This window comes from Schistocerca americana, chromosome 11, assembly GCF_021461395.2.
Source record: "Schistocerca americana isolate TAMUIC-IGC-003095 chromosome 11, iqSchAmer2.1, whole genome shotgun sequence".
NCBI classification, from domain to species: Eukaryota; Metazoa; Arthropoda; class Insecta; order Orthoptera; family Acrididae; genus Schistocerca; species Schistocerca americana.
In genome coordinates, this window is record NC_060129.1 from 178,360,286 (window position 1) to 178,504,464 (window position 144,179).

Consider the following 144,179-nt stretch of genomic DNA (forward strand, 5'->3'; position numbering starts at 1 on the left):
GAATCAAAGTTCGAGATTTTTGGAACCAGAAGGAGAATATTTGTTCGCCGATAGATAGGGGAAAGGGTAGCCCAGCCGTGTGATCTACCTACAGTTAAACACAGTGGAGCTTCTACTATGGTTTGGATATGATTTACCGAAGCTAGAGTTGGCGACATTGTGAAAATAGATGGACGTATGGATCAGAAGCAGCACCGTTGCATACTTCGGTATAATGCAATACGAAGTGGATTGTGCTCAATAGGGTCAAATGGCTCTGAGCACTATGGGACTTAACTTCTGAGGTCATGAGTCCCCTAGAACTTAGAACTAGTTAAACCTAACTAACCTAAAGACATCACACACATCCATGCCCGAGGCAGTATTCGAACCTGGTTCCAGACTGTAGTGCCTCAAACCGCTCGGCCACCTCGGCCTGCTGCTTGATAGGGGAAGGGTTCATTCACAACACGGTAATGACCCAAAAACATCGATCGGCATACTGTATGAACTACAATGTATCAAAGGAAAAACAGAAAGTACTGAATGATATGGTATCGCTGTTCCACAGCCCCGATTGTAATCCCATTGAAATGGCCTATAATGAAGTGGACAGACGCATAAGGGAAGTTAATATATCCAGCAAGGAATGTCTCTGGAATATTGTTAAGGATGTGTGGAATCATATAGATTCACGATATCTATAAAAACTGTTTGACCGCATGCCTGGAGTTTGTGAGGCAGTCATTAAATCGAAGGGAGGATACTTTGATGAAAATAAAATATAATGATTGCGATCGTATTATATATATGGAAGTTAATTATATTATATTTTATGAGAAATAACGTTTGATTTGTGTCGTAAATTTGAAATAGCAGGATGTATTGAAATTAATAAGCAATAGTGTATGGTTGCCACTGACTTTCTCTGTCGCAAGCAGTTTTGCACTTTATAGCCAATACAACTTCATAACACTTCAGAGTTTTAAATAACCACATTGTGAAGAGCCCTGTGGTGATGGTGATGAGAACTTTAATGTAGCAGTTTTATACAGGTCGATGATGGCTGCCTTACTGCTGCAGATCTTCACATCAGAAGGAAGTTGAGACGGGTCATAGTGTGTTGTCATCAACCTCCCAGTGAGATTCATCAGCCTACATTGCCCTGCCTACTCCATCTCTGTAAATTGTGTTCTAGCATTATGGCAAACATTCTCAGTTTCTACTATAACCTCACATTCACAAAGATATACTAAGCTTACAGTTGCATGTTTGGAACCACATCCTGCTGACATGTGTGCACTGGTAAAGAGTAGCATTCTGAAATGAACTGACAATATGACATGGCTGTATAGTGTATATATCTCTCTGCAGTATAGATGCCCTTGGAATCCTAAGACTTAATGCAGTAACGTAAAAATTATACAGTAAAATTGCAGGGCAATTGCACACATTTTGAGCAGTGAAGACATTATGAAAATGACACTGTACAGCGATTCTCATCAGTAAGTAAGTGGTGTGCGTACTGTAAGACCTTCGGTACACACACCATCAGATTATTTGACTTGTCGCTCTAGCGAAGTAGGCGAGTGTCAGCAATATGTCTCGTGGTCTTATCGTGGCGTGTTCATCTTCTGCCGTTAGGTCAGACGATAGAAATGCCACTTGCACGCTTAGAGTACCAGATTGACGGTGACCAACTTTAAACAGAACTTGATTAATTTTCACTCACATTTATTAAAATAATAAAAATCATAGACATAACGTAACTTGATTCTGGATGCTGTTTACAATTGACAATCTGAAGTTCCTTTGGTCTTGGTATGTTAATCTTATTCTCACATATCTCCGATACTTGACAAAGTGTGTATACATTTCTCTTCATGGCTATGTACAGGAATATGATAATCTTATTAGGCGCAGATTGAAACTTGACTACAGACTAAGGCAGACTGACTAATCAGAGGTCTGTACACTCGTTATAATACCTCGAGCGTTCAGGTATCACTGTGCGAGTGTGATCCGCGAGGAGAAAAGGTTCTACGTAGCAGCAATCTCACTGGCTGCGTTACATATCAATACACGGATCGGAGGAAGCAGAATTTGGTCCGTCTCTAAGGCAGCGCCATCTCGTAGTGCGGAGACGGACGAGCGCTGCGCCTGTTGTTGTGTTTAGCGGGGCGCGCTCTAGTGGGAAAGTTGTGTACGCGCTGACTATGCGGAAGTATGTACATAACAAAGTACTAGTTCAATATCCACGGCCCAGTGCACCTCTGGATCCAGGGACCAAGACTAGGGGAGCAGCATAATTGAAAAAGTCATGCGTAATTATCTGTTGAAATTATGACATACACCTCAGGATCCAGGAGACAGGCCCAGAATAATTACATTCTTGATGATTAAACATGGAGATATTCGAATCCGCACGTTTGAGGATAAAGAGATCTCTGGATTAGCAGAACTGGATCATCATGTGACGTCATGACAGGGTGCGGGGTATGCAACCGCCTCAGCGGGTGTTGCAACATGTGACCCTGGTGTTGTTACGATAATATTGAGGCTAGAGCAAATTGAATACTTAGAAAGTGACACTGAATTGTCTGTAAAAGAACACTGAGCCCCCTACTTTAGATAAGCACATCTGCATTGTCCAGTGTTAATCTAGTTCATGATCCTCTACTGACATCTGGGGGGATTGAATCCTTCTCTCTGCATGAAAGGGTCTTTGACTAGATGTTTGTTGACTAATGATGACAACGTTTAATGAATTTCCCATGAATGATTGACATTGAAAGAGGACACCACAAGGTTTTTTGCTGTGCACCATGAGGTTTTCCTTGATTTCAAGCGTTGGTATTCTGACTATGCAATATCTCTATGAATCGGTAGCTGAGAATTCTTCTGGATCTTCCTCCAGACATTTAGGAGAGCTGATCTTCTCACAGCTGGAGGTGGGATGATGCTGAGAACAGGAAGCCTTAGAGTGTTTTTACTCTGAATACATCTCGTAATGTCTGATTGAGTGACACTATTGATCCTGGTAGAGCAATAATATTCAGTAACAGAGCATCTATGATAGGGTTAAAGCTATGGCTCTTAAAACAGGGGCATTAGCTCCCCATAAGGTACCAACAAATTTTTGAAGACTGTTGTATCTCGTTGTATGACTTTAGCTGCCACAACTTGTAAGTTAACAGTTCTATACAGCACCAGGTATTATGGTATAATGCAATACAGCAAGACTTGGCCTCTGAATCTGACGTCTGGTATGTAATCTGACTGTCTTGTACATAGATATAATGTAGATACAATTGTTTTCTGAGGATTTAGATGGAGCCACAATTTCTTGAAGTATACATTCAAGACTTCCCTATGTGTGGATAAAGAGGTTTCAGCATCAGAAACGTTGTGGCTCTGGGCCACCAAGTAAATGTCATCAGCATAAATCAATATGCTTGAAGACATTCCGGTAAGCCGTGCATGTTCAGACCAAAAAGGTATTACCCCAGTGCAGATGCTTGAAGTAAACCATCATTCCGTTTAAGTACCCTACATCTGTCTTTGTCAGACTAGATATGAAATTATCTATTGCTTAACATGTTATAAAAAGTCCTTAAATTTACGATATAAGATAACAATCGTGAATTCCTAAAGAGGTCCTTCTCACCAAGCAGAAGCGTGTGTACGTACCTCGGTACCTATTTCCGATCTGTTGGTTTCATTTTTGGAGAATAATGGAGAATAAAAGAAGAAAACCGAATTTCTCGAAGTATGAGATAGATGTACTTCTTGAACTGGTGGGTGCAAATGCATCCGTTCTTGAAAATAAGAAAACCGACGGCTGCAGCTGAAAAGAAAAACAGGCAATGTGGTCCCATGTGGAGGCGCAATTTATTTCCACTCCTGGTAAGTTTACTCATAAATGAATAACTTTTCTAGGTTCATCGCAAGCATAGGATATGGCACACACTGGCTTTTAGTTTGAAATTTGAAACTGTTATTGGCGTACCACTGAAATACGTGATAGGACTATGTACATTTACGGTTGGTATTGTTTTGTTAGTTTTAAATTTAAAAATCCAATGCCGTGCTACTGTTAACTAAATATTATGTGACTAATGGAAGCTTTTATGTTGAAAATTGTGAACATGCGTTTCTCACTTAGCCCTGTGCCGTATTCTTCATTTATGCCTATACCACTTTCTTTTTAATGAACTGAAATGTAAGCAAAAGCCATATATAGATCTTAGATTTTTATTGCAGTTATAAGTTAAGAGCCTCAGAATGCCAAATGAACTTATGAATGAAAATAATATAATAATTAATTTATGGTACTACAAACTACAACATTTATTTAATTTCAGGTGTGACAAAAAGATCCTGTGACAGGCTGAAAACCTGTTATGAAAACATGAAAAGAAGACTTCGAAAAGACCTTGCAGAAGAAAAGGTGTAAGTGTATAAAACGGGTGGGGGGAAGCCTACCCAAAAATACAAGATCCATGATCGGGCTAAACTATTAGAAATTGTTGGTTCCTCAATGAAACTATTAACAAATGCATACGATTCCGATGCACAGTTTAGCATGATTGTGGATGTTTTCAATATGGAGTGCAGTGCAGTGCAGTGCAGTGAGAACATGTCACCTGCTTCAGTTGTCGAGTTAGCAGAGTGCACACAACCTAGCACTTCCCACACACATGTCGTAATACAAAGTAAAGAGACACCAAATAATGTTCTGGTGGATGTCACCCAGCTGCAGTCTGTTTCACGGTCTCCTGATCAACTCAATGAAAACATTTGCACTCCGAAAAATACATGGCATCATCGCAGGATGCCTGCAAAACCAAGGCCATCAGGTTCGGGAACAGTAATCGAAAATGTGTGCAAGACGAGAGTGGAACTACTGGAGGCCCAATTACACATGATGAAGGCAGAGCACCAAAAGGAGCTGAGGATTAAAAATTTAAAGATTCTGGCCCTGAAAGAAAAACTAAAATACTGGGAGAAGAAAAATGCCAGTGACACGTGACCTTTTTTTCCTGTGACAGTGAATTTTTGTAATTTTTTGTGTTGTGTTGTATTCTATTTAATGTATTAAAGTTGTCTCACACTTCAAATAGTTTCTCTGTGTTTGTCCTGTTAGTGATACTGCTGCTATCCTAGTTGGTGTCTGTCTAATATCTGCTTACAGCTTGTTTGGTCTGGACTAAGTTTCATCCAATTACTTAAAATTAGAATTACTTCATATATAAAAACAGATTAGCAACACTACACTTTACACAAGTAAGCTACATCTCAGTTGCAGGTCTGCAGCCATAACGTCAGGTGCCAATTTCTACTTAAATGACTTAACAATGAGGTAGACTGTTAATGAAACAAAATAATAGTAATAAAGCATCCTTGTTACTCTAACTTTGTAATGAACATATGTGCTGTAACAGTTATATACATAAGGCCCAATGTTATCATGTTTTGCATTAGTTATACCAGAAATATCCTAACATATTAAATTATGAGGGTAAGTGCTCCAAATCATAATTTTGTGTGTGCCATTTTCCGTGCAATACTCTGCACCTGGTAATGTTTATAATGGGAACCTATATCTTTTATGACAATACAATTTGAAGTGAGACATTTTGAGAAATACATTGCTGTGGTGGGTTCTCTTTTCTGCAAAAGCAAGCATAGCATATGTTGCTTTCCTAGCCACACCACTTGGTAATGTGTGTGGTGGAAACCTGTAACATTTATCATAACAGTATTTGCAGAGAGGCATTATTGAATAATACATTGCTAATATGGACAGTAGTGAGATTAGCATTGTGTGGCCTTTCTAGCAATATTCTGCACCTGTTAATGTTTATAATGTCAGCCCATAACTTTTATCACAACAAAATTTGTAACAAGATATTTTCAGAAATGCATTCCTATGATGGGTCACTGTTTTCTGCTATAGTAATCATAGCATGTTTGGCTTTCTTAGCAATACTCTGCACCGGCTAATGTTTATGATGGCAACCCATAACTTCTGCCACAACTGTATTTGTAGTGAGGCATTTTTCTGTTGCACTATGCAATGACAAGAAATTCCCTTCTGTACAGGTGAGCATTAAGTATGTGAAAAAACTGCATCAATATCAGTGATAGAGTGAGGGAGGGAGTACAGGTGAGCATTAAATATGTGAAAAAACTGCATCAATATCAGTGACAGAGTGAGGGAGGGAGTTTCCCTCAGTAATAACTTAAAGTATGACACTTCGTACCATCAACCCACAGCATTACGGTTCTGCTTTCATATCTTCCAAAGTAGCACACTCCTTAACTAATTATTGCTCTTGCACTGATCCCCAAAGTATTAGACATTGCTGACAAAATTCCATTGCCTTTTGTAGCAATGAGAACTTGTTTTTGGTGGCAATTTCTAAACACAAATTTGTCTTCAATTTCACGTATTTTTCTTTTAATACCATACAGTTGTGCATAATACTGTGTAAAGTGCTGCTACGCGCATGACTGACTAGAATTAACAACGGAATTCAATTCTTTGCACAACCTTATAGCCACACACAATTATGTTTGCAGAAAATCATATTGTAAAGAAAGAGTAGTGATTAATATGGAAACAATTTAACAAATAAACAATCCCAAGCTGACATTTTATGTTATTACACAAATGATTATTTATTTTGTGCCTATGTGTTTACTGCATATTCACCAGTTTAAACTAATCTAGGTGATAAGACTGCATTAATACTGAGCAGAAGTGCAGTAAAATAATCTCTAAACTGAAAGGTTCTAATAATAAAGAATGTGCTCTTTTAATATTACAAAACTGTTGGACATTCACAGATTTGTTGTTACAGTAAAAAATTTAAGAGATGTTTAGGATCTATAGTGAACATAATACAGAAATATCCTTTATATTTTATTCCACTCGCTTTTACTCTCACACTCTCTAAATGTAATGGAGTCATTTGTTCTCAAATTTAAGTACATACCCAGAAACTGAACATGTATGTAAATAACAGAGTACTGCATTGCTTTCACAACCAATGTGATGCAAGAAATATGTCTTTAATAATGAATTATCAACAGTTCCACACTAAAAAAATATCTCAGAAAAGTAGCAGCTGGGTAATTGTCTGTAGGCAGCACATCCTGTCCCTGGCACGCCAAAACCTCAAATTTCGCATCATACACCCAGTTCAGTGAGTACTTTTATGTTCGCTAGACAGCAGAACCAAAATAGATTACATGCTGAAATAATCTGAAAAATTGAAAATACGGTGAAATCCCATAACTATAATCATAATTTTTCATTACGAACAATGTCTGAATTTATGTTAGATTATCGAAAATGTGCACTAATTATAGCATGGCGAACTGCTCTTCCAGGTAATGTATCATCACGATACATCTGCTGTCCAGATAGCACTGGTTCGTTGTCTTCAATGTTGGGGCCTCTCTCATCACGTAACTGATTTAAAAATCGAGAAATTTCAGTATCTTCTGGTGGTTCTTCACCGCTTGTACTCCTCGGAATATTATGCAAGACAGCCGTATCCACAATTATTGACATTGCTAACTGTGAATTACATCTTATTCCTACAGATAATATGGGAAATCTTGTCTTCCACATACCATATTTTCTCTCAACAGTGTTTCTAGTTTTAATATGAGACCTGTTATATCGATGCTCTGCTTCATTTTGCGGATTTAAAAGTGGAGTTAACAAGTAGGATATACATGCATAACCACTATCTCCCACTAAGTGACCTTGTGGTATTTCTCCATTTTCAAATTGAGCTCTGCGAGCGCAGTTGAGAAATATGGTACTGTCGTGCACAGAGCCCGGCCATCGAGCGACAATATCTCTTATTAACAAATTGTGATCACTAATGGTTTGGCAGTTAAAGGAAAAATATGATTTCCTTATTGCGGAAAAGTTCAGCATTATGTCCTCCAGGGGACTGAATTCTTATATGGGTACAATCCAAGGTACCAAGAATGCCGGGAAATCGGTCCAATTGACTAAAACCATACATCACAGAGCACACTTCCTCTCTTGTAGGAAATTTTATAAAGCAAGGAGACAGTGATTCTATGATGTCTGATACATCATTGATGATTCGTCGTGCTGTTGTACGATGTACATTACTGTTGTCCCCAATAAGAATGTTGAACGCACCTGTTGCATATGCCCTTAAAGTAATCAAAAGTCTGTTTATCGGAGAAACAGGGTTATTCCGATCAGTAGGAAATTCTAACCTATCATTAATTTGATTTAATAACCACCACACTGTTTCTTTTGACAGACGAAATCTCTCTTCAAACTTCCTGTCACCATAACCTTCAAAAGGGTTTCCCCTTTCCACAATCACTCCAACACGATTTTGGTCACGATTTAAATGGTCAAGGTATAACAAATCTTCCTCAATGCCATCCATAACATCAAAACGCGCCGGAATCTTAATAGCGTATGCTTCTAAAACCGCGGTTATGTCGAGAAAACCGGGAAAGAGCCCCAGTTAAATATAACCGCGGTCGATTCCCTCGTTTAACTTAGATCGATGTTGGTGCACCGGAATACTGCGCTCAACAGGTTTATATATCGACTTAACCGCGGTTAACTGGTAATCGAGATTGGTGCACTCGGCCATAAGTGGTCAATACAGTAAGCAGATTCCAAAGGATGTAGGGTGCAGTAGTTACTTGGAGAGGAAGAGGCTTTCACAGGATAGAGTGGAATGGAGAGCTGTGTTTAAAAGCAGTCTTCAGAGTGAAGGCCAAACAACATCTTTCTGTTATATGTGGTGTGAACTGAAGAACATCCAGCAGAAGCCTGTTTAGGGAACTAGGGATACTAACTACTGCTTCCCAATATATTTATTCCTTAATGAAATTTGTCATTAAAAATATATCACTTTTTCAAACCAACAGCTCAATTCATGGAATCAATACTAGAAATAAGAATAATGTTCACAAGGATTTAAAGCCACTTACTCTTGCACAAAAAGGTGTGCATTATTCAGGAACACACATTTCCAGTCTACTGACTGGTTTAATGCGGCCCGCCACGAATTCCTTTCCTGTGCTAACCTCTTCATCTCAGAGTAGCACTTGCAACCTACGTCCTCAATTATTTCCTTCACGTATTCCAATCTCTGTCTTCCTCTACAGTTTTTGCCCTCTACAGCTCCCTCTAGTACCATGGAAGTCATTCCCTCATGTCTTAGCAGATGTCCTATCATCCTGTCCCTTCTCCTTATCAGTGTTTCCCACATATTCCTTTCCTCTCCGATTCTGCGTAGAACCTCCTCATTCCTTACCTTATCAGTCCACCTAATTGTCAACATTCGTCTATAGCACCACATCTCAAATGCTTCGATTCTCTTCTGTTCCGGTTTTCCCACAGTCCATGTTTCGCTACCATACAATGCTGTACTCCAGACTTACATCATCAGATATTTCTTCCTCAAATTAAGGCCGGTATTTGATATTAGTAGACTTCTCTTGGCCAGAAATGCCTTTTTTGCCATAGTGAGTCTGCTTTTCATGTCCTCCTTGCTCCGTCCGTCATTGGTTGTTTTACTGCCTAGGTAGCAGAATACCTTAACTTCATTGACTTCGTGACCATCAATCCTGATGTTAAGTTTCTCACTGTTCTCATTTCTACTACTTCTCATTACCTTCGTCTTTCTCCGATTTACTCTCAAACCATACTGTGTACTCATTAGACTGTTCATTCCGTTCAGCAGATCATTTAATTCTTCTTCACTTTCACTCAGGATAGCAATGTCATCAGCGAATCGTATCATTGATATCCTTTCACCTTGCATTTTAATTCCACTCCTGAACCTTTCTTTTATTTCCACCATTGCTTCCTCGATCTACAGATTGAAGAGTAGGGGCGAAAGGCTTCAGCCTTGTCTTACACCCTTCTTAATATTCTCAATTTTCTTTTCCATTCTTCTGTATATTATTCCTGTAAGCAGCTTCGATGCATGAGCTGTTAAGCTGATTGCGCGATAATTCTCGCACATGTCAGCTCTTGCCGTCTTCGGAATTGTGTGGATGATGCTTTTCCGAAAGTCAGATGGTATATCGCCAGACTCATATATTCTACACACCAACGTGAATAGTCGTTTTGTTGCCACTTCCCCCAATGATTTTAGAAATTCTGATGGAATGTTATCAATCCCTTCTGCCTTATTTGACCGGAAGTCCTCCAAAGCTCTTTTAAATTCCGATTCTAATACTGGATCCCCTATCTCTTCTAAATCGACTCCTGTTTCTTCTTCTATCACATCAGACAAATCTTCACACTCATAGAGGCTTTCAATGTATTGTTTCCACCTATCTGCTCTCTCCTCTGCATTTAACAGTGGAATTCCCGTTGCACTCTTCATGTTACCACCGTTGCTTTTAATGTCACCAAAGGTTGTTTTGACTTTCCTGTATGCTGAGTCTGTCCTTCCGACAATCATATCTTTTTCGATGTCTTCACATTTTTCCTGCAGCCACTTCGTCTTAGCTTCCCTGCACTTCCTATTTATTTCATTCCTCAACGACTTGTATTTCTGTATTCCTGATTTTCCCGGAACATGTTTGTACTTCCTCCTTTCATCAATCAACTGAAGTATTTCTTCTGTTACCCATGGTTTCTTCGCAGCTACCTTCTTTGTACCTATGTTTTCCTTCCCAACTTCTGTGATGGCCCTTTTCAGAGATGTCCATTCCTCTTCAACTGTATTGCCTACTGCGCTATTCCTTATTGCTGTATCTATAGGATTTATTGGTGGCCAACTCCTTCTACTCAACTGATGAATTTCTCAATAGAACCAACTGATATATATAACTTCTGCACAATTTCAGTGCTTGCAGTGATGTGTCCATTGTAAATAAGTGTGTGTGTTTGTTTGTGTGTGTGTGTGTGTGTGTGTTTGTGTTTGTGTGTGTGTGTGTAAGTACAATCTAACTTCTGCACCATTTCAGTGAAGTAATGTGTTCATTGTAAATAAGTATTATAGTAGTTCTATTACATGTTTATTACCTTATAAATAAGAAACCTTTTTTTATTTTAAATTCATTGCATTAGTGTTTGTAAAATGATTCTTTCATATAGTGTTCATTAAAAAAATGACGATCATTCCACTCGGGACCTATGGGAGGTACATTAACTTATTTGTTTCAGTTGTACGTAAATATTTGCCATGTATTGTTGTTTTTCTTACATGTTCCACATCCTGGAGGACCTCCTCACTACAGGTCAATTGGAATAAAAGTGAATCTAATCTAATATAATATAATCTGTGTTACAACATCTTACTTTCCAGTGTATTTCTTCATTGTTTATAACTGACTGGCAGAATATGTCTGATGTAACTTCAAAGATAATGTGTTGGGGAATACATAGATATTTAAAGTATGGGTAGTTGATGGTCCCTGGTTGGTGCTGAAGGATAGATTTCATGGACCCAATGTATTTTAAACTACTGAGCCTATTGCTAGCGTCTTTCCCTTTTTATGTATTGAGTGTGTCGTTAGAGAGGCATTAGGAAAGTCATATGCTAGGTTTCAGTTACTCATAGGATCCTCTTGTTGTTAGATATGATCTTCTTAGTTTGATTGCCAGCCACTGTGACCGATTGGTTTTAGGCGCTTCAGTCTGGAACCGCACGACCGCTACGGTCGCAGGTTCGAATCCTGCCTCGGGCATGGATGTGTGTGATGCCGTTAGGTTAGTTGGGCTTAAGTAGTTCTAAGTTCTAGGGGACTGATGACCTCAGATGTTAAGTCCCATAGTGCTCAGAGCCATTTGAACCATTTTCTTAGTTTGATTGCTTGACATTAGCGATGTCTGCATTGCCATGTTCAAGTTCCGTGTGAATGAATACTTGATGTGTGAACAATGGCGCTGGTTGATCATTGTGTGTTTCACTAGTCGTAATAGCATGTGTGTATTCTGTGCTATTTTTGTCTGTTTTGTTTTTCACCCAGTTTAATAGCTCGTCTAAGTGAGTGAAAAGAGTTTTAAATGTGCTTGTAGGGTGATCTGGGATGGAGAGTACAATATTTAGCTTCTTTGGTCCCCATGCTTGCAGATTAGTAAGGTGTCGGTGCTAGAACAGTGTTTACTGACTTTTTGCGGGGTTGGTTCTTGAACTCGACTTGGTTAGCGAAGATTGCTGCTTGTTTGGGAAGGGACCGACATGCTCATTAATTCTGCCGCATGTTGGGCGGTGACACCAGTACGCAGTGTCATCTGTGTGCGGGGCTGTTCTTTCTTTCCTCGGCCGAGGTTTGGCGACGTCAGCTGCGTTGCTTGTGTGTAGTAGTGGAGACGTGGCTGTTCCAGGTGGCGTCTCTGAGGCTGGCGTAGAACTTGTCGAACGTCGATCACCGAGTAGGCCTCGTACTTACCTGTTCCCCACAACGTTTCACGTGGCAAGTTGAAATGTAACGTTTCAAAGAGTAGCGCAGAGTGCCAGAATTTTAACGGAACGCGCGTTCGCTGTCCACTGGGAAGCGTGCTGCCGTTGCATCTGCCGTGTTGCGTTGAGCCTGTGTCACTTTCCTGCTCAGTCCTAGAACCGGCTTACCTGTGCTATGGTTGCCGCTGAATCCGACTTGTTCTTGTGCGATTATGTTGCTTTATTCCTTGAATTCTTTTTAGTTTCTCTCGAAAGGCGCGAGTTACACAGGCAGTTGGCAGCAGATCTGTCTGAGTGACACGTGTGCTGTGGAACAACGAAGTACATGCAACAACTGCTGAAGAAATATCGGCTGCGAGAATGGTTGTCATCACAATTATCAGAGGAAATGCCTCAATACATGTATTGGGGTCAATGGAAGTGTCTGATTCCACCCGTCTGCTTTGACCCGTGTCGTCATTACGGCATGGGTTTTATGAGTTGGTTGTGTTTGTAGATATCGTCTCGTTGTGTTTCATGGTGCCGTCTGGTGTTTTGTGTGTGTGTGTGTGTGTGTGTGTGTTTGTGCTGAGTGTAATGTGTTGTATTGGGTTCCCTTGCGCCTTAGTTTTGGGTATGTGAAGTCGTTGGCAGTGTTAAACGTAAGGTTTCGAAGTTTTTCCAATGAGTTATCAATTTTTTTTGTAAATGTGTTTGGCGTTTTCATGAGGTGTTATTGGTTTGTTGTTGTTGGTGTTCAAAAATGGTTCAAAATGGCTCTGAGCACTATGGGACTTAACTGCTAAGGTAATCAGTCCCCTAGAACTTACAACTACTTAAACCTAACTAACCTAAGGACATCACACACATCCATGCCCGAGGCAGGATTCGAACCTGCGACCGTAGCAGTCGCGCGGCTCCACACTGTAGCGCCTAGAACTGCTCGGCCACTCTGGCTGGCCTGTTGTTGGGTTGGTGATAAGTAATCTTTTTTTATTTTTTTTTTATTTGCCCATTCTTCTCGAGTTGTGATGTTTTGTGTATTATTGAACGTTTTTTAACTTGTACAGAGATGTTTGATTTGTGGATTTTTGAGGTTGTGGTTTTTGTTTTATTTTTCGTAGTTGTAGGCGTTGGTGTTTTGGTATCATCACCTGTGGTTGACCTATGTAGGTCAAGGGAAGTGTCCGATTCCTGCAGATTTCTTTTTTTGTTGGTGTAGAGGAATATTGTAATTCTTTTTTGTTCGTCATTTTGTGTTTTGGTATCGTAGTGTGTTTTTTTTACTATTATGTTTAGCTTGTCCTCACTCTAAAACCGCGAGCCGCTGCGTCCGAGCGGTTGTAGGCGCTTCAGTCCGGAACCACACGACCGCTACGGTCGCAGGTTCGAATCCTGCCTCGGGCATGGATGTGTGTGATGTCCTTAGGTTAGTTAGCTTTAAGTAGTTCTAAGTCTAGGGGACTGATGACCTCACAATTTAAGTCCCATAGTGCTCAGAGCCATTTTAACCATTGTTGCTTCATTCCTTGAATTTAGTTTTAGTTTGTGTCCAAAGGTTTCCCTATCACTGAGAGCAGGTAACCTATGAGTGGGGATTGTTTTTTGGTCTATCAGCTTCGGAAATCACCTTCATTTTAGCTTGCTTCTATTTTACAGAGACTGTTTTCAGTTTCACGGCTGGGATGAAGCAACGTTCTAATGTGTTTGAGGCAGGTGTCTTCTGCTCTTCTTACATTTCAGGTTCCTTAATCTTATGAAGAAGTAGATGTTAAGCGGTTCGTGAGTTCTGTTGAATTTGCGGTAATATGGTTGATAGAGACTCTTTTTTTCTAGCATTTTGCTGAAGTTTCTTGAGGTCGTGAGTAATGGACGACGTTCTCATCTTCTATTAATGCAGGCTGTTTGCAAATGATATACTATGGCTCATTTGAATTTTTTTCCGAAAACAACTGGCATTGTGGGGCCTAATTATTGCTGTTCCCTCGCCCATCACTTGGCGGGTTTCACATTAGGTCATTGAGACTGTTCAGGCCAATTTTAGCACGTCCGTTTGGCTAGTGCTGTACTGTTTCCAGAATTTTCTTTCTGTTTAATTTTGTTTATTATGTACACAAGGAGCGTTTCTTTGTCTTCTGTTATTTTCTTCTTAGCTCCGTTTAGAGCTACAGCAGGTTGTATTGCTTGCACTGTTTGTTGGCTGCAGTAGGTTATAACAAATGGATTCAGTAGCTGATACGGTAAGTTTTGCGCTTAAACGTCTCAGTCTGATTTTTTCGGCGATCCGAATCCGTGAATCTATGTTGGTTTTAATTTTTTTCTGCTTTTTGTGGTTAATAACTGTAGTTCACATAGTAAACCGCAGGTACTCTTTAGTTATGCTGTCGCCAAATTCAGTCTCGCTTCAGTATCTGTGATCTAACATAAAAGTGTCATAGTGATTGGTTAAAATTGGTGAGTCATTTCTAAGTCTCAAAATGGCAGAAACAAGTTCACCACTTTTCTTGTTCGATTTTTTTCAGAAAATATATAGACCTAGCTCTGAGTCTTCTGAGACTTTAGCTGGGCCGAGTGAGGGTATGAAAAATAATGAGATTAGCTAGGAGGTCCTCAGCAGGAGGTACATGTATCGTTGTGTTTCTTATACCGTGCTCTAATTTTTAACAAGATTGTGTAGTGAATGTTTAGATTTTACTACTGGTTGAATCGTGCTGCAGCTAGGTGTTTTATATGAAAGATTGCCACGCACGTATTTCAGCTTCTACACTCATGCTCATAAATTAAGGATAATGCTGATACATGGTGAAACAACGCTCAGGTGGGCGGTTTGCGGGTTTAAATCACCTCGTGGTATGACCGTGCGGTGCATTTGACCTGCGGTCGTCGCACGGTGGCGCTGGCAGCAGTCCACATACGCAGAGGTGTGTTGGTGCTGTCAGAGTACGGTGCAGCGAGTAAGTGTGCAGACATTCTCAGGCGTGCTAATGATGACTGCATGTTGAAAATGGCTCAAACAACACATATTGATGACGTTATGGGTAGAATACTAGGGCGACTGGAGGCTGGTCAAACACAGCAGGTCGTACCACGGGCCCTCCGTGTGCCACAAAGTGTGATCTCGAGATTACGGCAACGATTCCTGCAGACAGGAAACGTGTCCGGGCGCTACAGTACGGGACGTCCACAGTGTACAACACCACAAGAAGACCGATATCTCACCATCAGTGCCCGCAGACGGCCACGGAGTACTGCAGGTAGCCTCGCTCGGGACCTTACCGCAGCCACTGGAACAGTTGTCTCCAGACACACAGTCTACAGACGACTGAATGGACACGGTTTATTCGCCTGGCGACATGCAAGGTGCATTCCACTGACCCCTGGTCACAGCAGAGCCTGTAGAGCCTGGCGTCAAGAACACAGTACATCGTCATTGGAACAGTGGTCCCAGGCTATGTTCACAGACGGGTCCAGGTATAGTCTGAACAGTCATTCTCGCCGGGTTTTCGTCTGGCTTGAACCAGGAAGCAGATACCAACCCCTTAATGTACTTGAAAGGGACCTGTATGAGGATCGCGGTTTGATGGTATGGGGTGGGATTATGATTGGTGGACGTACACCCCTGCGTGTATTTGACAGAGGATATGTAACAGGTCAGGTGTATTGGGACATCATTTTGCACCAGTATCTCCGCCTTTTCAGTGGTGCAGTGGGCCCCATCTTCCTCCTGATGGATGATAACGCACAGCCCCACAGAGCTGCCATCATGCAGGAGTACCTTGAAACAGAAGATATCAGGCGAATGGAGTGGCCTGCCTGTTCTCCAGACCTAAACCCCATCGAGCACGTCCTGGATGTTCTCGGTCGACGTATCGCTGCAAGTCTTCAAACCTCCAGGAAACTTCGGGAGCTCCGACAGGCACTGGTGCCAGAATGGGAGGCTATACCCCAGCAGCTGCCCGACCACCTGATCCAGAGTATGCCAACCCGTTGTGCGGCCTGTGTACGTGTGCACGGTGATCATACCCCATATAGACGTCGAGGTACATGCGCAGGAAACAGTGGCGTTTTGTAGTACATTTGTTTCGGGACGGTTTTCTCAATTTATCACTAGTACCCGGACTTACAGATCTGTGTCGTGTGTGTTCCCTATGTGCCTATGCTATTAGCGCTAGTTTTGTGTAGTGCCAAGCTGTGTGGCACCACTTTCTGCAATTATCCTTAATTTATGAGCATGAGTGTACTATGGCCTGGTTTGGGTTGGTCAAATCGGTGACGGATGTGGTTGTGTAGATTGATTTCTCTGCCTGGGCATCAGGTGTTTGCTATGACAATAATACTACTTTTTCTGTTACTACGTCTTCAAGAAATTTCTTCCTCGGGCAGAAACCCAATGCGTTGATAAAGCAGACAGCGGCAAAATCTTTCTCAGGCTTGTTCATGGTGTCTCATGCTAGGTTAAGTTTAGGCCTTTTTGTCGATCGGCTTGGCGATATACATGTGGATCCGTGTTCGCCAAAGAGCGTCGTAGAAATTTTTTAGAAACTGTTGTTGTTTCCCTCCTTACAAATATAATGTTGAGACGGGCAGTAGTGAAGGCTCAGAGAGTGTTTTCCGTTTGATTGATTTCGTTCTGGGTCAAAGACGGCGATAGTTTCATCAGTGCACTTAATGGTTTCAGTTTTGTTGGCTGAGATAGCCTTTTTTGGTCTTTCTTTGCGACTCTCATCACTATTAAAGCTATCAGTGTTGCAGCTGCTGCATCTTGGTGCTTCTTTTTTCGGGTCTCGCAATTAAAAATTTGGTGTGGTCGGCTCCGTTTTCCACATTTCGGTCTATTACAGCAGTTTTTGATGGCATGTTGGAAAGTGTTGCAACTTGAATGTTGCTGTTATTGATGAGGTAGTGTTTTAGATTGGTTCAAATGGCGCTGAGAACTATGGGACTTAAGATCTGAGGTCATCAGTCCCCTAGAACGTAGAACTACTTAAACCTAACTAACCTAAGGACATCACACACAGCCATGCCCGAGGTATGGTCGCGCGGTTGCAGACTGAATGCTTTGGATAGTTCATCCTTATGAGGTACGCAGTGCAGTCTGAAATGGCGAGCAAGTTCCTTCTCTGTTGGTTGTTTGCGAGTATAGATGACCGGAAGTTTTTAATAGGTCCTGGAATGATGTGTGAAATGATGAGCACGGAATTTTGATTTAATTTCCCGGTACTTCCAGGTCCTCTTCAGTTTTTTCGATTGTCATATCATGGTCAAAATTGGTTATCCCAAAGGTGAGCTTGAGTGCATGCGGTTTCTCTTTTGCTTACTGTCTGGCGTGCGGTGTGATTGCGGTTACTGTTGCTTCAGATCGGTAACTAACTCAAACTGTTTTCTTGGGTTTCGAAATCTGGGGGCGTGCTGTGATGTTGGCAAAGTTTTTCGGAATTTTTGGTGAACGACTTGGTGGCCCAGGCAACTGTTTTAGTGCGAGTTACAGCGATTTGGCGGTTTCTTTGCCAGTTTCTGCCTTTATACAGGGTGTTACAGAAAGGTATGGCCAAACTTTCAGGAAACATTCCTCACACACAAAGAAAGAAAATATGTTATGTGGACATGTGTCCGGAAACCCTTACTTTCCATGTTAGAGCTCATTTTATTACTTCTCTTCAGATCACATTAATCATGGAATGGAAACACACAGCAACAGAATGTACCAGCGTGACCTCAAACACTTTGTTACAGGAAATGTTCAAAATGTCCTCTGTTAGTGAGGATACGTGCATCCACCCTCCGTCGCACGGAATCCCTGATGCGCTGATGCAGCCCTGGAGAATGGCGTATTGTATCACAGCCGTCCACAATACGAGCACGAAGAGTCTCTACATTTGGTACCGGGGTTGCGTAGACGAGAGCTTTCAAATGCCCCCATAAATGAAAGTCAAGAGGGTTGAGGTCAGGAGAGCGTGGAGGCCACGGAATTGGCCCGCCTCTACCAATCCATTGGTCACCGAATCTGTTGTTGAGAAGCGTACGAACACTTCGACTGAAATGTGCAGGAGCTCCATCGTGCACGAACCACATGTTGTTTCGTACTTGTAAAGGCACATGTTCTAGCAGCGCAGGTAGAGAATCCCGTATGAAATCATGGCGGTGAATCGAGGAAGTACAGTACATACTGACTAAACTAAAATGAGCTCTAACATAGATATCAAGCGGTTCCGGACACATGTCCACATAACATCTTTCCTTTATTTGTGTGTGAGGAATGTTTGCTGAAAGTTTGGCCGTACCTTTTTGTAACACCCTGTATATGAAGATGGTATCTGTTCTTTTGGAGCATGTCCGAAAAAACAGATACCATGGTTGATCTTGCAGCTCTCGAAGAATGAAGTTAGAATGAAATCCAGACCTTTAGCTGCTTACAGGTGTTGATAAATATCAATGGGGAGAGTTGAAAATGTGTGGCCCTACTGGGACTCAAACGTATGCTCGTGGGAGTGGAAGCTGTCATCAAAGCTAAGGGTGGGCCAACACCATACTGAATTCCAGCATTACCGATGGAGGTCGCCACGAAGTTGTAAGTCATTTGCAACCAGGTGTCTGGATACTTTTGATTACATAGTGTAGGTAGCATTAGGATATTAATTACTGCCGGCCGATGTGGCCGTGTGGTTCTAGGCGCTACAGTCTGGAACCGCGCGACCGCCACGGTCGCAGTTTCGAATCCTGCCTCGGGCATGGATGTGTGTGATGTCCCTAGGTTGGTTAGGTTTAAGTAGTTCTAAGTTCTAGGGGACTGATGACCACAGATGTTAAGTCCCTTAGTGCTCAGAGCCATTTGAACCATTTATTAATTACTGAGTCTTGGCTGATGAGGTTCAGTCCTGTCTCACGGGTCAAGTCTCGTCTGGCGACCCTCGTATCGGACTGACTTTATGTGTGTATCTGTGCGGGACACATATCTGGTTCCGCCAGTAAGTGTCTCTAGGGCGCCACCTGGCGGATCTGGAACACCGGAGCCAGGAATGGTGCGGAGTTTGGCCTGAAAGTGGGTGTGAGCTGGCGTGACGCTGAAGGAAAGGAGGGGGGTGGGGGTGTGGCAGCGGGGCCAGGCCTGGCCCGCACCTGCTGTGAGCGCCCCCCTGTGGTCAAGGCAGCGTGCAGGCGGGCTGCACCCGGCACCTGCCTCGTGACGAACCACGGTGGGCAGTCACGCTGCAGTCTCTGGTTTCGCCACTTCCAGTACGGCAACTCTTGCTTCACGAAAATCGCTGTCAGCATTGTGGATGCCTGCTAAATGAGTGATGATCCCTTTCCGAAAATCAGTCCACGTAGTATTATTTACTGCAGGAGTTTCAGTTGGGCTGGATATTAAATTGACACAGACACTCGTTTACTTTTCTCACTCAGGTTTTATTTGAACACGAATCACAATAAATTTGGCTTACGGTCTCATTCTAGTTAAGCTACTATGGCACATGTCTTCCAGGACTCACACTACTGGCACATGTTTATTCTTCCACAGTTCTGTTTCAATAAATGCCTCTTTAAGTAATGTTCTTCCTTGTTTAAGAGTAGTGCAGGGAACACTAATTTTTAACACCTGCTGCAGTACCCTGACGAACCTGTAGCTCAAGAAATCACCATCTTGTCTCACAAACGCAATAACTCTAATCTGGTAAAACACTGTCCTTCCACACTCTGCCTTCACTTCAAGCCACATTTCACACAGACAGTTATTTATTACTTTTTTTTACTCTGCCTGTTTGAGCTACTTTATGGAATCGATCCACTAATAAGCTCAACACACCCATTTACACGTTCGTCCACACACTACTTCAGCCATTGCCCTGCTCTTTAGACTTTGTAAAGATTTGAATGTCTCTGCCATGGTACTTAAATTACAAATCATATAGAAGTACAACTTTCACACACATACATAAAACTTCCTTATTTCAGACAACATATGTTAATTAACACTATATACTGGGTGATCAAAAAGTTAGTATAAATTTGAAAACTTAATAAACCACAGAACAATGTAAGGTAAAAATTGACACACATGCTTGGAATGACATGGGGTTTTATTTGAACAAAAAAAAAAAAAGTTCACAAAATGTCCGACACATGGTGCTGGACAGCAAAAAGTCAGTGACTGCACATCACAATCATGTATAAGAGGAGCTGTAATGAGAGAGAGAATCAGATGTGCCAGCAGTCGCAGCATGTTGACATTACCTGAAGAGGCACTTTTAATGAAGCTGTATTATCAGAATAGGGAATGTGCTAGTTCAGCGTTACGATCCTATCGCCATAGGAAGGGGATTCGAAAGGGTAAAGGTCCGTTGACAAATGCAGCTGTGGCGAGTATGATTTCGAAGTTCGCAGCCACGGGTTGTTTAGACGACAGACCCCGTAGTGGCCGACCGAGCACAAGGCGTAATGCTGCTGAGACAGTTCAGGAAGAAATGGAGACTGTAGCGGGTTCGTCTACCCATGGGGAAGTCAGCGCTCGTGCAGTCGCACGTCGCACCGGCATTCCATACACTACTGTTTGGTTGGCACTTAGGCGTACCCTCCGATGCTATCCGTACAGAATCCATCGGCATCGTGAACTGTTACCTGGGGATTTAGCGAAGCGGAGGGCATTTGCGGTGTGGGCGTTTCAAAAGATGGCGGAAGACGACGGTTGGTTGAGTAACGTGTTGTGGACCGACGAAGCTCATTTCACGCTCCGGGGGTCTGTCAACGCCCACAACTGCAGAATTTGGGCTACCGAAAACCCTAGAACTGTCGTGGAAACTCCATTGCATGACGAGAAAGTCACGCTATCGGTTGGATTTACCACATCTACCGTTATCGGGCCTTTTTTCTTCGAGGAAATGCGTGATTCTGGTTTTGTAACTGCTACCGTGACGGGTGAGAGGTAAGCCGGCCGATATGTTACAGAATCGCATCATCCCCAGCCTGGCTGATCAACACCTGCTGGAACGTACGATGTTATGCTGGATGGCGCTCCACCCCATATTGCTAGACGCGTGAAAGATCTCTTGCGCGCGTCGTTTGGTGATGCTCGTGTGCTCAGCCGCCCCTTTCGTCACGCTTGGCCTCCCAGGTCTCCAGACCTCAGTCCGTGAGATTATTGGCTTTGGGGTTACCTGAAGCCTGAAGTGTGTCGTGATCGACCGACGTCTCTAGGGATGCTGAAAGACAACATCCGACGCCACTGCCTCACCGTAACTCCGGACATGCTTTACAGTGCTGTTAACAACATTATTCCTCGACTATTGTATTGTTGAGGAATGATGGTGAACATATTGAGCATTTCCTGTAAAGACCGTCATCTTTGCTTTGTCTTACTTTGTTATGCTAATTATTGCTGTTCTGATCAGATGAAGCGCCATCTGTCGGACATTTTTTGAACTTTTGTATTTTTTTGGTTCTGATATAACTTCATGTCATTCCAAGCATGTGTGTCAATTTGTACCTCTCTATCTACATTATTTCGGGATTTATTCAGTTTTCATATTTATACTGACTTTTTGATTACCTGGTATGTATGTGTGTGTGTGTGTGTGTGTGTGTGTGTGTGTGTGTGTGTGTGTGTGTGTGTTAGGGTACACAATGCGTTTTAGTAAGTGCCCTCAGAGCATTAGAATATGTAGACAGAGGCTACCATTTACAAGCAAGCCCACAGTTATAAATGAAGTAGACAGTAGGAAAGAGAAATACTGGCTGTACAATATCACATTTAATGTCGTCATATCAGGTAGATTCCATTTTCACTGCTGGCCTTAGTGCTACAGCGAGGATTCTGTAACCACGGGCTGTTCATTGTTCCTCCTGGCCAGGTTCCTCTCAGCTGCGGAGCACAGCTCCTGCCCTGCAGGGACGCTGGTCGGGCTCCACCACGCGAGTATCCTGTCCTTCAGCGCGGGGAGCGTCGTTCCGTTGCAGATGAAGCAGACGAACAGCACCGGTCCCTGCACCATCGTACCCAGGTGTACGTAGTACACAAACTGCGCCACCCCCTGAGCCTGGTGGAACCCGATCCTAATTATAATGCCTAGTCCGCTTAAGATAACGGCCTTAACTGACATAAAAAGACATTGCTTCTTTGAGGCAAATTTATTGTTACCAACAATTTTGAGTCGCCGCATGAAATACCGAGTACGTAGGTACATGTATCCGACCAGTCCGAGACAAACCAAGTTGAAAGTGACTGACATTGAAATCCCCACGAGGACTACTATACGACTGTGGATCAGGTAGTATCTACTGGTCTTTTCCAAAGCAACAGCTGCCACACATACTGTACTCCACGGTATTAACGCCAACAGAACTTGACGGCAGAATAACTGGCTTAGTTCGGCAGGTAGTATGTCGTTAGGAAGCCTGAGATGACGAACACAGGCGTACATCTCGTAGCAGAATATGTTCAGCCAGATACAGCTGAGAAGTGTGAGGGCGCCGTCTATCAGCACTGCTGTAGGTAAGTCAGGGACGCCTGCCATACGGTACACGACCTCAGAACACAGGACCTGGATTATGCCAGTGATCTGAAACGACAAGAATATCTTTCCAGGCAGGTTACGTAACTGGGGAAGGTACATGTACACTCCGGCAGTCGAAAAGCGGAAAATGATGTTTATCACTATAAGTGAGATTTCTAAATACTTTAAACTGTCAATTTTAAAATCCTTGTATCTCAAGGTGGCGTTGTTCAAAGTGGCTTTGTAGGCCAGTGATTGTTCTGTTAGCATAGAATACGTCAATGGGACGTCTCTAAATAGATAAAAAAGGACCCGACAACTATTGGAAGGCTTAAAGAAGAAAAAGTCGTGACACTTCAGCAACAGAACAGCTCTGGAAACAGAGCAGATGGCATCTGTAGCGTTCGATTGCAGACACGATTGATCGTCAGGACTATCGAAGTAGCAGCGAGCATCGTGCACTGATTGCATGATACTAAACGGGACGTCCTGACAAATGCCAAACGAGTTGACAGCCATCCAGGCCAGCAGACAGAGGTTGACGTTTACCCTCTGCGTGTAGGCCAGGTAGCTGGTGACGGGTATGTGGGGCGACCGCTGCACCATGTCGTCCCACAGCTGCGCACGGCACTGCAAGCGCTGGCTAACGGCTTCCACTGGCAGGTCATCCAGTGGACACGTGGGGTTGTCCAGGGCGTTCATCAACAGCTGCACGCAGTCAGTGTCCACGGAGAGGGTAGTGTTGCTTCTGTCTTCCAACTGCCACTCCTCGTCTGCAAAAAAATGACAACAAGTAGGTGGTGCCCATACACTGCAGGCAGCTCAACCCAAACTCCCCTCTGGGCGATAAGATTCAGCTTCGTTTACCTTGTAAGTGATGTGCACTTAAGTGGCGTTTGTGAAATGAGTGGAGCCCTGAGCTATATCCTGATGGATAAAACATCCTCACGCAAATGGAAATGCTATCTGACATTAAAATCAAAGCAAAATATTGGGTCGCCAGCAACTCTAGCCACACGGCAAACGAGAACTTCGACTGAATTAGAAAATTAATTAATTTAGTCATAACAAAAACTCATAATAGAACATTTGTTGTAAAGTCATGCATAAAGAATGGGATGTTTAGATTAGATTAATTATTCATTCCATAGACCCACAAAAGAGGGGATCCTCCTGGGTGTGGAACATGTCAGATAAACACATTACAAAGATGAAATTATAAAAACTTGAGTTTCATTAATTTTAATAATCCTCAGTCAATAAATAGTAAAATTATATACATGAATTAGAATTAAACTTCTAATATTTACAGGTTTAGTACTTACTTCTGCTTCCATTAAATCCATCATTCACACAGTAGCTAGTTACTTGGCTATTACAACCAAGTATTGTCAAAAATTAAAGTAAATTATTCGTTTCAATGATCCTCAGTTAAGAACAGTCAAATTACGTACAAGATTTAAAATTAAACTTCCACTATTTACAGACTAAAGACTATTATCTGCTTTTCATACATCCATCATTCACACAATAGATAGCTACTTGGCTATTACAATCAAGTGTTGTCAAAAATTAAAGTAAACTATTCATTTGAATGATCCTCAGTTAAGAACAGTCAAATTGTGTACAAGATTTAAAATTAAACTTCCACTATTTACAGACTAAAGACTACTATCTGCTTTTCATACATCCATCATTCACACAATAGATAGTTACTTGGCTATTACAACCAAGTGTTGTCAAAAATTAAAGTAAACTGTTCATTTGAATGATCCTCAGTTAAGAATAGTCTAATTATGTACAAGATTTAAAATTAAACTTCCAATATTTACAGACTTAAGACTCATATCTGCTTTTCATCATCATCATTCACACAGTAGGTAGTTACAACCAAGTATTGTCAAAAATTCAAGTATAATAAATTTTCATGAAAATGGTCTACTACACTTGTTGAGAGATTCAAGGATGGAATAGAAGGATTTGGCCACCAAATATTCTTTGAAATTATGTTTAAATTGTGCCTTGTCTGAAACTAAACTCTTAATGGTTGCTGGTATCTTACTGAATATATGCGCTGCTGAATACTGGACTCCTTTCTGGGCAAGAGTGAGTGGTTTTAAATCTTTATGTATATTGTTCCCCCCATGAACCATGGACCTTGCCGTTGGTGGGGAGGCTTGCGTGCCTCAGCGATACAGATATCCGTACCGTAGGTGCAACCACAACGGAGGGGTATCTGTTGAGAGGCCAGACAAACATGTGGTTCCTGAAGAGGGGCAGCAGCCTTTTCAGTAGTTGCAAGGGCAACAGTCTGGATGATTGACTGATCTGGCCTTGTAACAATAACCAAAACGGCCTTGCTGTGCTGGTACTGCGAACGGCTGAAAGCAAGGGGAAACTACAGCCGTAATTTTTCCCGAGGGCATGCAGCTTTACTGTATGATTACATGATGATGACGTCCTCTTGGGTAAAATATTCCGGAGGTAAAATAGTCCCCCATTCGGATCTCCGGGCGGGGACTACTCAAGAGGATGTCGTTATCAGGAGAAAGAAAACTGGCGTTCTACGGATCGGAGCGTGGAATGTCAGATCCCTTAATCGGGCAGGTAGGTTAGAAAATTTAAAAAGGGAAATGGATAGGTTGAAGTTAGATATAGTGGGAATTAGTGAAGTTTGGTGGCAGGAGGAACAAGACTTCTGGTCAGGTGACTACAGGGTTATAAACACAAAATCAAATAGGGGTAATGCAGGAGTAGGTTTAATAATGAATAGGAAAATAGGAATGCGGGTAAGCTACTACAAACAGCATAGTGAACGCATTATTGTGGCCAAGATAGACACGAAGCCCACACCTACTACAGTAGTACAAGTTTATATGCCAACTAGCTCTGCAGATGACGAAGAAATTGAAGAAATGTATGATGAAATAAAAGAAATTATTCAGATTGTGAAGGGAGACGAAAATTTAATAGTCATGGGTGACTGGAATTCGAGTGTAGGAAAAGGGAGAGAAGGAAACATAGTAGGTGAATATGGATTGGGGGACAGAAATGAAAGAGGAAGCCGCCTGGTAGAATTTTGCACAGAGCACAACATAATCATAGCTAACACTTGGTTTAAGAATCTTGAAAGAAGGTTGTATACATGGAAGAACCCTGGAGATACTAAAAGGTATCAGATAGATTATATAATGGTAAGACAGAGATTTAGGAACCAGGTTTTAAATTGTAAGACATTTCCAGGGGCAGATGTGGACTCTGACCACAATCTATTGGTTATGACCTGTAGATTAAAACTGAAGAAACTGCAAAAAGGTGGGAATTTAAGGAGATGGGACCTGGATAAACTAAAAGAACCAGAGGTTGTACAGAGATTCAGGGAGAGCATAAGGGAGCAATTGACAAGAATGGGGGAAATAAATACGGTAGAAGAAGAATGGGTAGCTTTGAGGGATGAAGTAGTGAAGGCAGCAGAGGATCAAGTAGGTAAAAAGACGAGGGCTAGTAGAAATCCTTGGGTAACAGAAGAAATATTGAATTTAATTGATGAAAGGAGAAAATATAAAAATGCAGTAAGTGAAACAGGCAAAAAGGAATACAAACGTCTCAAAAATGAGATCGACAGGAAGTGCAAAATGGCTAAGCAGGGATGGCTAGAGGACAAATGTAAGGATGTAGAGGCCTATCTCACTAGGGGTAAGATAGATACCGCCTACAGGAAAATTAAAGAGACCTTTGGAGATAAGAGAACAACTTGTATGAATATCAAGAGCTCAGATGGCAACCCAGTTCTAAGCAAAGAAGGGAAAGCAGAAAGGTGGAAGGAGTATATAGAGGGTCTATACAAGGGCGATGTACTTGAGGACAATATTATGGAAATGGAGGAAGATGTAGATGAAGATGAAATGGGAGATACGATACTGCGTGAAGAGTTTGACAGAGCACTGAAAGACCTGAGTCGAAACAAGGCCCCCGGAGTAGACAATATTCCATTGGAACTACTGACGGCCGTGGGAGAGCCAGTCCTGACAAAACTCTACCATCTGGTGAGCAAGATGTATGAAACAGGCGAAATACCCTCAGACTTCAAGAAGAATATAATAATTCCAATCCCAAAGAAAGCAGGTGTTGACAGATGTGAAAATTACCGAACTATCAGCTTAATAAGTCACAGCTGCAAAATACTAACACGAATTCTTTACAGACGAATGGAAAAACTAGTAGAAGCCAACCTCGGGGAAGATCAGTTTGGATTCCGTAGAAACACTGGAACACGTGAGGCAATACTAACCTTACGACTTATCTTAGAAGAAAGATTAAGGAAAGGCAAACCTACGTTTCTAGCATTTGTAGACTTAGAGAAAGCTTTTGACAATGTTGACTGGAATACTCTCTTTCAAATTCTAAAGGTGGCAGGGGTAAAATACAGGGAGCGAAAGGCTATTTACAATTTGTACAGAAACCAGATGGCAGTTATAAGAGTCGAGGGACATGAAAGGGAAGCAGTGGTTGGGAAGGGAGTAAGACAGGGTTGTAGCCTCTCCCCGATGTTGTTCAATCTGTATATTGAGCAAGCAGTAAAGGAAACAAAAGAAAAATTCGGGGTAGGTATTAAAATTCATGGAGAAGAAATAAAAACTTTGAGGTTCGCCGATGACATTGTAATTCTGTCAGAGACAGCAAAGGACTTGGAAGAGCAGTTGAATAGAATGGACAGTGTCTTGAAAGGAGGATATAAGATGAACATCAACAAAAGCAAAACAAGGATAATGGAATGTAGTCTAATTAAGTCCGGTGATGCTGAGGGAATTAGATTAGGAAATGAGGCACTTAAAGTAGTAAAGGAGTTTTGCTATTTGGGGAGCAAAATAACTGATGATGGTCGAAGTAGAGAGGATATAAAATGTAGGCTGGCAATGGCAAGGAAAGCGTTTCTGAAGAAGAGAAATTTGTTAACATCCAGTATTGATTTAAGTGTCAGGAAGTCATTTCTGAAAGTATTCGTATGGAGTGTAGCCATGTATGGAAGTGAAACATGGACGATAAATAGTTTGGACAAGAAGAGAATAGAAGCTTTCGAAATGTGGTGCTACAGAAGAATGCTGAAGATTAGATGGGTAGATCACATAACTAATGAGGAGGTATTGAATAGGATTGGGGAGGAGAGAAGTTTGTGGCACAACTTGACCAGAAGAAGGGATCGGTTGGTAGGACATGTTCTGAGGCATCAAGGGATCACCAATTTAGTATTGGAGGGCAGCGTGGAGGGTAAAAATCGTAGAGGGAGACCAAGAGATGAATACACTAAGCAGATTCAGAAGGATGTAGGTTGCAGTAGGTACTGGGAGATGAAAAAGCTTGCACAGGATAGAGTAGCATGGAGAGCTGCATCAAACCAGTCTCAGGACTGAAGACCACAACAACAACAACAACAACAACATGTATATTGTTCTTATTCCTAGTAGTGATACTGTGTACTTTGCAGTTAGTTGGAAAAAGGGACACATTATTTACAACAAATTTCATTAGGGAATAAATATACTGTGAAGCTGTGGTTAGTATGCCCATTTCTTTGAATAGGTTTCGACATGATGTTCTTGGATTTACACTACACATTACTGTTACTATTCGCTTCTGAACTCTAAAAATTATTTCTCGGTTTGAGTAATTAATAATACGATACAGGGATTGGTCAGATGAATCAAATATTAAATTAAAGTAAAAAGTGTGTGAACACTGTGAATAAGAGCAGCTTGCAGCAACATTCCTGAGAGCAAGATCTATTCTAAAGAATTTCTCTTAAATAAAAAGGGAGCACTAATTATGGGATCTCTTTGCATGGAAACGCTATGGATCGGCTAACAAGGAAACTACAGGTAAATGGCTTAGGTAAAGGAGACATGGCTTCGGTACACTGGATAAGACTTGAAACAAAATTATTTATTTCTTAAGTCATTTTTATAAGACATCTACATAACTGCTGTTGCCTGGTAACTACAAAAGATTGCTTGTGATACGCTATACGATTCACAACAGAATCTCTTAATTTAGAATCGCGGTCGTAATTAGAGGGAGACGGGAAAGGTTTAATACTCGCATTCAGACCCAGATTCACTCAAAGAACAGCAAGGACGGCCCCAACACCAACATCCAACGAAGCTAGGAGGTTTGTTCCGCTGTATTGAGAAATGATTAAATAAAAGAGTAAATCTGAATATCACGGTTGCATTTAAAGTTGAACCTCAGTTTGGAGAAACAGCCTCAACGAAGGCTACACATAGATGCTTACGCACTTAACATGAAATCACAAACCACAAATACAACTGAATAATACCATTAAAACTGTTGCTGCACACGCATTGCTAGATGGACCTTCTGTGTTTTGTGGTTGCAGATTGAATTTCAGCATTGATTTGAATGACACATTTTCCCATGGGAATGGCTGGTTGACAGTAGCAGTTGTACGTGGTGGGAGTGGTGTCCCGAACGTGTCTGGATTGGAAAGCTTCGTCGACAGAGACATCATAGCCTACAAAACATATCATGTTACCGAAAATGCTAATAAAGACTTCGGCAAATCAACATATATGTCTCCTTCTCCCTTTGTCCTGTATACCCGTAAGAGAGCTCAGTATAAATTTGAAAACTTAATAAACCACGGAATAATCTAGATAGAGAGGTAAAAATTGACACACATGGTTGGAATGACATGGGGTTTTATTAGAACAAAAAAAAAAAAAAACAACGTATTGCTAGACGCGTGAAAGATCTCTTGTGCGCGCGTCGTTTGGTGATGATCGTGTGCTCAGCCGCCACTTTCGTCTCGCTTGGCCTCCCAGCTCCCCAGACCTCAGTCCGTGCGATTATTGGCTTTGGGGTTACCTGAAGTCGCAAGTGTATCGTGATCGACCGACATCTCTAGGGATGCTGAAAGACAACATCCGACGCCAATGCCTCACCATAACTCAGGACACGCTTTACAGTGCTGTTCACAACATTATTCCTCGACTACAGCTATTGTTGAGGAAAGATGGTGGACATATTGAGCATTTCCTGTAAAGAACATCATCTTTGCTTTGTCTTCCTTTGTTATGCTAATTATTGCTATTCTGATCAGATGAAGCGTTATCTCTCGGACATTTTTTGAACTTTTGTATTTTTTTGGTTCTAATATAACTTCATGTCATTACAAGCATGTGCGTCAATTTGTAGCCCTCTATCTACATTACTCCGTGATTTATTAAGTTTTCAAATTTATACTGACTTTTTGATCACCCGGTATTTAATATTCCAAAATCAGAGCAATACGTAAACTCTAGGACAGAGACAGGGGGTCACAGGAGAGTTAGCACTCCGTCTGAAGGCCAAAAGTGGCCCACCGAGACCACCCGACCGACGTGTCATCCTCAGGTGAGGATGTGGATAGGAGGGGCGTGTGGTCAGCACACCGCTCTCCTGGTCGTTATGATGGTTTTCTTCGACCGCAGCCGCTACTATTCGGTCGAGTAGATCCTCAATTGGCATCACGAGGCTGAGTGCACCCCGAAAAATGGCAACAGCGCATGGCGACCACGCCCGACAGCGCTAAACTTCCGTGATCTGAAGGGAACCGGTGTATGCACTGCGGCAAGGCCGTTGCCACACGAGAGAGTTAGGCTCACAGTTAACTCGTGTGGCCACGTGGTTCATGGAGAGACAATTTATACGTATGATGGCCAAATTTTAGCAACATTAAACCACGCAAACGTGAGCAATTAACATTTTACAGAGGACACATTTGAATAGACGAAGGGTAATGGCAGGGGCCCTACAAACTCTAATAGTAACCCACGTGGACGGTTTCCGACGGACATATAGTAATGAACAAGGAAAATTCACAAAGAGGCAAAAATTATCAAGACTCGGGAAAGATGAGAATGTATGCACACGCAGTCGCAGGCACACAAAACATTCACAATGAACGGAGGCGCAATTCCTACGTGAGATCGCTTCAATATATGCAACACCTTTGTGTTACGTTCTTCTTACGAACCAAAGTCTGCCATTAGGAATCAAACTGAAAGTCTGCAAAAGTCTTGCATTCCTTGCTGCGACCCAGCAAACCAATCTCTATTAGGCTAAGCGCGAGGCCAAAAACTAAAAGCTCCCCTCTCGCTATGAGACAACGCGCCACGCGGTTAGTTCGACCCACGCTTCTTCGAAGAGACCTCGACTGCAGGCCCTCGGAGATCTCGAACCAATTGCCCGTCTCACACTAAAGCTTCTCCTACACGACTCCGTGACCAGGAAAGCGCACAGATGGTGCTTCCACCACCAATTTAACACCGGTAACTTTCACACGAAGCGAACAAGCCTCATTGCCTACCTGTAAACTACAAGGGTTGGTCATTCTGTAAGACTACCGCTGATTCTCTGCAGCATACTAAACCACCGTACAGCAAAATGAAACACACCCATATTCATTCGCTCACGCATGCCAGAGAGTTTTGGAAGAGGAGAACAAGGGATAAACGTTTTATGGAATCATACTCGTGAGTTGGGTTACATACAAAAAAAAAAAAAAAAATATGGGAGACCTGTGGCTAGACTGAATCATAGCTCAGTCTTCTCCGGTGCGAAATTTAGCAACGAAAAAACCCGAATTGTAATGTACACTACTGGCCATTAAAATTGCTACACCACAAAGATGACGTGCTAAAGATGCGAAATTTAACCGACAGGAAGAAAGAAGAGGCTGTGATATGCAAATGATTAGCTTTTCAGAGCATTCACACAAGGTTGGCGCCGGTGGCGACACCTACAACGTGCTGACATGAGGAAAGTTTCCAACCGATTTCTCCTCATACACAAACAGCATTTGACCAGCGTTGCCTGGTGAAACGTTGTTGTGATGCCTCGTGTAAGGAGGAGAAATGCGTACCATCACTTTTCCCACTTTGATAAAGGTCGGATTGTAGCCTATCGCGATTGCGGTCTGTCGTATCGCGACATTGCTGCTCGTGTTGGTCAAGATCCAATGACTGTTAGCAGAATATGGAATCGGTGGGTTCAGGAGGGTAATACGGAACGCCATGCTGGATCCCAACGGCCTCGTATCACTAGCAGTCGAGAAGACAGGCATCTTATCCGCACGGCTGTAACGGATCCCTGAGTCAACAGATGGGGACGTTTTCAAGACGACAACCATCTGCACGAACAGTTCGACGACGTTTGCAGCAGCATGGACTATCAGCTCGGAGACCGTGGCTGCGGTTACCCTTGACGCTGCATCACAGACAGGAGCGCCTGCGATGGTGTCCCCACGACGAACCTGCGTGCACGAATGGCAAAATCTCGTTTTTTCGGATGAATCCAGGTTCTGTTTACAGCATCATGATGGTCGCATCCGTGTTGGGCGACATCGGGTGTACCGGCGTGATGGTGTGGGGTGCCACTGGTTACATGTCTCGGTCACCTCTTGTTCGCGTTGACGGCACTTTGAACAGTGGACGTTACATTTCAAATGTGTTACGACCCGTGGCTCTACCCTTCATTCGATGCCTGCGAAACCCTATATTTCAGCAGGATAATGCACGACCGCATGTTGCAGGTCCTGTCCGGGCCTTTCTGGATACAGAAAATGTTCGACTGCTGCCCTGGCCAGCACATTCTCCAGTTCTCTCACCAATTCAAAACGTCTGGTCAATGGTGGCCGAGCAACTGGCTCGTCACAATACGCCAGTCACTACTCTTGATGAACTGTGGTATCGTGTTGAAGCTGCTTGGGCAGCTGTACCTGTACACGCCATCCAAGCTCTGTTTCACTCAATGCCCAGGTGTATCAAGGCCGTTATTACGGCCAGAGGTGGTTGTTCTGGGTACTGATTTCTCAGGTTCTATGCACTCAAATTGCGTGAAAATGTAATCACATATCAGTTCTAGTATAGTATATTTGTCCAATAAATATCCGTTTATCATCTGCATTTCTTCTTGGTGTTGCAATTTTAATGGCCAGTAGTGTGGGGTGAAAGTGCACTGGAAAGCAAATAAAATGATAATGAAAGGGGACTATAGGACCGTTTCAACCTACATTATCCAGGTTCAGTTACCCAGAGCTATGTAAACAGATGTCATTTTTAATATGCAAGTCTATTCCATCTACAATGTGTCGAAGAGATCCGTGTATCGTTATTGACTTAATAAAAAATGAGGAAATATATGGGTTTTATTGCTGATGGTGATGAGGCTCCATACTCCTAGGAGCGCAGGGGACGATGCGGGAGACCCACACCGCCGTACTAGGCGAGGTCCTAGCGGATGTGGTTTGCCATTGCCTTCCCCCGTCCGTAATGGGGATGAATGATGATGAAGACGACACAACAACACTCAGTCCTCTCGAGGCAGGGAAAATCCCTGACCCCGCCGGGAATCGAACCCGGGACCCCGTGCGCGGGATGCGAGATCGCTACCGCAAGACCACGAGCTGCAGACAGGTTACTCCTTCTTTGAAGCTGGCAAAAAAGAATGTTATCAGTATTGCATTTTTGTTTCAGCGCTGCAGTCTTTCAGTTCCGACCCCATGGAGCAACAGTTATATTGTAAATGAGAGATTAGTGGCGGATTTGTGGGTGCATGAACTTCCACAGACAGGAAAAACAATGAAAGTTCTGATGAGACCATTTGGCACAGTTCACGTCATAAATAAGCCCTCCCTGATTGAGACAAATGTCCTGTTTTTTCAGGCTGTCTCAAAGACAAGCAACGTATTGGAAGCAATAAAACGTGAGAGGAAAGGTGTGCCACCGTCTCTTAATCAGATGAGCAGTCTCCAGCGAAATCCATTCGCTAAAGAGGAGTTGGAACTTCCAAGCATCTTGGTCAACAGCGCACGACCACTCTGAAAAAAAATTTGAATACGAAATGATTTCGGCCGACGTTTGTTACTGAATTATCTGACAATGGTGTGGAGCAACGATTTGTGACCTACCGTACTTCGTTGTGACAACTTCTGCCGTGCCTCGCTCAAGAGTCTTGTTTACTGATAAATGTGCCGTATATCGCAGTTTGCACGGGAGAAATATTGTTTTCTTGTCTAAGGTTCAAATGGTTCAAATGGCTCTGAGCACTAAGGGACTTAACATCTGTGGTCATCAGTCGCCTAGAACTTAGAACTACTTAAACCTAACTAACCTAAGGACATCACACACACATCCATGCCCGAGGCAGGATTCGAACCTGCGACCGTAGCGGTCGCGCGGTTCCGGACTGAGCGCCTAGAACCGCTAGACCACCGCGGCCGGCTCTTGTCTAAGGAAAATGCCCATTATCAGCAAGAGCCCACGTGCGGGCTTCCAAAAAGAAAATGTAATGATGTGGTGTGATGGGGTGTGGCCCTCAACTACGTACCCTCTGACTCAGAGGTGAAACATTGAAGTTTTGAGCCGGCCGGTGTGGCCGTGCGGTTCTAGGCGCTTCAGTCTGGAATCCGCGTGACCGCTACGGTCGCAGGTTCGAATCCTGCCTCGGGCATGGATGTGTGTGATGTTCTTAGGTTAATTCGGTTTAAGTAGTTCTAAGTTCTAGGCGACTGATGACCACAGATGTTAAGTCCCTTAGTGCTCAGAGCCATTGGAACCATTTAGAAGCCGACCTCGGGGAAGATCAGTTTGGATTCCGTAGAAATATGGGAACACGTGAGGCTATACTGACCTTACGACTTATTTTGGAAGCTAGATTAAGAAAAGGCAAACCTCCGTTTCTAGGATTTGTAGACTTAGAGAAAGCTTTTCACAATGTTGACTGGAATACTCTCTTTCAAATTCTGAAGGTGGTAGGTGTAAAATACAGGGAGCGAGAGGCTATTTACAATTTGTACAGAAAGCAGATGGCATTTATAAGAGTCGAGGGACATGAAAGGGAAGCAGTGGTTGGGAAGGGAGTGAGACAGGGTTGTAGCGTCTCCCCGATGTTGTTCAATCTGTATATTGAGCAAGCAGTAAAAGAAACAAAAGAAAAATTCGGACTAGGTATTAAAATCCATGGAGAAGAAATAAAAACTTTGAGGTTCGCCGATGACATTGTAATTCTGTCAGAGACAGCAAAGGACTTGGAAGAGTAGTTGAACGGAATGGACAGTGTGCTGAGGGAATTAGATTAGGAAGTGAGACACTTAAAATAGTAAAGGGGTTTTGCTATTTGGGGATCAAAATAACTGATGATGGTCGAAGTACAGAGGATATAAAATGTAGACTGGCAATGGAAAGGAAAGCGTTTCTGAAGAAAAGAAATTTGTTGACGTCGGGTATAGATTTAGGTGCCAGGGAGTCGTTTCTGAAAGTATTTGTATGGAGTGTGGCCATGTGTGGAATTGAAACATGGACGATAAATAGTTTGGAAAAGAAGAGAATAGATGCTTTCGAAATGTAGTGCTACAGAAGAATGCTGAAGATTAGATGAGTAGATCACATAACTAATGAGGAGGTATTGAATAGGATTGGAGAGGTTTGTGGCACAACTTGATTAGAAGAAGGGATCGGTTGGTAGGACACGTTCTGAGGCATCAAGGGATCACAAATTTAGTATTGGAGGGCAGCGTAGAGGGTAAAAATCGTAGAGGGAGACTAAGAGATGAATACACTAAGCGGATTCAGAAGGATGTAGGTTGCAGTAAGTACTGGGAGATGAAGTAGCTTGCACGGGAGAGTAGCACGGAGAGCTGCATCAAACCTGTCTCAGGACTGAAGACCACAACAACAACAACCACGCTAGTAACTCAATATGAAGATAAATTAAGTCCCATGTGGCACAACGCTAAAAGATCAATGGAAAATTGACGCAAGTGTACAGGAAGCCTTTCTAAGCAGGATTACAAGGCCGATAAGCAAAAATGCTAGGGGGACATGGAGACACATAGACCTCTGTGTATCCGCTGGACACTTACTTTTCATATCTAAGTACCTTAACAGGGAAACATACTCTTCTGACATAACTCTATGGGGACATCCGGACATGCTGTACAATGAAAGTGGATGCAGGCTGAATTCTCGTCTATCTGATATTTCACTTTTGTCCCCTAACCTAGTGACTCCCATGACGCAGATTTAAGACAAGTGACGGAGCAGATTTGTCACCAGTTTGTTTCGTTAGTGCGAGATTGTCGAGGAAAAGCACAACAAACTACAGTAGCTGAAGATTTAGGAAATATCTTTACCACAATGAACGGTTTACTCGTAATATTCTGTTAGTATAAATTCAAAAACACGTAGAGAAATGTAAAAGTACTACATCACTTCACCCACACCTTTTGTGGCGATAATAATGCAGCAGTAAATGCAATTGGGGCACATGTGGCTCAGTTGCTCAGTGGATGAATGTGGGATTAGAACTCCAGAGAAGTAGGGTTCACGGATTGCTCCTGAGATTCCTTCTGTCACTTATCACTTCTTTCACCTCTGACACTGATTTATCGAAGTCGAAAATGTCGGAACTGCAGAATGGTTCAGAGGCCCAATAATTAACAGTGCCGCACAATAATTAACTGGCTAATTTAGTTCAAAAGTAGGAAGATGGCCAATGACCACAACCTGCAGTAGGACCATGGCTGGCGAAGCACTGCAGTGACCAAACCAAGCTTCAGCTTGAGGACAGCTTTAGCTTTTGCCTTCTGAGAAGTCCTGATAGTCGTTTTTCTCGAGCACCACTCACTTCCACAGCATAAATCAAAGAAGAATGATACTGAAACGCTATGCATCGTCCAATGTACATAGTTCATTGCCGTGTTGAGCGCAAGTGTAGACACAGTACGATTCCTATACACAGATTCTGTGAAAGGCCGAATACACGACTTTGTCGTAGACACTTCAATTTCTTTGTTATTCATTTCACTCCCACCACATGATGGAGTGGTGGTCAAGCTGCAGACAAGTTGCTGATCTTCAGCCTATCGAGGTTAAAAATGCCTGTATAGTTTTTTATTGTTTGAATGAATAATATGATAGGTTTCAAAAAAACAAAAGGCATATCGTCTCTAAACAAACACACAGATGTTGAAGTTGATGATGGTGCTATGGTGAAGATAAAGCTAGTGCTTCTGGCAAGTCGTTGGGAGTCAGGTTCCAATACATGCTATGAGGGTAATACAGTATGATGCAGGTGCAGGCCAGAAAGGGTGTATGCATTACGAGGTGTTGGAATGGGCTGGGAAGTAAGATTGATAAGTTGATGTGGGAAGAGGGAGGTGTGAGGGAGGGATTATGGTGGTCAGGAGGCTGGAAGCGGGAACCTCTATATATTGAAGGGATATAGACGCAAGGATTATAGCTGGTTGGATGGGTGTCAACATACTATTCTGGAACAGGAAGAAGCATCCAGCTCAAGTTTCGCTGGAATAGGATACGGAAGAAGCGCAGATGGAGGGTGGGTATGACATGTTGGTAGAGGCGCAGAAAGTATGCATGCGATTGGGGAGAAAAACCTGCTTTTGATCCCCAAGTTTGTGGAAAGTATACACTTTGTGTCAAAGTTAGAGGAACTTCAGAAGAGAGGGCAATCTAATTAGTTGGTAGAGGTTGCATGTGAGAGGGGGAAGACAATACAGATTGCATCGTGTTCTAAGACTGTAAGGAATGGTAAAATTTAGAGAGTGCAGATACCCAGGCTATATTGGTGGAAGTAAGACATGAGCAGGATTTTGGAAAGACGAAGGAAGAAACGATTAGGGGCTAACGTCCTGTTGATGACAGAGCCATTAGAGACAGAGCATAAGCTAGAATTGGGAAATATGGGGAAGCAAGACAGGTGCATCCATCCAAAGGAACCATCGTATCATTCACCTTAAACTGTTTAGGGACATCACAGAGAAACGAAATTTTCATCGAAAGTCGAGTTTGGAACCACCAGCTTACCACAGCACCGCCTCATCTTGCGGGTTTTTCCAAGTACAGAGGATGGTTGAATGATGGAATACCCACATATGTCCAGTTTGCTGCTTTCTTAATTTGAGTCTGTTGTACGCTGAGAGTGTGTGGTTAGTCCAAGATGCGAGAAAGAAATTGAGAGTCCTTCTGCCCATGTAAGCAGGGAGAAACGCTTATCTTCCTCCACGCAACTGGGTACTGTCGTTGCACTGTCCTATGTCGCGCCTCGAAACTACAGGAGGAGTGGCTTACTGTTCCTTTCTCATTGGCCCCTGGCAATGCAGCTTAGGCGTACAACACCTCTGTGGCGGTCGACTGACGATTTGCCACTGGCGATCATCGTCGACACCTCATGCGTTACCTTCAACAGTGCAACAGGCCCACGTGTCATGACACACTGAGGAGAGGTAATTTAATGAAGGACACTGACACAAGGCCTGGTGATGAGGAACTTTGAGCTCCCATCCCCCCTCCCATTACTGGGGAAATACACACACAAAAAAAAGTTTTGCGTCACCCCAGTTCCAAGAATTCCTGAAGATACACGTTGACTGTGGATATTGTATGACAGACACAGACGCTTTGACTGTTCAGAGATGTCAGTAAACCCGCCCAAAGATGTAAAAAACCATGCATGAGCAGAGCCTACTGCACGGAGGGAGTCCCAAGCCGATCAGTTCTAGTCATTCCACCAGGCTGGAGGTACACGGCTCGTGTTGTCTCTAGTTCAACCGTGCCTAGACGGTCAATACCGCGATTCGATCGCGTCCGCATTGTTACTTTGTGCCAGGAAGGGCTCTCGACAAGGGAAATGTCCAGGTGTCTCGGAGTCAACCAAAGCGATGTTGTTCGGACATGGAGGAGATACAGAGAGACAGGAATTGTCGATGACATGCCTCGCTCAGGCCGCCCGAGGGCTACTACTGCGGTGGATGACCGCTACCTACGGATTATGGCTCGGAGGAGCCCTGACAGCAACGCCACCATGTTGAACAATGCTTTTCGTGCAGCCACAGGACGTCGTGTTACGACTGAAACTGTGTGTAATAGGTTGCATGCTGCGAAACTTCACTCCTGACGCCCATGGCGAGGTCCATCTTTACAACCACGACACCGTGCAGCGCGGTACAGATGGACCCAACAACTTGCCGAATGGACAGCTCAGGATTGGCAGCACGTTCTCTTCACCGATTTGTGTCGCATATGCCTTCAACCAGACAATCGTCGGAGATGTGTTTGGAGGCAACCCAGTCAGGCTGAACGCCTTAGACACACTGTCCAGCGAGTGTAGCGTGGTGGAAGTTCCCTGCTGTTTTGGGGTGGCATTATGTGGGGACGACGTACGCCGCTGGTGGTCATGGAAGGCGCCGTAACGGCTGTACGATATGTGATGCCATCCCCTGACCGATAATGCAACCATATTGGCAGCGTATTGGCGAGGCAATCCTCTTCATGGACGACAATTCGCGCCCCCATCGTGGACATCTTGCGAATGAGTTCCTTCAGGATAACAACATCGCTCGACTATAGTGGCCAGCATGTTCTCCAGACATGAACCCTATCTAACAAGCCTGGGATAGATTTAAAACGGGTTTTTATGGAGGACGTGACCCACCAACCAGTCTGAGGGAATTGCCGTTGAGGAGTGGGATAATGTGGACCAACAGTACCTTGATGAACTTATGGATGCTACTGGGTATTAGAGGTACCGGTGTGTACAGAAATCTGGACCACCACCTCTGAAGGTCTCGCTGTATGGTGGTACAATATGCAATGTGTAGTTTGCATGAGCAATAAAAAGGGCGGAAATGATGTTTATGTTTATCTCTATTCCAGTTTTCTGTACAGGTCCGGAACTCTCGAACCGAGGTGATGCAAAACTTTTTTTGATGTGTATATTCCTCCTTACAGAAAAACAGAGAGTAAAGTGACAGTCGGTGCCAGATTCCTTAAATACCGGAGAACAACGTTCCTGAATCTGATTTTTGATACGACCATCGTGTGATAACATAATTTCTTCCGAATAGTGAAAGCCATTAGAATCCACTGAAAATGTGAAAGGCATCTAATTTTCAAAGATGCTCCCTGATGCAGAAAATGTCATTCCTTGCGCCACTTGCCACCCAGGCAGGACGGAAAACCTCTGAGGAATGAAGGCATTATCAGCTTTCTGTGTACCAGCAGGTACATGGTGGCTGCTGCCATTGGTAGCAGTTGAAATTAGTCCCAATTTTTGACGTCATAGGGTTTGTGGGGTCGGTCACTCGGTTGTGATAAAAGGTTTTTGGCTCAGGGACTTGCCGCCTGCTCTCGTTACGATTCTGCTGGACAGTGATGCGTAAAGGAGGCGGCAGTAAAGAGCCACGGTTTTAAAGCGGCGACAGCAACCTGCTGGATGTCGCAATCCAACATTGCCACGTGCTCAGAAGAGATTCCCCCCCCCCCCCCCCCCCTTCTTTTGTTATCTCGACCGAACTGCCACGATCTCTCCGATCTCTCTGGATTATCACGACAGCTTTCCCCTGAAGATATCTTCAATGTCGGGCTTAGCTGCCAGATAAACTGCTGTGAGCTTCCGTCGCTACTCACTCTGTAATATCTTGTCGCTACTCGCTAACATTCCAAGGAATTGAAACATTAACTTCAGCTCACACGTTTATCCTCTGCGTCCATTACAGTTTCAATCGTAATTATACACACGCTGCAGAGAGCTGCACAGTCTAGCAACAAATGGGGTAAGTGTGCCTCATTCCCCAACACGTCTTCTTGTTTAGTAACTTGCTAACAATGAGTATTTCCGTTTATGCGCCATTATTATGCTCATGAGTGTCAGCTGTAAATTACTGGCGACAGCCGTAATTTTTTAAAGGCCGGTCTTTGCAGTGTTAGAGTTCCTGGTTCTAATATAAGCATATTCTTATGATAACTTACTTCTTTATCTGTTGTAACACTTGCCGATCACGTTTCTTAATTAGTCACTTTACTACCAATCCGATTGTCTGAAGCGGTCAAGAGCGACACCGGCAGGCATCATTAATTTTCCCGTGGAGAGAGCACAAACTCGCTGTCCCTCCCCCCCCTCCCCCCTCCCCCACCCCCATCATTTCATTTAAATGGAGTTGCTCCATACCGAGCAAGAACCTATCAGGCAGTTACAAAGAGCGAAATGAACTTCTTTCAAATCTGGTGCACGACAGGCAGATGGAACGATCGAGTAAGAGATAAAGTCTAGCAACAAGAATAAAACAATAAATTTAAAAAAAAAATAGTCATTCGAACAAATAGAGTTATTTATCAGACAGGTGCCATTGCTGAAAGTACAGAGTTTCCTCAGTCCTACTACAGTCCATAGTAAAAACTATTTGTAAGAATAATGTTAACAGTTTATCCTGTCCAGTTAACTGTTCAGTTACAAATCGAAATACACTATGTGACCAAAAGTATCCGGACACCTGGCTGAAAATGACTTAAAAGTTCGTGAAGCCCAACATCGGTAATACTGGAATTCAGTATGTTGTTGGCCCACCCTTAGCCTAGATGACAGCTTCCACTCTTGCAGGCATACGCTCAATCAGGTGCTGGAAGCTTTATTGGGGAATGATAGCCCATTCTTCTTGGACTGCTGTACTAAGGAGCCGTATCAATGTCGGTCGGTGAGGGCTGGCACGAAGTCGGCGTTCCAAAACATCCCAAAGATTCAGGTCAGGACTCTGTGCAGGCCAGTCCATTACAGGGATGTTATTGTTGTGTAACCACTCTGCCACAGGCACAGGTGCTCGATAACGTTGAAAGATGTGATCGCCATCTCTTAATTGCTCGTCAACAGCGCGAAGCAAAATGATGCTTAAAACAACAATGTAGGCCTGTGCTGTGATAGTGCCACGCAAAACAAGGGGTGCAAGCCCCCTCCATGAAAAACTCGACCACACCATAACACCACCGCCTACGAATTTTACTGTTGGCACTACACACGCTGGCAGATGTTCACCGGGCATTCGCCATACCCACACCCTGCCATCGGATCGCCACATTGTGTACCGTGATTCGTCACTCCACACAACGTTTTTCCACTGCTCACTCGTCCAATGTTTACGCTCCTTACACCAAGCGAGGCGTCGTTTGGCATTTACCGGCGTGATGTGTGGCTTATGAGTAGCCGCTCGAACATGAAATCCAAGTTTTCTCACCTCCCACCTTACTCTCATAGTACTTGCAGTGGATCCTAATGCAGTCTGGAATTCCTGTGTGACGGTCTGGATAGATGTCTGCCTATTACACATTACGACCCTCTACAAATGTCGGAAGTCTCTGTCAGCCAACAGACGAGGTCGGCCTGTATGCTTTTGCGCTGTACGCGTCCCTTCACGTTTCCACTATCACATCGGAAACAGTGGACCTAGCGATGCTTAGGAGTGTGGAACTCTCGCGTACAGACGTATGACACAAGTGACACCCAATCACCTGACCACGTTCGAAGTCCGTGAGTTCTGCGGAGCGCCCCATTCTGCTCTCTCACGATGTCTAATGACTACTGAGGTCGCTGATATGGAGTAGCTGGCAGTAGGTGGCAGCACAGTGCACCTAATATGAGAAACGTTTGTTTTGGGGCTGTCCGGGTACTTTTTATCGCAAGTGTATTATTCGTCAAATAAAATTAGTAAATACGAACAATTTCATACTAGAGAGAAATTTAGAACACTACACCAGTTACAGTATTAATAAAAAAATTAGTTTGTCAGTAGAGGTTATTTTACATAAACCAACAGCTGTTTTCAAAGCAAGCCTTATACTGGCTCTGAAAAAAGCTACATGTTAGAGTGTTTAGAGAAGATAAAAAGGAACACTTTTTTATGTGACTCAAATGTTGCACCTCCACTGATGGTGTTCAATCTGCTGTGGGATGAATACTCTTTTAGAGATGTTGCGGGCCTCCTACGGGAGGGAGACGAGTCGTTCGGTGTACCAGGCACTGGCAGACACTCCAGGTGAGCTAGTTGCCTGCTAGGCTGAGGCTGCAAGCACTATTTGTGAAACACCCACTTGTTTCGAGTGTGTTATACTATCATTAGCACCCAGCTCGCACTTGTTGTTGTTGTATCCGAATCCCGCACCAGCTACCGCCAGGTCTGGGTTGTTACTATGTTAGCTTCAGACGGTGGCTGTCACCACGCTGTACCCCTTGGGACGGAATTAGTGCATCCCAGCTGTCGACGTCTAGTGTAAACCGTGAAATAGTGCGAATGTGTTTCAGATTTCTGTGAGTCTTGTAACTGAGGTGTGAAGTGGGAACGAGCCCAGTATTCATCTAGTGGGATGTGGAAAACCGCCTAAAAGCACATCCAGGCTGGCGAGCACACCGGCTCTCGTCGTTAATCGATCCGGGGCCGGCGCGCCTACCCGAGTCCAGGAAGCAAGCAGCGCATTAGCGCTCTCAGCTAACCTGGCGGGTTTGCACTTGAGTAACATCTCTAAAACATCACACAGTCTCTGAACATCAGTAGCGTCGCAACCTTCACGGACCACGAGCGTGCAGAGGGTGCACCTGTGACATCTGTGTCGGATAAAAAAGTTGCTCCTTTTATTCTTCTCTAAGCATTCCATAATTTATATGAAGTAGTTACCTTGTAACAGGCCCAGATGGACAGTTGCCAAGCAGTCGAAAAACTGACTCTGGAAAGAGCATCTTGCGAGACATACAAAATCACGTAGGATCTAAAACTAGATATTCAGGAGGACATTTGAAGCTCATTCCTCGCATAATTGGGCAGTCGGCAGTGGATAAGCGTGAAGTGGAGCGGTCCCAGTATTAAACTTACCCACAGGCTTGAAACTAAATTCGTAGGACCTATCCATGAACACGGCTGCAGTGTACCAGTAGACACGGTAGGAGGCGTACAGTGTGGCAGCGAGGCTGAACATCTGCGACGCCTCCGGCTGCCGCTGCTCGCACAGCGCACTGAAGTCGTCGTGGAAGGAGACGTTCCACGGCTGATGGTGCAGTAGTTGTTCACTCAACAGCGGCCGCCTGTAACACACAAGCTGCGAGGTTAATAGTTAGAAACCAAGCGTGTACACTGTATGCAAGAATGTAAAAGCATCCACACTGGACTTCCACGCAACAATGGATTGGAAACGTTCCGGTACACCAAAACAGTGTGTGAGACTGGGACTGAATCCTTGAACTTGTTTAAAATGTTTAAATGTGTATGAAATCCTATGGGACTCAACTGCTAACGTCATCAGTCCCTAAGTTTACACACTACTTAACCTAAATTATCCTAAGGACAAACACACACACCCATTTCCCGAGGGAGGACTCGAACCTCCGTTGGGACCAGCCGCACGGTCCATGACTGCAGCGCTTATATTGTTTGAAGGAAGCACAGAAACACAGCAAACAATCGCAGACGCATTGGTTTTTCAGCATTTTAGCACATCGAGATATCAACTTCAGATTTCAGAGCATTTAAGTCAGATACAGATTTTTAACTATTTCTTGCAGGCCATTCACTCCGTTCTGCCCTGCTATATCTTTTGAGCTGGTTTTAGACACATTAAACAGCAGAAGTGCAGCAATAGCCGCAGAATATGCCTTTTCCTTCAAGAAGAAAATGGCTCTGAGCACTATGGGACTCAACTTCTGAGGCCATCAGTCCCCTAGAACTTAGAACTACTTAAACCTAACTAACCTAAGGGCATCACACACATCCATGCCCGAGGCAGGATTCGAACCTGCGACCGTAGCAGTCGCGCGGTTCCGGACTGAGCGCCTAGAACCGCTCGGCCACCGCGGCCGGCCTTAAAGAAGAATTGCGCATGCATTGCAAGAGAGTGGACATGTGATATTTGTGTTAAGGATGTGAATGACTTGTTAAAATTTCTTATAGATGAAGGTAAGTTGTCCACATTTGTGTTGACTAAACTGTACGCGTAATAAAACTGAGAGGTGGAATACAATACACACTGTTCCATTAAGTTTCGGGTGTGCAGCCGCAAGAATTCTCCTTCTTCTAATATTTCGGCTGTATAACGTTCAGCCATCTTCAGAGTGAGCCGCGAGACTGCCACTCCAGTGCTCGCTTCGTCCCTTTATACTCGTGTACCGCGCGACTGCGCATGCGGCCACAGATGCAAATGCGCCAGAGATGTTGGTCGGCGGCAGAGACGTGCACAATGCGCGAGTTACATCTGTGACTCCGCAGTCGATCTCTGTTGGCATGTCGATATATCCTTGTGAGCTGCACTGTGACGACGTCTTTGTGAGTTTATTACAGCAAGTGCCTGATTCCATGATTTGTCAAGTCGAAAGAGGGCACAAAGAAAGCAGAAGAAGACGAAGAAACCTTTAAATCGATGGCCTTCGTGCCATATGTGGGTAGCCCCTGATCAAAAATAGGACGGATCCTCAGCAGACACCAAGTAAAAGTGATTTTTCGTCCTCCACCCAAGACAGCAGCACTCGTGGGCTCAGTCAAAGATGATTTGCTGCTCCGAAAGTCTGGAGTTTACAAAATTCCATGTGAATGTGGCCTTTCTGACATTGGAAAAACAACTCGTACTGTCCATGAAAGATGTACAGAACTCTGCAGGTACACGCGACTTTTACAACCTAACAAGTCGGCAGTGGCAGAGCGCTGTATTGACACTGGTCAGCCGGCCAGAGTGGCCGAGCGGTTCTAGGCGCTACAGTCTGGAACCGCGCGACCGCTACGGTCGCAGGTTCGAATCCTGCCTCGGTCATGGATGTGTGTGAAGTCCTTAGGTTAGTTAGGATAAAGTAGTTCTAAGTTCTAGGGGACTGATGACCACAGCTGTTAAGTTCCATAGTGCTCAGAGCCATTTGAACCATTTGACACTGGTCACAGTATGTTGTATGACAACGTCAAAATTTTGGCAACTACATCATCTTTATGGGACTCGATAGTGAAGGAGGCAATTGAGATTTGCTTGGCGACCAATTTAACCAACAAAGATAGTGATTTCAAACTTGACAAATCATGGAATCCGGATCTTGGCGTAATAAACTCACAAAGACGTCGTCACAGTGCAGCTCACAATGATATATCGACATGCCAACACAGATCGACTGCGGAGTCACAGATGTAAATCGCGCATTGTGCACGTCTCTGCCACCGACCAACATCTCTGTCTCATTTGCATCTGTGGTCGCATGCTTATTGGCGCGTTACACGAGTATAAAGGGATGAAGCGAGCACCTCCTGAACACAGCGGATATGCCCCAACCCCCTCCTCCAGTACACCTCTTGCAATATGCCGATAACACCACATTCCTCGCCCTCGGTCCTACCCTCGAACGGTCCCAACGCCTTCTCCAGAATCACCTTGACCTTTTTGCCGCACGGTGTAACCGGTGGTTCCTGAAAATCAATCCTTCCCAGACCCAGGCAATCATCGTAGGTCGTACCACTCGCTCCTTCCAGCTCCTGGATTTCTCCCTTACTGTCTGCGCCCGTCCTGTCCGCCTCACCCCCCACCCTCACCTACCTCGGCTTCACCATTGACCGTCACCTCACCTGGATCCCTCATGTCCGCTCCATCCAATCCAAAGCCCACAACCACCTCCGACTCCTCAAACTCCTCTCTGGCCGGACGTGGGGGTTGCACCCCTCTACCGTCCTCTATACCTACAAATCCTTAATCCGTCCCATCCTCTGTTATGCCAGTCCCACCTGGATATCTGCCCCCCCCCCCCCCCCAAATTTTATAAGTCCCTCCAGATCCTCGAGCGTCATTCACTCCACCTCGCCCTCCGTATATGCCTCCCATCCCCCACACAGATCCTCTACGACCTCATTCCTTTACCCCATGTGCTCCTATTACTCAAACATATCTGCATACTCTACACCTCCCGCCACCTCAATCCCCCTCACCGCCTGGTTGCTCCTCTCCTCTCCTATCCCCGCCCCCTGCCACGTCTTCACTGTTGTGTTCCCCCTACCCTCCATCTCTACACCCTTCATCTCCTTTCCCAGGGTGGCTTCCATCAACTCCCCCTCCCGGATAATGCCCTCTCTCCCTCCATCTATCCCTCCTATCAACTCTGATCCCCACCCCCCTCCTTTCCTCTGTCCTTTCCCTGGGCTCCCTCTTCCCCCCCTTCCATCCTGTTTTCTCCCCAACTAACCTCTCCCTACCTCCCTTCTCCCCCCCCCCCCGAGTCCTTCTGTATTCCTCTCCTCTGCCTTCCCCACTCCCTGTTGCATCTGCCCAGCACCCCCCACCCCTCTTATGGGTCCTGTTCCTCCATCGGCTCCTTTACTGCCTCCTCCCCTTCGCTTTTCCTCTCCGTCCCCCCTTTTTTATCTTCCCCTCATCTGTCTAGTTTCCCTCCATGTGCTCTCGGCTGTGGTATGTCATATTTTAGTGCAGTGTTCCAGTGCATGTTCAGTGTTGTTTCATCTTTTCCTGTGTTGCGAACAGAAACCATGCTGTCGCTGGGTGTGAATTTTATGTCCTTTGCGAACAGAAACCAGACTGTCGCCGTGTTTCTTTTAATTGTCTGTCTATTATTTTACCTGTCTGCTTCGTATGTATTTTTATTAACATCAGCCTCCCTTTGTTCTGTTTTAAGTTCCACGATTTTTTTCGCCATGTTACCCTTTAAGTCTTCACTTTTACCGCCTGTTTTTTAGTATTTATTATCTTCACCTTTTTAAAACAAAGTCTGTAGGCTGAAGAGCGGCATACTAAGCTGCTGCCAGCCCGACCCCCTTCGGGGGGGGGGGAATCGAAGTTCAATAAAGGAAAAAAAAAACAAAAAAAACTGGAGCGGCAGTCTTGCGGTTCACTCTGAAGATGTCTGAACGTTATACAGCCGAAATATTAGAAGAAGAAGAAGGAGGAGAATTTTTGCGGTTGCACACCCGAAACTTAATGGAACAATCATTGCGCCACCAAATCTGAAGATTCACAACAATACGCACTGATTAACTTCTCACCGTTGTGGTTCACAGTCATGCACAATTTTTCGAAACTTTCATTTCACCATGTGCAGACGTTCGCACTTGTTTCATGTTACTGTATTTCTACAATGAAAACGCTTATTTTAGATGGTGACTTGTACACATATGGATCTTAAAGTCTGACATGAACTGAAGCAAAATCCTCCTCAATACCACTTAAAAATTGCCCAAAGGCCGAAACTGCAATTGCAAAACAAATAATTTTTACAGTCAATGGCGAATATGACGTCCTTAAAAAAATGCGCATCGAGCTAGCCAGTTGGGGGTGAGTGTGATCAGTTGGTCAGCCGGGTCAGTGTGGGGCAGTCAGTGTCTGTCTGTCGTCCGGAGTGCCAGTATGTGTTAGGCCGCCAGTGTGCTCGAGTTTGCTCAGGCAACGGCCATTGGCGGTTGGATCGGTCGGTTGGTCGGTCGCGCACTGAGACACGAGATGACTTGTCCGCCTCGAGCGTCGGCGCATGTGAGGTCGCCACGTGAGTCCAGTGGGCCGCGCCGTATAGCGAGGGGTAGTGGCTTCGCGGCCGACACGAGAGCAACAGGAGTCAACCCACGACTTCGGTCTGGCCGGTGCGAGCTGCGACGCCGTGAGACGGGAGATGGGCAGTCGTGTGAAGTTAGCACCCCTTTTTCGAGAAATATACATTTTTTTCAGAGTTCTTGATAGATATGGCATAGTTCTAGAGTTCTTTGTACAAAATTTCAATAGTTCTGCAGAATTTAGCGAAGAAAACAACAATATTCGAAAAAATTTTCGTATCGAAAACGTTCTTTGGCAATTTCCGCAAAATGTAAATAAGTACAAGAGTTCAGAACACAGTTCTGAATAGAGCTCCAAGAGTTCTTTCGAAAATCCTAGTAACATTTTTTTGTGCAGCTAATAGTTTACGAGATAATTGCATTTTAATGAGAAAATATTTTCACTTACTGTGAAGTTGGCACCCTTTTTTTCAGAAATATATATTTTTTTCAGAGTTCTTGATAGATATGGCATAGTTCTAGAGTTCTTTGTACAAAATTTCAATAGTTCTGCAGAATTTAGCGAAGAAAATAACAAAATTCGAAAAAAATTTCGTATCGAAAACATTTTTTGTCAATTTTCGTAAAAATTAAACTTGTATAACAGTTCTGAGGACAGTTCTGAACAGAACCCCAAGAGCTCTATCGAAAATCCCAACAACATTTTTCTATGGCGATAATGGTTTGAGATAAATTGATTTAATATGGGACACACTTTCTGTACGGAAAATATAAATATATTCGTACAACAGTTCTGATGACAGTTCTGGACACCACGTGAAGAGTTCTATCGAAAATCCTAGTGAAATTTTTTTGTGCAGGTAATAGTTTAAGAGGTAATTGCAACTTAATTAAGAATTCCATAAGAGCTCCTACTGTGAAGCTGGCACCCTTTTTTTCAGAAATGTATACTTTTTTCAGATTTCTTGATAGATATGCCATAGTTCTAGAGTTCTTTGTACAAAATTTCAATAGTTCTGCAGAATTTAGCGACGAAAACAATATTCGAAAAAATTTTCGTATCGAAAACATTCTTCGTCAATTTTCGCAAATTGTAAATAAGTACAACAGTTCTGAGCACAGTTCTGAACAGAACTCCAAGAGTTCTATCGAAAACCCAAGTAACATTTTTTTGTGCAGCTAATAGTTTACGAGATAATTGCAATTTAAGGAGAAAATCTTTTCACTTACTGTGAAGTTGGCACCCTTTTTTTCAGAAATGTATATTATTTTCAGAGTTCTTGATAGATATGGCATAGTTCTAGAGTTCTTTGTACAAAATTTCAATAGTTCTGCAGAATTTAACGAAGAAAACAACAATACTCGAAAAAAATTTCGTATAGCAAACATTCGTTATTAATTTTCGCAAAAAGTAAATTCGGACAACAGTTCTGAGGGCAGTTCTGAACAGAACCCCAATAGTTCTATAGAATATCCTAATTACAATTTTTTGTGCAGCTAACATGTTACGATATAATTGCAATTTAATTAGGGAACCTCTTCACTTACTATGAAGTTGGAATCCTTTTCTTCAGAAATATATATATATTTTCAGAGTTCTTGATAGAAATGTCATAGTTCTAGAGTTATTTGTACAAAATTTGAATAGTCCTGCATAATTTAGCGAAAAAAACAACAATACTCGAAAAATTTTTCGTATCGAATACATTCCTTGTCAATTTTCGCAAAAAGTAAATTCGTACAACAGTTCTGAACAGAACACCCAGAGCTCTATCGAAAATCCTAATAACATCTTTTTGTGGCGATGATAGTTTCTACGGTAACTGTTTTGATGTTAGACCCACTTTCTCCACAGAAAAAGTAAATTCGTTCAACAGTTTTGATGAACAGTTCTGGTTAACACGTCAAGACTTCTATCTATAATCATAATAACATTTTTGTGGTTGTAATAGTTTGTATGGTAATTGATTAATTGTGGGGCACTCTTACTCAAAAAAAAAAAAAATTATGTCTGTTCGTATGCTCTCATGCCAGCTCTGGATAGCATTGTAAGAGTTCTATCGAAAAAACTAGTAACATATTCTGTGCAGGTAATTGTTTACGTAGTAACTGCCATTATTAAGGAATGCTTATGAGCATTTCCCGTGAAGTTTGAACCCCTTTTACGATAAATATAAATTTTTTTCACAGTTCTTGATATATATGCAATAGTTCTAGATTTCCCTGCTCAAAACACGAATAGTTCTACAGAATTTCGGGAAGAAAACAATAACACGGCAAAATTTTGGTATGGTAAAAAATTATTTGTCAGTTTGGAAAAAATAAATTTGTATAACAGTTCTGTTGGCAGTTCTGGATAGCACCGGAAGAGTTGCAATGAAAATGATAAGAACATTTTTGTGGCGATAATAGTTTATACAATAATTGTTTTAATCTGATACTCACTTTATCTAATATAGCAAAATTCGTAGAATAGTTCTGATGACAGTTCTGAATATCACCTACAGAGTTCTACCAAAAACTATAATAACATTATTTGTGACGATGACATTATATGAGATAATTAATGTGGGACTCACTTTTGTCAGGTAAAAGTAATAAATTCGTACAAAAGATCTGACGGCATTTCTTAATACGACCCTAAGAGTTCTACCGACAACTGTAATAACATTTTTTGTGGGGATAACAGTTAATGAGATAATAGCATTTTCGAGAGACCCACTTGGTCTACATTATAATAAATTGGCACAACCCTTTTGCTGCCAGTTCTGGATAGCACCGAAAGAGTTCTTTTAAAAACCCTCATAACATTTTTATGGTGCCAGTAGATTATGAAATAGATTGTGTGTTCTCTCTGCAGTGGGTGTGCGCCGATGTGAAACTTACTGGCAGATAAAAACTGTGTGCCGGACCGGGTCTCTAACCCCAGGCTGTGACCAAAGAATATCGTCACAATATCCTTTCGTCCAGGAGTGCTTCTTCTGCAATTTTCGTAGGACAACTTCTACGAAATTGGGAACGCAGGAGATGAAGTACTGCTGGAAGTACAGCTATGAGTACGATCGTAAATTCTCACTTTTATTTTGGAAAACCGAAAATCGAAAACCGGATGTATATTCTACTAAATACAAAAAGTCTAAATGTTCAGCACTATACAAATGCCAGTACACCTTCTTAAGACTGACTGTAGTAACTGTAGGTGGAAGCGTGGGATGTGCACGCTTAGATGATTCAAGGAGAGAAGGCTGGTCAGTGCAAAACAAACAGATGGCTGAGAGAGCAGATACATTCACACGCGCCACTAACCAGATGGTGTCACACCTGTCGAGAATCGCGCCAGAGGTACAATGAGCTGTGGTGGAGTGCTGTTGGCGTGGTTACTATGGAACTTACTTGATGGGCATCAATACACCGTTATATTAATGTACAATACTTGAGAAACAATGTCATTCACACACTCCAAGTTCCTTATCACTCAGTACTAGACTAAATTACCGGCCTGGTGATAAGCAGCCTGTGTACCTCACCGACTACACATCTTCGTGTTATAAGAAAAAAAAAGAGAAAAATACCAAGGGACACAAAATATGAATCCGGATAAACCGGAAATCCGGATTATTGAGGACCAAATAAACGAGGTTCTTATTTACAAATTTCGAACTTCTTATTAACTTTAATACTGTATCCCCTCAACATTATAACACCTCTATCAGTCATGTATTGAATTAGGATTTAAACATACTACTTAGTTCGTTTGTACGATATATTCAGTAAATATACTTACATTTCTATACATCGTAAAGACTTTTAACTCTCGCTGTAGTGTAACTCATCAAACTTCCACACTTCCTTTCTAACTAGAACAAATGTTTGCAACAATATTAACGACATCAATTTCAAATTTATTCGTTACACACAGCACATGTTTTTATGTATCCTAGTGGCTGGTGATGTTGCAATATAACTTTCATCCATGAGGGTCCTGGGCATATTTTTAGCTGTTAGTGGGTCCTGGATGTCATGAGAGTCCAAAACAATTACTGTTTTACGTGATAAAATTCATCTGGTTCTTCCTGAATCTAAAAATATACACTTCATGTGTGCCTTTCATTGTTGTATGTATGATTCAGTATCGACGCTAATGCTCTCTTGATGAGATATGAGCCGATTGCTCGTTTTTATCCACTGTGCCCTTTCGTATTTCATTTCAGCGATTAGTTTACTTGTTTATCAACGTAGTAAGTAGTACAAAGCTAATCCAGAATGTAAACTGCACTTAAATTCTGTTTGAACTGTTTAATAGTCAGTGTCCGCTGTCTGAACGTCAAATATCAGATTAATACACTGCGCCTGGTTGCGTTATTTTATAGGAATTTTATTATTTTAAGTGGGAAGTACTAGATAATGTTGAAGAAATTCGAAGCATATTGTTCGAAGAGCATAATATTATTCGAAATTTACCTGTACCAATAGGTGCAGCCAAAGCAGCATTTGTGATGCTGTAATTACCTCATAGATAACGATTTTTGTCTATTGTAGTTTTGTATTCCAATCAGAATTTAGAGAGCATCAAAGCCTCATTTCAGCGTGAGAGAGGGGTAAAATCAATAGATAATATTGAATTGAAAGCCTTCATCAGTCTCTTGTTTTTAATTGTTGTTAACAAAAGTAACAGATAAAGCCTGGAAGATCTGTGTGGAACTGATGGTGATGGCATTGAAAAATTTCACCTCGCAAACGAACATAAAACGTTTCAAATTTATTCTGGAGAGCCTTAGATTTTACAGTCGCGCTATTCGTGATGAAAGGAGACAATTAGACAAGCTAACAGCTATTCGGGAAATATTTACTGTGTTTGTACGCAACTACCACAAATCTTAAACCTCGGAGAATATGTTACAGTAGGCAAGAAGCTGGAAGTATTCTGTGGAAGGTACAGTTTTCGCCAATATGTATCAATCAAAACAAACGAGTATGGATTCTTAAGTGTGGATTCTTAAGTATTTTACCTGTAAAATTTGGAAATATACGCTGTGTTGCAACCAGAAGGATTTACCAACTGAGCAATAAACAATTTGATGTTGTTCTGTGACTGTGTAAACCTATATATCAGTCAGGTCGAAATGTGAAAGCGGACAACTGGTTTACTAGTACTGGAATGATAATAGAGCTATGAAGGGAGAGTTTTTCTTCTGTTGGCATGATGAAGAAAAACAAGTGTGGAGATTTCTCTAGAGTTTGCTATCAGTAAAAGAAGGGCTGCCCACATTTCCTATTTGACTTCCACAAGACTGAACTCTAGTTTTCTCCGTACCTAAAAGGGGAAGTGAGTGATCCAGGCATCACGTTTGCATGAAGATAATTCGATAGATGCTGACATTGTAGATAAACGGAAGCCATCCACCGTAAATTTTAAAATAGCGTTAAGTGTGGTATTTTCACAGCGGATAAGCCGAATGCTTTGTACAACGCTGCAAGAAATGTACGCCGCTGCTCAATGGTTGTATTTTTGTAATGATCAGTACAATTGGAATCTATGCACAAGTGATTTATTGTGACAACAGGAAGAATTGTATCAAAAGGAAAGGGTTCCTGAATCAGCTTTGTTATACAATGTTGTTGTCTTCGCTAAATTCTGCATAACTATTGAAATTTTGTACCGAGAACTCTATAACTATGACTTATCTATCAAGAACTCTGAAAAAAATATATATTTCTGAAAAAAAAGGGGTGCCAGCTTCACAGTAGGAGCTCTTATGGGGTTCTTAATTAAGTTGCGATTACCTCTTAAACTATTACCTGCACTAAACAATTCTGCTAGGAATTTCGATAGAACTCTTCACTTGGTGTCCAGAACTGTCATCAGAACTGTTGTACGAATATATTTATATTTTCTGTAGAGAAAGTGTGTCCCACATTAAATCAATTTATCACAAACTATTATCGCCATAGAAAAATGTTATTAGGATTTTCGATAGAGCTCTTGGGGTTCTGTTCAGAACTGTCCTCAGAACTGTTGTACCAGTTTAATTTTTGCGAAAATTGACAAAAAATGATTTCGATAGTAAATTTTTTTCGAGTATTGTTGTTTTCTTCCCTAAATTCTGCAGAACTATTGAAATTTTGTACAAAGAACTCTAGAACTATGGCATACCTGTCAAGAACTGTGAAAGAAATACACATTTCTGAAGAAAAGGGTGCCAACTTCACAGTAAATGAAAAGATTTTCACCTTAAATTGCAATTATTTCGTAAACTATTAGCTGCACAAAAAAAATGTTAATTGGGTTTTCGATAGAACTCTTGGAGTTCTGTTCAGAACTGTGCTCGGAACTGTTGTACTTATTTACAATTTGCGAAAATAGACGAAGAATGTTTTCGATACGAAAATTTTTTCGAATATTGTTTACGTCGCTAAATTTTGCAGAACTATTGAAATTTTGTACAAAGAAATCTAGAACTAAGGCATATCTATCAAGAAATCTGAAAAAAGTATACATTTCTGAAAAAAAGGGTGCCAACTTCACAGTAAGTGAAAAGATTTTCTCATTAAAATGCAATTATCTCGTAAACTATTAGCTGCACAAAAAAATGTTACTTGGATTTTCGAAAGAACTCTTGGAGCTCTGTTCAGAACTGTGTTCTGAACTCTTGTACTTATTTACATTTTGCGGAAATTGCCAAAGATTGTTTTCGGTACGAAAATTTTTTCGAGTATTGTTGTTTTCGTCGCTAAATTCTGCAGAACTATTGAAATTTTGTACAAAGAACTCTAGAACTATGCCATATCTATCAAGAACTCTGAAAAAAATGTATATTCCTCGAAAAAGGGGTGCTAACTTCACACGACTGAGATGGGCGCGCCTTCCTGCGTCCGTGGAAGCGGCTGGCAGCGGACGGTTCGGGAGAGCGATTTGGGGGTGCTGCGCCAGGTGTTCTCGAGAAATCGCGGTTTATTAGAAGTTGAATGATTGGTCATATCTTGGTTGATTTACTTGTTAAATTCTACTTGTTTTCTTGGTCAGTCTCTCGTCCGCATTTGTTAGGCAGTTAGTATCTGTCTGTGTGTCTGTCGGTCTGCCGTACGTTAGTAGCTGCCTCTGTCATGTTTGTCGGATTCGGTGTTAACGAATTTATTGCTTGAAGTGTAACGGGCGAATTTCTGAAATATGTTTTTATCTTGCCTATCATCTTGAGAGGCGGTATATGTGTAATGTAGAGCATCTTTGTACATTTTATGTAAATGGTCATTTTAGTATATAAAGTTGCCACCCTTCCACCGTAAGCGTTTCTTTTTTTTTTTTTTTTTTAATCAAGTTGCACTTTCGGTGGCAAGTTAACTTTTTTTTTAATGTTAGTGTTTTGTACCATTTCCATCCCTCCTACGGGGTGCATAGTTTATGTGCTTGTGTGAGTTTTTAAAATTTTTAGTTTAAAGTAATCTGGTGTGTTGCACCAGTGTAGTCTTTCAGAGGTTGTTGTGACTACGGCCGTGTCAAAAGGGAGCGGCAAGGTTCTCAGCCCGAAAGCTCATACTGTCAAAATTGGTTCTTTCTGCCTGTGAATAAATTGTAACTATGATATTTAGAGGGTGATTTCTGATTATAATTTTAAATCTGTTTTATAAAAAAAGGGCTTTTAGGAATAAAATTTCCATTTGTTGAAAGAAATTTGTTTTCATCAGTTACCCACTGGCAACCATTTCCACGCTCACATAGTGTGATTAAATGTGTTAATGTTCTTGATGAATCGCTAGTAAATAAAGTAAATTCTTAAGAAAAGGTTTTGAAAGTAAATTCACGGTTCAGTTTGCTTTACCCGTTACTTGTGTAATCTGATCATTCCATTTGAGATCATTTCGAATAGTCACACCCATCATCAGCAAACAACCGCAGATCGCTGCCCACCCTGCCCGCCAGACCATTTACGTATACAGAGAACAACAGAGGTCCGACCACACTCCCCTGGGGCAATCCTGACGCTACCCTTGTCTCTGATGAACACTGACCGACGAAGAAAACATACTATTACGTGAGAAATCCTTGAGGCACTTACATATCTGTTAACTTATTCCATATGACCGTAACTTCGTCAACAGTCCGCGATGGGGCACAGTGTGAAATGCGTTTTGAAAATCTCGAAATATGAAATCTGCCTGTTGCCCTTCATCCGTAGCATTCATTATACCGTGTGAGAAAAGGAAAAGCCGAGTTTCGCACGAGCGATGCTTTCTAAACCGTGCTGAGTCGTGCACATATGCTCCTCAGTCTCTAAATATTTGATTATTTTCGAACTGAGAATATGTTCAAGGATTCTACGTCAAACAGAAGTTACGGATATTGGTCCGTAATTTTCTGGGTCCGTTCTTTAACTTTTCTTATACACTGGAGTCACCTGCACTTTTTGCCAGTCGCCTGGGACTTTGCGCTGCACGAGAGATGTATGTTAAATGCAAGCTGGGTAAGGGAGCAGTGCCTTAGGGTGCTCTCGGTCAAATCGAACTGGCATTCCATCCGGACCTGGCGACTTACTTGCTTTCAAGTCTTTCAGTTGTTTCTCTACGCCAGTTATGCTTATTACTGTCTGTCTGACGGTCAAACAAAAGGTACATTCATACGATTCACCTGTATGAATGATTTGCTGAATGTGAAATTTAAAACTTCGACTTTCGTTTTGCTATCTTCAGCTGTCCCACAAGATCCGTCAACAAGAGGCTGAATGAAAGCTTTAGACCCGCTTACCGATTATACGTATGACCAGAATTTTCTCGGGTTCTCTGCCAGAAGTTTTGGTATGGTGTGAGGATGGTAGCTATTGTATGCTTCGCCCATCGATCTTTTTGCAGAGGCACGAATATCTGCTAACCTTCGCTTGTCCTCATTTATGTGTTCCCTTTTGAAAAGGAGTGCAACGGCCTCTGCTTCCTCAGAATCCGCCGAATTTCGTTTTTAGACCATGGTGGGTCTTATCCATCCTTTATCCACTTACTAAGCACATAACTCTCCAGACCACGATTTACAATGTACTTAAACATTGCCCGTAATTCCTCTACACTCATCTTCCTGGAAGTATTATCAGTTCACTGTCTAAGTGAGAAGTTAATAACTGCTAATCTTCTCCATCTAGCAGATTCACTCTCGTAGCTTTTTTGACTGATTTATTAGCTTTCGTAATCGTAGTTGCTGCAGTGACATGATGGTCGCTAAGCCCCGTTTCGACAGTAACACTGCGGTTAGGTCCGGTCTGTTTCTAGCTAGAAGGTCTAAGATATTTGCATTACGCATAGGCTGCTGACCTAGCTCCTCAAGACTGTTTTCAGAAAACTTGTTCAAAAGTATTTTGCATGACTGCCTGTCTCTGACAATCTGAGCAGTTCTCTTAGGTTGTTCACACATGATGCTGTAGTTTACCGTCTAGTAAGGTCATCCGAAGACCAGTATCAGTTGCAAAGCGATTTAGAAAAGATTGCTGTATGGTGTGGCAGGTGGCAGTTGACGCTAAATAACGAAAAGTGTGAGTGATCCACACGAGTTCCAAAAGAAATCCGTTGGAATTCGATTGCTCGATAAATAGTACAATTCTCGAGGCTGTCAATTCAACTAAGTACCTGGGTGTTAAAATTACGAACAACTTCAGTTGCGAAGACCACATAGAAAATATTGTGGGGAAGGCGAGCCAAAGATTCCGTTTCATTGGCAGGACACTTGGAAGATGCAACAAGTCCACTAAAGAGACAGCTTACACTACACTCGTTCGTCCTCTGTTAGAATATTGCTGCGCGGTGTGGGATCCTTACCAGGTGGGATTGACGGAGGACATCGAAAGGGTGCAAAAAAGGGCAGCTCGTTTTGTATTATCACGTAATAGGGGAGAGAGTGTGGCAGATATGATACGCGAGTTGGTATGGAAGTCATTAAAGCAAAGACGTTTTCCGTCGCGGCGAGATCTATTTACCAAATTTCAGTCACCAACTTTCTCTTCCGAATGCGAAAATATTTTGTTGAGTCCAACCTACATAGGTAGGAATGATTATCAAAATAAAAAAGGGAAATCAGAGCTGGAACAGAAAGGTTTAGGTGTTCGTTTTTCCCGCGCGCTGTTCTGGAGTGGAATGGTAGAGAGATAGTATGATTGTGGTTCGATGAACCCTCTGCCAAGCACTTAATTATGAATTGCGGAGTAATCGTGTAGATGTAGATGTACCCCCTGCAGTGAATCTATAGCGTCCCACTCTATACTTGGTGGGTTAATGTCGCCACCGACTAGCGTCGCGTGATCTGGATATTTATGCACAGCTGACTATAAACCTTCTTTCGATGACTCTACATCTGTCTGAGCAGAGTCGACCGGGCGGCAGAAAACGCCAACAATAAACATGGTTCCACCTAGACTTGTTACGCGCGACCAGAAAACGTCACTGTCACACTCCAGTTCAACCTCAGTAGGCAGAATATTTGTTGTCGACTGTAATGAACACTGCCCCTCCTACGGCGTCTAATGTGTCTTTCCGGTGAACAGTCCAAGACTCGTTAAATATCTCCGAGTTTTTTAGTTCGGATACTAGACAGCTCTCAATTCTAAGAATAATTTGAGGCTGAGAACTTCTCTGGACGGCGGTAAATTCGGGAAATTTGTTACCAATACTTCGAAAATTTACTGATAAAATTTTTACTCTGAAAGCGGTCTGATTTCCCTATACGTGTACCAGCTGGCAAGTGTTCATGAGAGTACCTCAAACTACTGCCTAACGTGAAACCGCCCATGTGCACTCACAAGTAACCTGCCACCCGAGTTACAGCTTCCTTTGTGTAGTTCATCCCTGTCTTACAATCTACTCATCCCCACTTTTCAGGTCACCACGTAACAATTCCTTGTCCAGTCCCTGGCAGACTATTCGTACTTTTATCCCATCACACTATCTGCAGGTCTCCATCTACAGTGAATCGGTAACCCACTCACAGTGCCAAAGACAGAGGTGGAGTAGCGAACCAAAAATTCCCACACAATAACCAATGTGGAGTAACAATACTGTTCCTCAAAAACATCCGCAGTTGGCTACAAATCAAGTTCAATAACCTTGCGTAATACTTTATTCTGAGTGTGTATTTTACAACCCTAACAGTGATCTGTGCTGCTAACAGTCTCTGTCCGAGCCATCCTATACCACATACACACATCAAAAAAAGTTTTGCATCACCCCAGTTCCCAGAACTCCTGAAGGTAGACGTTGACTGTGTATATTGTATCACAGACAGAGTCCCTTTGTCTATTCAGAGATGTCACTAAACACATCCAAAGATGTAAACAACCATGCACGAGCACTGTCTATTAGACGGAGGGGGTCCGACAGCCGATCAGTTCCAGTCATTCCACCAGGAAGGAGGTACACGGCTCGTGTTGTCTGTGGTTCAACCGTACCTAGACGGTCAATACTGCGGTTCGATCTCGTCCCCTTGGTACTTTATGCCAGGAAGGGCTCTCTACAAGGGAAGTGTCCAGGCGACTCGGAGTGAAGCAAAGCGATGTTATTTGGGCATGCAGGACATACAGAGAGAAAGGAACTGTCCATGACAAACCTCGTTCACGCCGCCAAAGGGCTACTAATGCAGTGGATGACCGCTACCTACGGACTATGGCTCGGAGGAACCCTGACAGCAACGCCGCCATGTTGAATAATGCTTTTTGTGCAGCCACAGGATGTTGTGTTACGACTCAAACTGTGTGCAATAGGCTGCATGTTGCACAACTTCGCTCTCCACGGCCATGTCAAGGTCCATCTTCACAACCACCTCACCATGCAGTGCGCTAACGATGGGCCCACACTGACCATTGCCTCTCCACGCGTGTACAGTGTGTTACAAAAAGGTGCGGCCAAACTTTCAGGAAACATTCATCACACACAAAGAAAGAAAATATGTGGACATGTGTCCGGAAACGCTTACTTTCCATGTTAGAGCTCATTTTAGTTTCGTCAGTATGTACTGTACTTCCTCGATTCACCGCCAGTTGGCCCAATTGAAGGAAGGTAATGTTGACCTCGGTGCTTGTGTTGACATGCGACACATTGCTCTACAGTACTAGCATCAAGCACATCAGTACGTAGCATCAACAGGTTAGTGTTCATCACGAACGTGGTTTTGCAGTCAGTGCAATGTTTACAAATGCGGAATTGGCAGATGCCCATTTGATGTACGGATTAGCACGGGGCAATAGCCGTGGCGCGGTACGTTTGTATCGAGACAGATTTCCAGAACGAAGGTGTCCCGACAGGAAGACGTTCGAAGCAATTGATCGGCGTGTTAGGGAGCACGGAAGATTCCAGCCCATGACTCGCGACTGGGGAAGACCTAGAACGACGAGGACACCTGCAATGGACGAGGCAATTCTTCGTACAGTCGACGATAACCCTAATGTCAGTGTCAGAGAAGTTGCTGCTGTACAAGGTAACGTTGACCACGTCACTGTATGGAGAGTGCTACGGGAGAACCAGTTGTTTCCGTACCGTGTACAGCGTGTGCAGGCACTATCAACAGCTGATTGGCCTCCACGGGTACACTTCTGCGAATGGTTCATCCAACAATGTGTCAGTCCTCATTTCAGTGCAAATGTTCTCTTTACGGATGAGGCTTCATTCCAACATGATCAAATTGTAAATTTTCACAATCAACACGTGTGGGCTGACGAGAACCCGCACGCAATTGTGCAATCACGCGATCAACACAGATTTTCTGTGAACGTTTGGGCAGGCATTGTTGGTGATGTCTTGACTGGGTCCCTTGTTCTTCCACCTACGCTCAATGGAGCACGTTATCATGATTTCACGCGGGATACTCTACCTGTGCTACTAGAACATGTGCATTTACAAGTACGACACAACATGTGGTTCATGCACGATGGAGCTCCTGCACATTTCAGTCGAAGTGTTCGTACGCTTCTCAACAACAGATTCGGTGACCGATGGATTGGTAGAGGCGGACCAATTCCGTGGCCTCCACGCTCTCCTGACCTCAACCCTCTTGACTTTCATTTATGGGGGCATTTGAAAGCTCTGGTCTACGCAACCCCGGTACCAAATGTAGAGACTCTTCGTGCTCGTATTGTGGACGGCTGTGATACAATACGCCATTCTCCAGGGCTGCATCAGCGCATCAGGGATTCCATGAGACGGAGGGTGGATGCATGTATCCTCACTAACGGAGGACATTTTGAACATTTCCTGAAACAAAGTGTTTGAACTCACGCTGGTACGTTCTGTTGCTGTGTGTTTCCATTCCATGATGAATGTGTTTTGAAGAGAAGTAATAAAATGAGCTCGCGTTTCCAGACACATGTTCACATAACATATTTTCTTTCTTTGTGTGTGAGGAATGTTTCCTGAAAGTTTGGCCGTACCTTTTTGTAACACCCTGTATATTCACATCAGTTCCTATGATGAACTTAACTGGGGATGTCAACTGATCATCTTCGTTTCAGAAGACCTTGTCCACTTCCCAGGCACATCCATGTCCAGACTCCCCTACCAACTTCTTCAGGTATAACTGATGAAGTCTTTCATTCAATTGACTGAGTCTAATTGTCCATCCTAATCCATGTTTTCTACCTACATAGCTGCTCCACTATATGCCACCTAAAATAATTCAACAACACCGCCACAAGACGTACCTACTGAGAGCTTACCCATTACCACATTGGAAGCCACCTTATCACCCTCCAAACTTCCAGCGTATCTCCTACACTACTCCTTTCCATGGCCCCCTTTGTCAACCCTCTCTCTCACAACCTCCAGTATTTGCGCTCTGTGCTACGGACTGATTTAAACACAACAACTACAGGAAAAAATATAAGAACCTCAACTCTGCTGCCATCTTCCCTTATCGCTGCTTGGATTTTTCCGTCGTCAATTGAGATGAACATGACTTGTGGCCTCATTTCCTCACCGATTGGAGGCCAGTATCTGGGCTAGAGTCGCTACTTCACTTCAATAGCGTAATTTCTCCCGCAGGTGACATTTTTTTTGTCCCAGATAAGATGAGGAGACGCTCATCATTGTTTCTACAAATTATGAAAATTTCGGAAGTAACTGCAACAATCAATATTTCCTCAACTCAAAGTAGTAACACCATTCGTTGTGTTCGTTTTCTCCGCTCGTCTGCTGCATTATACGTGGCACATTTTAAGACTAAATACGAACCAAGGCTAAACGGAATCAAAAAACTTTGTAAATGACTCTGTAACCATCTCCTTATCTGCTGTCTATCAATCGTTGTTCTTTACTCCATTCTGAATTAAATGATCCCAGTATTTACTGTAGCAGTAATTAATGCTTCCATGGAAAAAAATGTGAAATAAACTCTAATAAATCGTACCTGAGTATCAAGCGGCCCGGCTTCTCCTTGTCTTCTTCCACTTCGAAATGCCCTATCTCTTTGCTGGCGTATTGCATGTCGTGTACCAATCCGGTTAGTTTCGTGTGCAGCATGCCCTTCACACGTTGCACGTCCTTAATCCACCCGTGGAGTTGCTGATCACTCGTGCGGTTACCCTGAGACACACAGAAAACAGTTCAGATTACTTGCATAGCATTCACAGGCAGCAGCCTGACTTAATTTACAGTTACATCTACCACTATTACATAAAACTGAAATTACTGCCAGCGCATGAGTGTAGTACATTCAGTTTCGCAGGCATTAAAACATTAATGCACAGCAGATGCCTACTGGGGTTTTACTAAATACACACATTTCTCAAACTATGACACCAGAGAAGAGTTGTTGTTGTGATCTTCAGTCCAGAGACTGGTTTGATGCAGCTCTCCATGCTACTCTATCCTGTGCAAGCTTCTTCATCTCCCAGTACCTACTGCAGCCTACATCCTTCTGAATCTGCTTAGTGTATTCATCTCTTGGTCTCTCTCTACGATTTTTACCCTCCACGCTGCGCTCCAATACTAAATTGGTGATCCCTTGATGCCTCAGGACATGTCCTGCCAACCGATCCCTTCTTCTAGTCAAGTTGTGCCACAAACTTCTCTTCTCCCCAATTTTGTTCAATACCTCATCATTAGTTATGTGATCTACCCACCTAATCTTCAGCATTCTTCTGTAGCACCACATTTCGAAACCTTCTATTCTCTTCTTGTCTAAACTATTTATCGTCCACGTTTTACTTCCATACGTGGTTACACGCCATACAAATACTTTCAGAAACGACTTCGTGACACTTAAATCTGTACACTATGTTAACAAATTTCTCTTCTTCAGAAACGCTTTCCTTGCCATTGACAATCTACATTTTATATCCTGTCGACTTCGACCATCTTCAGTTATTTTGCTCCCCAAATAGCAAAACTCATTTACTACTTTAAGCGTCTCATTTCCTAATCTAATTCCCACAGCGTCACCCGACTTAATTCGACGACATTCCATTATCCTCGTTTTGCTTTTCTTGATGTTCATCTTATATCCTCGTTTCAAGACACTGTCCATTCAGTTCAACTGCTCTTCCAGTTCCTTTGTTGTCTCTGACAGAATTACAATGTCATCGGCGACCCTCGAAGTTTTTATTTCTTCTCCATGGATTTTAATATCTACTCTCAATTTTTCTTTTGTTTCCTTTACTGCTTGCTCAATATACAGATTGAATAACATCGGGGATAGGCTACAACCCTGTCTCACTCCCTTCCCAACCACTGCTTCCCTTTCATGCCCCTGGACTCTTACAACTGCCATCTGGTTTCTGTACAAATTGTAAATGGCCTTTCGCTCCCTGTAATTTACCCCTGCCACCTTCAGAATTTGAAAGAGAGTATTCCAGTCAACATTGTCAAAAGCTTTCTCTGTGTCTACCAATGCTAGAAACGTAGGTTTGTCTTTCCTTAATCTATTTTCTAAGATAAGTCGTAAGGTTAGTATTGCCTCACGTGTTCCAACGTTTCTACGGAATCCAAACTGATCTTCCCCGAGGTCGGCTTCTACTAGTTTTTCCATTCGTCTGTAAAGAATTCGTGTTAGTATTTTGCAGTCGTGGCTTATTAAACTGATTGTTCGGTAATTTTCACATCTGTCAACACCTGCTTTCTTTGGGATTGGAATTATTATATTCTTCTTGAAGCCTGAGGGTATTTCACCTGTCTCATACATCTTGCCCACTAGATGGTAGAGTTTTGCTACGCCTGGCTCTCCCAAGGCTATCAGTAGTTCTAATGGAATGTTGTCTACTCCCTACTCCCGGAGCCAGACAAGAGAGCTGCAGATATTTCTTGGTAGTTGACATTACAAACGTCTGGATGTATGGGTACATACTCTCGTGACGATATGCCCGACTCAGATGTTCTGGGGCTGCCAGCAACATCGAGTTCCTATGTGTAGAGCCACATGGCGTGGCTGGGACTCGAAAGAGATTCTATTCAAACTTTTGAACGATTTTCGAAAATAGAGGGGTCTACTCTGTCAAAATATTTCTCGTTACCAATGCTGTCAGAAACATGAAGACATGTCGCGACCGTTTGCAAACGCAATGATAGACATCAGCCTCTCCATATCAGAAAAATTATCTGAATTAATTGTGCACACATGAATTGTCAGTTCGATTCAAAATTTTGTATCGTTTTCCGTTGTCTGGCTGCTCGCTTTTGCCAAAAATTTCAGTTTGTTGCTTGTCATCTAACATGATGTCGTCTATATCTGAATACGTCTCGAATATTGCAGATTTGAAGGAATGTAGCACGGTTTATTGACCTTGCGAGTTTCAGAGGGGAAAAAATGAGCCTGTCCCAGTCGTTCTAGCTGACCATGACAGAGAAACCAAATCGGAGAAGATGTTTCGAAATAACTCCAGTGGATGAAAAGAGAATTCTGTGGAACGATGAGGGTTCCATGTGTCAGTCTCAAAAATATAGAATCGCTTAGCAGCCCGTGTGTCTGTCCGATTGTTAAGAACCCTTTCTGCTAGGAACTGGTATACGTATCAGGTTCAAATTCCTGTCATATATTAAAGTCGGTGGTCCCAGTGAGGTATCAAAATTTTAATCTTACAAGTCACTGCAATCAAAAGATGCGGCCATTTATGTCAATATATTGATACTCGAAAACTCACTCGTGAAACCCTGAAACGTGCTTTCCGTTGATCTAGAATAGTGAAACTTGGCAAGATGCAAGGTTTCACAGTAAAAGGAAAACATTCCGAAAATTATTAATCTGGGATTATGAACACGAAAAAATGCTTCTTTGTCCTGTTTTTATCAATCTGTCTATTTGCCTGTCCGAGTGTTAAGGTCCTTTTTTCTGGACCAGTTTTGGGTACGAAGTTCAAATTTATGTCACATATTGAGGTCTATGCTCCCTTGGCGTTGTACAAATTGTAAGTTTATAAGCCAATGCAATCAAAAGATACGGCCATTTATGCTACATATTTTGATACTCGAAAACTCACTCATCGAAACCTATAGGGTGCTCCCCATTGACTTAGAATCATGAGATTTGGCAACAACTAAGTTTTCGAGTACAAGTAAAGGAAAAAATCTGCAACTTGTTACGTTGTAATTATCTCAGAAAAAAATATCTTTTGCCATTTGGAGATACAATGCAGTCATCATCTGTTAAAAGCATAACATATTAACGCAGAGTACCGGGCGTGAGTCGTGCTTGGGTAGCTCAGATGGTAGAGCACGTGCCCGCGAAAGGCAAAGGTCACGAGTTCGAGTCTCGGTCCGGCACACGATTTAATCTGCCAGGAAGTTTCATACCCTAGAATACATACATAGTACATGTGTTGCGAAACAACCCGAATCACCTAAGAAAGCAAGTCTTCCGGTCCAGATGGAATACCAGTCAGGTTCCTTTCAGAGTATGATGACACAATAGCGCCTTTCTTAGAAATCATATACAGCCGCTCACTTGACGAAGGGTCTGTTCTTAAAGACTGGAAAGTAGCACAGGTCACACCAATATTCAAGAAAGGAAATATGAGTAAACCATTGAATTATAGACCCATACCACTGACCTCAATTTGCAGTGCGATTTTGGAGCATATACTGTACTCGAACATTATAAATCATCTTGAAGAAAATGACTTATTTATACATAACCAGCATGGATTCAGAAAATATCGTTCTTGCGCACGAAGTAATGAGTGCTGTCGACAAGGGATCTAAAATGGTTCAAATGGCTCTGAGCACTATGGGACAACTTCTGAGGCCATCAGTCCCCTAGAACTTAGAACTACTTAAACCTAACTAACCTAAGGACATCACACACATCCGTGCCCGAGGCAGGATTCGAACATGCGACGGGAGCGGTCGCGCGGTTCCAGACTGTAGCGCCTAGAACCGCTCGGCCACCAAGGGATCTCAGATCGATTTCATATTCCTAGATTTCCTCACAACTATTAATCAAATTGCGTGCGTGTGGAGTATCATGTCAGTTGTGTGACTGTATTTGTGATTTCCTCTCAGAGAGGTCACAGATCGCAGTGATAGACGGTAAATCATCGAGTAGATCAGAAGTGACATCTGGCGTTCCGCAGGGTAGTGTCATAGGCCCTCTGCTGTTCCTGATTTACACAAATGATCTAGGTGATAATCTGAGCAGCCCCCTTGGAATGTTTGCAGATGACGCTGTAATTTGCCGTCTAGTTAAATCATCAGACGATCAATTTCAATTACAAAATGATCTCGAGAGAGTTTCTGTATGGTGCGAAAAGTGGCAATTAACACTAAACAAAGAAAAGTCAAAGTCATCCACATGGGGACTAAAAGAAATCCAATAAATTTTGGGTGTACGATAAAATGGACAAATCTAAGGGCTGTCAATTCGAGTAAATACCTCGGAATTACAATTACGAGCAACTTAAATCGGAAAAACCACGTAGATAATATTGTGGGGAAGGGGAAACAGACTGCGCTTTGTTGGCAGAACATTTAGAAGATGCAACAAAACGACTAAAGAGACAGCCTACATTACACTTGTCCGTCCTCTGCTGGAATATTGCTGCGTGGTGTGGGATCCTTACCAGGTAGGACTGACGGAGGACATCGAAAAAGTGAAAAGAAGGGCAGCTTGTTTCGTGTTATCGCGCAATAGGGGTGAGAGTGTCACTGATATGATACGCAAGTTGGGGTGGCAGTCACCGAAACAAAGGCGGTTCTCTTTGCGGCGAGACCTATTTACGAAATTTAGATCCCAACTTACTCTTCCGAGTGCGTTAATATTTTGTTGACACCCACCTATAGAGGGAGAAATGATCATCATAATAAAATAAGAGAAATGAGAACTCTAACGGAGAGATTTAGGTGTTCCTTTTTCCCACTCGCCATTAGAGTGTGGAATGGTAGAGAAGTAATATGAAAATGGTTCGACGAACCCTCTGCGAGGCACTTACGTGTGAATTGCAGAGTAACCACGTAGGTTTAGATGTAGACTACTTACAGATTATACTGAACCAACATCAACGAACTTTGACTTCTCTGACATAAATGCGCTCTGAATTATGACTTGTATCAGTGTGCATGAGAAAGATATAGTTATGTTCTAGCTTTTGTAGACTAATTAACTAGTGTTCTTCAATTTCTGCTCGTGGTCTTCCTATAAAGTCACTTCATCTGCTTATGCTATGATTTTCGTGGCACCTGCTGTTGAGCGTTGGCAAAGTACCCTTATGATATTTTCCATGACAACATCCATATCAGTGCGTGAAACTTTATCTGTTATCTTATTAGACACTGCAATTCCCTGCCTATACCTCTCCGACCCCTACCTTCCTCCTTACACTGTTGTTGTGGTCTTCAGTCTTGACACTGGTTTGATGCAGCTCTCCATGCTACTCTATCCTGTGCAAGCTTCTTCATCTCCCAGTACCGACTGCAACCTACATCCTTCATCTCTTGGTCTCCCTCTACGATTTTTACCCTCCACACTGCCCTCCAATACCAAACTGGTGATCTCTTGATGCCTCAGAACATGTCCTACCAACCGATCCCTTCTTCTAGTCAAGTTGTGCCACAAACTCCTCTTCTCCCCAATTCTATTCAATACCTCATCATTAGTTACGTGATCTACCCACCTTATCTTCAGCATTCTTCTGTAGCACCACAATTCAAAAGTTTCTATTCTCTTCTTGTCCAAACTGGTTATCGTCCATGTTTCACTTCCATACATGGCTACACTCCATACAAATATTTTCAGAGTCCTTCCATTAGGAGTACAGATTCCGAAGAAGCAAAGATGCATGTCGTGACATAAAATGCCAGACAATAGACTCTAGACCAGTCTCCACTAAATCTGTGACTAACAGGCTTAGGCTAGTAAACCAGGATCTGATGCAAAGTTTCCTAAATCTGTTAAAAAAGTAGCGGGAAAATACAAAAAAAAGGAAAATACAGACGATTTACTTCCCTATCCTTGACCATTCCGAGGTTTGCCTCCCTGTGCCAAAGCCGCACAAGGCCCACAAAGTAGAGGTCGGTTCAGAATTCTAGCAGAGGGTTAGCTTTAGAACTGGGCAACCAGAGACAGCTCCAGTGTGAACTGGGAAACAGGCTCCGTGAAATGACCAGGCGGTGTGTGTCATTTTCTCACACCTCGTACATATAACACAGTTTATAAGAGAGCAAAAATCACCACTTACCATATGTTCGAATGCGAGGGGAACGAACAGCTGTGAGAAGTGCGTCGCGCTGAGCGACAGCAGCTGCGACAGGTCCCGCCAGTAGTTGGAGAGGCGTTCCCGGTAGAGCGCCGCCTGGGCCTGCAGCCCTGCACAGGACGGGAGAAGACGTGCTGGTGAACAAGCCGGGGGGCTCAAACCTCTGTGGGAGCACAGCTGTCACTTCCTGCCCTCACACAGTGTGCGCAAGCAGCATTCACCTTCTGAAACTACATTCATGCTCACAAATTAAGGATAATGCTGATACGTGGTGAAACAACGCTCTGGTGGGCGGTTTGCGGGTTTAAATCACCTCGGGGTTTTGTTTGACCTGCGGTCGTCGCACGGTGGCGCTGGCAGCAGTCCACATACGCAGAGGTGTGTTGGTGCTGTCAGAGTACGGTGCAGCGAGCAAGTGTGCAGACGTGCTAATGGTGACTGTGTGTTCAAAATGGCTCAAATAACACATATTGTGACGTTATGAGGGGTAGAATACTAGGGCGACTGAAGGCTAGTCAAACACAGCAGGTCGTAGCACGGGCCCTCCGTATGCCACAAAGTGTGATCTCGAGATTACGGCAACGATTCCAGCAGACTGGAAACGTGTCCAGGCGCTACAGTACGGGACGTCCACAGTGTACAACACCACAAGAAGACCGATATCTCACCATCAGTGCCCGCAGACGGCCACGGAGTACTGCAAAGTAGCCTCGCTCGGGACCTTACCGCAGCCACTGGAACAGTTGTCTCCAGACACACAGTCTACAGACGACTGAACAGACACGGTTTATTCTCCCAGAGACCTGGAAGGTCCATTCCACTGGCCCCTGGTCACAGGAGAGCCCGTAAAGCCTGGTATCAAGAACGAAGTGCATGTTCATTGGAACAGTGGTCCCAGGTTATATTCACAAACGAGTCCAGGAATAGTCTGAACAGTGACTCTCGCCTGGTTTTCATCTGGCGTGAACCGGGAACCAGATACCAACCCCTTGAAAGGGGCCTGTATGCAGGTCGTGGTTTGATGGTGTGGGGTGGGATTATGATTGGTGCACACACACACACACCTGCATGTCTTCGACAGAGGAACTGTAACAGGTGAGGTGTAACGGGACGTCATTTTGCACCAGTATGTCCGCCTTTTCAGGGGTGCCGTGGGTCCCACCTTCCTCCTGATGGATGATAACGCACGGCCCCACCGAGCTGCCATCGTGGAGGAGTACCTTGAAACAGAAGATACCAGGTGAATGGAGTGACCTGCCTGTTCTTCAGACCTAAACCCCAATCGAGCACGTCTGGGATGCTCTCGGTCGACGTATCGCTGCACGTCTTCAAACCCCTACGACACTTCAGGAGCTCCGACAGGCACTGGTGCAAGAATGGCAGACTTTACCACAGCAGCTGCTCGACCACCTGATCCAGAGTATGCCAACCCGTTGTGCGTCCTGTGCACGTGTGCATGGTGATCACATCCCATACTGATGTCGGGGGACATGCGCAGGAAACACTTTCGGAACGGTTTCTTCAACTTACCAATACCGTGGACTTGCAGACCTGTGCCGTGTGTGTTCCCTATGTGGCTATGCTATTGGCGCCAGTTTTGTGTAGTGCCACGTTGTGTGGCGCCACATTCTGCACACATCCTTAATTTACGAGCATAAGTGTAGATGAATATACACTGTCAGTAATCGTAAGAGTTACAGTATGGATTCCATGACCAGACTTTACGAAGCTCATATTCCAGCGACAAATTTAAAGAGCACATCAGGCAGAGCGAGAGGACTACCGCCACCTAACGTAGTTTTCACTCATAAAAATTCTTCATACATTGCCTAAGGGTAGAAGTATGAACCTATTTGAAGAAATGAAAACGTACAGCTACTTAAAAAACCAGCCACACGACTTGCTCAGCAATAATACAGATTTAAGAAATAAGAGGCTTGAGATAATTTCCAGTCAGTTTCATGTGCTAATAATAGAAGGTAACATAAATGAGGATGTGTAGTTTGCCTATTTGACTTTGACTAACTGACAAGCATAGGACGTGGAGATTTGCACAGAATCGTGTCTATGCCGGTTTTATAATGTGAGTAGTCCTTATTGTATGAAGTGTTTTGCAAGAGCAACAGAAATAGCCCGTCTCCCCCTAAAAGTCCTAAGCGCCATAGAAATCTATGACTACATTTGTACTGGTATGGTACCTTACATATTAATAGTACATTTTACAATTAGGTAGTGGTACACATAGTGTTCTGTAATTTGTGGGAAGTATCCCATCAGACATTTTTATCTCACTTTATTGTATTTCTTCTTTTTTTATTTGTCCTGTGGATCAATTCATGTATGACGGTTGTTGTGAAAGCGATTTATGCCTTTGTGATGTTAATCTGCTACAATGAATACACATCTAAAATTATATATATATATATATATATATATATATATATATATATATATATAGATTATTACTGCCATGTTTCTATGAGCATCCAAGCTACTGTAAGCCTTTGAGAGTAGATACCGTATGTGTTGTTCCACCCTATCATAATAAACCAATTCCTCATCTTATTCCCTCACATCATATGACTGTATCGTAATACAGAATGTCACATTCTGTTATCGAATGTACACATGATATTAAGATACTCTGATATAAAACGTTTACTGTGGGATGTACAATCACTGATGACAGCAAAGAAAAAACGACTTGTGAATATATTCCCCCCACCAACTGCCTCACTTGCCATGTAAACAGTGTACCTGAACAGTGATTTGATGCATGTTATGTTACCATCGGTAACAATAAATCTACCTTATGCCATTTCTATGATCCTTACGCTGATGTACTCTCAACAAACAGATACAACGATTAGGTATATACATGTCAGAAGGTTCGTAAATTTTGACATCTGCTGAGGCACAATGTAAGTGATTTTTGGTTTCAGCATTTTTTGTAATGTAACTACCGTATGGATGGCTTAATAGTGCCATTCCGTACATGCCCTCTGTCCTTTATTTCTCAGCTTTTGCTGTATAACACTTGATAATGAGCATAAAACAGAAAATACAGTCATAAAAATAAACAATTTTCACAATTAATAGCAGCTATGTTGTCTTTTAAAAACCATACTGCGTTGATTTTAGGCCTATGCGATATTTTTCGACCTTAGTCCTTATGCGATCTTATTTTCAGAACAGAAAAGATGCACTATCCGATCAAAAGTAACCGAACACCTGTCAGAAAATGACTTACAAGTTCGTGGCGCCCTCCATCGGTAATGCTGGAATTTAGTATGCTGTTGGCTCACCCTAGGCCTTGATGACAGCTTCCACTCTTGCAGGCATACGTCCAAACAGGTACTGGAAGGTTTCTTGGGGAATGGCAGCTCAGTCTACACAGAGTGCTGCACTGAGGAGAGGTATCCATGTCGGTCGGTGAGGACTGCCACGAAGTCGGCGTTCCAAAACATCTCATATGTGTTCCGTATCATTCACGTCAGGACCTTGTGTCTTAAGAAAAAAAGGTACACTAGCACGAACTCAACCCTAGCAACCGAACCCCCGCTCCCTCTTACAGAATGGCCATAATTATGATAATATACATTTTAGACCTCTTGAATGCACAGCTTTTAAGCTTCTGCACATGCAAGGTTGCCTGTAACTGGCTCCGCCCTACTGCAACTGCCTAATGCACAAGTGCAAAGTACTGTACATTGGGGTGACATCCAGAGCCCTAACACTGCTTCATGTTGAAAGCGCGGGAGTGGGTGTGTGGAACCAGTCACATGTGGCCCATGTGTTTCGAAACTTTGTTCTACAAGTAGAACACATGTTATTTAACATGAGAAACAGGTAAGCAATATCAGAAGATTGTATGTCCATGTCATGCACATATATGGCCAACATTGTTTAGCAATATTCTAGTACTGATATTCTGCAGCACTTATATACACACATCAAAAAGAGGTTTACGTCACCTCGAATACAAGAGTTCCGGAACCTGTACAGAAAATTAGAATAGAGATCAACATAAACATCATTTTCGCCCTTTTTATTGCTCATGAAAACCACAAATTGCATGTTGCACCACCATACAGCGAGACCTTCAGAAGTGGTGGTCGAGACCGCTGTACACACCTCTAATACCCACTAGCACGTCCTCTTGCATTAATACATGCCTGTGTTTCTTGCGGCATACTATCCAAAAGTTCATCAAGGCAGGCACCGATGGTCTTTCGTCCGTTCAACCCACACAAACCAAACCATCATCAAGACACTATTGGTCCTGATTGCCCCACTCCTCAATGGTGATTCGGCGTAGATCCCTCAGAGTGCTTGGTGGGTCACTTCGTCTATAAACACCCCTTTTCAATCTATCCCAGGCATGTTCGGTATGTTTCATGTCTGGACAACATGCTGGCCACTGTAGTCGAGCAATGTCGTTATGCTAAAGGAAGTCATTCACAAGATGTGCACAATGGGGCGCGAATTGTCGTCCATTAAGGCGAATGCCTCGCCAATATGTTGCCGATACAGTTGCACTATCAGTCGGAGGATGGCATTGACGTAAGTATTGGGGCTAGGCTGGCACCACCCCAAAGTACCGTTATCCAAGATGGCGGCGATGACGTCAGCTAAGATGGAGGCAATGACGTGAATCAAGATGGCGGATTTTGGTGGGAAGTTTCAATTTTGGCAGGAAAGTGCGACGCCTCCCTCGCCCATAAAAATGGCACGAAGTTCAAATTCCAACATGATAATGCGTCACACCAATCTCTACTAAGCAAAGAAAATGGCGGGAAAAAGGACTATTATTTAACCAATTTCAAGCAGGTGTGTTCTCCACTGAGTCTGGACTCCAACTAGCTTAGTCATATCGTCGCCACCAGAGGACGCCACCGTGATGTGAGATCATGACGCAAGTACCATCATTCAACATGGCTGCACCCGGTGTATCCACCATGAGCTCCAGAGCCCAACCGGCTTAGTTCATGTCGTGCCCACCAGAGGGCGCTATCTTGAAGTCACTTGATGACAAAAGTTCGTCTGCTCTTCCCACACGGACTCTGTAACCGGACACTCGCCGCATCGGCGGCCCGTGAGCGACCGCTTACATCACAGCCTCAAGCCTGCACCTTTATGCTTGTGCCAGATGCAGTCTTCCGTAAATATGCTAACTAAAGTAACACTCACATTGTGCATCTAACCTATCCATTACCTAAGTACTTAATTCCATTCCAATTTTAATCATATTCAATAAGTCAATTTACAAGTTCAATTTTCAATGATCAAATGAGAAGTTCCACATTTTCCCACTATCAGCACGTTCATGACCTAGCACCCCCCCCCCCCCCCCTTACCCCTAGAATGCTGCATTCCTACTGGCTACTGCATTAGTCATGTGATTCGACTTCATATAGGTGAGAACAGGGGTTCACTATACTTTCAACTACTTTTCAAGGTCCAGACCGCCACCTCTTCCTAGGAACCGGCGCCGAGTTTGAATTCTGGCAGTAAAGAAAGGTCACTTGGGATTTCGCTACCAACCTAAGAAAATTGTTGCAGACAAAGCTCACCACCAATAACCTAAGCCTCCAGGGCGCAACCTCTTCTTAGGGGTTGCTGGTAAAAGGACTCATCCGGCACTAGGCTGATGGAGAGAGGAAGGAGTTTACTTTATTTATTTGGGAGCAATTTATGTAGGGATGGAGAATATGTATCACAGAACACACGCTCTGACATGGCCCCATAGCATAGAGACCTGCAAACTACTCCTACATAACTCATTTATAAAGCTCTACACACACTCTTGCTAATTGGAAACCGACAAAAATAACGCACTGCACAGGCTACAGACATGCGAACCACTCATAAATTGTAAGAGGTCCGAGCAGATGTAATTTCGATGTATTGCTCATGCGGTGCCTGCAATAGGCAAGGTATAAGAGAATCTCTGACCAGAGAGCAGTGTTGATTGCAGTAGGAACTGTGTAGCTGTAGCAGTAAAGTTGTTGCTAGTCTGGAGTCTGCTCTGGTCTGGTCTGGTGTATCGTGTTGGCTGGCCCGGTCGCGGTGCAGCGATGTCGCAGTCTGAGTATTATTGTATAAGGTACAAAGCAGCCTCGCGCGTATCTAGTAATGTTATCTCAAGTCGCATGTAAATGTTTTAAAACTCTCGTAATAATAATCTTCCTCATAAAAAGTAACTTTTAACAACCATTCATTTCAATTTAAAGAATTTACTAATTTCTCCCATCCATGATCATCCCGATTATTGCAATAGAAAAATCAGTTGCTCCCTTTCATAAATGACAGATAGGTCGGCCAGCAATGCACAGAGCTGTGCCGGAAAAATTTATTGTAAGAGCAGATATATCCGGCGACTTCATTGAGGTAAGAATTTTTTCCTTTTTTTATTCAGAATGATCTTTCAGGGCCATGACGCAACACTGCTGTCGTCCAAAATTTACCAGGTTAAATTCACAGTGAATTATTGAAAAGTCATAAGTGAGCGACAATTTAATTGAGAGGTTAATTACATTGTTTTATTACCAGGTTACTGAATTTATTTTTTTATTGGGACGTTACACTGAATGTGAACGACATAATTATAATTTTTACTGTTGAGAGATTTAGGAATTTTTCTGTTTTGAGGTTACGCTAAATGTGAATGAATTTTGAGCTTAGATTAAATCAGAAAGAATTTTGTGTGGAGGTTAATGTGAAAAGAATTTTGTAGGGAGGTTATAAATGTAAATGAATTTTGTGGGGAGGTTACACTGTGAGAGAATTTTGTTTTGAGGTTACACCAAATTAGAATCATTATTCATATTATTTATTTTATATATTTTGTGGGGAGGTTACATAATAATACAATACCTTTACGTCCAGATAGGCAAACAACTCGCAAATTGTCAAAATGATAGTCCATCTAAAAGACTCTGCTTGTTTAATCATCGACTGTCGAAATCATACACCGGTCTTTATTTAAACAATTAGAGGCAGCACCACCACCAAGTGTGTATGCATGCCGATGGTAACTCGGGTCTGCTACGTGTTCTGAGGCCGTCTGCGAGGCGTGCGTGTACACAGACATGCAGAAAACAGAGCAAATGCTCCCCGAATGTGGGGGTGACTGGACATAGTCCAGTACAGTGCTGTATCAAGCCTCCTGATCAGTGCATCTGGGCTAGGTGTTGGCTGCTGTGTCACATTGACAGGCAACTTTAGAACCCAGAACGAGCAGTTACGTCGTGATCGCATGGACAGATCTGACATAAATTCGATAGAATTGCGAAAAATTTGTAGGGAATAGGTATACATTAATCGAATATACACGGAAATGCGGGGAAATTGAGGAAGTACTTGTGTTATGTTCTGGTTCGCACCGAACAGTTTGTGCATGGTATCAGGCCAACAAGAGGAATGCGAGGAAACATTGGCATCGAAACGAGAGGGAATCAGGGAGGTAATCAATTGTCTATTGAGATATCCCCCCCCCCCCCATGAACCATGGACCTTGCCGTTGGTGGGGAGGCTTGCGTGCCTCAGCGATACAGATAGCCGTACCGTAGGTGCAACCACAACGGAGGGGTATCTGTTGAGAGGCCAGACAAACGTGTGGTTCCTGAAGAGGGGCAGCAGCCTTTTCAGTAGTTGCAAGGGCAACAGTCTGGATGATTGACTGATCTGGCCTTGTAACAATAACCAAAACGGCCTTGCTGTGCTGGTACTGCGAACGGCTGAAAGCAAGGGGAAACTACAGCCGTAATTTTTCCCGAGGGCATGCAGCTTTACTGTATGATTACATGATGATGGCGTCCTCTTGGGTAAAATATTCCGGAGGTAAAATAGTCCCCCATTCGGATCTCCGGGCGGGGACTACTCAAGAGGATGTCGTTATCAGGAGAAAGAAAACTGGCGTTCTACGGATCGGAGCGTGGAATGTCAGATCCCTTAATCGGGCAGGTAGGTTAGAAAATTTAAAAAGGGAAATGGATAGGTTGAAGTTAGATATAGTGGGAATTAGTGAAGTTCGGTGGCAGGAGGAACAAGACTTCTGGTCAGGTGACTACAGGGTTATAAACACAAAATCAAATAGGGGTAATGCAGGAGTAGGTTTAATAATGAATAGGAAAATAGGAATGCGGGTAAGCTACTACAAACAGCATAGTGAACGCATTATTGTGGCCAAGATAGATACGAAGCCCACGCCTACTACAGTAGTACAAGTTTATATGCCAACTAGCTCTGCAGATGACGAAGAAATTGAAGAAATGTATGATGAAATAAAAGAAATTATTCAGATAGTGAAGGGAGACGAAAATTTAATAGTCATGGGTGACTGGAATTCGAGTGTAGGAAAAGGGAGAGAAGGAAACATAGTAGGTGAATATGGATTGGGGGACAGAAATGAAAGAGGAAGCCGCCTGGTCGAATTTTGCACAGAGCACAACATAATCATAACTAACACTTGGTTTAAGAATCATGAAAGAAGGTTGTATACATGGAAGAACCCTGGAGATACTAAAAGGTATCAGATAGATTATATAATGGTAAGACAGAGATTTAGGAACCAGGTTTTAAATTGTAAGACATTTCCAGGGGCAGATGTGGACTCTGACCACAATCTATTGGTTATGACCTGTAGATTAAAACTGAAGAAACTGCAAAAAGGTGGGAATTTAAGGAGATGGGACCTGGATAAACTAAAAGAACCAGAGGTTGTACAGAGATTCAGGGAGAGCATAAGGGAGCAATTGACAGGAATGGGGGAAATAAATACAGTAGAAGAAGAATGGGTAGCTTTGAGGGATGTAGTGAAGGCAGCAGAGGATCAAGTAGGTAAAAAGACGAGGGCTAGTAGAAATCCTTGGGTAACAGAAGAAATATTGAATTTAATTGATGAAAGGAGAAAATATAAAAATGCAGTAAGTGAAACAGGCAAAAAGGAATACAAACGTCTCAAAAATGAGATCGTCAGGAAGTGCAAAATGGCTAAGCAGGGATGGCTAGAGGACAAATGTAAGGATGTAGAGGCCTATCTCACTAGGGGTAAGATAGATACCGCCTACAGGAAAATTAAAGAGACCTTTGGAGATAAGAGAACGACTTGTATGAATATCAAGAGCTCAGATGGAAACCCAGTTCTAAGCAAAGAAGGGAAAGCAGAAAGGTGGAAGGAGTATATAGAGGGTCTATACAAGGGCGATGTACTTGAGGACAATATTATGGAAATGGAAGAGGATGTAGATGAAGATGAAATGGGAGATATGATACTGCGTGAAGAGTTTGACAGAGCACTGAAAGACCTGAGTCGAAACAAGGCCCCCGGAGTAGACAATATTCCATTGGAACTACTGACGGCCGTGGGAGAGCCAGTCCTGACAAAACTCTACCATCTGGTGAGCAAGATGTATGAAACAGGCGAAATACCCCCAGACTTCAAGAAGAATATAATAATTCCAATCCCAAAGAAAGCAGGTGTTGACAGATGTGAAAATTACCGAACTATCAGCTTAATAAGTCACAGCTGCAAAATACTAACACGAATTCTTTACAGACGAATGGAAAAACTAGTAGAAGCCAACCTCGGGGAAGATCAGTTTGGATTCCGTAGAAACACTGGAACACGTGAGGCAATACTGACCTTACGACTTATCTTAGAAGAAAGATTAAGGAAAGGCAAACCTACGTTTCTAGCATTTGTAGACTTAGAGAAAGCTTTTGACAGTGTTGACTGGAATACTCTCTTTCAAATTCTAAAGGTGGCAGGGGTAAAATACAGGGAGCGAAAAGCTATTTACAATTTGTACAGAAACCAGATGGCAGTTATAAGAGTCGAGGGACATGAAAGGGAAGCAGTGGTTGGGAAGGGAGTAAGACAGGGTTGTAGCCTCTCCCCGATGTTGTTCAATCTGTATATTGAGCAAGCAGTAAAGGAAACAAAAGAAATATTCGGAGTAGGTATTAAAATTCATGGAGAAGAAATAAAAACTTTGAGGTTCGCCGATGACATTGTAATTCTGTCAGAGACAGCAAAGGACTTGGAAGAGCAGTTGAATGGAATGGACAGTGTCTTGAAAGGAGGATATAAGATGAACATCAACAAAAGCAAAACAAGGATAATGGAATGTAGTCTAATTAAGTCGGGTGATGCTGAGGGAATTAGATTAGGAAATGAGGCACTTAAAGTAGTAAAGGAGTTTTGCTATTTGGGGAGCAAAATAAGTGATGATGGTCGAAGTAGAGAGGATATAAAATGTAGGCTGGCAATGGCAAGGAAAGCGTTTCTGAAGAAGAGAAATTTGTTAACATCCAGTATTGATTTAAGTGTCAGGAAGTCATTTCTGAAAGTATTCGTATGGAGTGTAGCCATGTATGGAAGTGAAACATGGACGATAAATAGTTTGGACAAGAAGAGAATAGAAGCTTTCGAAATGTGGTGCTACAGAAGAATGCTGAAGATTAGATGGGTAGATCACATAACTAATGAGGAAGTATTGAATAGGATTGGGGAGAAGAGAAGTTTGTGGTACAACTTGACCAGAAGAAGGGATCGGTTGGTAGGACATGTTCTGAGGCATCAAGGGATCACCAATTTAGTATTGGAGGGCAGCGTGGAGGGTAAAAATCGTAGAGGGAGACCAAGAGATGAATACACTAAGCAGATTCAGAAGGATGTAGATTGCAGTAGGTACTGGGAGATGAAAAAGCTTGCACAGGATAGAGTAGCATGGAGAGCTGCATCAAACCAGTCTCAGGACTGAAGACCACAACAACAATTGAGATATCAGTGATACATGGGAGTTGACTAGTGTATTTGGTGCTTTTGAGGAGTTCAGAGATCGTTTCACCTCTAAACTTACTTGCATCTGCGTTTTAGGATAACAGAGAGTGGAGGGGTTGATCGATTGAGAAACAGCTGTAGAGGTACGATTTAAACGTTGACTGGTTCATTCTAGAGAAGGAGAAGTTGGTGCAGGTAAATTTTTTTTTTTTTTTTTTTTTTTTTTTTTGCCGTGTTCTATCCGGATGCATGAGTCTCGTGACATAGACTGCTTTCTACTCGTATACAGCTACGTGTTCCGTATGTGTTTAAAGCAGAGTCTATTTGCGATCGTTAACGGTAAACCTCTCGGTCATCAGAGGACTTCCACCTCATGTGTAATGAAATTTAACACATTCCTCTAAAAGAATTTTGATTTTATGCGACCCCCTGTCGCATCTAGAGTGTAAAATCGAGACTTCAGGGTCATAAATAACTTACAAGGCAACCTCCCCATCGCACCCCCCTCAGATTTAGTTATAAGTTGGCACAGTGGACACAGGCCTTGAAAAACTGAACACAGATCAATTGAGAAAACAGGAAGAAGTTGTGTAGAACTGTGAAAAAATAAGCAAAATATACAAACTGAGTAGTTCAAGGGAAGATAAGCAACAATAAGGACTATACGAACGCAGGAGCGCCGTGGTGTCGTGGTAACGTGAGCAGCTACGGAAGAAAAGGTCGTAGGTTCGAATCTTCCATCAAGAGTAAATTTTAATTTTTTATTTTCAGTTTATGTGACAAACTCTTATGTTTTCATCACTTTTTTGGGAGTGATTATCACATCCACAAGAAAACCTAAATCGGGCAAGGTAGAAGAATCTTTTTACCCATTCGCCAGGTGTACAAGTTAGGTGGGTCGACAACATATTCCTGTCATGTGACGCACATGCCGTCACCAGTGTCGTATAGAATATATCAGACGTGTTTTCCTGTGGAGGAATCGGTGGACCTATGACCTTGCGATCAAATGTTTTCGGTTCCCATTGGAGAGGCACGTCCTTTCGTCTACTAATCGCACGGTTTTGCAGTGCGGTCGCAAAACACAGACACTAAACTTGTTACAGTGAACAGAGATGTCAATGAACGAACGGACAGCTAGTAACTATGCAAAAATAAAGAAAGTAAAATTTTCAGTCGAGGGAAGACTTGAATCAAGGATCTCTCGTTCAGCAGCTGCTCACGCTACCACGGGACCACGGCGCTTCTAAACACACTTTTTCCACGATGTTGGTTATGTGGCACATGGACTACTCAGTTTGTATATTTTGCTTATTTTTTCACAGTTCCACACAACTTCTTCCTGTTTTCTCGAGTGATCTGTGTTCAAGTTTATCAAGGCCTATCCACTGTGCCAACTTATAACTAAATCTGAGGCGGGTGCGATGGGGAGGTTCCCTTGTTAGTGGTAAGAGCTTGTGATGCGGTGCAAACCCTGTGTACACATTTGCCCGACTGATGTGCTGTTTACAGGGTTAGCGACGGAATGACTTGTAATTTTCACATGTCGGACGCTGCTGCTACGCGTTTATCTGTTTCCTTCTAGGATGCATCCCCCGCTAAAATTTTATATATAGGCCTGATGCAGGCATCGTATAATTTCTGAACCGTGGTGGGATTTGGAGAGTGGACACTATACGTCTCCGCAAAGCTATATTGTGCTCGTATCATGCAACTCAAATGTTTTACGTTTCGATAACATAGTTCAGCATAGAGAAACCGGGAAGAAGCATGTGTGTCTGATAGGTCGGAAACGTATGCGCTCTAACATTATAGCCAGTTCTTAAGTGCAGACCGTTGTAGTCTTAGGAGTGCGTGTCTTCATGTTCTCTCTCTTAGGATTACCTTCCAGGTGCGGATCCTAGACTCTAGAACAATACTTGGCTGATTTTTGTAAAAATGCATCGAGTGCCATCCGTCTGGGGCTCCGTCGCGTATAAAATAAATCGTTTGTTGTGCTTCTTACTGTCTGGTGTTATATGGCCGCACTTTGGAATCTGTTACTATACATCGATAAGGGGTGCTAAGCTCCGCTACATGGTCGCGTCTCATGCACTTGGACGGGTTAGGACTCGGAAAGCTCAATTCATTTACGAGACGTGGAGAGTAGTGGTCTTCTTATGGACGGTTGCAGATTAATTCGCTATCTGTAATGCTGGGCTGGTTGGTCAATGACAGTGTGAGGATGGTTTTTTAACCTAAGATGCCGAGAGTGCTCTGTGACTCCCATACGCGGAGAGATAGATCGTAAATTAAACACTATGCTCGAGGTGACAGAAATATGTAGAGCGCTGTCTTGTATACTTTGATGATTTATGTGTTCAAGAATTAATTGTTAATGGGCGTACTGCTAAGTCATCTATCCATGTTCGCTATGACACTCGCAACGTGGAGAGGGCAAGGTGTAGGTAGCTATGATACTGAAATTGGGGAAACATGTTGTCACATCATTGGCTGGTGCTGCACTTAGTCTAAAATTCTTTGTGCTGTTGCTTAATATTACAGTACATGGGTGGTGTCTTTTCCATCACATCCATGCATTGGTTACCACATGATAGAGTGACATCGCTTGTTTCAGTTGGGGAAGGTCATAACTGCGTCTTGTCAAAATTATGGCCAAAACCTCCGCGTGAAGAAGGTATAAACTGCGTCCTGCCAGAATTATGGACCAAATCTCCGTGTTCAGAAGGTCATAACTACATATTGTCCACATTATAGCCCAAATCTGCATGTTCAGAAGATCATAACCGCGTATTGTCAGAATTTTGCCCCAAATCTCCGTGTTCAGAAGGTCATAACTACGTACTGTCAGCATTATGGCCGAAACCTCTGTGTTCAGAAGATCATAACTGGGTATTGTCAGGATTATGGCCCAAATCTCCGTGTTCAGGATTTCATAACTGTGTATGGTAGGAATTATGGCCCAAATCTCCGTGTTCAGAAGGACATAAGTGCATATTGTCAGAATTATGGACAAAACCTCTGTGTTCAGAAGGTCATAACTGTGTATGGTAAGATTTCTACCCCAAATCTCCGTGTTCAGAAGGGCATAAGTGGGTATTGTCAGAATTACGGCCCAAATCTCTTTGTTCAGAAGGTCATTACTCCATAGTGTCAGAATTGTGGCCCAAATCTCTGTGTTCAGGATTTCATAACTGTGTATGGTAAGAATTATGGCCCAAATCTCGGTATTCAGAAGGTCGTAACTGTGTATTGTCAGAATTATTGCCCAAATCTGCGTGTTCAGAAGGTCATAACTGCGTAATGTCAGAATTATGTCACAAATCTCTGTGTTCAGAAAGTGATAACACTATGTATTGTCGGAATTATGGCAAAAATCACTGTGTTCAGATGGTCATAACTGCATAGTGTCTGAATTATGGCCCAAATATCCGCGTTCAGAAGGTCATAACTGCATAGTGTCAGAATTATGGTTCAAATCCCCATGTTCAGATGGTCATAACTGCGTATTGTCTGAATTATGGCCCAAATATAGGTGGTCAGAAGGTCATAACTGTGTAGTGTCAGAATTATGGCCCAAATCTCCGTGTTGGGAAGGTCATAACTGCGTAGTGTCAGAATTATGGCCCAAATCCCAGTGTTGAGATGGTCATAACTGCATAGTGTCTGAATTATGGCCCAAATATCCGTGATCAGAAGGTCATAATTGCATAGTGTCAGAATTATGGTTCAAATCCCCATGTTCAGAAGGTCATATCTGCATAGTGTCAGAATTATGGTTCAAATCCCCATGTTCAGATGGTCATAACTGCGTATTGTCTGAATTATGGCCCAAATATCCGTGGTCAGAAGGTCATAACTGTGTAGTGTCAGAATTATGGCCCAAATCTCCGTGTTGGGAAGGTCATAACTGTGTAGTGTCAGAATTATGGCCCAAATCTCCGTGTTGGGAAGGTCATAACTGTGTAGTGTCAGAATTATGGCCCAAATCCCAGTGTTGAGATGGTCATAACTGCATAGTGTCTGAATTATGGCCCAAATATCCGTGGTCAGAAGGTCATAATTGCATAGTGTCAGAATTATGGTTCAAATCCCCATGTTCAGAAGGTCATATCTGCATAGTGTCAGAATTATGGTTCAAATCCCAATGTTCAGATGGTCATAACTGCGTATTGTCTGAATTATGGCCCAAATATCCGTGGTCAGAAGGTCATAACTGCATAGTGTCAGAATTATGGCCCAAATCTCCGTGTTGGGAAGGTCATAACTGTGTAGTGTCAGAATTATGGCCCAAATCTCCGTGTTGGGAAGGTCATAACTGTGTAGTGTCAGAATTGTGGCCCAAATCCCAGTGTTGAGATGGTCATAACTGCATAGTGTCTGAATTATGGCCCAAATAACCGTGGTCAGAAGGTAATAATTGCATAGTGTCAGAATTATGGTTCAAATCCCCATGTTCAGAAGGTCATATCTGGATAGTGTCAGAATTATGGTTCAAATCCCCATGTTCAGATGGTCATAACTGCGTATTGTCTGAATTATGGCCAAAATATCCGTGGTCAGAAGGTCATAACTGTATAGTGTCAGAATTGTGGCCCAAATCTCCGTGTTGGGAAGGTCATAACTGTGTAGTGTCAGAATTATGGCCCAAATCTCCGTGTTGGGAAGGTCATAACTGTGTAGTGTCATAATTATGGCCCAAATCCCAGTGTTGAGATGGTCATAACTGCATAGTGTCTGAATTATGGCCCAAATATCCGTGGTCAGAAGGTCATAATTGCATAGTGTCAGAATTATGGTTCAAATCCCCATGTTCAGAAGGTCATATCTGCATAGTGTCAGAATTATGGTTCAAATCCCAATGTTCAGATGGTCATAACTGCGTATTGTCTGAATTATGGCCCAAATATCCGTGGTCAGAAGGTCATAACTGCATAGTGTCAGAATTATGGCCCAAATCTCCGTGTTGGGAAGGTCATAACTGTGTAGTGTCAGAATTATGGCCCAAATCTCCGTGTTGGGAAGGTCATAACTGTGTAGTGTCAGAATTATGGCCCAAATCCCAGTGTTGAGATGGTCATAACTGCATAGTGTCTGAATTATGGCCCAAATAACCGTGGTCAGAAGGTAATAATTGCATAGTGTCAGAATTATGGTTCAAATCCCCATGTTCAGAAGGTCATATCTGGATAGTGTCAGAATTATGGTTCAAATCCCCATGTTCAGATGGTCATAACTGCGTATTGTCTGAATTATGGCCAAAATATCCGTGGTCAGAAGGTCATAACTGTATAGTGTCAGAATTGTGGCCCAAATCTCCGTGTTGGGAAGGTCATAACTGTGTAGTGTCAGAATTATGGCCCAAATCCCAGTGTTGAGATGGTCATAACTGCATAGTGTCTGAATTGTGGCCCAAATATCCGTGGTCAGAAGGTCATAATTGCATAGTGTCAGAATTATGGTTCAAATCCCCATGTTCAGAAGGTCATATCTGCATAGTGTCAGAATTATGGTTCAAATCCCCATGTTCAGATGGTCATAACTGCGTATTGTCTGAATTATGGCCCAAATATCCGTGGTCAGAAGGTCATAACTGTGTAGTGTCAGAATTATGGCCCAAATCTCCGTGTTGGGAAGGTCATAACTGTGTAGTGTCAGAATTATGGCCCAAATCTCCGTGTTGGGAAGGTCATAACTGTGTAGTGTCTGAATTATGGCCCAAATAACCGTGGTCAGAAGGTAATAATTGCATAGTGTCAGAATTATGGTTCAAATCCTCATGTTCAGAAGGTCATATCTGCATAGTGTTAGAATTATGGTCCAAATCTCCGCGCAAGATCGACAGCTGGGACTGTCATATTGCAAGTGTGCTTTTTTTTATATGAAACCTTGTTGGTGATCTCCCCTTGTTAGATGCAATAGTTTGTTAGTTGACAACTATTTCTTCTCTCGAGTGTCGTTATTACTTAGTTGTAATGTTTTTCTTTTTATGTACTTTAATACGGACAGGGTTTTCAATATGGTGGAACTCCATCTTGATTTGTTCGTTAACTTAGACGAAATTTTTTGTAGAATACCTTAATGAGCACATTGCGCGTTATTTAACAATAACGTACTTCCAGATGTGATACTCACCAGTTTTGTTCAAGTCCTTCCACTCGTAAGTAGGTCCGTAGTTGATCTCACAGCTTTTTCTGCCGACCATGGCTCTGGTGATGCGCCGAACGGCGTGCCACGTCTGGGACAGGGCGTGGTGCCTCAGGCCGTCTGCCTGCAGCGTCGTCGTGTTCCATGCCATGTTGTCCAACCTTTCAAAAATAAAATTCAGTCAGCTGATGCAATAGACGATATTCTGGAACTTAACCGTATTTTGTAGAATAGAATAGTGTAAGCTTAACCCAAGTTGCCCTTTGTTTAGCTTTTACGTTTCCCATTGACAGACGTTGCCAGCCCATTAGTGACGGATCAAGGTGCCAGTCGATTATCCTGGCGTAAATTATGACGGGTACGCGAGTCTGCTAACATATTCTGGCGAACTGATCGTTGCTGATGAAATACAAGAATTCACATACAGGGTGTCCAGAAAAGGGCTCCCTGATTTCAAAATTAAATATCTCGAAAACAAAGATCGATAGAGGAATGGAGTTAACGGTATGTTTATTGTGAAAGCTGTAAGAAGTTTATACAGCAGTTTGAAACAATAGTTACAAGAGCTGCTAACAGATGGCGCTGTACGCTATACAGCTCATATCAGCATACATAAGTGAAATAATCGTATGAAAACAATCTTTCCAAACAATCACATCACAATGTTTTCAAAATGTTCACCATTGGCACTACAGAGGTGGCGAAACGAATAATGAAATTCGCTATCACATTTCGTAGTGTCTCAACCGAAATGGATTCACATGCCACAGAGATCGCCGATTCAAGCTCGTCCAGCGTGGCGGGATCCTTCGGGTAGACCGTGTCTTTCTCTGTGCCCCACAAAAAAAAGTCACAGGGAGTAAAATCCGGCGAATATGGAGGCCAATCCATGCCCGCACCAGTAAATTTGGGATATTCCAAAGCAATGACTCGATTCCCGAAGTATTCCTCAAGAAAGCGAAACACTTGTTCGGTCCGATGTGGTCGGGCTCCATCTTGTATAAACCATTCAGTACCTGGTCGATCTTCTAACGCTTGCTGTGTGGCGACAAATTGTTCCAAAATTGCAACGTAACGTGCACCAGTGACCGTTTCTCGAATGAAAAAAGAGCCAATAATGCCTCTGCTGCATACTGCAGCCCACACAGTAACTTGAGGAGAATACAGGGGTTTCCCTTCACACCAATATGGCTTTTCGGAGCCCCAAAATCGCCTGTTCTGCTTATTCACGTATCCATTCAGGTGGAAGTGTGCTTCATCTGTAAAGCAGATGCAGCCAACATCAAATCCTTCACTATCAATCATTGTGAGCATCTGATTAGCAAAGGCAACCCTTTGTTGCACAGTTCGTACGGCTATGGCCTGGTGCGTTTGAATTTTGAATGGAAACACGCGTAGGCTCTTTCTCAGTATTTTCTGCGTGCTGGAACGCTTCAAACGAGTCTCAGATCCAATTCTTCGGACGGATGACATTGGATTTCGCTGAATAATTCCAGAAACTGTGGCGATATTTTCAGGCGTAACTGCGGTTTGCTTGCGGCCAACATGCCCCACTAGATCATCAGTTACGCTGCCTGTTCGTTGAAATTTTGCGAAGAGCGTACGAATGGTTTTCGCATCGGGTCCTTTTGGAACATTAAATCGTGCTTGAAAACTTCGCCTCTTCTAACCTGTGGTACTCTAGCACCAGAAAAACGCGTTCTTCAATGGAGTATACGGTTATAATCTCTACGTTCGGTACGCTAACCTCCTTCCACGTTTCAATAGTGGAACGGATCGCTCTGAGCTTCGGATCACTATTTATACTAGGCATTGCGTATGGCGATTACAGCGCCATCTGTTAGCAGCTTTTGTAACTATTATTTCAAACTGCTGTATAAACTTCTTACAGCTTTTACAATAAACATACCGTTTACTGCATTCCTCTATCGATCTTTGTTTTGGAGATATTTAATTTTGAAATCAGGGAGTCCTTTTCTGGACACCCTGTACAACCATCAGCCAGAACTATGACTAGACGAGCACGGGAGACCACTTTCTAAAACGTGGAGTGGGCGCTCCCCTACAACATGTCCCATTGTCTACTCCTCGGCACCATAGTCACAGGCAGCGCTTCCACCAAAACCCACTTTTTCAAGACGCAGCCGTATCACCTTTGTGCCATTTGGGTGAGGTTGGATCTTGAGCTTTCGTGACGAGGAAGACCATACTGTACAATGATACTCAGTTGCTCTAGTCTGTAACAAGCTATTTAGGACTCAATTCTTGTTGGACACTGTCTTAAGAAACTTCCTGGCAGATTAAAACTGTGTGCCCGACCGAGACTCGAACTCGGGACATTTGCCTTTCGCGGGCAAGTGCTCTACCAACTGAGCTACCCAAGCACGGCTCACGCCCGGTCTCACAGCTTTACTTCTGCCAGTACCTCGTCTCCTACCTTCCAAATTTTACAGAAGCTCTCCTGCGAACCTTATAGAAGTAGCACTCCTGAAAGAAAGGATACTGCGGAGACATGGCTTAGCCACAGCCTGGGGAATGTTTCAGTGTCTATATCAGCGCACACTCCGCTGCAGAGTGAAAATCTCATTCTGGAAACTGTCTTAAGAATTAGTACCTTGTCATCTCTGATTGCGAGATTACTAGGCACAAAACTGGATAGAACAGGCAACCACTGAGTGGGTGCTGTTGTGGCAATGCTATTAATAACATGGCCCCTTTTTAGGGTTTATAATAATTATGTATTATAATTATTTGTTATAAATGGTTGTGTATAGTAATTATGTGTTATTTATGGTTGTTCAAAGCAGGGATCCGGCAGAAAAATGCGTAAAAACTTATTACGGGTTAAGTGAACATTTTAGAGAGTTTGATACGTTAAGGGGGTAGGACGTCAAAGGGGCCGACTTGGAGCAGAAGAGGCATCACAGGACATTCTAGTAACCAGTGTCTATACTTTTACAAATAAACTCATAAAACTTTGTCAGCATGACCAGGAAGGATTCAGGATTCACACTAATTGCAGAGGAAGTTCGTAAACATCATCATCATCATCATCATTTAAGACATTATTCCTTTCAGCGTTCAGTCTGGGGCATAGCCCCCCTTACAAAATTCCTCCATGATCCCCTATTCAGTGCTAACATTGATGCCTCTTCTAATGTTAAGCCTATTACTTCAAAATCTTTCTTAACCGAATCCAGGTACCTTCTCCTTGGTCTGCCCCGACTCCTCCCACCCTCTACTGCTGAACCCATGAGTCTCTTGGGTAACCTTGCTTCTCCCATGCGTGTAACATGATCCCACCATCTAAGCCTGTTCGCCCTGAGTGCTACATCTATAGAGTTCACTCCCAGTTTTTCTTTTATTTCCTCATTGTGGACACCCTCCTGCCATTGTTCCCATCTACTAGTACCTGCAGTCATCCTAGCTACTTTCATATCCGTAACCTCAACCTTGTTGATAAGGTAACCCGAATCCACCCAGCTTTCGCTCCCATACAACAAAGTTGGTCGAAAGATTGAACGGTGCACAGATAACTTAGTCTTGGTACTGACTTCCTTCTCTTATTTTATTTTGATGATCATTCCTACCTATGTAGGTTGGCCTCAACAAAATATTTTCGGAAGAGAAAGTTGGTGACTGAAATTTCGTAAATAGATCTCGCCGCGAAGAAAACCGTCTTTGCTTTAATGACTTCCATCCCAACTCGCCTATCGTATCTGCCACACTCTCTCCCCTATTACGTGATAATACAAAACGAGCTGCCCTTTTTTGCACCCTTTCGATGTCCTCCGTCAATCCCACCTGGTAAGGATCCCACACCGCGCAGCAATATTCCAACAGTGGACGAACGAGTGTAGTGTAAGCTGTCTCTTTAGTGGACTTGTTGCAGCTTCTAAGTGTCCTGCCAATGAAACGCAACCTTTAGCTCGCCTTCGCCACAATATTATCTATGTGGTCTTTCCAACTGAAGTTGTTCGTAATTTTAACACCCCGGTACTTAGTTGAATTGACAGCCTTGAGAATTGTACTATTTATCGAGTAATCGAATTCCGACGGATTTCTTTTGGAACTCGTGTGGATCACCTCTCACTTTTCGTTATTTAGCGTCAACTGCCACCTGCCACACCGTACAGCAATCTTTTCTAAATCGCTTTGCAACTGATACTGGTCTTCGGATGACCTTACTAGACGGTAAATTACAGCATCATCTGCGAACAACCTAAGAGAACTGCTCAGATTGTCACTCAGGTCATTTATATAGATCAGGAACAGCAGAGGTCCCAGGACGCTTCCCTGGGGAACACCTGATATCACTTCAGTTTTACTGGACGATTTGCCGTCTATTACTACGAACTGACAGGAAATCTCGAATCCAGTCGCACAACTGAGACGATACCCCGTAGGCCCGCAGCTCGATTAGAAGTCGCTTGTGAGGAACGGTGACAAAAGCTTTCCGGAAATCTAGAAATACGGAATCAACTTGGCAGACTGGCGGAAAATAGGGAAAGTAAGTGACAGCGCTGAGAACAAAATCAAGGAGAGGAGAAGGAGACTAGCTGTACGGTTAGTAGCTACGACGCCGAGTGGCGTACGTACCTCGGTACAGAGCAGGAGTTGATGCAGTCGTCGGCCATGCGGCAGATGAGCTCCCCGACGAGTTGCAAGGACTCGTTCCGCGTGAGGCGGCGGAGCTCTGCCAGCGCGTCGGCGCACACCTCCCCCTCCTCCCCCGCACCCGCAGGCGGCGCCAGTCCGTAGCCGCTGATGGCGTCTGCCGTGCGGACCACAGCCGACCACGCCGCGGGCTGCTGCTCCAGGGCGCCGCACGACACGAACTCCGGCAGCCGATCTGCAGGACACCCCGAGCTCTGCACTCTGACCACTCACTCGGGCTTCCATTGACTGCTCCTATCCAGGTAGCTAATGAGAAGTAGTAGAAATGAGAACAGCGAGAAACTTAACATCAGGATTGATGGTCACGAAGTCAATGAAGTTCAGGAATTCTGCTACCTAGGCAGTAAAACAACCAATGACGGACGGAGCAAGGAGGACATCAAAAGCAGACTCGCTATGGCAAAAAAGGCATTTCTGGCCGAGAGAAGTCTACTAATATCAAATACCGGCCTTAATTTGAGGAAGAAATTTCTGAGGATGTACGTCTGGAGTACAGCATTGTATGGTAGTGAAACATGGACTGTGGGAAAACCGGAACAGAAGAGAATCGAAGCATTTGAGATGTGGTGCTATAGACGAATGTTGAAAATTAGGTGGACTGATAAGGTAAGGAATGAGGAGGTTCTACGCAGAATCGGAGAGGAAACGAATATGTGGAAAACACTGATAAGGAGAAGGGACAGGATGATAGGACATCTGGGAATGACTTGCATGGTACTAGAGGGAGCTGTAGAGGGCAAAAACTGTACAGGAAGACAGAGATTGGAATACGTCAAGCAAATAATTGAGGACGTAGGTTGCAAGTGCTACTCTGAGATGAAGAGGTTAGCACAGGAAAGGAATTCGTGGCGGGCTGCATCAAACCAGTCACTAGACTCACGACCAAAAAAAAAAAAAAAATAAAAAATAAAAAATAAAAAATCCACATCAAGAGGCGTTCGCTGTGTTATTCACTGGTTTGGTATTTAACTAATTTGTAAATCAAAATGACAATCTCATTTTATTACATTGAGTAATTACTAAATAATTTTTCCCCCGGCTAAAGATTTGGTCAACTTGCTAAAGAACTCCAAGTTAACGCCGAGTTAAAGTGTTGTCTGTAAGTTGTGTAAGTACCACTAAATCACAGTTCGTACAATAGATTCTATATAACTATTGATTACCGGAATGAGATTTTCACTCTGCAGCAGAGTGTGCGCTGATATGAAACTTCCTGGCAGGTTAAAACTGTGCGCCCGACCGAGACTCGAACTCGGGACCTTTGCCTTTCGCGGGCAAGTGCTCTACCATCTGAGCTACCGAAGCACGACGCACGACCGCTACTCACAGCTTTACTTCTGCCAGTATCCCCTCTCCTACCTTCGGTAGCTCAGATGGTAGAGCACTTGCCCGCGAAAGGCAAAGGTCCCGAGTTCGAGTCCCGGTCGGGCACACAGTTTTAACCTGCCAGGAAGTTTCATATCAGCGCACACGCCGCTGCAGAGTGAAAATCTCATTCTGGAAACATCCCCCAGGCTGTGGCTAAGCCATGTCTCCGCAGTATCCTTTCTTTCAGGAGTGCTACTTCTGTAAGGTTCGCAGGAGAGCTTCTGTAAAATTTGGAAGGTAGGAGACGAGGTACTGGCAGAAGTAAAGCTGTGAGACCGGGCGTGAGTCGTGCTTGGGTAGCTCAGACGGTAAAGCACTTGCCCACGAAAGGCAAAGGTCCCGAGTTCGAGTCTCGGTCGGTGCACGCAGTTTTAATCTGCCAGGAAGTTTCATATCAGCACAGACTCCACTGCAGAGTGAAAATCTCATTCTGGAATCCTTGTCTTTGTATGATACACATCGATATGTCCAATTACATCAGAGAATGTTATATAAATAACTAATATTTATCATCGTTTTCACAATTTTTTTTTATATGTCGAATGGATAATGTTTATAACTGTTAAACGCATAATTTCCTTTCGTCGCACTGTAGCTAAAATTTATCTCGTGGATGTTACAATCAGTACTATCAGCCACTGAAGGTGAAACACTAAGAGAGCTCAAAATGGTTCAAATGGCTCTGAGCACTACCGTACTTAACATCTGAGGTCACCAGTCCCCTAGACTTAGAATTACTTATACCTAACTAACCTAAGGACATGCCTATAACATTTTCCACAACGAAACCTGGCACAAAATCCAAAGAGATCCTGGTCGTATTTGAAGTATGTTAGCAGCAAGAAACAATCAATGCCTTCTCTGTCCTATAGCAATGGAGATACTGTGGTGTCACCGCCAGACACCACACTTGCTAGGTGATAGTTTTAAATCGGCCGCGGTCCATTAGTACATGTCGGACCCGCGTGTCGCCACTGTGTGATCGCAGACCGAGCGCCACCACAAGGCAGGTCTCGAGATACGGAATAGCATTCGCCCCAGTTGTACGGACGACTTTGCTAGCGACTACACTGACGAAGCCTCACTCCTTTGCCGACCAGATAGTTAGAATAGCCTTCAGCTAAGTCCATGGCTACTACCTAGCAAGGCGCCATTAGCCTTACATAGCAATTGATACTTATCGTATAAAGCATGTCTCATCAAGAACGATGTATACAACAAGGATGGATTAAAGTTAAGTATTCCAAAAGCTACGTACTTTACTTTATAGCATTCATTACGTATCCTGTTTCAGACCTCACGCCATCCTTCGTGTGTTTATAGCGTGCATTGCGGTCCCCTCAAATCACACTGTGTCGGCACTTCTGTCGACGCGTCAGATACTATCGAAGACATTGCTGCGAAAGCAGTTAATAAAAACAGCCTTTCGAATAAGACGGTGTAAATATTCCAGAATTCGAATCGAGAACACCTGCCAAGTAGAAGTAAATGTCCTCAGAGTTGTGAAGCAACTTGTTGTTGTTGTTGTGGTCTTCAGTCCAGAGACTGGTTTGATGCAGCTCTCCATGCTACCCTATCCTGTGCAAATTTCTTCATCTCCCAGTATCTACTGCAACCTACATCCTTCTGAATCTGCTTAATGTATTCATCTCTTGGTCTCCCTCTACGATTTTTATTCTCCACGCTGCCCTCCAATGCTAAACTTGTGATCCCTTGATGCCTCAGAACATGTCCTACCAACCGATCCCTTCTTCTAGTCAAGTTCTGCCACAAACTCCTCTTCCCCCAATTCTATTCAATACCTCCTCATTAGTTATGTGATCTACCCAACTAATCTTCAGCATTCTTCTGTAGCACCACATTTCGAAAGCTTCTATTCTTTTCTTGTTCAAACTATTTTTCGTCCATGTTTCACTTTTATGCATGGCTACACTCAATACAAATACTTTCACAAACGACTTCCTGACACTTAAATCTATACTCGATGTTAACAAATTTCTCTTCTTCAGAAACGCTTTCTTTGCCAGTGCCAGTCTACATTTTATAACCTCTCTACTTCAACCATCAGTTATTTTGCTCCCCAAATAGTAAAACTCCTTTACTACTTTGAGTGTCTCATTTCCTAATCTAATTCCCTCAGCATAACCCGACTTAATTCGACAACATTCCATTATCCTCGTTTTGCTTTTGTTGATGTTCATCTTATATCCTCCTTTCAGGGCACTGTCAATTCTGTTCAACTGCTCTTCCAAGTCTTCTGCTGTCTCTGACAGAATTACCATGTCATCGGCGAACCTCAAAGTTTTTATTTCTTCTCCATGGGTTTTAATACCTACTCCAAACTTTTCTTTTGATTCCTTTATTGCTTGCTCAAAATACAGATTCAGTAACATCGGGGAGAGGCTACAACCGTGTCTCACTCCCTTCCCAACCACTGCTTCCCTTTCATACCCCTCGACTCTTATAACTGCCATCTGGTTTCTGTACAAATTGTAAATAGCCTTTCTCTCCCTGTATTTTACCCCTGCCACCTTTAGAATTTGAAAGAGAGTATTCCAGTCAACATTGTCAAAAGCTTTCTCTGAATCTAGAAATGCTTGAATCGTAGGTTTGCATTTCCTTACTCTTTCTTCTAAGATAAGTCGTAAGGTCAGTATTGCCTCACGTGTTCCAACATTTCTACGGAATCCAAACTGATCTTCCTCGAGGTCGGCTTCTACCAGTTTTTCCGTTCGCCTGTAAAGAATTCGCGTTAGTATTTTGCAGCTGTGACTTATTAAACTGATAGTTCGGTAATTTTCACATCTGTCAACACCTGCTTTCTTTGGGATCGGAATTATTATATTCTTCTTGAAGTCTGAGGGTATTTCGCCTGTCTCATACATCTTGCTCACCAGATGGTAGAGTTTTGTCAGGACTGGCTCTCCCAAGGCCGTCGGTAGTTCTAATGGAATGTTGTCTACTCCCGTGGCCTTGTTTCGACTCATGTTTTTCAGTACTCTGTGAAACTCTTCACGCATCACACACATCCATGCCCGAGGCAGGATTCGAATATGCGACCGTAGCGGTAGCGCGGTTGCAGACTGAAGCGCCTAGAACCGCTCTGCCAACACGACATATATTGTTTCGATTTCAAGCGAAACAGTGGATGGTTGGATAACTTCAAACAGTGCTACAGAATTGGAAAACGAAAGGTAATGAAATTTCAAACGAAACTTCAGCTAGACTATGCACAGCAACCTACGGAATCGGGCGAAATTTTTTTAGAGGAGATAAACAAAACTATACCTTAGTTAAGTAAGTAATTTGTTTCCAACTGCAACCAATCGGAATTTGAAGAGGAAACGTATATGAAACGGACCCTGGAAAATTAGAGGTACCAAGAGGGTTCTATCAAAATCAATTCCTTAGCGCATTCGTATACGAGGGGCGTTTGAAAAGTCCGTGTAAAGTCCGAGAGATGGCACCACCGGCGCGTATCGACGTCATGTTTAGTTAGTAGCATCTTTGGAAACAACGCACACCAAGTTTCAGCCATATTGGTCTATTTCTTTGTGTTTGGCATTCGTGTGAATCAAGGAAGTCGAGTGATTGTCAAAAAATGGACGTAGAAGAGTTTCGTGTGGTGACTAAACATTACTTTATGAAAGGCAAAACGAGCCAGGAGACTAAAGGGAAGCTTGATAAACATTACGGTGACTCTGCACCTTCGATTAGAACAGTTTATAAGTGGTTTCAGAAGTTTTAGAGTGGTCAAATGGGCACAAGTGATGCTGAACGTTCTGGACACCCTGTGGAGGTTACAACTCCAGAAATAATTTATAAAATCCGTCATATGGTGATGGATAACACAAGCGTTAAGGTGTGTGAGACTGCTAGTGCTGTGGGCATCTCGAATGAACGGGTATATAATATTTTACATAAACATTTGGACATGAGAAAGCTATCCGCAAGATGGGTTCCGCGATTGCTCACAGTTGACCAAAGATGGAATCGTGTGAAATGTTGCAAGGATGGTTTGCAGTTGTTCAGGAAGAATCCGGAGGACTTTAAGCGTCGTTTCGTCACTGTGTGTGAAAGATGGATACATTACTATACTCCTGAGACCAAACAACAATAGAAACAATGGGTTACCAAGGGAGAATCTGCACCAAAAAAGGCGAAGACCAGCCCTTCGGCCTGAAAGGTTCTGGCGACTGTCTTTTGGGATTCGCAAGGGATAATCCTCATCGACTATCTGGAAAAGGGTAAAACTATTACAGGTGCATATTATTCTTCGTTATTGGACCGTTTGAAAACCGAGGTGCAAGAAGAAGCCGGTGATTGGACCGCAAAAATGTCCATTTCCGTTACGACAATGCACCAGCGCACATCTCAGCACTTGTGGTCGCAAAATTAACGGAAATAGGATTCCAACTCGTTTCAAATCCCCCCTGTTCTCCAGACTTGCCTCCCTCGGACTACTATTTGTTCCCCAATTTGAAGAAATGGCTGGCGGGACTAAGATTTTATTCAAACTATGAGGTGATTGCAGCAAATAATAGCTATTTTGCAGACTTGGAAATTCCTATTATTCGGAAGGGAACAACAAATTAGAACAGCGTTGGACGAAGTGTATAAGTCTAAAAGGCGGCTATGTCGAGAAATAAAAAAGGTTTACCCCAAACACGTAAGTAGTTTTTATTTTTGCACGGACTTCTCAAACGTCCCTCGTATAATTATGCCGACTGTTTAACCGGATCGTAAATTGGCTGGAACGCTATTTACTGCTCTGAGAGAACTAAGAGGAGCTCTGTGCTTTATGATTCTTTCTTGTATGTGTAGTCTTCGCAAGGGCGTCGGGGAAATTTACGTCACAGCAAGCAAGAGTGGGAGAACGGGCGTAACAGAACTACAACTATGGTATGAACACTGCTTTTGACCAATAGCTCGTCAGAATAAGTTGCTTTTCTTTAATTCCTGGCAACGGCCTAGTCACAGTGGATACACCGGTTCCCGTCAGATCACCGAAGTTAAGCGCTGTCGGGCGTGGCCGGCACTTGGATGGGTGACCATCCGGCCGCCATGCGCTGTTGCCACTTTTCGGGGTGCACTCAGCCTCGTGATGCCAATTGAGGAGCTTCTCGACCGAATAGTAGCGGCTCCGGTCAAAGGAAAGCATCGTAACGACCGGGAGAGCGGTGTGCTGACCACACGCCCCTCCTATCTCCATCCTTAGCTGAGGATGACACGGCGGTCGGATGGTCCCAATGGACCACTTGTGGCCTGAAGACGGAGTGCTGCTCTCTTGTTTAATTCCTAGTATATGTATAAAAATCATACTCCTAAAGAACAAACTACTGGTCCTGGAAAGTGTGTGACATTGCAGTTCATATCCCCTGGAACCACCAGATGAATTCAATCTCCCGATGTTTGTGTTTTCCGTGCGTATAAAACATATCACCGAGCTATTTGCAGCAACGCCTTGAAGGACAGCCAGTTCCACAATAAGAGCCAGGACAGGCTGCTTCGCATTCGGTTGCATGCCATCACATCCCACCGGTTCTCTTCAACCTTTTACACCAATGTGATTGTATATGCATTCTTTAAGAGTGGATACCTAGCTGCACGTCTTGCGCGGTTTGTAACTCCCAAGGAGCTCGCCTCTGATCTTGATGGTGCGAACCTTTGTGATGATTCACATGCCTGTCTACCCCGATAGCTGTATGGCGAGCGTGACGGACTGCCGTCCGTAGGGGCCCGGGTTCGATTCCAGGCCGGGTCTGGGATTTCCTCCGCTCAGGGACTGAGTGTTGTGTTGCCTTCATCATCATTTCATCCCCACCCGGCGCACAGGTCGCCCAATGTGGCGTCGAATGTAGTAAGAGCTGCACCAAGGCGGCCGGACCTGCCCCGTAAGGGGCCTCCCGGCCAATGAACTCAAACGCTCATTTCCATAGAGATGCGCAATTTTTTATTCGGTTTTCATGATCCAAGTTAACGGTTTGTTTCGAACGTCTCTAGAATCTCGATGGTGTCAATTTTGTGAAGGCTGATCTCCTCGCGTCTCAGACTCTTCGTTTTCTGGGAACGTAGTGAGTCATTACCAGTTACTATTTTTCCTGTCGTAATTTTCGCTTTCGACCTCGCACTCAACAGGTTCCTTGTAAGTTATCTAAAAGAGAAGGCTAAGAAGCGTGAGGGATCTATTGGACATAAGAATGCTTATTTAGCTTAATCAGTCCTTGGAAAACAGAAATTAAGCAACACCTTGGCTCAGAGCACTGAAAGACCTAAGCCGAAACAAGGCCTCGGGAGTGCACAACATTCCATTAGAACTACTGACAGCCTTGGGAGAGCCAGTCCTGACAAAACTCTACCATATGGTGACCAAGATGTATGAGACAGTCGAAATTCCCTCAGACTTCAAGACGAATATAATAATTCCAATCGCAAAGAAATCAGATGTTGACAGATGTGAAAATTACCGAACAATCAGTTTAATAAGCCATAGCTGCAAAATACTAACGCGAATTCTTCACAGACGAATGGAAGTAGAAGCCAACCTCGGGGAAGAACAGTGTGGATTCCGTAGAAATGTTGGAACACGTGAGGCAATACCGACCTTACGACTTATCTTAGAAGAAAGAATAAGGAAAGGCAAACCTACGATTCAAGTATTTCTAGATTCAGCGAAAGCTTTCGACAATGTTGACTGGAATACTCTCTTTCAAATTCTAAAGGTGGCAGGGGTAAAATACAGAGAGCGAAAGGCTATTTACGATTTGTACAGAAACCAGATGGCAGTTATAAGAGTCGAGGGGCATGAAAGGGAAGCAGTGGTTGGGAAGGGAGTGAGACAAAGTTATAGCCTCTCCCCGATGTTATTCAATCTGTATATTGAGCAAGCCGTAAAGGAAACAAAAGAAAAGTTCGGAGTAGGTATTAAAATCCATGGAGAAGAAAGAAAAACTGAGGTTCGCCGATGACATTGTAATTCTGTCAGAGACAGCAAAGGAACTGGAAGAGCAGTTGAACGGAATGGACAGTGTCTCGAAACGAGGATATAAGATGAACATAAACGAAAACAAAACGAGGATAATGGAATGTAGTCGAATTAAGTCTGGTTATGCTGAGGGAATTAGATTAGGAAATGAGACACTTAAAATAGTAAAGGAGTTTTGCTATTTGGTGGGAAAAATAACTGACGATGGTCGAAGTAGAGAGGATATAAAATGTAGACTGGCAATGGCAAGGAAAGCGTTTCTGAGAAAGAGAAATTTGTTAACATCGAGTATAGTTTTAAGTGCCAGGGAATCGTTTGTGAAAGTATTTGTATGGAGTGTAGCCATGTATGGAAGTGAAACATGGACGATAAATAGTTTAGGCAAGAAGAGAATTGAAGCTTTCGAAATGTGGTGCTACAGAAGAATGCTGAAGATTAGATGGGTAGATCACATAACTAATGAGGAGGTGTTGAATAGAATTTGGGAGAAGAGGAGTTTGTGGCACAACTTGACTAGAAGAAGGGATCGGTTAGTAGGGCATGTTCTGAGACATCAAGGGATCACGAATTTAGTATTGGAGGGCAGCATGGAGGGTAAAAATCGTAGAGGGAGACCAAGAGATGAATACACGAAACAGATTCAGAAGGATGTAGGCTGCAGTAAGTACTGGGAGATGAAGAAGCTTGCACAGGATAGAGTAGCATGGAGAGCTGCATCAAACGAGTCTCAGGACTGTAGACCACAACAACAACAACATAGTTCAGATTTCTGGCAAAATTCAGAAAGACAGTACGGTAACGTTAGGGAAAATCGCTATGTTCTTTCCAAGATAACTGGCTGCATTCTATAGTGAGTCTGAACTTGCGTTATGTGTACATGATGAAACAGTAGAATCTAACAATCCTAGAATACTCAGAGAGTGTGTAAATTTCACTTACGCTTTAGCAGCGGATGTGAATGCTGCTGTCTTTCAGGTGTTTCCAATGATATACAAAAGAATTTACTGGATTGTACGTTACATGTGTGTCAGGAAGAAAATACACTCCTGGAAATTGAAATAAGAACACCGTGAATTCATTGTCCCAGGAAGGGGAAACTTTATTGACACATTCCTGGGGTCAGATACATCACATGATCACACTGACAGAACCACAGGCACATAGACACAGGCAACAGAGCATGCACAATGTCGGCACTAGTACAGTGTATATCCACCTTTCGCAGCAATGCAGGCTGCTATTCTCCCATGGAGACGATCGTAGAGATGCTGGATGTAGTCCTGTGGAACGGCTTGCCATGCCATTTCCACCTGGCGCCTCAGTTGGACCAGCGTTCGTGCTGGACGTGCAGACCGCGTGAGACGACGCTTCATCCAGTCCCAAACATGCTCAATGGGGGACAGATCCGGAGATCTTGTTGGCCAGGGTAGTTGACTTACACCTTCTAGAGCACGTTGGGTGGCACGGGATACATGCGGACGTGCATTGTCCTGTTGGAACAGCAAGTTCCCTTGCCGGTCTAGGAATGGTAGAACGATGGGTTCGATGACGGTTTGGATGTACCGTGCACTGTTCAGTGTCCCCTCGACGATCACCAGTGGTGTACGGCCAGTGTAGGAGATCGCTCCCCACACCATGATGCCGGGTGTTGGCCCTGTGTGCCTCGGTCGTATGCAGTCCTGATTGTGGCGCTCACATGCACGGCGCCAAACACGCATACGACCATCATTGGCACCAAGGCAGAAGCGACTCTCATCGCTGAAGACGACACGTCTCCATTCGTCCCTCCATTCACGCCTGTCGCGACACCACTGGAGGCGGGCTGCACGATGTTGGGGCGTGAGCGGAAGACGGCCTAACGGTGTGCGGGACCGTAGCCCAGCTTCATGGAGACGGTTGCGAATGGTCCTCGCCGATACCCCAGGAGCAACAGTGTCCCTAATTTGCTGGGAAGTGGCGGTGCGGTCCCCTACGGCACTGCGTAGGATCCTACGGTCTTGGCGTGCATCCGTGCGTCGCTGCGGTCCGGTCCCAGGTCGACGGGCACGTGCACCTTCCGCCGACCACTGGCGACAACATCGATGTACTGTGGAGACCTCACGCCCCACGTGTTGAGCAATTCGGCGGTACGTCCACCCGGCCTCCCGCATGCCCACTATACGCCCTCGCTCAAAGTCCGTCAACTGCACATACGGTTCACGTCCACGCTGTCGCGGCATGCTACCAGTGTTAAAGACTGCGATGAAGCTCCGTATGCCACGGCAAACTGGCTGACACTGACGGCGGCAGTGCACAAATCCTGCGCAGCTAGCGCCATTCGACGGCCAACACCGCGGTTCCTGGTGTGTCCGCTGTGCCGTGCGTGTGATCATTGCTTGTACAGCCCTCTCGCAGTGTCCGGAGCAAGTATGGTGGGTCTGACACACCGGTGTCAATGTGTTCTTTTTTCCATTTCCAGGAGTGTAGTTCAGAAACAGCTAAGACAGATTTTGTGTCTTTGATAGCATATGAAACTTCAGATGTATCTTCTAAATTTGAGTTGTGTGTACTATTTCGTTTTCTGTTATCTACTGGAGAGACGGTCGAAAGATTTTGGACATTTTCGCATCAATCACGTAACAATGCTTCCTCCTTGGCTGATTCAATTAAAGATGTACTCGCCGATGGTGTCCAAGAAACGAAAGAAAACGTAAAATCTGAAATTTATGATGGCACCTGATGCGTGACCATCATACACAAATCCAAACAACTGTAAGAGAAGAGCATAATTTGGTGTATTATGCGCTTTGTTATGAACACCAACTGAATTTAGTTCTTGCCCAAGCTACATGAAACAAATAAAACTGTTTTTCGTAACTACTGCACAGGTAGCAATATGTTTCTGTCATTCACCTCGAGAAGTGACTGTTCCATATGCAACGAAGAATCCTTCATGGATCAACCATAAGACGGAACTCTAAAAAAGGCCTCAAAATTCACGAGCATAAAGAGGCCTTTCTAGGATGTTAAACACATTGAAGATACCATCAACCAGACCACAAATGTGGATCAAACATATTGTATAAGGTTAAAACTCGAACACCCAAAACTTTCGTTTCGGTTACAGATATTTTCTAAAATAGCTAGCTGTCAAACCAAGCAACGTGCAGGTATTCATTTGGCAACTTTCTATTAGAAATGAAAACAGAAATGAACTGTGTTTTTCTGTAATATCGAGAAAATTTGATTTACATGTATTCGTGAAAATACTTTTGAAATTACGGAACAGTCGTACAAAAAAAAAATGCATAATTTCCAGATGTGTAAGGACAGCTTATTCTCGTATCTACACCGCGATTTTGCAAACGTCTCTATAGGCTCTTCATAGCTCTATAGACGGCTATGGTTTCGCCTACAGCCGATTGCGTTTCGCAGCTGAAAGCTGTCAGAAGCTCTGCGAGGTATCAGGAATTTCTCTAAGTGAACTCGACTCTGTATGTGTCTTAGTACTAAAGAATAAATGTATTAAAAATTGATACATGATGCGGCATTTTTCCACACGTCTCGTTGTTCATGACTCCATGTCTCCTGCTCCTTGTGTCATGCAATGACATGACTTTGTACGTACATTCAGCGGCGTACGTCGGAACTGTGTGCAGAATGTGTTGCGAACTGAGGTACTAGGGAAGAAGCAATAAATTTAAGCGTCACGCACGATGAGGCAGTTTGCCATGCATCTCATTGTTTATGACGTCATATGTCCTGAACTGTGATAGGTAAGTAGTTCTAACCCCCACAGCAATTGTATGCTGACAGTAAGGGACGTGTGTTTGGTTGAAATCGGGTCAGAAGGGGATGTGGAACATCCACTCAGACACACTCGCACATAAATACATACATCCATTTTTATACACTACTGGCCATTAAAATTGCTACACCACGAAGATGACGTGCTACAGACGCGAAATTTAACCGACAGGAAGAAGATGCTGTGATATGCAAATGATTAGCTTTTCAGAGCATTCACACAAGGTTGGCGCCGGTGGCGACACCTATAACGTGCTGACATGAGGAAAGTTTCCAACCGATGTCTCATACACAAACAGCAGTTGACCGGCGTTGCGTGGTGAAACGTTGTTGTGGTGCCTCGTGTGAGGAGGAGAAATGCGTACCATCACGTTTCCGACTTTGATAAAGGTCGGATTGTAGCCTATCGCGATTGCGGTTTATCGTATCGCGACATTGCTGCTCGCGTTGGTCGAGATCCAATGACTGTTAGCAGAATACGGAATCGGTGGTTTCAGGAGGGTAATACGGAACGCCGTGCTGGATCCCAACGGCCTCGTATCACTAGCAGTCGAGATGACAGGCATCTTATCCGCACGTCTGTAACGGATCCCTGAGTCAACAGATGGGGACGTTTTCAAGACAACAACCATCTGCACGAACAGTTCGACGACGTTTGCAGCAGCATGGGCTATTCAGCTCGGAGACCGTGGCTGCGGTTACCCTTGACAGAGCAGTCAGAGGTTTGAATTCTGCAACCACTTGTTGGCCTCTAATTTACTTCACCAGCACGTCTTCTTTTCACTGAACAATAAGTGTCCTGCAGAAATTCCTTATGCTGTCTTTTAGGCTGTCCGCCATTGCCATGCCTTCTATTGAAAGGGAAACGATTCACAACAAGGGCGTACCCAGGATCTGAACTGGGGGGGGGGGGGGGGGCAGCAGGTCATACTAGTCTCAGGAAACAAGGACTCGAGACAACATGCAGCACTTCTTATTAAATAAAACAGTAAACTAGTGAAAAACTGCGAATATTTTCTAGGGGGGGGGGGAGGCAGCTCCCCCCCCCCCCCCCCACCTGCCCCTCTCTGGGTACTCCCATGATTCACAGGTCTCCAGATTTCAACGACAGTGTCATAGATCCGTCACGAAAACGGGAAGAAGGCTGGACTTTCTCGGTACGTCTAAAGGCGTTGTAAGGTAATTTTAGAGCTACAGAAATATTTTAAATAATTTAGGAAATTAAATTATTTGGAAAGGTAAGTTGTACAGTGCAGTAAAGGCAGATAACTTCAACGTGCTTGCGCAAATACCGAAATTTTGTACTTTGTATTGCATTCTCTTTCTTATCGACATAGCGCTGTACGTTAAATAATTACGAGCCGCTTGACATCGCTGTATTCATTCTGAATTCTTTTTATTGTAATATCAATATCCATCTACATCTACATCTACGTGATAACTTGGCTATTCACAATAAAGTGCCTGGCAGAGGGTTCAATGAACCACCTTCAAGCTGTCTCTCTACCGTTCCACTCTCGAACTGCGCGCGGGGAAAAAAGGGCACTTAAATTTTTTTGTGCGAGCCCTGGTGTCTATTATTTTATTATGTTGGTCATTTATTTCTATATAGGTGGCTGCCAACAGAATGTTTTCGCAATCGGAGGAAAAAAACTGGTGATTGAAATTTCATGAGAAGATCCCGTCGCAACGAAAAACGCCTTGTTTTAATGATTGCCACTCCAATTCACGTATCATGTCTGTGACACTATCTCACCTATTTCGCGATAATACAAAACCAGCTGCCCTTCTTTGTACTTTTTCGATGTACTCCATCAGTCCTATCGGATAAGGATCCCACACCGCGAAGCATTACTCTAAAAGAGGACGGACAAGCGTAGTGTAGGCAGTCTCCTTAGTAGGTCTGTTACGTTTTCTAAGTGTTCTGCCAATAAAACGCAGTCTTTGGTTAGCCTTCCCCACAACATTTTCTATGTGTTCCTTCCGATTTAAGTTGTTCGTAATTGTAATACCTAGGTATTTAGCTGAATTTACGGCTTTTAGATTAGACCGATTTATCGTGTAACCGAAGTTTAACGAGTTCCATTTAGCACTCATATGGATGACCTCATACTTTCCGTTATTTATGGTAAACTGCCACTTTTCGCACCATTCAGATATCTTTTCTAAATCGTATTGCAGTTCGTTTTGATCTTCTGGTTATTAGTAGATAAACGACAGCGTCATCTGCAAACAACCTAAGACGGCTGCTCAGATTGTCTGCAAAATCGTTTATATAAATAAGGAACAGCAAAAGGCCCATAACACTAGCTTGGGGAACGCCAGAATTCACTTCTGTTTTACTCGATGATTTTCCGTCAATTACTACGAACTGTGACCTCTCTGACAGGAAATCACGAATCCAGTCACATAACTAAGACGATATTCTATAAGCACACAATTTCACTACGAGCCGCTTGTGTGGTACAGTGTCAAAAGCCTTCCGGAAATCCAGAAATACGGAATCGATCTGAAATCCCTTGTCAACAGCACTCAACACTTCATGCTAATAAAGAGCCAGTTGTGTTTCACAAGAACGATGTTTCCCAAACCCATGTTCACTGTGTGTCAATAAACTCTTTTCTTCGAGGTCATTCATAATGTTCCAACACAGTATATGTTCTAAAATCCTGCTGCATATCGACGTTAACGATATGGGCCTGTAATTTAGTGGATTACTCCTACTACCTTTCTTGAATATTGGTGTGACCTGTGCAACTTTCCAGTCTTTGGGTACGGATCTTTCGTCGAGCGAACGGTTGTATATGATTGTCAAGTATGGAGCTAATGCATCAGCGTACTCTGAAAGAAACCTAATTGGTATAAAGTCTGGACCAGAAGACTTGCTTTTATTAGGTGATTTAAGTTGCTTCACTACTCTGAGGATATTTTCTTCTACGTTACTCATGTTGGCAGCTGTTTCCGATTCGAATTCTGGAATATTTACTTCGTCTTCTTTTGTAAAGGCATTTCGGAAGGCTGTGTTTAGTAACTCTGCTTTGGCAGCACTGTCTTCGATAGTATCTCCATTGCTATCGTGCAGAGAAGGCACTGATTGTTTCTTGCCGCTAACATACTTCACATACGACTAGAATCTCTTTGGATTTTCTGCCAGGTTTCGAGACAAAGTTTCGTTGTGGAAACTGTTATGAGCATCTCGCATTGAAGTCCACGCTAAATTTCGAGCTTCTATAAAAGATCGCCAATCTTGGGGATTTTGCGTCTGTTTAAATTTGGCATGTTTGTTTCGTTGTTTCTGCAACAGTGTTCTGATCCGTTTTGTGTACCAACGAGGATCAGCTCCGTCGTTTGTTAATTTTTTTGGTATAAATCTCTCAATTGCTGCCGATACTATTTCTCTGAATTCAAGCTACATCCGGTCTGTACTTATATTATCCATTTCGAAGGAGTGGAGATTGTCTCTCACGAATGCGTCAAGTGAATTGAAGGGCTTATTTCAATAGTGGAAAAAGTCAATTTTTGTTCATTCTTAGATACAGAGTCCTAAAGTTAAATCAGCGCTGAAAAATGTGCAGTTGACATACCAGAAATATTCATATATATATATATATATATATATATATATATATATATATATATATATATACTGTAGACTGGCAATGGCAAGGAAAGCGATTCTGAAGAATACAAATTTGTTAACATCGAGTATTGATTTAAGTGTCAGGAATTCGTTTCCGAAAGTATTTGTATGGCGTGTAGCCATGTATGGAAGTGGAACATGGACGATAAATAGTTTAGACAAGAAGACAATAGAAGCTTTCGAAATGTGGTGCTGCAGAAGAATGCTGAAGATTAGATGGGCAGATCACATAACTAATGAGGAGGTACTGAATAAGATTGGGGAGGAGTTTGTGGCACAACTTGACTAGAAGAAGGGATCGGTAGGTAGGACATGTTCTGAGGGATCAAGGGATCACCAATTTAGTATTGGAGGGCAGAGTGGAGGGTAAAAATCGTAGAGGGAGACCAAGAGATCAATACACTAAGCAGACTGAGAAGGATGTAGGCTACAGTAGGTACTGGGAGATGAAGAAGTTTGCACAGGGTAGAGTAGCATGGAGAGCTGCATCAAACCAGTCTCAGGACTGAAGACCGGGTGTTACAAAAAGGTACGGCCAAACTTTCAGGAAACATTCCTCACACACAAAGAAAGAAAATACATTATGGGGACATGTGTCCGGAAACGCTTACTTTCCACGTTAGAGCTCATTTTATTACTTCTCTTCAAATCACATTAATCATGGAATGGAAAGACACAGCAACAGAACGTACCAGCGTGACTTCAAACACTTTGTTACAGGAAATGTTCAAAATGTCCCCCGTTAGCGAGGATACATGCATCCACCCTCCGTCGCACGGGATCCCTGATGCAGCCCAGGAGAATGGCGTATTGTATCACAGCCGTCCACAATACGAGCACGAAGAGTCTCTACATTTGGTACCGGGGTTGCGTAGACGAGAGCTTTCGAATGCCCCCATAAATGAAAGTCAAGAGGGTTGAGGTCAGGAGAGCGTGGAGGCCACGGAATTGGTCCGCCTGTACCAATCCGTCGGTCACCGAATCTGTTGTTGAGAAGCGTACGAACACTTCGACTGAAATGTGCAGGAGCTCCATCGTTGATGAACCAGATGTTGTGACGTACTTGTAAAGGCACATGTTCTAGCAGCACAGGTAGAGTATCCCGCATGAAATCATGACAACGTGCTCCATTGAGCGTAGGTGGAAGAACATGGGGCCCAATCAAAACATCACCAACAATGCCTGCCCAAACGTTCACAGAAAATCTGTGTTGATGACGTGATTGCACAACTGCATGCGGATTCTCGTCAGCCCACACGTGTTGATGTGAAAATTTACAATTTGATCACGTGGAATGAAGCATCTGTAAAGAGAAGATTTGCACTGAAATCGGATTGACACATTGTCGGATGAGCCATTCGCAGAAGTGTACCCGTGGAGGCGAATCGGCTGCTGATAATGCCTGCACACGCTGTACACGGTACGGAAACAACTGGTTCTCCCGTAGCACTCTCCATACAGTGACGTGGTCAACGTTACCTTGTACAGCAGCAACTTCTCTGACGCTGACGTTAGGGTTATCGTCAACTGCACGAAGAATTGCCTCGTCCATTGCAGGTGTCCTCGTCGTTCTAGGTCTTCCCCAGTCGCCAGTCATAGGCTGGAATGTTCCGTGCTCCCTACGACGCCGATCAATTGCTTCGAACGTCTTCCTGTCGGGACACCTTCGTTCTGGAAATCTGTCTCGATACAAACGTACCGCGCCACGGCTATTGCCCCGTGCTAATACATACATCAACTGGCATCTGCTAACTCCGCATTTGTAAACATTGCACTGACTGCAAAACCACGTTCGTGATGAACACTAACCTGTTGATGCTACGTACTGATGTGCTCGATGCTAGTACTGTAGAGCAATGTGTCGCATGTCAACACAAGCACCGAAGTCAACATTACCTTCCTTCAATTGGGCCAACTGGCGGTGAATCGAGGAAGTACAGTACATACTGACGAAACTAAAATGAGCTCTAACATGGAAATTAAGCGTTTCCGGACACATGTCCACATAACATCTTTTCTTTATTTGTGTGTGAGGAATGTTTGCTGAAAGTTTGGCCGTACCTTTTTGTAACACGCTGTATATATATATATATATTTTCAGCAGTTGAGATACCAGAAATAAGAAAGATTGAAGTATATATAATTGAATATTCAATCTCGCTACGACAACCCTGTGTTCACTAATCCCTGTATCCGTTATTAACTCAGGATTATTTGTTGCTAACAGCTTGGTTGGTTGGTTTGTTGGGGGAAGGAGACCAGATATCGATGTCATCGGTCTCATCAGATTAGGGAAGGACGGGGAAGGAAGTCGGCCGTGCCCTTTGAAAGGAACCATCCCGGCATTTTCCTGGAGCGATTTAGGGAAATCACGGAAAACGTAAATCAGGATACTCGGACGCGGGATTGAACCGTCGTCCTCCCGAATGCGAGTCCAGTGTCTAACCACTGCGCCACCTCGCTCGGTTTGCTAACAGGTCAAGTGTGTTTGCACAGCTGTAGTCCTTCATTGTTAGGGAGAAAACGTACAACCAATGATAAGAGCACGTGTAAGCCAAGCTGCCTGTGGTGTGTGAAGACTGCCCTGTACATATCGTCTCGTCAGCCCGCACTGCACTTACCAGAACGCAGACAGTAGTCCCACCACGTCTCAATTTCACCGTCGCTGAGGTCCAGGATGCCGCCAGATCGAGCGACGGCGGTGGTGCGGGAGCAGACACAGTCGAGCACCGAGGTGCCGTTCCCTGCGAGCAAGGCCGCCAGGGCTGCAACGACGCCCGCCGCCTGCATGGTCGGTCTGCCGTCGATGCTGCTGGGGAGCGATGAGCGGCGGCGCGCGGGCCCGGCATATAACGGCGAGCGCAGCGGAAGTCTGCCGCGGGGCGGCCAAACCACAGGAAGCGGGCCGCCTCCCGTCCGGATCAGTCTGGTTCTCACGAGTGTCACGAATCCGGTAAAACACGAAATCTCTGACTTCACTGCGGCCAGAAAAAGGTCCTGCAAGGACGGGACCAACGACGGCTGAAGAGAATCGTTCGGCGTGACAGAACTGCAACCCTTCCGCAAATTGCCGCAGGTTTAAACGCTGGGGCATTTGGAGGTGTCGGTTTTGGTGCGAAAAGTGGCAGTTCACTCTGAATAATGAGAAGTGTGACGTCATCCACATGAGAACTAGAAGGAATCCGTTAAATTTGTGTTACTCGATGAGTCACGCAATTCAAAAGGTTGCCAGTTCAGTTACGTGCGAGTTAGGGCCAACTTCAGGTGTAACTTCAAATGGTTCAAATGGCTCTGAGCACTATGGAACTTAACATCTCAGGTCATGAGTCCCCTAGAACTTAGAACTACTTAAACCTAACCAACCTAAGGTCATCACACACATCCATGCCCGAGGCAGGATTCGAACCTGCGACCGTAACGGTCACGTGGTTCCAGACTGAAGCGCCTAGAACCGCACGGCCACACCGGCCGGCTAAGGTGTAACTGGGTAACCTCTTTTGATGCTAGTCAATTGTCAGGATGAGCATTACTGCAAAGGGCATTTGATTCTAAAGCATTATGTTAGGGTCAAAGACACTAAATAAATTACTTTTTCTCTCTTAACAACATGTGGGCGGGGGTGGGTTCTTCCTTGGCTCGGGTATGAGGTAGAATGAAACAGCATTTTTACATAAGGTAACTTTTATTGAAAGTTTTGTACAATTGTTTGCTTACTGGATGTTCTGGCTCGGAGAGCAGCAGCTGTGTCGTTTGCGAAGCCTTCTGCTGCGGCAGCGGCGGCGCCTGATTACGCGTGGCAGTGCGTATCTCGTGTCACCGTCTCGTCCAGTTGACTGAAGACGCGCCTCGTGCGGTGGTGAGAACAAAGTCGTGAAAAGGGTGGTGACACCTTGGATGTGGCGTCCCAGTGTTTCTCTTCTCTAGGAGGCCGCGTGTGTTGTGCGTCGGCCAGCGGAGCAGCGCGGCGGGGGAAGGCCAGTGTCCCGGACTCGAACAACGGACTCCCGCTTGCCAGTCTTCGGCTGTCAGATCTTCATCCCAGCTCACAGGTGACTGCTGGTGTGAGGCCGTCTCCTTCCCCTCCTCACGAGTCACCCGGTTACGTAAAACTCAGTCTTCAAATACCTTCTAACTCCTGTCTTCTGGCGCCGAGGCTGCTGCTTGCTATTCCATTACAGCGGTGGACTTGGTGCTCCTGTGTACGATGTCGTCTCTTCCTGCATGACTGTCTTCAGCACCGACTGAACTGTACTGGAACTGAACTGAACTGAAAACTACTGTCGGGCCCACTGCGTCTCGTGTGTTTATTTACTTCAGTTCACTGGAGGTGAACGACTTCACGGTCATTGCCTCTTCTGTCACGTTGAAAAGCTTCTCAAAGACTCTTCTTAACGTCGGTCATTGGCTCTTGGAATGTAGGCGAGGGCCTTTGATCACATGTGACAATTGAGAAACAAAATGGTTCAAATAGCTCTGAGCACTATGGGACTCAACTGCTGAGGTCATTAGTCCCCTAGAACTTAGAACTAGTTAAACCTAACTAACCTAAGGACATCACAAACATCCATGCCCGAGGCAGGATTCGAACCTGCGACCGTAGCGGTCTTGCGGTTCCAGAATTGAGAAACACATTAGCCGGTCATTGCCTCTTCTGTCACATTGAAAAGCTTCTCGAAGAAAATTACTTAATGTCGGTCATTGCCTCTTGGAATATAGGCGAGGGCCTTTGATCACATTTGACAACTGAGAAACACGTGAGCCGGTCGGGCGATGCCCTGAAGGTTGAATCGACAGATTCCGCATATGTGGGGAGGGCGATGGCTTCTCCTGAATGTGCTGACTTGCAAGTGCCGGCCGTTGCCACTGCTGCTCTGCCTGCCAGTGTGTAACTCTTCTAAACTAAACTAAGTTTTTCATTTATTTCCTAATTTATACTTCACTTCACATTGATTTCACTAATTTACCTATCTTAATTACCACTCAACAAAGTGGATCACACCGTCTTTCAGGTCGAAAAAAATCGATTTTCTGTTTTCATCATATTTCGATAGATTAAGGTTTTATTTAAGTACCCTGAAGAGGATTTAGCTGAAAAATTTTTTTTCGTGCATTTAAAGAGCATATTCCTACCGCATGTGTTTATGTGCCACGCCCACTTTTCTGCATATATTTTAGATCTTTATATCCCCTACATTGCACGTTAGGGATTTTTTTTTACTCCCGAGTGTGTTGGCTATCCTTGGAATGCAACCGTCGGTATTCTTTTGTTTGTACACAACAGGCTTTCAAACACACAGTCAGTTTTGTTCAAGTGTGATTGCGAGTAGTTGTTATAGAAAAATTGCAGGTATACTACGGGCAGGCAATTAGGAGAAAAAAAGAAAATCTGGAAGCAATGAAGAGAAGGGTTTGGCCATATTCTTCCATAAGTCTTCTACTGATGATAAGCCATGTCATCGATTGTGTCCATCAGGAGAAAATTGGTGGTGCAAATACAATAGGGCTCAGGCAACTGGAGAATCTTATTCTCACCACCATTCTCTTCCTGCTCCTGTTATTACAGCAATTAAACCTATTTTCAGAGACTTGGCTAATCCTGACCTTCTAAGGAAATGTCTGAGCCGACCGAAGTGGCCGAGCGGTTCTCGGCACTATAGTCAGGAACCGCGCGACTGCTACGGTCGCAGGTTCGAATCCTGCTTCGTCCATGGAGGTGTGTTATGTCCTTAGGTTAGTTAGGTTTAGGTAGTTCTAAGTTCTAGGGGACTCATGACCTCAGAAGTTAAGTCCCATAGTGCTCAGAGCCATTTGAACCATTTTGAAATGTCTGCCTGGACAGACACAGAACCCAATTGAATGTTTGAACAGCATAATTTTGAACCGCCGCCATAAAACTGTATTTGTAGGCATGCATACAGTGAAACTAAGAGTTCATGATGCTGTTATTACATTCAGTTGTGGTAATATTGGTAAGTGTTGGGTACTGAAATACTAGGAATTAATCCTGGTGAAAATACGATCACTGGGCTGCAACATTGCGATAAAATGAGGATAGCCGATGCAGACAGGTCTGCATCTAATATGGCCAAGAAAGCAAGACAAACATCCAGGAAGGAGAAAAAGAAGCTGGAAGACCTGCTAGAGGCCAAAGAAGGGCCATCATATGCAGCAGGACAGTTTTAATTAACTGTAAGTAACAAATTTCAAAAGGTTTTTCTTTAAAGTCAATTTCCTGCAAACTAAATTTTTCAGTACATATGCCCCATTATATCAGAAACTATCACAGATAAATGAATCAAATTTTCAGAGACTCTGAATAACATCAAAAGTCACCTCTGGTGCTACATTCATTAATATTCGCCCGTTAGGAAGTTCACAAAAACTATTTTCTGAAGAAAAAACAATATTTTTTCTTAATAATTTAAAAAAAAAATTTCTTAAAAACTATAAATGGATAAAGTAGATTTTAGTACAGTTGACTCTATTAGCATCAGGTAACATACAGTAAAAATATTAAGGTCCTGCATCAAATACCTTTTTCCAGAAATGGGTCAAATACTTGCCTAAATTAACATGGGTTAGAAAGGCAGGGTGTGGTCCCCTTAAATAGGAACGACCAAATAAAAAATCTTGTAGCGAAGACGAGACTAAGACTGTTTGTTTGCAGGACACCTAGAAGATGCAACAAGTCCACTAAAGAGACTGTCACTTAGTGATGCTAGAAGCACCTACCGCCACGCACCGCCAGGTGGCATGCTGACTATTGATGGTGCAGGCTCTTTGCTTTCCATATTTTCGGAAGTGGTAGTGTGGACCAAAACAAGAAGAAAATGTCCAGTAAACATGTGCCCTAAAATGGATACCTTAAAAGTTATGAGCACTTGTTCATTAGAAGAGTTGTATTTCAAAGTAGCGAAGATGAACAAGATCTCGTAGCTCTTAAAATATGCATTTTAGACCACGTGTTTGCTGGACATTTTCTTCTTGTTTTGGTGCATACTACCACTTTTCAAAATATGGAAAGCAAAGAGCTTGCAGTAGAAGAGATTTGTTTCAAAGTATCAAAGATCAAGACGTTCTCATAGCTCTTCGGGTATGCGTTTTAGAGCCAATGCTTACTTGGCCTTTTTGTTTAGAATGATCATTCCTGTCATATCCCTGAATATTGACCATCACTTGTGAAACTCCCTGTACATGCCGTAAGGCGCAATTCGGTGCATGGCGGAGGTTGCCTTGCACCACCACTAGTCATTTCCTTCCCTGTTACGCTCGTGCGAGTTAGAAACGACTTTCTATATGCCTCCACACACATCCTGCTTTCTCTATCTTAGTGCTGCTTACGCCAAATGGACATTGACGCCAGTGAAATCGTACTGCAGTCAGCTTCGAATGCCGGTTCTCTAAATTTCCTCACCAGCGTTACTAGAAAATACCATCGTCTTCCCTGCAGGGGTTCCTATTTGGGCTCACAAACCAGCTCCATAACACTACCATTGTTCCAACCTAGAGCTAACAAATCTGGCTGCGCAGTTCTAAACTGCTTCGACGTCTTGCTTTAATATGACCTTGTGCGGGTCCAAAACACTTGGACAGTACTCAAGATGGTTCAAATGGCTCTGAGCACTATGGAACTTAATATCTGAGGTCATCAGTCCCCTAGAACTTAGAACTACTTAAACCTAACTAACCTAAGGACGTCACACACATCCATGGCCGAGGCAGGTTTCGAACCTGCGACCGTAGCAGCAGCGCGGTTCCAGACTGAAGCGCCTAGAACCGCTCGGCCACAGTGGCCGGGTAGTACTCACGAATGGGTTGTACTAGTGTCCTATACTATGTCTTCTACGTATTGGACAGCAAAATAACTGATGATGGTCGAATTAGAGAGGATATAAAATGTAGACTGGCAATGGCGAGGAAAGCGTTTCTGAAGAAGAGAAATTTGTTATCATCGAGTATAGGTTCAAGTGTCAGGAAGTCGTTTCTGAAAGTATTTGTATGGAGTGTAGCCATGTATGGAAGTGAAACATGGACGATAAATAGTTTGGACAAGAAGAGAATAGATGCTTTCGAAATGTGGTGCTACAGGAGAATGCTGAAGATTAGATGGGTAGATCACATAACTAATGAGGAGGTATTGAATAGAATTGGGGAGAAGAGGAGTATGTGGCGCCGGCCGAAGTGGCCGTGCGGTTAAAGGCGCTGCAGTCTGGAACCGCAAGACCGCTACGGTCGCAGGTTCGAATCCTGCCTCGGGCATGGATGTTTGTGATGTCCTTAGGTTAGTTAGGTTTAACTAGTTCTAAGTTCTAGGGGACTAATGACCTCAGCAGTTGAGTCCCATAGTGCTCAGAGCCATTTTTGGAATTTGTGGCAAAACCTGACTAGAAGAAGGGATCGATTGGTAGGACGTGTTCTGAGGCATCAAGGGATCACCAATTCAGTATTGGAGGGCAGCGTGGAAGGTAAAAATCGTAGAGGGAGACCAAGAGATGAATACACTAAGCAGATTGAGAAGGATGTAGGCTGCAGTAGGTACTGGGAGATGAAGAAGCTTGCACAGGATAGAGTAGCATGGAGAGCTGCATCAAACCAGTCTCAGGACTGAAGACCACAACAACAACAACAACAACATATGAACCGCACATTCCTAAAATTCCCCCAATCGAAGTCGTGCATTCACCTTCTCTGTTGCACCCTTAGATGCTAATTACATTTCATACAGCTGTGCAACGTTCAAATGGTTCAAATGGCTCTGAGCTCCATGGGACTTAACTGCTGTGGTCATCAGTCCCCTAGAACTTAGAACTACTTAAACCTAACTAACCTAAGGACATCACTCACATCCATGCCCGAGGCAGGATTCGAACCTGCGACCGTAGCGGTCGCTCGGTTCCAGACTGTAGCGCGTAGAACCGCTCGGCCACTCCGGCTGGCGTGCAACGTTGCACCTAGATACTTAATCTACTTGACTCTGTCAAGCAGCATACAGGTAGTGCCGCATTGCAATATTTCTGCAATTAGATCTAACTACCATTCATCTTACCACCTAGAAATTTTGTGTAACTCATCTTGTACTCTTAACAGTCACTCAACAATTACACTTCCCTGTACATCACCAGCTCATACTGTCTGTCAGATTATACTCTGGGGCACTCCTGGCGATACGTCTGCCTCTCTCGAACACTCGCTGTCGAGTAAAATGTAACGGGTTCTGTTATTGTGAAATTTTCCAGTCTCTCACATATCGAGAAACCTATTCTGTATGCTCCTTCATTCGTTAACAGACTGCAGTGAGGGACCGTAGCATGGGTTCACTGTGGCCCGTGAACACACTGCTGGCTCAGGGTCTGTCAGTCCTTTTCTTCTGGTGTCATATCACAGCAGACGCAACTGCTTCTGTCGCCCTCCTGCCCGCTCATCCTTCTCTCCCCACTCCAATCCCCCTCCATTTCAACCCACACACTACTCTCGCACAGTAAGAATCATTTCAGGACTGTATACATTATGTCACGAAATTCTGTCGGCAGGGATGGGCCAAAAATCATATACAGGGTGTGACAAAAAGGTACGGCCAAACTTTCAGGAAACATTCCTCACACACAAAGAAAGAAAAGATGTTATGTGGACATGTGTCCGGAAACGCTTAATTTCCAAGTTAGAGCTCGTTTTAGTTTCGTTAGAATGTACTGCACTTCCTCGATTCACTACCAGTTGGCCCAATTAAAGGAAGGTAATGTTGACTTCGGTGCTTGTGTTGACATGCGACTCATTGCTCTACAGTACTAGCATCAAGCACATCAGTACGTAGCATCAACAGGTTAGTGTTCATCACGAACGTGGTTTTGCAGTCAGTGCAATGTTGGCAGATGCCCATTTGATGTACGGATTAGCACGGGGCAAAAGCCGTGGCGCGGTACGTTTGTATCGAGACAGATTTCCAGAACGAAGGTGTCCCGACGGGAAGACGTTCGAAGCAATTGATCGGCGTCTTAGGGAGCACGGTACATTCCAGCCTATGACTCGCGACTGGGGAAGACCTAGAACGACAAGGACACCTGCAATGGACGAGGCAATTCTTCGTGCAGTTGACGATAACCCTAATGTCGGCGTCACAGAAGTTGCTGCTGTACAAGGTAACGTTGACCACATCACTGTATGGAGAGTGCTACGGGAGAACCAGTTGTTTCCGTACCGTGTACAGCGTGTGCAGGCACTATCAGCAGCTGTTTGGCCTCCACTGGTACACTTCTGCGAATGGTTCATCCGACAATGTGTCAATCCTCATTTCAGTGCAAATGTTCTCTTTACGGATGAGGCTTCATTACGACGGGATCAAATTGTAAATTTTCACAATCAACATGTGTGGGCTGACGAGAATCCACAAGCAATTGTGCAATCACGTCATCAACACAGATTTTCTGTAAACGTTTGGGCAGGCATTGTTGGTGATGTCTCGATTGGGTCCCATGTTCTTCCACCTACGCTCAATGGAGCACGTTATCATGATTTCATACGGGATACTCTATCTCTGCTGCTAGAACATGTGCCTTTACAAGTACGACAAAACATCTGGTTCACGCACGATGGAGCTCCTGGACATTTTAGTCCAAGTGTTCGTACGCTTCTCAACAACAGAATCGGTGACCGACGGATTGGTAGAGGCGGACCAATTCGGTGGCCTCCACGCTCTCCTGACCTCAACCCTCTTGACTTTCATTTATGGGGGCATTTGAAAGCTCTTGTCTACGCAACCCCGGTACCAAATGTAGAGACTCTTCGTGCTCGTATTGTGGACGGCTGTGATACAATACGCCATTCTCCAGGGCTGCATCAGCGCATCAGGGATCCCGTGCGACGGAGGGTGGATGCACGTATCCTCGCTAACGGAGGACATTTTGAACATTTCCTGTAACAAAGGTTTGAAGTCACGCTGGTACGTTCTGTTGCAGTGTGTTTCCATTCCATGATTAATGTGATTTGAAGGGAAGTAATAAAATGAGCTCTAACATGGAATGTAAGCGTTTCCGGACGCATGTCCACATAACATATTTTCTTTCTATGTGTGTGAGGAATGTTTCCTGAAAGTTTGGCCGTACCTTTTTGTAATACCCTGTATACACTATGTGATGAAAAGTATCTGGACACTCCCAAAAACATACGTTTTTCACATTAGCTGCATTGTGCTGCCACCTATTGCCAGGTACTCCATATCAGCGACGTCAGTAGTCATCAGATATCGTGAGAGAGCAGAATGGGGCGCTTCGCGGAACTCAGACTTTGAACGTGGTCAGCTGATTGGGTGTCACTTGTGTCATACGTCTGTACGCGAGATTTCCACGCTCCTAAACATCCCTAGGTCCACTGTTTCCGATGTGATAGTGAGGTGGAAACGTGAAGGGACACCTACAGCCCAAGGGCGTACAGGCCGACCTCGTCTGTTGGCTGACAGAGACCGACGACAGTTGAAGAGGGTCGTAATGTGTAATAGGCAGACATCTATACAGACCATGAGACGGGGATTCGAAACCGCATTAGGATCCACTGCAAGTACTGTGAGAGTTAGGCGGGAGGTGAGCGGCTACTCATAAGGCCGTGGGCACACGGACCGTGCATCCGAACGTTGAGCGTTGAGCGGGCGAGTTTCTGACGTCATAGCGTGGAACAGCACGTTCGGGAGTCTTCCCGAACGTGCAGAGCAATATCTGGCTTGTCAGATGTTCTGAGCGTGCGTCTGAGCGTTGACCAATGAGGTGGCACAGCGCCGCCTACGTCACACGCACGCCGTCTCCCTTCAGTACAGAGTTGTGAGGCGCCATATTGGCGTTCATTTCAAGCCTGTATGTATATATGCCGTTTCTGAGCACCAGCAAATTGAGGATCACTGGAAAACCCGTTGTTAACTGTGTGATCCGTTGCAATAAAACAATGAGAAACGTCATATTCGTGGCGAAAAAATTATTGTAACTTGCGTATTATGAGAGTAGGCTATTTGAAGGCAGCGACACACTGAAGATCCACCAAAACCGCATTGTTATTGGTACAATTTGTTATAATTAAATTTCAGTTAGTAAGATATCTACGATAAGTTTTTCTGCAAGGGGTAATATACTACGATTACTTGCTCTCTGTCTGTCATTGGTTTAGCGTAATGAGTAGCGTCATTGTCATGTATTGATTGCCCGCATCTCGTGGTCGTGCGGTAGCGTTCTCACATCCCACGCCCGGGTTCCCGGATTCGATTCCCGGCGGGGTCAGGGATTTTCTTTGCCTCGTGATGGCTGGTTGTTGCGTGCTGTTCTTAGGTTAGTTAGGTTTAAGTAGTTCTAAGTTCTAGGGGAACTGATGACCATAGATGTTAAGTCCCATAGTGCTCAGAGCCATTTGAACCATTTCATGTATTGATGTTATGTAAATGTAAGTTCACCTTTTTTTGAGGGGTGACTTCATTCGATTGGCTTAATCTACAAGACAGCTTGCGCTACTTGTATAAAGATATTTTGCTCCTTTTTCTTTGACGTTTCGTAATTCACATGTTGCAGAGATTCTGCTACTGGGTAGGAACAGTGATGAAGTAAGACTGACCATGGGGTTGTACTAAAATGTGGGAATGATGAAATAATGTTTATCTTATGCGGAGAAGTATTCCAAATTTGTACCACACTGTATGTAATGGAACTTTCATAGCCCTGTGTCCTTATTGATTGGACATGGTACTTTTCTTTTCGTGGACGATGGAGGAAATGTGCGTTTTAATAGAGCTAACATGGGAATTTTACGCGCGCCCGTTGAGTAAACAGTGTGGGTTACGAACTAGAAACATCCCTCAAATTGCCGCTGGAGTGCGTTGTGACCGCGCATACCACGTTGGGGCCCACGTGCCGTGTGCACGAGTAGCATTGTTCCTGAGCGTTCGGCAGCACGTTGAACTCGGCACGCTCAACGTTTACGTTCGACAGCACGGTCCGTGTGCCGACGGCTTAAGCCACACATCACGACTTTGCACCAACATTGTAGCAATATTGCAGCGGAATTATAACGGCGGGATGTTCAATTGCACCACTTGAATATTAAAGATCAGCCATACATATATATGCGAAACAGATCCTTTGTAGATATTCTGGCTATGGCGGAGTGCTGATATCCCCTGCTGCTATCAAAACTGGGATTGCTATCTGATTAACAGCACCTGTCCTCACACATGTAGCACTATCAAAACTACATCCGCCCGAGTACACTCTGGTGTTTGTTTATTTGCTGCTACAGTATCCTGACGCACACCTCCAGCAGTTATCGTCTAGACTGGCTGCAGAATCCGGACTGCTACAACAATGGCAATAATCCTTCCCAACTCCCATGCTGCACATATCTAGAGCGAGAAAGAAATTATTAGTTGGATGTATAGTTTTTTCTCAATTCTCACTTAATGGCTGCCTTACATCAGAGGCAGTGTTGGGAGTAGGTTCATAGTAAATAGTAAAAGTCTGCTATTCATTCTATGGATCCCACAGCCCTTATTGTGTTAAAGGCAGCCACATGAAATTGGTTAAAAACAAGGTGTTTGAGTTAATTTGTTATCTTAATGTCTGGCAGGCATGTATCTCATTTTTTTTCTATTCAATTAATTTTTATGGCTGTGTTTTTGGTCCATCTAAAGAATTTTATGATAGTTTCATCACATTCATTAGTGGCATGACCAAAGAAGATTGCTGATTGTAACTTAGTGAAACTTATATCGCTGGTTGTACATCTCAGACTACATATCCATCAGTTTCATATTTTAGTTTCACTAACATACGACGATGGACTGCAAAAACAATGATTGTTTGTATATTCTATCCATTTACATTATAAAGTTATTGTTTTGAAGAAATATTGCACTAAGTTCAAACCCATGTCATAAGTTCATTGTGACGTGTGTGTGTGTGTGTGTCTTTATGTTTTAGCATTCAGATGTATTAGTACTTTGTGTAAGGCTGAACACATTCTGTGTTAACGTGGTACAACTATGAAATAGTACAGTGTCACCGCCAGAAGCTGATAGATGGCTCTCCTGTCGTACAATCTCTCTCTAGAATTTCTTTCAGCTCAGTTAGCTACTAATGCTGGCACACGGCTTTGTACTTCAAGTTGTATATTATAAACTGTAGCTGTAAGTGTTGTTACTGATTGGTGAGGTTGAAAATAAAAAAAAAGGAAAACAATTTATAGGGCACATCTATTTACACATACATATATAATCGATTTTCAACATATAGGTACAGTAATAGCCACTTATTGTCATGCTACATTCCTCCTGCTTGCTTGACAGTCCAAATAAAGTGACATTTCGTGATGCAGAAGGCTGTGGATGTGAATGTTGTTGCTGCTGCTGTGATGCATATGTACGTGTGTGGAACATCTCCATATACTGGTTCAGCATCAGAACAGAGTGTATCTATTGCATTCTGCACTGCTGCAACTGATGTGAAGGTTCAGTGTGTAGTAGGTCAGGGAATACCTCCAGGGACTCTGCTAACACTGTATTACAACAAACCCTTAGTGTATTGACATGTAAATACATAACAATAAGAATAATAATTAGAGATGGATAAATACTTACTGACAGGTATTGCAAGTCATTGTCTTGGAGGCCCCTACCAAGTAATGCATCGGGATTTCATTAATGTCCAAAGGAACTCAGCCTTCATTAGAGAATACATGAACACATATTTAAAAAAATGTATTGTATCAGTTCGGTACAGAAAATTGGAATAGAGATCAACATAAACAACATTTCCGCCCTTTTTATTACTCATGAAAACCCCACATTGCATGTTGTACCACCATACAGCGAAAGCTTCAGAGGTCTTGGTGGTCCATATTGCTGTACACACCGGTACCTCTAATACCCAGTAGCATGTCCTCTTGCACTGATGCATGCCTGTATTCATTGTCCGGACGGTATACCAATTAGGTTCCTTTCGGAGTATGCTGATGCATTAGCTCCATACTTGACAATCATATACAACCGTTCGATCGACTAAAGATCCGTACCCAGGTACTGGAAAGTTGTACAGGTCACACCGATATTCAAGAAAGGTAGTAGGAGTAATCCTTTAAATTACAGGCCCATATCGTTAACGTCGATATGCAGTAAGATTTTAGAACATATATTGTGTACGAACATATGAATTACCTCGAAGAAAACGGGCTATTGACACACAGTCAACAGGGGTTTAGAAAACATCTTTCTTGTGAAACACAACTATCTCTTTATTCGCATGAGCTGTTGAGTGCTGTTGACAAGTGATTTCAGATCGATTCCGTATTTCTGGATTTCCGGAAGGCTTTTGACACTGTACCACACAAGCGGCTCGTATTGAAATTGCGTGCTTGTGGAATATCGTCTCAGTTATGTGACTGGATTTGTGACTTCCTGTCAGAGAGGTGACAGTTCGTAGTAATTGACGGAAAGTGATCGAGTAAAACGGAAGTGATTTGTGGCGTTCCCCAAGGTAGTGTTATGGGCCTTTTGCTGTTCCGTATTTATATAAACGATTTGGGAGACAATCTGAGCAGCCGTCTTTGTTTTTTTGCAGACGAAACTGTCGTTTATAGACTACTAAAGTCGTCAGAAGATCAAAACAAACTGCAAAACGATTTAGAAAGGATATCTGAATAGTGCGAAAATTGGTAGTTCACCCTAAATAACGAAAAGTGTGAGGTCATCCACATGAGTGCTAAAAGGAACCCGTTACACGATAAATCAGTCTAATCTAAAGGCCGTAAATTCAACTAAATACCTAGGAATTACGATTACGAAGTACTTGAAATGGAAGGTTCAAAATATTCAAATGTGTGTGAACGCCTAAGGTAACAAATTGCTAGGGTCTTCGGTCCCTAGACTTACACACTACTTAAACTAACTTATGCTAACAACAACAGACACACCCATGTCTGGGGGAGGACTCGAAACTCCGGCGGGAGGAGCCGCGCAGTCCGTGGCATGCCGCTTTGAACCGCGCGGCCACTCCGCGCAGCAAAGCGGAAGGAACACACTTAGAAAATGTAACAGACCTACTAAGGAGACCGCCTACACTACGCTTGTCCGTCCTCTTTTAGAATACTGCTGCGTGGTGTGGGATCCTTATCAGATAGGACTGATGGAGTACATCGAAAAAGTACAAAGAAGGGCAGCTCGTTTTGTATTATCGCGAAATATGTGAGAGAGTGTCACAGAAATGATACAGAATTTGGGCTGGAAATCATTAAAAGAAAGGCGTTTTTCGTTGCGACCGAACCTTCTCACGAAATTTCAGTCAGCAACTATCTCCTCCGAATGGGAATTTTGTTGACACCGACCTATAGAGGGAGAAACGATCACCACGATAAAGTAAGGTAAATGAGAGCTGGTAACGGAAATATCTAGGTGTTTTTTCTTTCCGCGCGCTGTACGAGATTGGAATAATAGAGAATTGTGAAGGCGGTTTCATGAACCCTTTGCGAGGCACTTGCAGAGTATCCATGTAGATGTAGATGTAGATGTAGATGTAGATCAAGTGGGCGAGAACAGCGTCAGCAGACTAGCTCATCACAGACATCCATCCAGTGTCGATGTACCGGGTGATCAAAAAGTCAGTATAAATTTGAAATTTGAATAAATCACGGAATAATGTAGATAAAGAGGTACAAATTGACACACATGCTTGGAATGATATGGGGTTTTATTAGAACCAAAAAAATACAAAAGTTCAAAAAATGTCTGACAGATGGCGCTTCATCTGATCATAATAGAAATAATTAGCATAACAAAGTAAGACAAAGCAAAGATGATGTGCTTTACAGGAAATGCTCAATATGTCCACCATCATTCCTCAGCAATAGCTGTAGTCGAGGAATAATGTTGTGAACAGCACTGTAAAGCATGTCCGGAGTTACGGTGAGGCATTGGTGTCGGATGTTGTCTTTCAGCAGCCCTAGAGATGTCGGTCGATCACGATACACTTGGGACTTCAGGCAACCCCAAAGCCAATAATCGCACGGACTGAGTTCTGGGGACCTGGGAGGCCAAGCATGACGAAAGTGGCGGCTGAGCACACGATCATCACCAAACGACGCGCATCTGTCTGACATTTTGTGAACTTTGCTGTTTTTTTTTTGTTCTAATAAAACCCCATGTCATACCAAGCAAATGTGTCAATTTTTACCTCCCTATCTACATTACTCCGTGGTTTATTAAGTTTTCAAATTTATACTGACTTTTTGAGCACCCGGTATTTGCCATTTAAGGACACGTTTAAGCTTTAGTGGGAAGATACTGTCAGAGGAACGTGTATTCGCATAACGAGGTCGTTGCGGATGTGCGGCGGGATTACTTCACATGTTTACGTGTGTGCGTGGATTAAGAGCGGATAGGAGTGGTGGTATCATGTCCTCAGGGTGACCGCAGGCGGTTTGCGGCTTGTGGTCAGCTGATATCCTGTTTGCTCTACAAACTGCTTCCCGTTTGCGACAGCGCGGCTGTGGCCGAGGGAGGCCGGCAACACGGACTGAGTCCATAGAGTCTGGGGTCCACCGTAGACACCAACCCAAAACCACTATAGTGGCGACACGTGGCTACAGCTAACACTTACCAGAACATCTACATCTACATGGATACTCTGCAAATCACATGTAGGGGGGGGGGGGGGGGGGGGGGGGGTAGGACGTCAAACGGGCCGACTTGGCAGAAAATCGTAAGAAATTTTGGTCTTATGTCGAAGCGGTACGTGTATCAAAACAAAATGTCCAGACACTCTGTGACCAAAATGGTACTGAAACAGAGGATGACAGACGAAAGGCCGAAATGTTAAATGTCTTTTTCCAAAGCTGGAAGACTGCTCTGTAGTTCCTTCTCTAGATTGTCGCACAGATGACAAAATGGCAGATATCGAAATAGATGACAGAGGGATAGAGAAACAATTAAAATCACTCAAAAGAGGAAATGCCGCTGGACCTGATGGGATACGAGTTCAATTTTACACAGAGTACGCGAAGGAACTTGCCCCCCTTCTTGCAGCGGTGTACCGTAGGTCTCTAGAAGAGCGTAGCGTTCCAAAAGATTGGAAAAGGGCACAGGTCATCCCCGTTTTCAAGAAGGGACGTCGAACAGATGTGCAGAACTATAGACCTATATCTCTAACGTCGATCAGTTGTAGAATTTTGGAACACGTATTGTGTTCGAGTATAATGACTTTTCTGGAGACTAGAAATCTACTCTGTAGGAATCAGCATGGGTTTCGAAAAAGACGATCGTGTGAAACACAACTCGCGCTATTCGTCCACGAGACTCAGAGGGCCATAGACACGGGTTCACAGGTAGATGGCGTGTTTCTTGACTTCCTCAAGGCGTTCGATACAGTTCCCCACAGTAGTTTAATGAACATAGTAAGAGGATATGGACTATCGGACCAATTTTGTGATTGGATTGAAGAGTTCCTAGATCCAGAAAGCAGCATGTCATTCTCAATGGAGAGAAGTCTTCCGAAGTAAGAGTGATTTCAGGTGTGCCGCAGGGGAGTGTCATAGGACCGTTGCTATTCACAGTATACAAATATGACCTTGTGGATGACAGCGGAAGTTCACTGAGGCTTTTTGCGGATGATGCTGTGGTATATCGAGAGGTTGCAACAATGGAAAATTGTACTGAAATGCAGGAGGATCTGTAGCGAATTGACGCATGGTGCAGGGAATGGCAATTGAATCTCAATGTAGACAAGTGTAATGTGCTGTGAATACATAGAAAGAAAGATACTTTATCATTTAGCTACAATATAGCAGGTCAGCAATTCCATAAATTATCTGGGAGTAGGCATTAGGCGTGATTTAAAATGGAATGACCATATAAAATTAATCGTCGGTAAAGCAGATGCCAGACTGAGATTCATTGGAAGAATCCTAAGGAAATGCAGTCCGAAAACAAAGGAAGTAGGTTGCAGTACGCTTGTTCGCCCACTGCTCGAATACTGCTCACCAGTGTGGGATCCGTACCAGATAGGGCTGATAGAAGAGATAGAGAAGATCCAACGGAGAGCAGCGCGCTTCGTTACAGAATCATTTAGTAATCGCGAGAGCGTTACGGAGATGACAGATAAACTCCAGTGTAAGACTCTGTAGGAGAGACGCTCAGTAGCTCGGCACGGGCTTTTGTTGAAGTTTCGAGAACATACCTTCACCGAGGAGTCAAGCAGTATATTGCTCCCTCCTACGTATATCTCGCGAAGAGACCGTGAGGGTAAAATAGGAGAGATTAGAGCCCACATAGAGGCATACCGACAATCTTTCTTTCCACGAACAATACGAGACTGGAATAGAAGGGAGAACCGATAGAGGTACTCAAGGTATCCTCCGCCACACACCGTCAGGTGGCTTGCGGAGTATGGATGTAGATGTAGATGTAGATGACTTGGAGCACGAGAGGCACCACAGGACATTTCAATTTGCAAATAAATTCATAAAACTTTGTCAGCATGACCAGGAAGGGTTCACATTCATAGCAGTGGAAGTTCTAAAACATAACGAAGTAATTTCTTTTACGTGTGAAATTTGATCATTTTTTTCACTTAATAATGGCAGCATTTCTTGCTGTAGGTACACTTCATAAGTAAGAGAGATTCTTCGACGAATTTTGCACAGCATAAAACAATACTTAAAGGTGTATGAAATTCTAGAATTTTCCAAATCTATTAAAAACTGTGGTAAAAATTGAGGTAATTAACAATAAAATTTGTGTTTTTTCTAAACACGAAGTTTAAAATATAACAGTTCATTCATTTTTTCATAAATTAAATAAATTCTAGAGTTTCATACACCTGTGAGTATGGTATGTATGATGTGCAAAATTCACCGAAGAATCTCTCTAACTTATGAAGAAAAATGTACCTATAGCAACAAATGCAGTCATTAGTAAGTGAAAAAATTATGAAATTTCGCACGTAAAAAAATTATTATGTTATCTTTTAGAACTTCCACTGCAATGGGTGTGAATCCTGAATCCTTCCTGGTGATACTGACAAAGTTTTATGAATTTATTTGAAAAAGTATGGGCACTGGATATTGAAATGTCCTGTGATGCCTCTCCTGCTCCAAGTCGGCCCGTTTGACGTCCATTATTCCTCACAAGCGTCTTCTAACCAAACTGCGTGCCTACGGAGTATCGCCTCGGTTGTGCGACTGGATTCGTGATATCCTGTCAGAAAGGTCACAGTTCGTAGTAATAAACTGAAAGTCATCTAGTAAAACAGAAGTAATATCCGGCGTTCCCCAAGGAAGTGTTAGAAAGCCTTCTATTGTTCCTGATCTATATTAACGACATAGGAGACAATCTGAGTAGCCGTCCTAGATTGATTGCAGATGATGCTGTCATTTACCGTCTTGTAAAGTCATCAGATGAACAAAACGACTTGCAAAATGAGTTACATAAGAAATCTGTATGGTGCGAAAAGTGGCGAACAAGGAAATTAAGTCACACAAATCTGAAGGCTTTAAATTCGACTAAATACTTAGCGATTACAATTACAAATAACTTAAATTGGAACGATCACATACATAATATTGTGGGTAGAGCAAACCAAAGACTGCGATTCATTGGCAGAACACCTAGAAGGTGCAACAGGTCTACTAAAGAGACTGCTTACACCATGCTTGTCCGCCCTATTCTGGAGTATTGCTGTGCGGTGTGGGATCCGCATCAGGTGGGACCGACGGATGACATCGAAAAAGTTGAAAGAAGGGCAGCTCGTTTTGTACTATCGCGAAATAGGGGAGATAGTGCCGCAGACATGATACGTGAATTGGAGTGGCTATCATTAAAACAAAGGCGTTTTTCGTTGCGACGGGATCTTCTCATGAAATTTCAATCACCAGTTTTCTCCTCCGATTGCGAAAACATTATGTTCGCACCCACCTACGTAGAGAGAAATGATTATCACGGTAAATTAACAGAAATCAGGGCTCGCGCAGAAAAATCTAAGTTCTCATTTTTCCCGCGGGCCGTTCGAGAGTGGAGCGGTAGAGAGACAGCTTGCAGGTGGTTCATTGAACCCTCTACCAGGCACTTTGTTGTGAATAGCAGAGTAATCACTTAGATGTAGATTCCAATTTCGTATAGCGCGCGGAAAGAACGAACACCTATATCTTTCCGTACGAGCTCTGATTCCCCTTATTTTATCGTGATAGTTTCTCCCTACGTAGGTCGGTGTCAACAAAATGTTTTCGCATTCGGAGGAGATAATGTAAATTAAACTTCAGAATTTCCATAGTTGTGCAAGAGCAGCGAATGGAAAGCCGCTCCACACTTTTGAATCAGCACCTCCCAAAACGTCGAAATTGCCCTCCTTGCCATGGCGGCACTGCGTTCTCACCTAGGCCTCTGCGCCTGGCATCCACCGATTTGTTTTCCTGGGGTTATGCGAAACACCTTGCGTATGTGCCTCCTTTACCGAAAACCATTCCAGAACACAAATTACTCATATCCGACGCGTCAGCAACTCCACCTACGCTTCTAAAAGTATGGCGTGAAATGGTTTGACGGTTGCATGTTGTGCGTGTCATCAAGGGCACCATTCAAAGGACCTAGAAACAACCAAAAATAAATTTGCTCTGCATCGAATATCTACAGTCACTGGTAACCGATGCATTCAGTTTTAACCGTATACCATCGATACAAATAGCTAATTTAAAATTTTTGTACAAGAATATGAAGAAAGAATTGCGGCGGCGCGGTTCTTTCCGTCCTTTTACGACGACGTACCTGCACCTACCTGTGAACATTGTCTCAGCATATCATCAGTAGGGAAGCCGAGCGAAACCTATCGTACTTCGACGTGAACCAGGCTGCAATTAAAGTCACTAACGTACGTTTCGGGAGAAAGTTTTCACAAGAAATGAAAGGTTGGAAATTTTGTCCTCAATTAGTATATTCTGAAACTTAGGTGAACAAGTATCACTGCCAAGCCCGTGCTAGTCTCAACACAGTCACTCACAATCCCTTTCACTCACGTTAGCAAGTTTACGGTGTTGCATTTCCCGAAAACGTAATAGCTACACAAATACCCATTGTTTTTGGTTGAGAATGCTCGCCAAATATTAGGTCTGTCGGTACCTAATGCAGTCACAGTTTTTAGCCACCGACCTGCTCAATACGCCACGCCGAATTTACGAGTCTTTTCTCGTCACAAAATTCCCTTAAAAATTCCGAAATTTGTACACGCCCATCGGAATAATTATGCCGTCACTTTACCACACTTTTGATGTATGAAACACTGCTAGATCGGGCAACTTATCGTTTCCATCGGAACTACTACTACACACGTCCGAACTGTTTCATGGCTACCCTCCGACTCCTCTCTAGAATACTCTAACTCATCTCTAACAGCAGAGTAAGGCGCGCGAAAAATATTCCTTTACCATTGCTCAGTTTACTCAACAGCCATTAGCAAAACAACATTCTGCCGCATCAATCCGCGCTTTTCATCAATAACCAATCGCAAAATAGGAAACCTAACGACTGCACTTTTTACCGACGTAATTATCTAATATGCTGAAGTTTTGTTTATGCATAAAGTTATTTACTATTGTTATTTATACCTGAATTAACTTTCCCTTTACCATAAACTTATTTTACAAATCTATTCTACAAAAATCCCCTTTGTCCACATCCATACATCTTCGAAATGTTCCCACACTAAATCCCACTACATAACTCGTTAAACAACTATCTTCATATTAATCTTAAACCACACTCACGCATCATTCATACTGCTAAAACACATTTATAACATTTTACATACACAAAATGGCTCTGAGCACTATGGGACTTCTGACGTCATCAGTCCCCTAGAGCTTAGAACTACTTAAACCTAACTAACCTAAGGACATGACACACATCCATGCCGGAGGCAGGATTCGAACCTGCGACCGTAACGCTCGCGCGGTTCCAGACTGTAGCGCCTAGAACCGCTCGGCCACTCCGGCCGGCTTACATACACAAAAAGACATAGTAACACTTTATGAAAATACTATAACAGTTTAAGAAATACATTCTATTACTTTACTGCTCTCTAGTGGGCACAATCGAAACTAAATCGCAGTACCCATCCAATACTCTCCTCTATCGGCTGATACATAAACTACGTGCGCATCCAGTCTCTCGTCACCATCTGTCACTATCCAGCTCTAAGACACATCTCCCACTTAACCGCCTCCAAGGCAGGATCGGTATATGGCGCTACGCCTCAGAATAAGAGGGCTCATAGGATTCAGTAGACATACGGATATCAGAGTGAGAATTTCACTCTGCAGCGGAGTGTGAGCTGACATGAAACTTCCTGGCAGATTAAAACTTTGTGCCCGTCCGAGACTCGAACTCGGGACGACTTGCCTTTCGCGGGCAAGTGCTCTACCAACTGAGCTACCCAAGCAAGACTCAGCACCCCTCCTCACAGCTTCACATCTGCCAGTACCTCGTCCCCTACCTCATTCTGGAAACATCCCCCAGGCTGTGGCTAAGCCATGTCTCCGCAGTATCCGTTCTTCCGGGAGTGCTAGTTCTGCTAGGTTCGCAGAAGAGCTTCTGTAAAGTTTGGAAGGTAGGAGACGAGGTACTGGCAGATGTGAAGCTGTAAGGAGGGGTCGTGAGTCGTGCTTGGGTAGCTCAGTTGGTAGAGCACTTACCCGCAAAACGCAAAGGCCCCGAGTTCGAGTCTCGGTCCTGCACACAGTTTTAGTCTGCCAGGAAGTTTCGTATAGATATCAGAGTAGCCACTCTTACTTGACGATTATCAGTGCAAGAGAGAATACAGAGAACCTGTGATACCCTCATGTCATTTATGGACCAAGGAAAATATTCGACAGCGTAGACTAAAATACTCTAGTCCCACCTCCACCTCCACTGTTTAGCAACAAGGCGATACGCCGGCGAGGTGGCGTGCGTACCTCAGTGACGCAGGCAGTCGTGCTGTAGATGCAACACGGAAGGGCCGTCTATGCAGGAGGCAGACATAACATATGGTCCCCGAAGAGCGGCAGCGCCTATTCTTCAGTTAGAGGGGACCCGTCCGGATCCGTGTCAGAAGGACTGGCCCTGCAAAGTTAACCCACATCCCTTCCACACGATCGAGGAAAAATAGTGCAACCGAATTTTTAATCTGATTAAATCTGAAACTTGAAACTTCCTGGCAGATTAAAACTGTGTGCCCGACCGAGACTCGAACTCGGGACCTTTGCCTTTCACGGGCAAGTGCTCTACCATCTGAGCTACCGAAGGAGTGCCAGTTCTGCAAGTTTCGCAGAAGAGCTTCTGTAAAGTTTGGAAGGTAGGAGACGAGATACTGGCAGAAGTAAAGCTGTGAGGACCGGGCGTGAGTCGTGCTTGGGTAGCTCAGATGGTAGAGCAGTTAAAGGCAAAGGCCCCGATTTCGAGTCTCGGTCGGGCACACAGTTTTAATCTGCCAGCAAGTTTCATATCAGCGCACACTCCGCTGCAGAGTGAAAACCTTATTCTCTAATTAAATCTGTCCGGTATAGCTCTGCACGCTTTGAAAGTGAAAACTGGATCGCCAGTAATACTATTAAGAAATATTAACTCACGCGGATTATGTAATGGGACAATATTTTGTGTCAATCAACTACTTCATAATATCATTGAAGCAATAATTTTAACTGGTAAACAAAAAGAAAAATCGGTGTTCATACGAAGAATCTCATTGATCTCAACATAAGTTATGTTATTTAATGTAAAGACTTTATATTTAAGATATTCGCCCAAATAAAAAAAAAACGAAACGAAAAAGTCTTTCACTGCAGTTTTTTTGGTCTTTTATTACATTTATAAAACTACTGATAGAAAAATGAAACGCCAACGAAGTGGGTTATTAACAGCTAGTGTGTGAGACTGTTCGCTAGGTTCAAGTCTTTCGATTTGACGCCACGGCGGCAATTTCCGCGTCGATGGGTATGAAATGATGATGATTAGGACAACACAACACCCAGTCCCTGAGCGGAGAAAATCTCCGACCCAGCCGGGAATCGGACCCGGGCCCTAAGGATTGACATTCTGTCGGACTGACCACTTTTTTTTAACAACTTTATTTTATTCCACAAAAACAGTAACAAAAATGGCTAGCTTACGATGTAGTGCCATAAATGAGGTGACAGATAATTGCAGTCATAAATTACAGCATTCAAAAAATTAGTCTTTAGCAGTAGCACAATTTATCACCCTCGCTGTCACCTTCAACTGGTGGCAGTTCAGCATGCACATTTTCTTCTTCTGCAGCCCTAGGTTCCTCATCATCATTTCCCACACCCAAATTAATCAGTCAGTAGATCCTTGATGTGTGTTCCTTCCAGGGTAAATTACGTGGACAGAAGAGCAGTCCCGAACAGCGACACCGCAAAATACTTCACTGCCTTGTTAGTTTTGTCAGTTCCAGCCTTCTGAACGCATCCTTAGGGAGTACAACATCTTCCTTTACAACAGAAACTAGGTTTTTTCCGTCATAGTCTTGTATCTGCTGTACTACTGATTTATTTTTCATGTGTGACTTGCAGGTGAGGTTAGGGTCGGGAACGTGACCCAACCCATTCACTCTAACCTATACCTATTCTGTTGAAGACAATTCGGAGCACGCTAGCATATTTCTTACTGTGATTCTGACGTTGTTGTTGTTGTTGTTGTTGTTGTTGTTGTCGTATTCAGTCCAGAGACTGTTTTGATGCAGCTCTCCATGCTACTCTATCCTGTGCAAGCTTCTTCATCTCCCAGTACCTACTGCACCCTACATCCTTCTGAATCTTGTTGGTGTATTCATCTCTTGGTCTCCCTTTACGATTTCTACCCTCCACACTGCTCTCCAATACTAAATTGGTGATCCCTTGATGTCTCAGAACATGTCCTACCAACCGATCCCTTCTTCCGGTCAAGTTGTGCCACATATTTCTCTTCTCCCCAATCCTATTCAATACTTCCTCATTAGTTATCTGATCTACCCATCTAATCTTCAGCATTCTTCTGTAGCACCACATTTCGAAAGCTTCTATTCTCTTCTTCTCTGAACTATTTATCGTCCACGTTTCACTTCCATACATTGCTACACTCCATACAAATACTGTCAGAAACGACTTCCTGACACTTAAATCTATACACGATGTTAACACATTTCTCTTCTTCAGAAACGCTTTCTTTGCCATTGCCAGTCTACATTTTATATCCTCTCTACTTTGACCATCATCAGTTATTTTGCTCCCCAAATAGCAAAACTCATTTACTACTTTAAGCGCCTCATTTCCTAATCTAATTTCCGCAGCATTAGACTACATTCCATTATCCTCGTTTTGCTTCTGTTGATGTTCATCTTGTACCCTCCTTTCAAAACACTGTGCATTCCGTTCAGATGCTATTCCAGGTCCTTTGCTGTCTCTGACAGAATAACAACGTAAGTTTTTATTTCTTCTCGATGGATTTTAATTCCTACTCCGAATTTTTCTTTTGTTTCATTTACTGCTTGCTCAATATACAGATTGAATAACATCGGGGAGAGGCTACAACCCTGTCTCACTCCCTTCCCAACCACTGCTTTCCTTTCATGCCCCTCGACTCTTATAACTGCCATCTGGTTTCTTTACAAATTGTAAATAGCCTTTCGCTCCCTGTATTTTACCCCTGCCACCTTCAGAATTTGAAAGAAAGTATTCCAGTTAAGTGATTCTGACACTTAAGTGTTTTCTTGAATTCCTTTTTCATATACATCTTGTAATCAATATGTTCATCGCTCCCAATATTGTTAAAAATGTAACTTGTATATTTGTCCATTAACCAAATCCCTGCGTTATTTTTTGCCTGAGGGTAGTAACTTTCCTCTGGTCTGAAGAAAATATTAGGCGGTACATTGTTTGCTGAAGTTCTTGTTATTTGAGCAGTTTTCTCCCTGGTCCACCTCCAGTTGATAATCCGATCTCCACATGTGTAACGATGAGGCACATCATCAACGAGGTTGCATTTGCTGCAGAGGTTAGTGTCACTTAAACCGATGGCGAAGAGAGGCTCATTAGTTCAAAAATGGTTCAAATGGCTCTGACAGCACTATGGGACTCAACATCTGAGGTCATCAGTCACCTAGAACTTAGAACTACTTAAACCTAACTAACCTAACGACATCACACACATCCATGCCCGAGGCAGGATTCGAACATGCGACCGTAGTGGTCCCGCGGTTCCAGACTGAAGCGCCTACAACCGCTCGGCCACAGCGGCCGGCGCTCATTAGTGCTGATGATGTTACTGACTGCCTTGTACCGCGCTGTTCTCACGTCAGACGAAAGAACATCGCTACTGATGTTTTTCCAGACCACATTCCGTGGTATTCCAGCATATTTAGTTTCTATGTTATTTTTCCTTTGATGTTTCCGTCTTTCAGCTAAAATCGCCTTCGCTGTAACGTTTTTGGAGTTTAAAAGCTTTTTGCTGAGATAGCTTGGTTCAAGATAATACTCCCTAACATGTTTTGGTTTGAAACTTATTTTTTGTGTATTTATCGGCGGCTCTGCGCTTTCTGGCCTCACAAGGTCGTATAGTTTTGCTGTAATGCACCCTGGATCGTTACACATTACGCTCCACATTCGTTTGACATACATTGCCGTCGCTTTAGGCTTGATGTCGGTTAGTGCCATTCCTCCATTGCTTGGATCCAAAACTTCTGTCTTCACCGGCACTCGAAACAGTTCCGCTTTCCACAAAAACTTTGCTAAGGTGGACATGGTCGTCTTCGTCACCATTGATGGAATGGTGAGAACCTGTGCTATGTAGTAGGCCTTGGATAAAATATACGTGTTGATAAACAGTATTCTCTGGAACTAGTCTACGCTACGTTCACAGTTTTCAATCAAAGCTCCCTTGATTTTTCTTGCCATATCCCGCCAATTTATTGCAATCATTTTTAAAAGGGAAGTTGTCAATGCTATTCCAAGAGCTTTGTGTTCATTAACATGGTTCGCCCACTCAAGCGGCTTTATATTTAGAAATTTACTTTTGTTTCCATTTACCTTCATACCTGATACGGAACAGAATTTTCCAAGTACCACCTCTAGTTGTGTCACATCTGCTTGCTCTCTGTCAGCTACCAGGGGCGGACATCAGCTAGTAACCTCAGTAAAAGCAACCTCATACATATCCTCATATCAATAAAGCTTCGCTGCCGTCTGGAGCTTAACAGCTGAAAGTCATCACACCTTACAGCTTATAGTGGCACAACAGATCACTTCTTCATCATACATTATAATTCATATTACAGCACTTAATACATCGTAGCTTAATTACAAGTAAGTATGACTTATGTAAGACTTAAGAAATGGACAGGCAAAGACTTCAAGATTGGGAGAGAAAATGTGGAGAGATACAGGGAGGAGAGAAGGAGGTGACGGAGAAAGTTAAATCCCTTTTACCAGAAATATTGATATTTAAACAATGTGTCTAATAGTGTATTTTAAATACGACAGTATGCCATATTAGGCACTGTATAACATTCTAAGAAACAGTTGTTAATGGCATTGTAAATTGTTATGTACATAGTTCCGCGTAGTCAGAGCGTACACAACTTTCCCACTGGAGCGCGCCCCGCTAAGCACAACAGCACAGGCACAGCGCTCGTCCGTCTCCGCACCACGAGATGGCGCTGCCTTAGAGACGGACAAAATTCTGCTTCCGCCGATCCGCGTATTAATATGTAACGCAGCCAATGAGATTGCTGCTAACATAGAACCTTTTCTCCTCGCAGATCACACTCACGCAGTGATACCTGAATGTGCGAGGTATTGTAACGAGTGTACAGACCTCAGATTAGTCAGTCTGCATTTGTCTGCACCAGTCTGTACCAGTCTGCATCAGTCTGTACCAGTCTATAGTCAAGTTTCAGCCTGCGCCTGATAAGATTACCATATTCCTGTACATAGCCATGAAGATTAATGAATAGACACTTTCTAGAATGAAATTTTCACTCTACAGCGGAGTGTGCGCTGATATGAAACTTCCTGGCAGATTAAAATTGTGTGCCGGACCGAGACTCGAACTCGGACCTTTGCCTTTTGCGGGCAAGTGCTCTACCGACTGAGCTACTCAAGCACGACACAGACACGTCCTCACAAAAGTGCCAGCGCTGTAGAGTGAAAATTTCATTCTAGAAACATCCCCCAGGCTGTGGCTAAGCCATGTCTCTGCAATATCCTTTCTTCCAGGAGTGCTAGTTCTGCAAGGTTCGCAGGAGAGCTTCTGTAAAGTTTGGAAGGTAGGAGACGAGGTACTGGCAGAAGTAAAGGTGAGGACGGGGCGTGGCTCATGCTTGGGTAGCTCAGTCGGTAGAGCACTTGCCCGCGAAAGGCAAAGGTCCCGAGTTCGAGTCTCAGTCCGATACACAGTTTTAATCTGCCAGGAAGTTTCAATAGAGAGAGATATGTGAGAATAAGATTAACGTACCCAGACCAAAGGAACTTCAGATTGTGAATTGTAAATAGCATCCAGAATCAAGTTACGTAAGGTTTATGCTTGTCACTATTTTGATAAATTTATCAAGTTCTGTTTAAAGTTGGTCACCTTCAATCTGCTACTCTAAGCGTGCAAGTGGCATTTCTATCGTCTGATCTAACGGCAGAAGATAATCACACCACGATAAGACCACGAGACATATTGCTGATACTCGCCTACTTCGCTAGAGCGACAAGTCAAATAATCTGATGGTGTGTGTACCGAAAAAAATGATTCAAATGGATCTGAGCACTATGGGACTTAACATCTTTGGTCATCAGTCCCCTAGAACTTAGAACTACTTAAACCTAACTAACCTAAGGACATCATACAACACCCAGTCATCACGAGGCAGAGAAAATCCCCGACCCCGCCGGGAATCGAACCCGGGAACCCGGGTGCGGGAAGCAAGAACGCTATCGCACGACCACGGGCTGCGCACAGTGTGTACCGAAGCTCTTACAGTATGCACACCACATAAATAAAAATATTAGGCACTGTATAACATTGTAAGAAACACTTGATAATGGCATTGAAAATAAATAAATAAATAAATAAATAAAATTAAAAAAACCAGTCTAATGCCGGTACTGACTTTAAAGTCATATATGATGGCTGTGGCTCCACATTATGAAAAAATTATTAAATCCCATCGTTCTGCAACCCGGCACGTCACACAGCCCCCTGTGTGTTTCGGCAACGCAAGTGCTAATCGTGTAATTACGACTGCGCACGCACCTGGGGCGTCGGGTCGCTTGCTTCCAATAGTAGCTTGGTAGACAGGACCAGGATCGTCAGAAGCTAGTCGTCTGCCGCTGTTCTTACGAGGCCTAGACGCGGATTTGGCGTCTGTGTCTGGCCAATAAAAACACCCCCCCCCCCCCCCCCCCCCCATCAAAGTACAAGGATTCAGTGCACCGATTATTTCAACAACTTTGCAAATGCGGGTTTCGAACATAATGGATTTATGTGCTCCAAAACGCTCACATTCAGTGGAGCAAGGCGTGAAAGCATGGTCTGATCGGCGTGCAGAAATAGTAATTGCAGAAAAGAGGAAAGAAAACGGGATAGAGCATGGCACGAAAGCGAAACGGAAGAAAATGCAGCTGGGAGATTTTGTGTTTGCCGGACACATTATAAGGTGTCAGGCAAATCCAACACCTTCCATGAAAATCCTGACATGATAAGCAAATCCGGCAGTATGTCACATAGCTCCAAATAAATCCTGACATTAAATTAACCAAAGTAATACCACCAACGAGTGAGCAAATGGAATACCACAGACTAACACAAGAACGCCTAAATGCATGTCATACCTTCCCACCGTGAAACAGACGCAGTTCCGAGGGGAGAAACGAGAACAGAAGCCGAGAGCAGAACCGTGTTAAGCTGGAAGGCCCTACGATAAGAGACGGACACTCACATCGCCAGCCAACCACCAGGACCACCCCACAGCCCATGTTAAAAGATAGAGCCCTCCAGAAGAACAGTATAGATCTTACGATAACACTAAAAGGGGCACACCAGCTGCAAGTTTTAGCGTGAGACTTTTCGCGTCTCTGTTACGTTGCAAACGTTAAAAACATTGCCCCACCACGAAAAGTATAACGTTTCTCATTGGATAGACAGAATTTTTGTTGGCGGAGCTTAAGGTTAACATTGAGACCCTGATTGGTCAGATGAAAACACAGCCAGATATTTTTTTTTAAACCAACTTCGGTAAATTGTAGTAAGGAGAAGTTAGGAGAGAGTTGCTTCCGAGACGGCGAGGTGAGCGGAGCTGTGCTGCCCGCCGCCCCCTGACGCTGCCTAAACACCGACAAGGTAATGAACGCACGCGATGCCGCATAACAGCGCATAAAGCTTCACTCAGAACTGCAGAAGTCTCATCTGTTACATTCCGTTTTAACGTAATACTAGTGTCGATCGTCAATTCAAGCTCATGGTATTCACATTTGCTATGCAAGTTAAAATCTGAAATGCGAGGATTATTCTGTTATACAGGGCTATTACAAATGATTGAAGCGATTTTATAAATTCACTGTAGCTCCATTCATTGACATATGGTCACGACACACTACAGGTACGTAGAAAAACTCATAAAGTTTTGTTTGGCTGAAGCCGCACTTCAGGTTTCTGCCGCCAGAGCGCTCGAGAGCGCAGTGAGACAAAATGGCGACAGGAGCCGAGAAAGCGTATGTCCTGCTTGAAATGCACTCACATCAGTCAGTCATAACAGTGCAACGACACTTCAGGACGAAGTTCAACAAAGATCCACCAACTGCTAACTCCATTCGGCGATGGCATGCGCAGTTTAAAGCTTCTGGATGCCAACGGGTCGGCCTGCAGTGAGCGAAGAAACGGTTGAACGCGTGCGGGCAAGTTTCACGCGTAGGCCGCGGAAGTCGACGAATAAAGCAAGCAGGGAGCTAAACGTACCACAGCCGACGGTTTGGAAAATCTTACGGAAAAGGCTAAAGCAGAAGCCTTACCGTTTACAATTGCTACAAGCCCTGACACCCGATGACAAAGTCAAACGCCTTGAATTTTCGGCGCGGTTGCAACAGCTAATGGAAGAGGATGCGTTCAGTGCGAAACTTGTTTTCAGTGATGAAGCAACATTTTTTTCTTAATGGTGAAGTGAACAGACACAATGTGCGAATCTGGGCGGTAGAGAATCCTCACGCATTCGTGCAGCAAATTCGCAATTCACCAAAAGTTAACGTGTTTTGTGCAGTCTCACGGTTTAAAGTTTACGGCCCCTTTTTCTTCTGTGAAAAAAACGTTACAGGACACGTGTATCTGGACAAGCTGGAAAATTGGCTCATGCCACAACTGGAGACCGACAGCGCCGACTTCATCTTTCAACAGGATGGTGCTCCACCGCACTTCCATCGTGATGTTCGGCATTCTTAAACAGGAGATTGGAAAACCGATGGATCGGTCGTGGTGGAGATCATGATCAGCAATTCATGTCACAGCCTCCACGCTCTCCCGATTTAACCCCGTGCGATTTCTTCCTGTGGGGTTATGTGAAAGGTTCAGTGTTTAAACCTCCTCTACCAAGAAACGTGCCAGAACTGCGAGCTCGCATCAACGATGCTTTCGAACTCATTGATGGGGACATGCTGCGCCAAGTGTGGGAGGAACTTGGTTTTCGGCTTGATGTCTGCCGAATCACTAAAGGGGCACATATCGAACATTTGTGAAGCCTAAAAAAGCTTTTTGAGTTTTTGTATGTGTGTGCAAAGCATTGTGGAAATATCTCAAATAATAAAGTTATTGTAGAGGTGTGAAATCGCTTCAATCATTTATAATAACCCTGTATAATTATTGAGAAGCCACACCAGCCACTGTAATTTATGACAAGTTAGATAAGTAATTAAAGATAATTGAGGGTCACTGTAGACCATTTTGTTAGTTTTCTTTTTTGTGAAACTTAATTTAAATCTAGATTATAGATGTGATATGGCACAGGTCATCGATCCATTGTAGAACTTGGAAACCCATTCAGGGAATATTCGTTCACGTTTTTGCTGAACGCAGTTGGTTTTTATCATCCTGTATTAAAATATTTCCTTTTATCAATAACGCAATTTATAAACAATGGTTTATGAGTAGAATAAAATTTCCAATGGTAAACTTAACTGCTTTTTCGATGTTATTTTACCAGCTAACTAAAAATAGGAAAGCCTTGAACCCCTTCCACTAAATTTAAATTAAGATTCTTTTACAGGGAGTGCAGTGGAGCTGACGCTGAAATCATTAAGTATTTGGTTATATCATCGCTAGTCTCACTGAACTCTTCTGAACTCTACGTGTCATGTGTGGTCTGGCGTCTCCTTACCAGCAACAGGTCCCAGGTTCAAACTAGTCCCCTAAAAAACACACTCAGAGCGTCGTTGCGCGAAAGTTTTAGGGGGACACGGCTTAGAACAAACAGACACCACGCAGAATGTTAGAACATTTTGCTATGTGCAGAATCCTGGAGATGAAAACTCTCAGGAATATACCTACAGAAACTTTTCCTCATCAAAATAACTGACAATGAAGACCTCCGACAACAGATCTTAAAACAGGGATAAGAAATTAAGTGCAGTACACGTGTCCAACGCAATTATGAGTGTAAATTACACAGGCATTAACTATACAACTAAGTAACCTCTGAAGTGTTAACCGAGGAATAACTGCAAGTTTAACATACCTCACAGTAACTATATTCACAAACATTTAAAGTTCAAATCGTACATCTAAGTAAAGACACGTCTTAAGAAAAGATGGTAACGGCGTATGATGCAAAATTTAACTCTGTACGAAGTACTTCTAAGAAGTCTGTGATAAGACGTGCTGTGACCTCACTGGAAAATAGTTGTTCCTCACGACATTTTAGTACTTGTCCATTTAAAATACAATTTGCTGACCTGAGAATCCTCATTCGCTCCCCGCGTCCTCTGAACGACTGGCTGCAGTACTTCAGACACACATAAAACAAAGGTTTGCACCAGCCCGGTTCCCAGAGCTCCTGAAGATAGGCGTTCGCTGTGGATATTGCATCACAGACACAGTCCCATTGACTGTTGACAGATGTCACTAAACCCGCCCAAAGATGTAAACAACCATACACGAGTAGCGCCTATTAGACGGAGGGGGTCCGACAGCCGATCAGCACCAGTCATTTCACCAGGAAGGAGGTACACGGCTCGGGTTGTCTGCAGTTCAACCAGGCCTAGACGGTCAGTAGCGCGGTTCGATCGCGTCCGCATTGTTACTTTGTGCCAGGAAGGGCTCTCAACAAGGGAAGTGTCCAGGTGTCTCGGAGTGAACCAAAGCGACGTCCTTGGGACATGGAGGAGATGCAGAGAGACAGGAACTGTCGATGACATGCCTCGCTCAGGCCGCCCGAGGGCTACTACTGCAGTGGGTGACCGTTACCTACGGATTATGGCTCGGAGGAACCCTGACAGCAACGCCACCATGTTGAATAATGCTTTTCGTGCAGCCACAGGACGTCGAGTTACGACTCAAACTGTGCGCAATAAGCTGCATGATGCGGAACTTCACTACCGACGTCCATGGCGAGGTCCATCTTTGCAACAACGACACCATACAGAGAGGTACAGATGGGCCCAACAACATGCTGAGTGGATCGCTCAGGATTGGGATCACGTTCTCTTCAGCGATGAGTGTCGCATATGCCTTCAACCAGACAATCGTCGGAGTCGTGTTTGGAGGCAACCCGGTCAGGCTGAACGCCTTAGACACACTGTCCAGCGAGTGCAGCAAGGTGGAGGTTCGCTGATATTTTGGGGTGGCATTATGTGGGGCCGACGTACGCCGCTGGTGGTCACGGAAGGCGCTATAACGGCTGTACGATACGTGAATGCCATCTTCCGACCGATAATGCAACCGTCGCGGCAGCATATTGGCGAAGCATTCGTCTTCATGGAAGACAATTCGCGCACCCACCGTGCACATTTTGCGAATGACTTTCTTCAGGATAACGACATCGTTCGACTACCCTATCGAACATGCCTGGGATAGACTGAAAAGGGCTGTTTATGGATGACGTGACCACCAGTGACTCTGAGGGATCTACGCCTAATCGCCGTTGAGGAGTGAGAAAATTTGGACCAACAGTGCCTTGATGAACTTGTGGATAGTATGCCACGACGAATACAGGCATGCATCAGTGCAAGAGGACGTGCTACTGGGTATTAGAGGTACCGGTGTGTACAGCAACCTGGACCACCACCTCTGAAGGTCTCGCTGTATCATGGTACAACATGTAATGTGTGGTTTTCATGAGCAATAAAAGGGCGAAAAAGATGTTTATGTTGCTCTCTATTCCAAAATTCTGTACAGGTTCCAGAACTCTCGGAACCGAGGTGATGCAAAACGTTTTTTGATGTGTGTAGTACGTAACAACAGTTTGTAAGGTGCCTCTTGAAGACATTTTTACCAGTTTTAATAAATTATTGTCTCTTATTGACGTATTCATGATAGTTAGGAACTGATGTAGTGTTTAGCCAGCCACGAGTCGGTGAGCATTTCCCACGCTGGCTGGCTGGCTGGCTGGCTGGCTAGGTGACGAAGTGACCATATGTCGCGCGCAGTGGGGTGGGGCTCGGCGCTGGACCGAAGCAACAAGTGTCAGCCTGGGAAATATGCGGGACGGGAAGTACCGCCATCTTGGAACCAAAGTCACCGATTTTGTTTATCTATATTTAATAACTAAAGCCATTTATGAGCCTCTGGATGTTTAAAACTGTTTATCCGAATTTGGCCTCGTCAAAATTCACACCCATTCATTAACAAAAGCGTATCTTACTAAGTACGAACTTGAGCGGAAATCCACGGATTGTGGCGAAACTACACGGACTGCGCGCCAATGTCGACAGTCAGCGTTAAGAGCTCTTCCTGTCTTGTTCGATGGTAGCCACGCTCTCTGTTACGAGTAGTTTGTGACATGAGTGTTTCATTATGGATCTAATAGGAATAAAAGTGATATTACGGCATTCTAAATGTTAATTTCGAGTAAATAGATACCCCAAAGTTGATCGACAGCAATTTCAGATAATTAGCTTCCACCGACAGACACATCCAATGCACCAATGAAGAATCTGCACGGGACGACATTTACGAGAGCTGCACCGTGCACAGGTAGGAGGAAATCCGACGACACGACACACCGAGGCTGATCGAGGAAGGTCCGACTTACACGCGCAAATTACGGGTGGAAATGCTGACCAGTCATACTGTACTTTACATATACCACCCTCTACGGACTCACGGCTAAGCTGAGTAATAACAGTATCAGTTTAGAAGCGAGGGGATCTTGCAAGTTACATTACACGCGTCGTACCTCGGCACGGGGAATGCCACTGCGGCGGCGAAACCAAGTGCCCCGGGCGTTGAGGCCAGGACCCTAGCGGAGATGGCAGCAGCTGGCTGGTCGGCAGCGAACGTGGGGCAGTGCCTCTGAGGGACAGGTGGGCGGCGCAGGTGGTCGGCAGGCCGCGCTGCGCGGAAGTCTCGGCAGCTGGGCGGGGTGGCGCGTGGGCGACGGCGGCGTCAGTGGGCGGCGCCTCTGGGCGCCAGGTGGGCGGTGAAGGTGGTTGGCAGGCCGCATGGCGCGGAAGTTTCGGCCGCTGGGCGGGGCGGCGCGTGGGCGACGGGCGGCGTCAGTGGGCGGCAGGTGGGCGGCGCAGGTGGGCGGCAGGCCGCGCTGCGCGGAAGTCTCGGCAGCTGGGCGGGGCGACGCGTGGGCGGCGGCGGCGGTGGCGGCGTCAGTGGGCGGCGCCTCTGGGCGGCAGGTGGGCGGCGCAGGTGGTCGGCAGGCCGCGCGGTGTGGAAGTCTCAGCCGCTGGGCGGGGCGGCGCGTGGGCGACGGGCGGCGTAGTGGGCGACGCAACAGGGCGGCAGGTGGGCGGCAGGTGGGCGGTGGCGGCAGGAGGCGCGCCCTGTGCACGCGCTGTGGACTAGCGGTTGGAAAAACCGACCGGTTAAAACCGAAACCGGTAATTTAGTTCCGAACAACCGGCATTTTTCGGTATTTGTGGGGCCTCGGTTGTAACAGATGTTTTTCACTTTTCACTAATAACCGAGTAAAGAAAGTCGAAATTTCTACTATCTATAGCAGCAGTGCTATAATTTTCCGCTCTTAAATAAACCTTCTTTTTTTAAAATAAGGAGTAACTTTAATTTGTAAAATTCACTTTGGTTTGAAATATTGCCTTATTATACAAAATGGGAAAAGCGTTCAGTGCTTTTTAATAACTATGGCAATGGAAACGAATAACAAACACATGGCATAAGAATTGGGACGGCACTGCTGAGACAATAATGTCCTTGTTGCTGTGTGTTCCACTAAATTACAGGCCCATATCGTTAACGTCGGTATGGGGGCGGCCACATCAAAGATGGCGGCACCCATGTCGCGGGCGATCAGTAGAGTGATGTATAGTAACCTCACAACATAGACTTAAATGAAAAGATAAACAGTTAAAAAGAACATTTAATGTACTTTGTAATGTTATAACACTGAACGCGAGAGCATGAAAACTTCAAGTCCGTTATCTACCACAGGTACTTACTGCCTGCAGTCGCGAGTTACGCAACATGACCTTGAACACCGGAAGTCTTTTTCCTGCATTATTGTGTTTTCAGCGCTTAATCTCCATAAGAATAACAAAGGCCGGAAGACATTTTATCCCGCCACGGTCTAGTAAATTATAAGCGACCGAGATGGTCTAAACATTATGAACTACCTCGAAGAAAACAGTCTTTTGACACACAGTCAAAGTGGGTTTAGAAAACGTCGTTCACGTGAAACACAACTAGCTCTTTATTCACATGAAGTGTCGAGTGCTATTGACAAGTGAT

At 43.6% G+C, this 144,179-nt stretch overlaps 2 protein-coding genes and 1 pseudogene across 2 annotated transcripts in view; 1 reads left to right on the forward strand and 2 right to left on the reverse strand.

Annotated features, from left to right (window-relative positions):
* Nucleotides 1-21,939: 21,939 nt before the first annotated feature.
* Nucleotides 21,940-109,051, reverse strand: LOC124553904. Its single transcript, XM_047127917.1, has 7 exons — nucleotides 108,883-109,051; nucleotides 90,405-90,657; nucleotides 85,794-85,966; nucleotides 68,855-68,982; nucleotides 62,599-62,774; nucleotides 43,590-43,798; nucleotides 21,940-23,652 (listed from the first exon to the last, which is right to left on the reverse strand). Exons 1-7 carry the CDS (start codon nucleotides 109,049-109,051, stop codon nucleotides 22,187-22,189), a joined length of 2,574 nt encoding a protein of 857 aa, XP_046983873.1. The 3' UTR covers nucleotides 21,940-22,186.
* Nucleotides 96,812-96,928, forward strand: LOC124554341 (annotated as a pseudogene).
* Nucleotides 109,052-141,800: 32,749 nt separating the features above from the next.
* The window catches only part of LOC124553496 (serine/arginine repetitive matrix protein 1-like), a 6,620-nt gene continuing 4,241 nt past the window's right edge, over nucleotides 141,801-144,179 (reverse strand). Inside the window, exons 2-3 of the mRNA XM_047127350.1 lie at nucleotides 142,823-143,275; nucleotides 141,801-141,927 (exon numbers count right to left, since the gene is read on the reverse strand). Of these exons, the coding sequence (XP_046983306.1) occupies nucleotides 141,801-141,927; nucleotides 142,823-143,275 (580 nt within the window). The remainder of the gene's footprint in view (nucleotides 141,928-142,822; nucleotides 143,276-144,179) is intronic.

Bases quoted from the DNA above. Each gene is read 5' to 3' on its own strand.
- LOC124553904 (XM_047127917.1), bottom strand. From the start codon at position 109,051: ATGCAGGCGGCGGGCGTCGTTGCAGCCCTGGCGGCCTTGCTCGCAGGG. The intron at 90,658-108,882 runs GTAAGTGCAGTG...GGTGTCCTGCAG, and splicing joins GGACTACTGTCTGCGTTCTG to ATCGGCTGCCGGAGTTCGTG. The intron at 68,983-85,793 runs GTGAGTATCACA...CGTCCTGTGCAG, and splicing joins GAAGGACTTGAACAAAACTG to GGCTGCAGGCCCAGGCGGCG.